Below are 144179 nucleotides of genomic sequence, written 5' to 3' on the forward strand. Positions count from 1 at the left end.
CTGTGGGCTTCCTCAAGAATCAACTCACGTAGCCCATCTACGTTAGGCACACAAATTCGACCCTGCATCCTCAACACCCCATCATCCCTAATAGTAACATCCCTGGAATCACCGTGCTAAACCATGTCCTTAAGGACAAACAAACAGGGATCATCATACTGGCGCTTTCTGATGCGATCATATAAGGAAGACCGAAAAACCACACAAGCTAGAACCCGTCTGGGCTCCGAAACATCTAATCTCATGAACTGGTTGGCCAAGGCCTGAACATCAACTGCAAGCAATCTCTCACCAATAAGAATGAATGCAAGGCTACTCATACTCACCGTCTTTCTACTCAAGGCATCGGCCACCATATTGGCCTTCCCGGGATGATACAGAATAGTGATATCATAGTCCTTTAGCAGCTCCAACCATTTATGCTGCCTCAAATTTAGATCCTTTTGTTTGAACAAGTGTTACAGACTTTGATGATCCGTAAATACCTCACAAGACACACCGTAGAGATAATGCCTCCAAATCTTCAATGCATGAATGATGGTAGCCAACTCCAAATCATGAACAGGGTAGTTCTTCTCATGAGGCTTCAACTGACGCGAAGCATAAGCAATCACTCTACCTCCCTGCATCAAGACACACCCAATACCGATCCGAGAAGCATTACAATACACTGTATAAGAGCCTGAAGCTGAAGACAAAACTAGAACTGGAGCTGTGGTCAAGGCTATCTTGAGCTTCTGAAAGCTCTCCTTACACTCGTCCAACCACCGGAAAGGAGCACCCTTCTGGGTTAATTTGGTCAAAGGCGATGCGATAGATGAGAAACCCTTCACGAAGCGATGATAATAACCGGCCAAGCCGATAAAGCTCCGAATCTCTTTAGCCGAGGATGGTCTGGGCCAACTCTAAACCGCCTCTATCTTTTTTGGATCCACCTGAATCCCCTCACTGGACACCACGTGCCCCAAGAACACCACTAAACTAAGACAAAACTCACACTTGGAGAACTTGACATAAAGCTTCTCATCCCTCAAATGTTAGGCATGCTCCTCCTGGCTATGAAAGTACACCAAGATGTCATCAATGAATACTATAACAAACGAGTCGAGATAAAGCTGAAATACATTATTCATCAGATGGATGAATGTTGCTGGGGTGTTGGTCAGCTAAAAGACATCACAAGGAACTCATAATGACCATAACGGGTTCTGAATGTTGTCTTTAGAATATTCGAGTCCCGAATCTTTAACTGGTGATACCTAGACCTCAAGTCAATCTTAGAGAACAACCTCGCTCCCTGAAGCTGGTCAAATAGATCATCAATGCGTGGCAAAGGATACTTGTTCTTGATTGTAACTTTGTTCAACTGCCTATAGTCGATGCATATCCGGTTAGTACCATCCTTCTTCTTCACAAACAAAACTGGTGCACCCCAAGGCGACACACTAGGAGTAATAAACCCCTTATCAAGAAGTTCCTGAAGTTGTTCTTTCAATTCCTCCAACTCAGTCGATGCCATACGATACGGAGGAATAGAAATGGGCTGAGTGTCCGACACCAAGTCAATATCCCTATCGGGTGGCATGCCCGACATGTCTACAGGAAACACATCCAGAAAGTCTCGTACCACCGGAACAGAATCAATAGTAGGGGTATCAGCACCAACATCCCTTACAAAGGCCAAATAAGATAAATGTGTCTCCCATGTGCTCCTACTTCCATCAGGATCAGAACTTTTGTGCCGTATATGAGAGAAAAATGTGTCTCCCATGTGCTCCTACTTTCATCGGGATCAGAACTTTTGTGCCGTATACAAGAGAAAAATGTGTCTCCCTTGTGCTCGACTTGGCCATCATCCGATATGCCCAGAGCACTCTCAGTAACTCTTCGGGTCACTTGCCCTTAGTTGTTTCCAACCTCTTTTGAGATTTTGAATAATCACCTTATTGGTTGACTCCGCCTACCCATTTGCGCTCAGATGGTATGGTAAAGATGTGATTCTTTTAATTTTCAGGTCTTCAAGAAATTTTGTGACTTTGGAGCCTATGAATTGTGGTTCATTGTCGCAGGCAATCTCCTTCGGGATTTTGAACCTGCAAATTATGTTTTCCCACGGGAAATTGACCACTTCGCGCTCACCGATCTTTTGGTAGGGACCTGCCTCAACCCATTTAGTAAAGTAATCAGTTAAAATTAAAAGAAATCTTACCTTCCCGGGACCCAGTGGCAGCAGCCCAACTATATCCATCCCCCATTTTATGAATGGCCATGGGGACAGTACCGAATGCAGGAGTTTTGCCGATTGGTGCACCAATTGTGCATGGCCAATAGTATCCTGCTCTAACTAACTTTAGTACCAACGAATCTGCAATGAAATGATTCCCACAGATCTCTTTATGAACCTTTCTCATGTCGTAATCTACCTCTGAAGCTCCTAAACATCAGGCCAATGGGCCTTGGAACGACCTTCTATATAGCTCCCCCCCTCCCAAGAGACTGTAGTGAGCTGCTTTGGTGCAGAGTGCCCGTAATGCATTCGGGTCTTAGGGCAGCTTGCTATGCTGAAGGTAATCGATGAACTTATTCCTTCAGTCCTAGACTAGGTTGGTTGTATTTACTTCACAATAACCGTCCACATCCAGTATCGAATGCATAAGTTGCACAACAGTATCGGAATCTGATCCCTTCATCTATGTGGACAACCCCAAATTGGCTAATGCATCTACTTCTACATTTTCTTCTTTCGGAATATGGGTGATCGACTAATCCTTGAACCGTGTGAGCAAAGTTTGAAATTTAATCACATACTGTTGCATGCGTTCCTCCTTTGTGTCAAAGATCCCATAAAGTTGGTTTACCACTAACTGCGAATCACATTTGATCTCAATGATCTCGGAGCCAAGTCCCCCGTCCAATTCAAGTCCTGCAATCAATGCCTCATACTCGGATTCATTGTTAGTTAAAGGAACAGTTTTACGGTCTGCCTTAGGGTTTCTCCCGAGGGCGTGATTAAGATCATCCCGAGCCCGGACCCTTTCATATTGGAAGCTCTGTCCGTGAACAAGGTCCAAACTCCTTATGTCGTTTCCTATACCATCACCACTTCTTTTTGCAGCCAAAGGCAATAGCACTGAGCTCGACCACAAAGTCGGCCAAAACCTGTGACTTGATCGCATTCCTAGGCTTATATTCAATATCAAATTCACTAATTTAAATTTCTCATTTGGCCAACTGACCTGAAAACTCAGGTTTGTGAAGGACATTTCGCAAGGTCACCACGACTATCGAGGACTGAAAATAAGGCCTAAGCTTTATAGAGGCGATTGCGAGATCTAAGGATAATTTTTCGAGGTACGGATAACGAGTTTCCGCATCCGACAAATTTTGCTAACATAATAGACATGATATTGCCTACCTTCATCCTCCCGGACTAGAACGACACTTACCGCTACCTCCGAGACCACTAAGTATATCAGCAACTGTTTGCCTTCCTCTGATTTTGATAGTAGTGGAGGGCTTGATAGATAATGTTTCAGGCCTTTTAAGGCCTTTTGGCATTCTGGAGTCCATTCGAAGTTCTTCTTCTTCTTTAGAAGTGAGAAGAAGTGATGACATTTTTTTGAAGACCGAGAAATAAACTTTTTAAGAGCGGCCAATCTTTCGATTAGCCTTTGGACTTCTTTCATGCTTGTTAGCTGGTCTGGGATGTCCTCGATGGCTTTGATCTTATTGGGATTTACCTCGATCCATCTTTGTGACACCAGGAAATCCAAGAATTTACCAGAGCGAACTCTGAACGTGCATTTTTCGGGGTTGAGCTTCATGTTGTGCTTCCTTAGGATATCGAAGGTTTCCTGGAGGTGTTTTAAATGGTCATCTGCATTTAAATACTTGACCAACATATCATCTATGTATACTTCGATTGTTTTACCTATTTGGTTTTCGAACATCTTGTTCACGAGCCTCTGATAAGTGGCTCCAGCATTTTTAAGACCGAAGGGCATTACATTATAACAATATGTGCCAAAGTTCGTTACGAACGAAGTTTTTTCTTGATCCTCGGGGGTTCATCTTAATTTGATTGTACCCAAAATAGGCATCAAGGAAACTCATTAGCGTGACTGGCCATGGTGTCAATCATTTGATCGATGTTCGGTAGTGGGAACGAGTCTTTCGGGAACACCTTATTCAAGTCCTTATAATCTACGCACATTCAAAATTTATTATTCTTTTTCGGAACTACAACTACATTAGCTAGCCAGTCGGGATAATTTACCTCCCGGATTGAACCGATGTCAAGTAACTGAGTTACCTCTTCTTTGACAAACATGTTTCTGACCTCGGCTATTGGGCGCTTCTTCTGCCTTACCGGTGGGACGCTTGGGTCCAGGCTTAGCTTGTGCACAACCACTTCTAGTTAGATACATGTCATATCCGCGTGCGACCATGCAAAACAGTCAACTTTAGTTTTAAGGAAATCAATAAATCCTGACCTGAGCTCGGGGTTGAGCTTGTCCCCAAGTGAAATTTTCTCTCTAGGAATTTTTCGAACAAAGCCACTTGTTCGAGTCCTTCTGTCGTGGACTTGGTCGCGTCTGTTTCTTCTGGTACCTGAAAATATCTTGGTACCTGGCGGGATTCCGACTCCTCCTCCCCTTTGTCATCTTCGCTCGGTTCGGGAGTAGGCATCGGTTCCTATACTTGCTATGTGTTGAGTTCCTTCCATTTACTGTTGGACACCGATATCGCATTCATTTCCATTGCTGCCGGTTGATCTCCTCTTATTTGCTTGATTCCCTCTGGGGTCGAGAATTTCAACAGTTGGTGATATGTCGATGGTATGGCCTTTATCTCATACAACCATGGTCTGTCGAGAATTATGTTGTATCCCATGTTGCCGTCCACCACTTCGAATAAGGTGGTCTTCGTGACTCCTACGGCATTCGTGGGAAGCAAGATCTCCCCCCGGGTTGTCACACTCGCTAAGTTGAACCAGGCGAGGACCTTTGTTGCCAATATGATGCTTCCAATTAGTTTGGCTTGTTCCAGCACTCTCCATTACATGATGTTGGCTGAACTTCCTAGGTCAACCAAAACACTTTTAATCTTGAAATCTAGAACGTTAAAAGAAATTATCAGGGCATCGTTGTGCGGCAGAAGAAGTCCATCGGTGTCTTCTTCTGTGAAGGTGATATCGTTTTCGGTGACTTCCCGGAGCCTCTTTCTATGAGTCACAGATACCTTTATCTTTTTGGCTGTCGAGAAGGTTTTTGAGTATATTAGGGATGATGCCGGCCTTATAGGCCCGTATGCATTTGTGCGATCATTATGTCGTCCGCACAAGAGTTATGCAATCGCATAATGGATCGCAGAGTCCACTCTCACAACTGGGTTGGACTGATTCACTGTGCGGTTGGTCTACGGCCCGCACATCATCTATACGGTCGTAAACCTACCATATTTCAGATCTTCCACTGGTTTTTGTCATCTTTTCCATGTTCTTGGCTCTTCAAGTCTTGTTGTCTGCAAAACACCAAAACAACATAAGAAATGACTTACAATGCTTTAAAAAACGAGCTAAAGTCTATAAAGTTTGTATAAAAAATTCCGAAATGCTACGGCACATCTACACCCACAACTTAGACTCTTGCTTCCCCTCAAGCAACTAAAAAAAATTTAACCTACCAAACACAAATCTACTTCCGCCTGAGTACAAAGCTGCAGTGACTATGGATGGTGGTGATTGTTAGCTAATAAGCATGTAACTTCTTTTATTCACCCTTTTTTTGAAGACAAAGATCATTTAACAGTTCGAATAATTAGTTTTTAAACTTCGAGCCTCGAGAGAAATGACAGAGTGCTACTCACAACTAGATATGCACTTGTATCCTACCTCAAGAAACCTAACTTCTCCTAAATTTTGCAATTCATGCATGCTCACATAAAAAAATCCCCAACTCAACAAATATGTACAGGGGATACAATCAAACACTCTTGAACTCAGAAATAAGGCTACGTGCTACAAGTATCAGTCTATATTCTTGCCCTTATTTTAACTCATTGCTATCTCATGAATAATTTGTTGTAGATCACAAAGGACTTTTTAAGGGTTGTAGTGTAGACTTAGGGACGGGTTGAATGCTGCATACACTTTGCTTCTTTTTAAACCACATAGCCCTTATTGACCTTTTAGTTACCAGCATAGAACTACCTCAAAATATCTCTTTAGTTTTCATAAGACTCCAAAAATATTTTTTTCTTATAGATGTTTTCTTTGGTTTTTCTTTTGGGGCTTGCATATCATCATATACACAACTTCGAGGTATTTGCTTCTACCCACAATATACAACCTTACTAATCTTCAATTATCACCAACACCCCCAACATAGGCTTTTAGCCTCATTTTCAATTATCACCAACACCCTATTTTAGAGTGCAACATCTGGGCGTCTCACAAGGAGATCTACTAGCACATTTGCAATATCCCTTCGGAAATGTCAACTAACGCTAACAGTCCATCCACCATTTTGGGTTACCCTAACCCCAGCTAGATCCTGATATCCCGCTTCCTCTTATACTATTTCTGTTAGTCCCGATAGGGCATAAATGAGATGGGTGTGGTTCAATTGTACATACCTCTGTTATTGTTGAGGTAACTTAAAAGGCTTATATTCCTCTACGATAATCTTCATTAGCTGGGTAGCTCGTACCCTTTTTTATCTTGCTTCTTTTACTTGCTGAAACTTGTATCTACCTTCCGATTCTCTTATTCCTTTTTACCATAAGAGTGGATAGACATTCTTGCCTTAGGGATCCTTATCAAGAGGTTTACATATCTTAGTACACACATGATCTGCTGAATACCTCATATTTATCCATCATAAGCATGATGCAAAAATTGAGTTCCACTGACTCAACTCTTCCACAGCTATATCTCTTACCAACCGTCTTTCTGGATGTAGGCATCATCGTATTATGAATAAGATAGAGTTTAGGAAAATGAGTTCTTACAACTGAGCTCTACCACACAATCTAGAGTAAGAAGAAAGAGTGACATACCTAAATGCCCTGTAGCCTCCTGCTTATAAGTGTGGTGCACAATACACCCATAAATAAGACTCTACTAGACACGGCTTGTAGACTCCCTAGGATAGAACTGCTCTGATACCACTTTTGTCACGACCCAAACTGATGGGCCGCGACGGGCACCCGGTACCTTACGCAACCGAGTACCAACGTAACGTATTTTTCTTATTACATCATCATAGGTAAGTGGGCCAGAAGGGGCATCATGAGGTAACCAGATTAAACATAAGGGAATACTCAATATAAGATGACCCAGCCTGATATAAAAACTTATACACGTGACATACGGGCCTATAAGGCCAACATGATCATTTGTAAACTCAAAACACAAGCCGACAAGGCCATACAATCTTTCTTATACATGACATCTATCTACAAGCCTCTAAGAATACATAATTGTCATAAAGATTGGGATAGAGCCCCGCCATACCAATCAATACATGTCCTAATCATACTGACCGAATAGCAACTCCGGAGCAAATAGAGCACACCAACACCTTCCGCTGAGCTGATAGCCTACTTGGAGGACTCTCAACCTACCTATTGGGACCTGCGGGCATGAAAGGCAGCGTCCCCAGGCAAAAGGGACGTCAGTACAAATAATGTACCGAGTATGTAAGGAATGAAAATCAGTAAGTAATAGACATGAGAGAAACATGGAGTAAAAGACTCAACATGTAAGTCTGAATAACTCTGTGAATCATTTCATATTCATAATCTCATGCATATACGTATAAATGTCATACCATGCTTAGGTATATGCATTCATAACATCATCAATCCTCTGAGGGCATTCCATCATATCATATCGGCCACTGTGGGCAAATCATCAACGTATACCAGCTGATCAGGTGGTGGTGCGTGTATAACATCGCAATCGTTTCCCATATCCCATATACATATAATATACATATATACGCGTATATAATGCTATCTAGTCATGGGTCAATGTACATATATAAATGAATGCAATGCATGAGAAGTACGTCAATAAAATTTTTCTGAATGTCATAAGTCTATTATGCCTTTGATTAATATCATGAAATAAACTTTATCAACTTACGTATTTTCTGAGACCCATGAACAGATGACAGAATAATAGGACACATGGGGAACCAAGAACATAAGCATCTCTAGCATTTCTATTAATAGAGTCATTTATGGAAGTTGTTCATTTGCTCGTTTTGTTTGAATCGTATGGATCATGCCAAAAAGAAAAAAGGGATAGACTTAACATACCTGAGTTGATTCTCTTGACAATCCCTCTAATATATGTCAAACACGACAGAACATGTAACGACAGATCGAAGTAAGGAAAAATCTGTGTGATGTTCTTGAGAAAGATTGTACCGTGCTCTCTTAGAATCGCAATTCCTGTTGCTATTACCTTATGAAGTCTCGTATGAATTTGTTGCAGCTTCATCCATAACTTAGCAAATATAAGCATCCCACTTTAAAACTTATGAACAATATTATTAATTAGAAATGGGATGTTTGCTTACTACAAGAACAGAATCCATAGATGCCTTTTGCCTTCTTAATAGCCTTCTTCAACAAAATGAGATAAGGTGCACATCTCTTTAATTGTTGCCACCACCTTCTTAGGCATGAGATTAGTTGGCAATTTGTTGCCATAGCAGATCTGTTATGCTATCTTTCCTAAGTGAATGAATAAATTAGAAGGTCCCTTATTGTAGTGGTGTGGGCCCCACTTGATAAGGCTTATTTTAGCCACCCAAAAATCTCTTAAAATGCCACCTATCTTCCTAAACAAAGAGTCATTACTTGGTTTTCTTATCCAACCTTATGGGCTGCCACGTTGGGAGCCTTAATCTTATCCAAATAATTCATTAATTATTCACTAATCTCTTAATTATCTTATTAATCTCCTACTGACCAATAATTACCCAATTATCTACATAATTAAAAATTATCTCAAATTACTTAAAATGCTACTCACTTTTAACACACTTTATACACCTTACTATCATGGTCATGTAGTACCTTGTATGGCACTAGTCCATAAATATGGAGTATTATAGCTTAGACCGTATTTATCCTGAAATGTCAAACTTTGACGAAACTCATTTTCTTCGATTCGCTTACCCTCTCACCTTCACGAATTTACTTATCAGTTTTTTGAAATAGCGTAATACTTATAATCCCAAAGTAATCTCATTCCCGAACTTACGTCGATTAACTTATGACGAAACCTTAACGTACGAAAATGCATGATGCAACATCTCATTTTCAAGCTTTCATCAATTTACTTATGGCGTACTTTCACGTATGAAAATATGTGGTGTAACACCTAGCTTCTTAATTCGTATGATATTTTTAGACTATTGTTAAGTCTGGCAGGTCTGGTTGCTGATGTTAGGTGAGAGCAATCAAGGCTCTATTTATAATGCCATTTAATGGCCTAGGATTTCAGATTCAAGCATAGGTAGCGGAATATTACAGTTACCAGGTGATGCAAGCATAGGCGAGTAAAAATAATCAGAGAGATAGAGGGAAATCAGTAAGAGTTTTTTTACCTAAAAGAAGAGAAGTTGATCGTTGAAGGCAAAACCCATCGGTCAAAGCTTCAGTGTCCAGAGGTCACTGCATTTGACCTCTGGACCTCGAATAATCATAATGAGGCTTGAGATACGTTCATGCATGCTCCGATTTGATCGAGCATAAGAGAAATCTGGAGATTTGAAGTTTCACCTTTGAGTCTAGTGTTTTAGATTTGAGGTTTTTGAATCCAATCAGTGAAATGGAAAGCAAATCACAGGCCTCATAGCCTAGGGACAAAGCAAATGATTCTCTGAGTTTGGACTTGAGAGAACAAAGATGAAACAGTATCTCGATGTTAAGGTCAGAGTCCGGTACTTCAGATTTGAAGAACAAAAAGGAAAAGATCAGCGGGATTATCGGATAGGGAAGCAGGAGAGAATTTGATGAGAGATTTCATGACCTTGCACGAATTTGATGAGAGATTTTTGTTAATTGATGTTCATGAGAGATTGAGAGAAAGGAGAGAGAAAGAGGAAAGGGAGGCGACTAAAGGAGTTACAAATGAATTAGGGTTAGAAGATTTGGGGGGAGGGGGGCGTCTCTGAATTAAGAATGAGGGAGTTGATTTGGGCTGTTGATCTTTTAGATCAACAATCCAGATATTTAGGGATTAAACTAATTTGTGGGAAATTTCGGTGACCGTTGGATATTTGTGATCCAACGGTCACGATTAAAACTTCTGGGCGTTTAAAAATTAAAGGGGAAATAGAGTTAAAAGTCGTGGGACGTTGATCTAAGAAAGGAACGACCCAAATTTTGTGTTAGTTTTGTGAGTGGGTAGGACGGGTGACGTGGCACAATCTCATTGGTTCAATGGGAGCGGCATGGATTGCCAAAGTGGAGAGTGAGGGAATTGGACCTGGGTGATTTTCGGATTTGGCTAGTGCATTGGGCCAATTTTTATTTAGAAAATAGCCAATTTGTATTTAGGAATTGCAATTATAGCCATATAGTCTTTAACCTATTTAAAATTAATTTAAATAAACTTAATTATTTTCAATACAATGTAGTAAAATTATATTTATCAAATGTACTACTAATTATTGTAATCAATTATTTGTAAAATACTTTGTCTTCTAAATTATGACACTAATTTCAAATTATTAACACAGTATCCTATTTAACTAAAATTGAGAAATAATTTGTTAAATTAATTATAAAGTCTATGTGATGTGTATAAAAGATTGTTTTAACAATATTAAAATAGTAAGTATATTTGTAATATAATACTAATACTGGGTGATTAATTTTAAAAATAATACTTAATTAATTTGTAAAAATAGGTATTTATCGATAGAAAATACTTCCAAAATATTTCTTGTAAATTATTAAGTACAAGTAAATTAATTTTAAAAGGGAAGGTCAAAATTGGTCGTCAACAGCTGCCCCTCTTTGATCGGAGATGATGAAAGAGTTTTCGAGCAAAGAAATTGAACCAAAGCCAATTTTATCCCGACTTTAGGCATACATTGCAGGAATGGTACGAAGATTATGAACTGCAGGATTGGGAGTTAAAGAAGATACTGGGAGAATTTTTGGGAAGTTGCGGCCAAACTGGCTTTGAATTGCTTACATACCTCGGGCTTAACGAGGATCAAGCCCATGTAGTTCTGGAGTGAGGAATTTGAGGAAGCGATGTGTCACACCCCGAACTCGAGGAGCGCGACCGACGCTCAACCGAGTGAACCCGACCGAGCAAGCCTATTAGATTTCCTTCTACCCAAACTCATTCATGAATAAGAGGAGATGCACTCCATTAATCAAACACTGAAAAGATTTCATTAACAACTCCCATTTCATTCCATTAGCAGCTTCGTTCATAATTTCCAAAATATTACAAGTTTATAGATATAATGAAAAACATGTTTGCCAAATACCAACATTTCTAGTTCAATTCCCCACATTAAACACCACCCACAACCCGTGTACGGAGCCTCTAAGTACAATAGAAGAGTAGTATGGAAGTGCCTGCAACAAGGCCCCGGCTATACCTTAAAACACAATGTACAACTCAAACGACATCATGCCCGGAATAGAGTAGGGCTCACCAAAACCTGCTGAATAGAGAGTGACTGTTAACAAGGACCAAAGTTGCCCGCTAATGAACCACCTACATCCATTGAAGATGCATCGCCCCCGGCAAAAGGGACGTTAGTACATATGGAATAGTACTAGTATGTAAAGCTAACTGTCCACTTTCAAAATATAATGGAAATATAAGAAAGGGAAAGCCATAGAAACATCAAGTCACAATCAATGATATCCAAATGCCAAGTTAAAACAAAACAATTTTCAAAATACGAAAAAAATAAAAAATTTTGGTTGGGAGATCTTTAGCACCGATATATATATATATATATTTGGTTTGGGAGATCTTTAGCACCGATATACCACTGTTCACAATATCACCTTTTACAATACCAATACCACGTACATTTAGCACGGAGTCCGATCACGACCCGATTGGCTAGGCCGTCTCATCCGAGACATCAAGCACTATCACAATTTCAATTATAATTTCCAGCACAATCACCACCATGTGTGCGGTATGGTGTCCGATCATGACCCAATCGGCTAGGCCATCTCACCACAATGCCGTGTGGATCGACATAATCCTTTTCTATCAATCATCTCATCCAAATTAAGGGGAAATAATTTTATCACATCAATCTCATCCCAAATAAGGGGAATAATCACCATCCACTCCTACACCGGCACGTGTAGTTTCGGGGTTAAGTTATTTCAACCTACCCTTCCTCGGTGACTTATCAATACTCCCAAATACATTTTTGATTTGCATACAAAGGAAACAACAATACAAATGCATTTACCTCATAACCTTCCACGCCATTTATAGCCTCATTGGCATTTTCATCCGTTTACAACATCATTATTTCATTGGCTCTCTTGACCATACATATGATTCTTCATTCATAGCACAATGGTCGTATTTCATATTCCACACTTTCATTTCTTTCCTTTCATGGATCACCATCATAAATATCAACAAATAGAATATTCCGGAAATCACAACTTTAGGTTCATTGGTAGTGAAGACTTTAAACACAATGGATTTCTTTCTAAGAAATGGAGTAAAATAATTGGCAATCGAAGCACAAGTTAAAATCATACACGAGTAACACATCATTTATTCTTGAAACACTTTTCCCCCAAAGGGCAATACACATTTTCAACTCATGAATACATAAGAGCTCAGGAAATACTTACAAAGCATAGCATTAGTTGAAACAACCCGATTTGGGCACGACTTGAGTACATAAGCTTTTTGGCAAATCTATTTTTGAAGTCAATTTGAAACAATTGAATCAAGGCTCATTTATTAACCTTTCTCACATCACTTCATTCCATTGGCACCATTGGCACCATTGGCCACAAGTATAATTTTCATTCTTGGCACGGTGGCCACAATTTATATCACCAACTCACTTCTTTCACTTTCGAGCATCTTTATACATTATCAACAACAAGGAATTTCCAACCAAGACTTTAGGTACACATATGAGCAATTAAGGGTCTTAATCACATCGAGTTTTTCTCCCATAATTTTGCATGATAACTTTCATTTGAAACACTACTCAAAGCCATAACATTTTAATACACATATATATCATTCTTGAACATATTCCCGAAGGATAACATATTGTGATAGGAACATTCGGAACACATTTTGAATATATAATTCTCAATATTTTTCTTACTCGGGACAATCAAATTTATTGGGAACAACTCAGAATATGGGAATAAGGAACTTGAGCCAACCATACTTGAAACTTACGGGAACATCATGGAATTCAATTCTAAGAGAGTAGTTTAGCCAACATACCTCGCTTTGAACTTTCCTTAAATTACTACGACATTCCGAAAATCCTAGCAATCCAATCTATTTTGAGACATAACAAAATTGAACCATAATTAGGAAGATATTCATGGTTTTAGCTCATTTGAGCACTTTATCAAACACTAGGTGTGCAAATTTGACTATAAGGTTCTTCTACAAGATTTCCTTCATTTCATAATCCAATCTTTACTTATTTGAGCTCCACAATATTCCCACAAACCTTATTGGTGCATGCATGTATAAATAATACTCTTACACCCAAGAATCATACTCCTAATCAACCATCTTCTACCCAAATCCGAAATTGAAAACTAGGGTATAAAACCTTACATCTTAGATGAAGAACATGAGGGATTTCTTGTTGGATTTCAAGGCTTGAGCAAGATTTGATGAACAAGGGCTTAGGAATTCCTCCTCTCACTCTTGGGCACTTTACCCTCTCTAAAAATATCAGATTATCCATCCAAAATGACCCTAAGATCATTTTATAGGAACTAGGGTCGGGTTATGAAATTAGAAAAACGGACCCTCGAAAATCTAGACCAGGCTACAGACTAGGCTAGTCACGGTCTATAGCAAGCTACAGACAAGGCTTCGCAAGCTTTGTAGCGAGCTACAGACCAGGCTTCGCGAGCTCTATAGTGAGCTACAGACCAGGCTTTGCGAGCTACAAACCAGGCTTTACGAGGGATATAGCACGGTCTAGCGCGCTACAAACCTGGCTTCGTGAGGGTTATAGCACAGTCTAGTGCGCTACAGACCTAGCTTCACGAGGGTTATAACACGGTCTAGCGCGCTACAGACCTGGCTTCGCGAGGGTTATAGCACGGTCAAATTCTTCCAGCCTTTGGGAATTTGAACATAACTTCTTGTAGGAGTGTCCAAATGGTGAACGGTTTGAAGAGTTAGAAACTAGACTCAAAGGGCTTTAATTTGATAGGTATATCACCTCCTAAGTCATTAAAGTTTGGTAGCCGCATGCTTTTGAAGTAGGATCTTGTGCGAATTGAGAAATCATTTCCACTTAGTGTATCCAACTTGTTCCACACAAATTCTTGCCATTCAAAAAACTCCTTAATATATTCCAACACATCTTAAACATATATTTTTCATTTCAAAATAATGTGATTCTATCCCATGGGTCTCCTTTAATACTCGAACACGTTATTCCCAAATACCGTCGGTGCACTTTAAAATCTTCAATCATTAGGAAATTTTTAATGGGGCCTTACACGGTGTTCCCAGGAATTGCCCCAGTATAGTATTATGATGATACGATGGTACGGAATATTGGGCACTCATGATAACTTGAATTTTGCGACTTGACTTGAAGGATTTAAAATTATGAACTTCCGCTGGTCGTTTCGTGCTTGAACTTGGATCCATTGAAAAGTGTCTCCGCTTGTTGGGAGAGCTTGACTTGTAGAGTACGTCTCCGCTTGTTGGGCAAGCTTAATTTGTGGAGTCGCCTCCGCTTATTGGGAGAGCTTGACTTGTAGAGTGCGTCTCCGCTTGTTGGGAGAGCTTGATTTGTGGAGTGCGTCTCCGCTTGTTGGGAGAGCTTTGCACTAAAATGAAAAGTAATCTCTGCTTGGGAGTGATTGACTTAAAACATAATCATGCCTGAAGCTGCATGAGCAAAATGTCAAAGCATTTAAGATAAATAGCAAAGGAAAAGAAAAGCATGCCCGAGAGATATTCTTGAGTGCGAAGCTAAGTTGCGGCCATCGATTGGCAGAACGTCGGTGACGAGGTTTGCGACTGTCTATATTGGCCTCCGTTGTGATGAAGTGGCAGTGCGGATTGTTCCGTTGAACATTTTGCTATCTACAAGGCTTCGATTGGCAAAATCGACGTTTGATTTTGTACAGGGCACTTTAGTCGATTGAGCTGGAAATTTGCTATATATAGGACTTCAATTGGTGAAGTCGGCGGGCCATTTTGTACAAGGTGCTCCGAGTAGTCGAGCAGGCTGTTTTGCTATATACAAGGCTTCAATCGGTGAAGCCAACAGTTCCTTTTGTACAAGGTGCTCCGATTTTTTTAGCAGGCGGTTTGCTATATATAGTATGCCTTTTCCGCATCAGCGGTCTGACTCCGAGATACCTACAAAGGATTCAAGAATTAGCTTCAGTTGTACCAGAAAAATTTAAATAAAGGAGAAAGGGTGATAATTCTGGGAAAGTGGTGAATCGATCATTTGCCCCAGTGTGGTCCTAACATTTCCTTGCTTCCTGTTGAACATGCACTCAAAGAAAAATTCTTAGTGGGAGCGGGGGGTTGGTTTGTGTCGACCACAATATCGGTTTGCCCTGGCCCTTGATATGGCTATGCCACGAAGTTCGGTAGGTGGAACAAATTATTGTATTTTAGAAAACATTTTTCTTTATTTTTTTGAAAAATTTATTTTAAGACAAATGTTGTCGTTCCGGTTTATGACATGCTACAAAAGGTTCTCTAAATGCGAGCGTCGCTTCTTGAAAATTGTATCTCGTCGATGTCGATCCTTCGTGATGCTTTGATAACGCGCCTGCTTGCCGTTGCGACTACGTCCTAATTCAAACTAATGCATTACAATGGTTTTCCTACGGTTATGACCGAACCCTTTCAGGTTGCAGAATCAGGCCTGAATGTAGTTCGTGGATGATGATAAAAATATGATGAAGATGACCAAGCCTGACTCAGGCAGCCTACGTATCCAAATGGAATCAGGTCCATACATAGTTCGATTACAATAGATGCAAAAATAATGAGATTAAGAATGAAATGGCCGAGTCTGACTCAGACTGCCTAAGTATCCAAACGAAATCAGGCCAGAACATAGTTCAATTACAAAAGACGATTGAATCCGATGAGGATTGCCTACGTATTTCTTCTTGTGGAAATCAAGTCGGCGTAGTTCCAAAGCAACATACAAAAATGATATTTGGATTTTCTATTACAAAAGAAAGGATGGACAGAAATCGAACCCTGCGTGGGTTGCCTACGTATCCCTCCGTGGGAAGTCAAGTTTAACGTAGTTCTGTTATAGTAAAGCCTAACTCTATTTGTCTTCAAACATAGTATCTCTTGATTGCATCTGAGTTTATGGGCTTCGTGTTGATTCTTCCATCCATTTCTGCCAAGATTAGAGCTCCACCCGACAATACTCGGTGAACCACATAAGGACCTTGAGAATTTGGTTCGAATTTTCCTTTGGCTTCTTCCTGGTGGGGAAAGATTTTCTTCAGAACAAATTGACCCGGTGTGAACTAGCGAAGCTTCACCCTTTTGTTAAATGCACTGGCCATCCTATTATGATATAGATGACCATGGCATACTGCATCCATCCTCTTCTCGTCGATGAGCATGAGTAGCTCCTTTCTGATAGGTATCCACTCTGCATCGTTGAACTTAGCCTCTTGAATGACTCTTAAAGATGGTATCTCGACATTTGCGGGTATCACAACTTCAGTACCATATACTAATATGTACTACGTTTCCCTAGTGGATGTTCTCATGGTGGTCTGATAACCCAGTAAGGCGAAGGATAGTTTCTCATGCCATTGCATGTAATTGTCCACTATCTTCTGCAAAATTCTCTTGATATTCTTGTTGGCTGCCTCAACTGCCCCATTCATTTGTGGTCTATAGGCTGTGGAGTTTCGGTGGACGATTCTGAACTTCTCGCAGATTTCTCTCATGAGACCTCTATTGAGGTTTGCGGCATTGTCAGTAATGATTGACTCAGGTATCCCAAATCGGAAGCCGATGTTATTTCAAACGGAATCTGCCACTACCTTCTTTGTGACGGCCTTGTAGGTAGATGCTTTGACCCATTTAATGAAGTAGTCGATGGCTACCAAGATAATGTGGTGCCCATTTGATGCAGCGGGCTCTATTCCAGTTAGTAAGAGGCTGCTAGCATCAGATGTTCATTATTTAGCCGCCAATCAGTTCGTAAGGTTAGATATTTCGGAGTCCAGTCATGTTCTAGTTTGCACGGTCTCTCAATCCTCTTTGTATGAATGCATCAAAGAGCATATGTATGACAACCTCAATTTGCTTGTCCTTAAGGACACGGTACAACACGGTAGTGCCAAGTAGGTTACTATTGGAGATGATGGGGTGTTGCGGATGCATGGTCGAATTTGTGTGCCCAATGTGGATAGGCTTCGTGAGTTGATTCTTGAGGAGGCCCATAGTTTGCGGTATTCTATTCATCCGGGTGCCGCCAAGAAGTATCAGAACTTGCGGTAACATTATTGGTGGAGGCGAATGAATAAGGATATAATTGCATATGTAGCTCGGTGTCTAAATTGTCAGCAAGTAAAGTACGAGCATCAGAGGCCTAGTGGTTTGCTTCAGAGGCTGGAGATTCCTGAGTGGAAATGGGAACGTGTTACTATGGATTTTGTTGTTTGGCTTCCACGGACTCAGAATAAGTTCGATGCGATATAGGTCATTCTGGACAGGTTGACCAAGTCGGCGTATTTCATTCCTGTAGCAGTTACCTATTCTTCATAGCGGTTGGCTGAGATCTATATCCGTGAGATCGTTCGCCTTCTCGGTGTGCCAGTGTCCAACATTTCTAATCGAGGTACACAGTTCACCTCACACTTCTGGAGAGCCGTACAATGTGAGTTAGGCGCCCGGGTTGAGTTGAGTACAACATTTCACTCCCAGATGGATGGACAGTCCGAGCGCACCATTCAGATATTGGAGGATATGCATCGTGCTTGCATTATGGATTTCAGGGGTTCTTGGTATCAGTTCTTGCCACTTGCGGAGTTTGCTTACAACAACAGCTACCAATCGAGTATTCAGATGGCTCCCTATGAGGCATTATACAAGAGACGGTGTCGTTCTCTAGTTGGTTGGTTTGAGTCGGGAGAGGCTTTGTTGTTGTGTACCGATTTGGTTTGGGATGCCTTGGAAAAGGTCAAGGTGATTTAGGATCGACCTCACACAGCTAAGTCTAGGCAGAAGAGTTATGCCGATCGTAGAGTTCGTAATGTTGCATTCATGGTTGGAGAGAGGGTTTTACTCCAGGTTTTACCCCTGAAGGGTGTGATGAGGCTCACAGAGAAGGGCAAGTTGAGCCCTAGGTACATCGGACCATTTGAGATTCTTCAGAGAGTGGGGGAGGTGGCCTACAAGCTTGCATTGCCACCTAGCTTATCAGCAGTTCATTCGGTGTTCCATGTCTCCATGCTCTGAAAGTATCACGGTGATCCGTCCCATGTGTTAGATTTCAGCTCAGTCCAATTGGACAAGAATTTGACTTATGAGGATGAGCCGGTGGCCATTCTGGCCCAATAATTCTAAAAGTTGAGGTCTAAGAGTTATCCTTCAGTTCGAGTGTAGTGGATAGGTCAGCCGATCGAGGCAGCCACGTGGCAGTCGGAATCCGACATGCGGAGTAGATACCCATAACTTTTCACCAGTTTAGGTACCTTTCTATGTCCGTTCGAGGACGAACGTTTGTTTTAGAGGTGAAGAATGTGATAACCCGATAGGTCATTTTGAGTTTTAGCCTTTATTTTTGTGTTCTGAGACTTCGACTAGCTCCATTTAGCATTATATGATTTAAGTGCGCAGTCCGTGTCTTTTTGAGAAATTTTCATGTCAAAAATTGAAGAAAATGTGAATTTTAACCTTAAAAATGATTTGAGTTGACTATAGTTAACATTTTGTGTAAACGGACTCGGATCATTGTTGTGATGGTCCCGATGGGTCTGTATCATAATTTGGGACTTAGGCGTATGCCCGGAATCGAATTCGGAACTCGCTAACTTAATTTAAAGTGATTTATTGAAAAGTAGTAATTCAAAGGCTTAAAGATTTTCTAATTTTCACCGTAGGTTGACTTTATTGCTACCGGTTCAGATTTTGGTTTTGGAACTGGGAATATGTTTATTTCACTATTTATGACTTGTCTGCAAAATATGGGGCAAAATGGAGTTGATTTGACTTAATTCGGACGTCCAGTTGTAAACTTTGAAAAGTTCTTAATTTTCTTTGAAAATTTCATAGCGCCCGATTCGTAGTTTTAGGTGTTATTTTGGTGTTTTGATCACGCGAGGAGTTCATATGATATTATTATACTTGTGTGCATGTTTGCTTTGGAGCTCGAGGGCCTCAGGTGAGTTTTGGATAGGCTACGGACCATTTCGGACTTAGGATGAATGCTGGTTTTTCATTGATCTGATATCTGGTAGGTTGTTCTTCGCGATCGCGAATCTACTCCCACGATCGCGAAGGGTAGGATTTCTTCTTTGCGAACGTGGGACATTGGAGGGGTAACCCTTCACGAACACATCCCTTCACTCGCAAACATGATGAGTAAGAGGTTCTGGGGGAGGGCTGGGACTTACTCTACGCGAACGCGAGCCCAGGCTCGCGAACGCGGTTGTGAGGAGGGCAGACCATCGTGAACGAATGAGGTCTCGCGAACGCAAAGGCCATTTTGGCCACTGCACTTCGCGATCGTGCCAGGCCCTTCGTGAACGCGAAGAAGGCCTGACGCCCAGTCAATTAAATATCCCAAAGTCAAGATTTTCTTCATTTTTCACAATCTTCATATTAGAGCTCGGCCTACATGCAATTTTGATGATGAATTTCATCCCCACTTCACAGGTTAGTATATTTTAACTCGCGTTCTTCTATTTCCTTCAACACCCAATTGGTTTCTAACCTTTAATCTATGCTCTTTCATGGTAGAAATTAGGAATTTGGATAGAATTGGAAATTTTTGTAAAATTAAGATTTTGACTTCAAATTGAGATCGGATTTCGAAACTAATCACATAATCAGGCTCAGGGGTGAATGGGTAATTAGGTTTTGGTTTGAATCTCGGGTTTTGACCAAGCGGTCTTGGGGTTGACCTTCGCTGACTTTTTTGGGAAAAGTGTAAAGATCTTTGCTTTATCTATTGTAATTGATTTCCCTAGCATTGTTTGATGATATTAAGTCGTTTTTGGTTAGATTCGATTGGTTTGGAGGCGAATTTTAGAGGAAAGGTCCTGGTTGAGCTTTGATTTGGTTGCGGAGCGAGGTAGGTGTTGGGTCTAACTTTGATTTGGGGGAATTAGGAACCCTTGAACTATATGTTACGTGAATTACATTTGAAACAGCGTATATGTGAGGTGACGAGTGTATATACGCCGTCAAAATAATTGTTTCCATGTCTTTATCGTACTTCATGAATTATCTCACTCCATGTCTTAACTATTACATGCTTTAATTGCTTTCTATGCCGTAATTTGTTACTTGTCATTAATTATTCTTGTATTGAATTGGTCGTTCCTTCGATAACTCTGTGAGTAATTGTTACTTGCCTTAATTGTCTTACTTGCATACCTTATAATGTCACACACACATAGTGAGTATGGGTAGCCTTGTGTATATTCTAGTTGGTGAGAGGCCGCTAGCATCAAATGTTCAGGCTTGAGCCAATCAGTTCGTGAGGTTAGATATTTTGGATCCCAGTCGTGTTTTACCTTGCACGGTCTCTCGGTCTTCTTTGTATGAGTGCATTAGAGAGCGTCAGTATGATGACCTCCAGTTGCTTGTCCTTAAGGACACGGTACGACACGATGGTGCCAAGCAGGTTACTATTGGAGATGATGGGGTGTTGCGGATGCAAGGTCGGATTTGTGTGCCCAATGTGGATGGGCTTAGTGAGTTGATTCTTGAGAAGGCCCATAGTTCGCGGTGTTCCATTCATCCGGGTGCTGCTAAGATGTATCAGGACTTGCGGTAACATTATTGGTGGAGGAGAATGAAGAAGGATATAGTTGCATATGTAGCTCGGTGTCTGAATTGTCAGCAAGTAAAGTACGAGCATCAGAGGCCTGGTGGTTTGCTTTAGAGGCTGGAGATTCCTGAGTGGAAGTGGGAGCTTGTTACCATGGATTTTATTATTGGGATCCCACAGACTCAGAAGACGTTCGACGCGATATGGGTCATTGTGGACAGATTGACCAAGTCAACGCATTTCATTCCAGTAGCAGTTACCTATTCTACATAGCAGTTGGCTGAGATCTATATCCGCGAAATCGTTCGCCTTTACGGTGTGCCAGTGTCCAATATTTCTAATCGAGGTACGCAGTTCGCCTCGCACTTTTGGAGGGCTGTACAACATGAGTTAGGCACACGGGTTGAGTTGAGTATAACATTTCACCCCCAAATGGATGGACAGCCCGAGCGCACCATTCAGATTTTGGAGGATATGCTTCGCGCTTGTGTTATGGATTTCGGGGGTTCTTGGGATCAGTTCATGCCACTTGCGGAGTTTGCCTACAATAATACGTACCAATCGAGTATTCAGATGGCTCCTTTTGAGGCATTATATGGGAGGCGGTGACGTTCGCCAGTTGGTTGGTTTGAGCCGGGAGAGGCTTTATTGTTGTGTGCCGATTTGGTTCGGGATGCCTTGGAAAATGTCAAGGTGATTCAGGATCGACCTCGCACAACTCAATCTAGATAGAAGAGTTATGCCGATCATAGAGTTTGTGATGTTTCATTCATGGTTTGAGAGAGGGTTTTACTCCGGGTTTCACCCATGAAGGGTGTGATGAGGTTCGGAGAGAAGGGCAAGTTGAGCCCTAGGTATATCGAACCCTTTGAGATTCTTCAGAGAGTGGGGGAGGTGGCCTACAAGCTTGCATTTCCACCTATCTAATTAGTAGTTCATCTGGTGTTCCATGTCTCCATGCTCCGGAAGTATCACGTTGATCAGTCCCATGTGTTAGATTTTAGCTCAGTCTAATTGGACAAGGATTTGACTTATGAGGAGGAGCTTGTGGACATTCTAGCCGCAATTCCGAAAATTGAGGTCTAAGATTTATCCTTCAGTTCGAGTGCAGTGGAGAGGTCAGCCGATCGAGGCAACCACATGGGAGTCCGAATCTGACATGTGGAGTAGATACCCACACCTTTTTACCAATTCAGGTACCTTTCTATGTACGTTCGAGGATGAACGTTTGTTTTAGAGGAGGAGAATGTGATGACCCGATAGGTCATTTTGAGTTTTAGCCTTTATTTTCGTGTTCGAGACTTCGACTAGTTCCGTTTAGAATTCTTCGATTTACGTGCGCATTCCGTGTCTTTTTCTTGAAATTTATCATGTGAAAAATTGAAGAAATGTGGATTTTAACCTTAAAAATAATTTGAGTTGACTACGGTCAACATTTTGTGTAAACGGACCCAGATCAGTGTTGTGATGGTTTCGGTGGGTCTTTATCGTGATTTGAGACTTGGGCGTATTCCCGGAATCGAATTCTTAAGTCCTTAACTTGATTTAACGTGATTTATTGAAATCTAGTAATTTGAAGACTTAAAGAATTTCTAAGTTTGACCGTAGGTTGACTTTGTTGCTACCGGGTTTGGATTTAGGTTTCCGAACTTGGAATAGGTTTATTTCATTATTTATAACGTGTCTGCAAAATTTGGGGCAAAACGGAGTTGATTTGACTTGATTCGGACGTCCGATTGTAAAATTTGAAACGTTCTTAATTTTCTTTGAAAATTTCATAGCGCCCGATTCGTAGTTCTAGGTGTTATTTTGGTGTTTTGATCGCGCGAGGGAGTTCATATGATGTTATTATACTTATGTGTATGTTTGCTTTGGATCCCGAGGGCCTCGGGTGAGTTTCGGATAGGCTACAAACCATTTCGGACTTAGGATGAATGCTGGTTTTTCACTGATCTGATATCTGGTAGGTTGTTCTTCGCGATCGCGAATCTACTCCCGCGATCGTGAAGGGTAGGATTTCTTCTTCGCAAACGTGGAGCATTGGAGGGGTAACCCTTCACGAACGCGGCCCTTCACTCGCAAACATGATGAGTAAGAGGTTCTGGGGGAGGGCTGGGACTTACTCTACGCGAATGCGAGCCCAGGCTCGCGAACGCGGTTGTCAGGGGGGCAGACCATCGTGAACGAGTGAGGTCCTTCGCGAACGCGAAGGCCATTTTTGCCACTGCACTTTGCAATCGGGCCAGGCCCTTCGCGAACGTGAAGAAGGCCTGACGCCCAGTCAATTAAATATCCCAAAGTCGGGATTTTCTTCATTTTTCACCATCTTCACATTAGAGCTCGGCCTAGAGGCGATTTTGATGATGAATTTCATCCCCACTTCATAGGTTAGAATATTTTAACTCGTTTTCTTCGATTTCCATCAACACCTAATTGATTTCTAACCTTTAATCTATGCTCTTTCATGGTAAAAATTAGGGATTTGGGTAGAATTGGGGATTTTTGTAAAATTAAGATTTTGCACTCAAATTGAGGTCGAATTTCGAAACTAATCACATAATCAGGCTCGGGGGTGAATGGGTAATCAGGTTTTGGTCCGAATCTCGGGTTTTGACCAAGCGGTCTTGGGGTTGACTTTTGCTGACATTTTTGGGAAAAGTGTAAAGATCTTTGCTTTATCTATTGTAATTGATTTCCCTAGAATTGTTTGATAATATTAAGTCGATTTTGGTTAGATTCGATTGGTTTGGAGGTGAATTTCAGAGGAAAGGCCCTGGTTGAGCTTTGATTTGGTTGCGGAGCGAGATAAGTGTTGGGTCTAACTTTGATTTGGGGGAATTAGGAACCCTTGAACTATATGTTACGTGAATTACATTTGAAACAACGTATATGTGAGGTGACGAGTGTATATACGCCGTCAAAATAATTGTTTCCATGTCTTTATCGTACTTCATGAATTATCTCACTCCATGTCTTAACTATTACATGCTTTAATTGCTTTCTATGCCGTAATTTGTTACTTGTCATTAATTATTCTTGTATTGAATTGGTCGTTCCTTCGATGACTCTGTGAGTAATTGTTACTTGCCTTAATTGTCTTACTTGCATACCTTATAATGTCACACACACATAGTGAGTATGGGTAGCCTTGTGTATATTCTAGTTGGTGAGAGGCCGCTAGCATCAAATGTTCAGGCTTTAGCCAATCAGTTCGTGAGGTTAGATATTTTGGATCCCAGTCGTGTTTTACCTTGCACGGTCTCTCGGTCTTCTTTGTATGAGTGCATTAGAGAGCGTCAGTATGATGACCTCCAGTTGCTTGTCCTTAAGGACACGGTACGACACGATGGTGCCAAGCAGGTTACTATTGGAGATGATGGGGTGTTGCAGATGTAGGGTCAGATTTGTGTGCCCAATGTGGATGGGCTTAGTGAGTTGATTCTTGTGAAGGCCCATAGTTCACGGTGTTCCATTCATCCAGGTGCCGCTAAGATGTATCAGGACTTGCGGTAACATTATTGGTGGAGGAGAATGAAGAAGGATATAGTTGCATATGTAGCTCGATGTCTGAATTGTCAGCAAGTAAAGTACGAGCATCAGAGGCCTGGTGGTTTGCTTTAGAGGCTGGAGATTCCTGAGTGGAAGTGGGAGCATGTTACCATGGATTTTGTTGTTGGGCTCCCACGGACTCAGAAGAAGTTCAACGCGATATGGGTCATTGTGGACAGGTTGACCAAGTCGGCGCATTTCATTCCAGTAGCAGTTACCTATTCTTCATAGTGGTTGGCTGAGATCTATATTCCGCGAAATCGTTCGCCTTTACGGTGTGCCAGTGTCCAATATTTCTAATCGAGGTACGCAGTTCACCTCACTCTTCTGTAGGGCCGTATAGCATGAGTTAGGAACACGGGTTGAGTTGAGTACAACATTTTACCCCCAAACGGATGGACAGTCCGAGCGCGCCATTTAGATATTGGAGGATATGCTTCGCGCTTGCGTTATGGATTTTCGGGGGTACTTGGGATCAGTTCATGCCACTTGCAGAGTTTGCCTACAACAATACGTACCAATCAAGTATTCAGATGGCTCTCTTTGAGGCATTAGACGGGAGACGGTGACGTTCGGCAGTTGGTTGGTTTGAGCCGGGAGAGGCTTTGTTGTTGTGTACTGATTTGGTTTAGGATGCCTTGGAAAAGGTCGAGGTAATTCAGGATCGACCTCGCACAACTCAGTCTAGGTAGAAGAGTTATGCCGATCGTAGAGTTCGTGATGTTGCATTCATGGTTTGAGAGAGGGTTTTACTCCGGGTTTCACCCATGAAGGGTGTGATGAGGTTCGGAGAGAAGGGAAAGTTGAACCCTAGGTATATCGGACCCTTTGAGATTCTTCAGAGAGTGGGGGAGGTGGCCTATAAGCTTGCATTTCCACCTAGCTTATCAGTAGTTCATTCGGTGTTTCATGTCTCCATGCTCCGGAAGTATCACGTTGATCAGTCCCATGTGTTAGATTTCAGCTCAGTCTAATTGGACAAGGGTTTGACTTATGAGGAGGAGCCGGTGGCCACTCTAGCCCGGCAATTCCGAAAATTGAGGTCTAAGATTTATCCTTCAGTTCGAGTGCAATGAAAAGGTCAGTCGATCGAGGCAGCCACATGGGAGTCTGAGTCCGACATATGGAGTAGATACCCACACCTTTTCACCAATTCAGGTACCTTTCTATGTCCGTTCGAGGATGAACGTTTGTTTTAGAGGTGGAGAATGTGATGACCCGATAGGTCATTTTGAGCTTTAGCCTTTATTTCCATGTTCCAACACTTTGACTAGCTCCGTTTAGCATTCTTCGATTTACGTCCGCATTCTGTGTCTTTTTCCGGAACATTTTCATGTGAAAAATTGAAGAAATGTGAATTTTAACCTTAAAAATGATTTGAGTTGACTACGGTCAACATTTTGTGTAAACGGACCCAGATCAGTATTATGATGGTCTCGGCGGGTCTGTATCGTGATTTGAGACTTGGGCGTATGCCCGGAATCGAATTCGGAAGTCCCTAACTTGATTTAACGTGATTTATTGAAAACTAGTAATTTGAAAGCTTAAAGAATTTCTAAGTTTGACCATAGGTTGACTTTGTTGCTACCGGGTTCGGATTTCGGTTCCAGAACTTGGAATACGTGCATTTCACTATTTATGACTTGTGTGTAAAATTTAGTTCAAAACGGAGATGATTTGACTTTATTCGGACGTCCGGTTGTAAAATTTGAAAAGTTCTTAAGTTTTTTTGAAAATGTCATACAATTTGGCGTCCGATTTGTAGTTCTAGGTATTATTTTGGTGTTTTGATCGCGCGAGGGAGTTCGTATGTTGTTATTACACTTGTGTGCCTGTTTACTTTGGAGCCAGAGGGCCTCGGGTGAGTTTCAGATAGGCTACGGTCCATTTCAGACTTAGGAGGAATGCTGGTTTTTCACTGATCTGATATCTGGTAGGATGTTCTTCACGATTGCGAATCTACTCCTGCGATCGCGAAGGGTAGGATTTCTTCTTCTCAAACACGGAGCATTGGAGGGGCAACCCTTCGCGAACTTGTCCCTTCACTCGCATACATGATGAGTAAGGGGTTCTGGGGGAGGGCTGTGACTTACTCCACGCGAACGCGAGCCCAGGCTTGTGAACGCGATTGTCAGGGGGGCAGACCATCGCAAACGCATGAGGTCCCTCACGAACGGGAAGGCCATTATGGCCGCTGCACTTCGCGATCGCGTCAAGTATTTCATGAACGCGAAGAAGGCCTGACGCCCAGTCAATTAAATATCCCAAAGTCGAGATTTTCTTCATTTTTCACCATCTTCACATTAGAGCTCGGTCTAGAGGCGATTTTGAAGATGAATTTCATCCCCACTTCATAGGTTAGTATATTTTAACTCGTTTTCTTCGATTTCCATCAGCATCCAATTGATTTCTAACCTTTAATCTACGCTCTTTCATGGTAGAAATTAGGGATTTGGGTAGAATTGGAGATTTTTGTACAATTGAGATTTAGACCTCAAATTGAGGTCGGATTTCGAAACAAATCACATAATCGGGCTCGGGGGTAAATGGGTAATTAGGTTTTGACCAATTGGGCCCGGGTTGACGTTTGTTGACTTTTTGGGAAAAATGTAAAGATGTTTGTTTTATCTATTGTAATTGATTTCCCTAGTATTGTTTGATGATATTAAGTCGATTTTGGTTAGATTCGATTAGTTTGGAGGCGAATTTTAGAGGAAAGGCCCCGGTTGAGCTTAGATTTGGTTGCGGAGCGAGGTAAGTGTTGGGTCTAACCTTGCTTTGAGGGAATTAGGAACCCTTGAACTATATGTTATGTGAATTACGTGTGAAACATCGTATATATGAGGTGACGAGTGTATATACGTCGTCAAAATAATTATTTCCATGTCTTTCTCGTACTTCATGAATTATCTCACTCCATGCCTTATCTATTACATGCGTTAATTGTTTTCTATGCCGTAATTATTTACTTTATTTCAATTTATTTAGCTTATTGGTTTTAATTTGACTTGAATTGTTAAAAATGGTTAATAACTATATCTAACGTTAGCTTGCCTAGTAAGTGAAATGTTAGGCGCCATCACGGTTTCGAGGGTGGGAATTACGGACCGTGACATTTCTTTATGCCTAGCTTCCCTTTCCATCTCAACATATTGGTCAATCTCATAAGGCACCCTGACCATGACAGGCACTGTAAAAGTAGGTTCAGCAACGACATACACATAAGGAACATATCGCTCATGGGCGGCGGTATGTGCCATGGGTATGTGCTGATTTTGGTGAGTGGTAAAAGTGACTCCGTCACGAGGAGGGGTGTGAGTTGTGTTAGTGGTAATGCGGGTTTTGTGGCGTTTGAACGTACTATGGTACATAGGGAGTGTGGAGAGGGGGATTTGATGGGTTTGCGGGAGTTACTGGAGGTATGATTTGAGTGGTGGGGACTGAAGTTGGGGTTTTGTTGGTCTGGCGTGATGTGGAAGGAAAGTGGTCAGAGATTGAATCCAAAGAAGGAAAGCGAGGTGGTTGAGGGAGCATTGTCACGACCAAATGTGCTAGTTCCCTGATATGTTGTTACATCCTGCATTTTATACGTTAAAGTTTCGCCGTAAGTTAATCGACGTAAGCTCGGGAATGAGATTAATTTTGAGGTTATAAGTATTTATGTTATTTGTAGCAAGTGATAAGTGAGTGCTGTGAAGATTAGAGGGCAAACAAATCAAAGAATGAGTATTCGTTAAAGTTTGTCAATTTGGGATAAAATACAGTCGAAACTATAATACCCCGTATTTATGGACTAGTTCCATACAAGGTACCACATGACCATGATACTAAGGTATATAAAGTGTGTTAAAAGTGATTAGTATTTTAAGTAATTTGAGATATTACCTAATTATGTAGATAATTGATTAATTATTGAGGAGATTAACAAGGCAATTGATTTTGGTGGATAGGCTTAAATGAGACCTCACCTCAACGTGGCAACAAGGGGCTATGTAACAATGACTCTTGGTTAATTATACTAGGTGGCACATTTAGGGGATCTTTGGGCAAAACTAAGCCGCAAAAGTGGGGCCCACAACCTACAATTTTAAGAGACCTTCTTATCTCATTAAAGTGTGATGCTAGATTTGCTAAGTAACGAATGTAACTTCACCAAAAATTCATATGAAACTTCAAAATGCTATAAGTAGCATGACTTAAAATTCTAAGGGAACCCGGTATAACCTTTCTCAAGAATATCATACGGATTATTCCCTACTTCGATCCACCGTTACGTGTTTTTCGCAAAAGACGTGGGTTAGACGGATTGTTAATAAAATCGGCTCAGGTATGTTAAGGCTATCCTTTCTTTCCTTTTGGCATGATTCATATGATACAAACGAAACGAGCAAACGCACAACTTTCATAAATGTCTCTATTCGTAGAAGCACTAGAGGTGCCTATGTTCTTGAATTCCCATGTGTCTTATTATTATATCTTCTGTTCATGGGTCTCAGAAAAATGCATAATTGATAAAGTTTATCCGAAAGGCATATTGATTTTATGACATTCCGAGAAATCTTATTAACTTACTTCTTATGAATTTCATTCATTTATACATGTACATTGACACATGACCAGATGGCGTTATATACGCGTATATTATACGTATATGGGATATAAGAAAATATTACGGTGTTATATACGCACAACCACCTGATCAGTTGGTATATGTTGATGATTTCGCCCACAGAGGTCGAGATGATATGACGGGATGCCCTCATAGGCTTGATGATGTTATGTACACATAAATGCATGATACGGCATTTATACGCACATGCATGACTTTATAAATATTTCAGGATTCACAAAGTTATTTAGACTTACAGGTGGATTCCTTTACTCCATGTTTCTTTTATGTCTTTTATGTACAGATTTCCATGCCTTACATACTCGGTACATTGCTCGTACTGACGTCCCTTTTGCCTGGGGACGCTGCGTTTCATGCCCGCAGGTGCAAGTAGACAGGTTGACGGTCCCCCTTTTTAGGATCTTTGATCAGCGAGAGTTGGTGTGCTCTACTTGATCCAGAGTTGTTACTAGTTTTGGTACGCTATTTCTTGTATGTAGATACGGGTACGACGGGTCCCAGTCCCATCCTTTATACAGTTGTACACTTTATTAGATATCTGTAGACAATCATGTATAGTTGGATAGTATGTGGCCTTGTCGGCTTCCAGTTTTTGATATATAGTTGTCTATAGTAGCCTTGCCGGCTCGCCCCTACCGTATTCCGCATGTATATGTATATATGTATTTTGTACATATTTTCCTCACGTATATTATTCACGTGATTCAATAGTTTATTGATAGGTGTTATTCATGACCTACCCTTAATTCATGTTTATATCTTAGACGCATGCTTAGGGGTGTTCGACAGGTAGGACTCGGGCACTCATCATGGCCCATCGGTGTGGGTCGTGACAAAAAGTGGTATCAGAGCAGTTCTGTCCTAGGGTTGTCTACAGACCGTGTCTAGTAGAGTCTTATTTATGAGTGTGTTGTGCACCACATTTATTAACAGGAGGCTACAGGACATATAGGATGTTATCCTTCTTTCTTAACTTAGATCGTGCGATATAAGGATTCATTTTCCTAACGATATATTATGTTTTCAGCGATGCCTAAGAAGGCTGCAGCCGCCTAGAAGGGCAAGTCCGTGGTTGATGAGACTACTAGTCGAGCACCACGAGTTACCAGGGCTCGGGGAGAGTCTCATAGTGAGATTCCATCTCAGACTTCACATACCCCACCCTCTCCATAGGAGCTTCGAGGGGCACCAGCTCCAGCACCTGCACTTGTACAACTAGCTCCTCAGCCAAATGCACCGGGTCAGGAGATGAGAGATGTTATTCAGCTATTAATTCGATTAGTAGTCGCACAGGCTCGGCGTCAGGAGGTAGGTATTGGTCATGCAGATAGGGCCACCAGTGCGAGGGTTCCTGATTTCATTAATTTGGACCCTCCGGTATTCACTGGAGCAGATCCAAATGAGGACCCTCGGGTATTTATCAATAGGATGCAGAGGACGCTAATGAAGGCCACTGTGACTGAGTCAGTTGAGCTAGCTTCCTATAGACTTCAGGATATTGCAGTTAATTGGTATGAGTCTTGGGAGTTGTCTAGAGGTGAGGATGCCCCTCCAGCGTTATGGCAGGAGTTTACAGAGGCTTTTCTTCGTCATTATCTTCCACCAGAGCTTAGATGGGCCAGAGTTGATAGGTTCTTGACCCTTCGGCAGGGTAACATGAGTGTTCGGGAGTACAGTCTTCAGTTTGATTCGTTGGCTAGGTATGCTTCCACTATTGTATCTAAGATGGAGGATCGGGTTCACCGGTTCATGATGGGGTTGGAGCCGCACCTGCTTAACGATTGTATGTCGGTCTCACTTCAGCCAGGCATGGATATTTCTTGTATTTAGGCATACGCTCAGGGTGTAGAGGAGCGTAAGCAGAAGCAGAGGGCCGATCATGAGCATGATAGGGGTTAGAGTAAGAGAGCGAGATCTTCGGGTCCTTCTGGTGAGTTTTAAGGTGGTCAGAGACAACAATACCCGAGGTATCCAGCCCAGCCATCGGCTAGCGCACCCCCTCAGTTTGCCAAAAGGAGATTTGATCATTCCACATATTCAGGGCCTAGCCAGAATTCCAGGGCTTCAAGTTCTTAGTATAGAGGTGAATCAAGTCAGATGAGGCCGCCCTTGCCACGATGTGCTCAGTGTGGTAAGCAGCATGTCGGGCAGTGCCGTATAGGGTTGGGTGTTTGTTATTCTTGTGGTTATCCAGGCCACGTTATGAGAGATTGTCCGACGAGAGATAGTACAAGCATAGTTCAGCTAACAGGATCTGTAGTTGGTTCGTCATCATCAGTACGCCCGCCTAGGCAAGGTTCACAAGCACCAATCGATCGTGGTAGAGGCAGAGGTGGAGCATCTAGCTCGAGCAGTCCTCAGAACCGCATTTATGCATTAGCAGGTCGACAGGATCAGGAGTCATCACCATATGTTATTACAGGTATATTATCAGTCTCCTCATCTGATGTATATGCATTGATTGACTGAGGTTCCACCTTATCATATACTACTTTGTTGGTTGCTAGTAAGTTTGGAATAGAACCTGAGTTGGTTAAATCTTTTGAGGTGTACACACCTGTTGGGGATCCAGTAATAGTTAGGCGGGTATATAGAGATTGTACAGTAGTAGTTCATAGTCGATCTACAGTAGCAGACCTAATTGAGTTAGATATGGTAGAATTTGATGTTATACTAGGTATGGATTAGTTGGCTTCTTGTTATGCCAGCGTTGATTGTATATCAAAGATGGTTCGATTTCAATTTCCAGGGGAGCCTATTTTGGAGTGGAAAGGTAATACAGCATCGCCGAGAGGTAGGTTTATTTCCTATCTCAAGGAAGGGAAGATGATTAGAAAGGGCTATATTTATCACTTAGTTCGGGTACGGGATGTGAAAGTAGAGTCACCAACCATTCAATTTATCCCTGTGGTTAATGAGTTTCCAGATGTTTTTCTCGATGAGCTTCCGGATCTTCCGCCAAAGCGAGAAATTGAGTTTTCTATTGACATATTACCAGATACTCAGCCAATATCCATTCCTCCCTATAGAATGGCACCTGCAGAGCTGAGAGAGTTGAAGGAACAACTAAGGGACTTGCTTGAAAAAGGCTTTATCAGACTTAGTACATCACTGTGGGGAGCACCTATGTTATTTGTGAGGAAGAAAGATGGTTCCTTGCAGATGTGTATTGATTATAGACAGTTGAATAAGGTGATGATCAAGAATAAGTACCCGCTCCCGAGGATTGATGATTTATTTAATCAGTTGCAAGGTGCCAATTATTTCTCGAAGATAGACTTGAGGTCCGGATACCATCAGGTAAGGGTTAAGGAGAAAGATATTCCGAAGACAGCATTCAAGACCAGATATGGGCATTTTGAGTTTCGTGTTATGTCGTTCAGTTTGACTAATGCCCCAGCAGTATTCATAGATATGATGAACCGTGTGTTCAGACCCTTTCTAGATCTGTTCGTGATTGTATTTATCGATGATATATTGGTTTATTCTCGTTCAGAGACTGATCATGCAGATCATTTGCGTACTGTGCTCAGAGTTCTATAAAAAGGGAAGTTGTATGCAAAATTCTCTAAATGTGAATTCTGGTTTAACTCTGTAGCTTTCCTTGGGCATATTATTTCATGTGAAGGTATACAGGTTGATACACAAAAGATTGAGGCAATAAAGACTTGGCCTAAACCTATGACACCGACGGAGGTTCGTAGCTTTCTCGGTTTGGCAGGTTATTACAGGAGATTTGTAGAGGGATTTTCTTCTCTTTCAGCACCATTGACAAAGTTGACTCATAAGGGAGCTAAGTTTCAGTGGACTGATGCTTGCGAGCGGAGTTTCCAGGCATTGAAAGACAGATTAACTTCAGCACTAGTTCTAACACTCCCAGAGGGAACCGATGGCTATGCTATCTATTGTGACGCTTCAGGCGTTGGATTGGGTTGTGTACTGATGCAGCATGGTAAGGTTGTAGCTTATGCTTCTAGACAATTAAGAAAGCACGAAAAGAATTACCCGACCCACGATCTAGAGTTAGCCGCGGTGATTCATGCACTAAAGATGCGGAGGCACTATTTGTATGGCATTCGTGTTGATATCTATACGGATCATAAGTGTCACGCCCCAAAATTGTGGAGCGCAACCGGCGCTCAACCGAGTGAACCCGACCGAGCAAGCCTATTAGATTTCTTCTACCTAAACTCATTCATGAATAAAGAGAATATATGTTTTCCTTAATTAAAAAATAAAGTGGTCGTGTCTACAATTACCAAATTCTTACCATAAGTTTTACCATTTTTAAAGTCTCAAATGGACAAGTAATACAACCACAACATAGCATAGTTTGTCTTTCCCAGTACCAATACACAACCCACACTATGTCTACGGAGCCTCTATAGATAAAGAAGAGTACAATGATAATGCCGGCAACAAGGCCCCGGCTATACCTCAACCATAATACATAAAGAACAAAAGATACATGACCCCGGGATGAAGTGGGGCTCACCAAGTCAGCTGGGAAGAAGGTGTACTGCTATTACTAATCAATGTCTTCTGCTGTGAAACCACCTGCATCCATTTAAAGATGCAGCGCCCCCGGCACGATAATACCGTCGAATAGTACTAGTATAAAAACTAAACACCAATTTAAGAATTTAAAAATACAAGATAATTATGATGAACCAGTGCGGCAATAAAATAATATAGATAACCGTCTCAACCGTAGCAAGCTTATTAAAAGTTATCAACAACATTTATAGGATCTAAGATGAGATCCTCTATAACCATCTTCACACAAAGCGGCCCCGCCGCCTCACCCGATGTATGCAGGTGGAGGTGTACGTACAATACCACAACTCTAATCAAGCGGCCCTGCCGCCTCACCCCAATGTATGCGAGTGGATGTATAACCACAGTACCAAGAACCTACACAAGCGGCTATGTCGCCTCACCCCAATGTATGCGGGTGGAAATGCATCAATGATACCAATACCAACACAATGCGGCTATGCCGCCTCACCCCAATGTAAGCGGATGGAGGTGCAGTCCCACAATACCATAATCCCTACACAAAGCGGTCATGCCACCTCACCCCAATATATATATATATTCGGGTGGAGGTATATCACAATCACAATCTCTATACCATAATCCCCATTACAATCTCTATACCATAATCCCCACACAAAGCGGTCATGTCGCATCACCCCAATGTATGCGGGTGGAGGTGTATCACAATCACAATCTCTACACAACTTGGCATAATATCTTTCACATAAATCACGACTAGAAATTATAACATGTGGATACATAATCCATATTTTGGAACACATCCTCAATTTATAATGCAATATGATAAGAGCATTTGAAACACGAATTGAACATATATCTTCATCACAAAACTTATCGGATTACTCCATTTATAATCAACATCTCGGAACTTACAAGGATATTGGAAATTCCAATTCTTAAAGAAGAGTTTAGCCAACATACCTCAATTGAGCTTCCTTAAACTCTAAAACGTTTCGAAATTCTTAGCAACTTCAATCTATTTTAGAAATATAACAAATTGAACCACAATTAGGAAGATGATTATGGTTCTAGCTCATTTGAGCATTATCTCAAACACTAGGTGTGATTTAAGGTTTCAAGGCCCTTTTTATGGAGGATTCCATCATCCCACAACCCAATCTTTACCATTCTTAGCTCAACAATCTTCCTACACCCTTTGATAACACATACATGTAAGATAAACAACTCTCATACCCAAAAATTATCTTGCTAATTACCCATTTTCAAATGATTTCGAAACTAGGGTTTAGGGTATAGAATCTTACCTCTAGGATGAAGACCTAGTGAGCTTCCCTTCTTAATCTTCCAAATCTTGAGCAAGAATTGAAGAACAATTATTGAAGAATCACCTTCTCACTCTAGGGCACTCTCTCTCTCACTCTAAAATGTCAGATAATAGCTCAAAAATGACCCAAAGAGTGTATTTAACGAAATAGGGTCGGGTTTTAAAAACCCAAAAATGAAGCTCTAGAACAAGTTTTGCGGTCGCATATGCGACCGCATAATGGTTATGCGGACTACCGATCAGAAATGATGGAAACTGGGATGCCATGCAACCTGACTATTTCTTTGATATACAACTGAGCATATTGCTCTACTGTGTCGATAGACTTAACCGGCAAAATGTGTGCTGATTTCGTGAGACGATCCACAATTACCCAAATTGAGTCAAACTTGTGCGGAGTGCGCGGTAACCCTACCACAAAGTCCATATTAATCATTTCCCATTTCTACATTGGAATTTCTATGTTCTGTGCCAACCCACCGGGCCTTTGGTATTTGGCCTTCACTTGCTGACAGTTCGGACATCTTGCTACAAAGTCTGCCACATTCCTCTTCATATCATTCCACCAATAGACTTCCTTAAGATCATGATACATTTTTGTAGAACCTGGGTGCATAGAATACCTAGAAGTGTGAGCTTCAGTCAAAATTCTTTTCCGGAGACCATCCACATTTGGAACACAGAGTCGCCCTTGGTACCTTAATGTTCCATCATCCATGCCAAGAGAAAAGGCCATGGTCTTATGTTTATGAATCCCCTCTTTCAATTGCACCAACAATGGATCGTTGTATTGCTTCTCTTTAACTTCCACAACAAGCGATGATTCAACCCTATTTTACACAATTACCCCTCCTTCACTAGAGTCCGTAAGACGAACTCCCAAACTAGCCAATCGGTGAACTTCCTTGGCTAATGGCCTCTGATATGCCTCCAAGTGAGCCAAACTACCCATAGATTTCCGGCTAAGAGTATCAGCCACAACATTGGCCTTTCCCGGATGATATAGAATATCAATGTCGAAGTCCTTGAGTAACTCAAGCCATCTTCTCTGCCTCAGATTCAATTCCTTATGAAAGAAAATATATTGAAGGCTTTTATGGTCCATGAATATATCAACATGGACCCCATATAAATAATGACGCCAAATTTTCAATGCAAATACCACTACCGCAAGTTCTAAATCATGTGTTGGATAGTTCTTTTCATGATTCTTTAGTTGCCTAGAAGCATAAGCTATTACCTTCCCATGTTGCATTAATACACATCCAAGCCCTATTCTTGAAGCATCACAATATACCACAAATCCATCTATACCCTCTGGTAGAGTCAACACCGGTGTCGTAGTTAATCTTGCTTTCAATTCCTGGAAACTTTTTTCACAAGTATCTGACCATTGGAACTTAATTGCCTTCTGCGTCAATTTAGTCAATGGAGAGGCAAGAGTAGAAAACCCCTCCATAAACTTTCTATAATATCCAGCTAAGCCTAAGAAACTGCGAATCTCTATTGGAGTTGTAGGCCTCGGCCAATTCTTCACCGCTGAAATTTTTGAGGATCAACCTTAATTCCCTCACTAGAAACTACATGACCCAAGAATATGACTGATTTAAGCCAAAATTCACACTTTGAAAACTTTGCATATAACTGGTGCTGATGCAGGGTTTGCAGAACTAACCTAAGATGATCGGCATGGTCTTCTCGACTTCGTAAATATATAAGAATATCGTCAACAAACACTGTCACAAAAGAGTCGAGGAATGGCTTGAAAACGCGATTCATAAGATCCATGAAGGCTGCTGGGGCATTTGTTAGCCCAAAAGACATCACCAGAAATTCAAAATGCCCATACCGGGTTCTAAAAGCTATTTTCGGAATATCCCGCTCCCTGATCTTCAACTGGTGATACCCGGATCTTAAATCAATCTTGGAGAAGTACCTGGCACCTTGCAATTGATCAAACAAGTCATCTATTCTTGGCAGCGGGTACTTATTCTTGATTGTGACCTTATTAAGTTGCCGATAGTCAATACACATTCTCAGTGACCCATCTTTCTTTCTTACAAAAAGGACCAGTGCGCCCCAAGGCGACACACTTGGCCGGATAAAACCCTTTTCTAACAAATCTCTCAGTTGTTCCTTTAGCTCTTTCAATTCTGCCGGTGCCATTCTGTAGGGTGGAATAGATAAAGGATGTGTGTCTGGCATCACATCAATCCCAAAATCAATCTCCCTGTCTGGTAGGATCTCAGGGAGTTCATCCGGAAAGGCTCCTGGAAATTCATTCACAACAGGCACAGACTCAAGTGCAGGTGTCTCAGCATCGACGTCCGTAACTCGGACCAAATGGTAAATACATCCCTTGTTTATCATCTTTGTGGCCTTAAGGTAGGAAATAAACCTACCCTTTGGAACTACATCATCACCCTTCCACTCAATAACTGGCTCATTTGGAAATTCAAACCTAATAGTCCTGGTTCGGCAATCAAGCTTGGCAAAACAAGAATAAAGCTAATCCATCCCCATTATCACATCAAAATCGACCATTTTCAATTCAATGAGATCGGCCACGGTGCCTCGATCGGGCAACGTGACAACACAATCCCTATAAACCCATGCGACTAAAATAGACTCACCAACTGGAGTAGATACAGAGAATGGCTCATGAAGTTGTTCTGGTTCTATCCCAAATTCCATAGCAACATAAGGAGTGACATATGACAAAGTGGAACCGGGATCAATAAGAGCATATACATCATGAGATTGGACAGTCAGTATACCTGTGACAACATCTGGAGAAGCCTCTGATTCCCGACGTCTCCGCATAGCATAAAATCTGCTGGGTCCTCCCAAATTCTGTGCACCACCCCTAGCTGCACCACGCCCTCAGGCGTTGGGGTGCCTCGAGCTGGAGGTGCTGTGGATGTAGTAGCTGCAGAATTAGCTAGTTGTGCCGCACCTCTGCCCATATTTTGGTGGGATGAGTGGCAATCTCTCTGAATGTGACCCCGCAAACCACACCCATAGCATACTGATAGGTCCATGAAACAGGACCCAAAGTGCATCCTCCCACACTTAGGGCATGGAAGCCTCCGCTGTGAAACCTTCTGTCGGGCCGACCCTGCTGGTGGGGTCCCCTGTTGCCCTGACTGGGTCCAGATGACTGTGCACCCATCGAAGACTGGGCGAATGATTGGGATAGGCCTGATGTCGCTCCCCTGAACGCCGACCTACCACCACCACCACTGGAAGAACCACCAAAATTGCCCGCGAACCTGGCCTTAATGCTACTCTGACGCTCTATTCTATTCTTCAATTCACGGGTCTCTGTGGCTTGAGCAAATGCCACCATCTTACCATAGTTCATATCGGAATTCAAGGCAGCTGTAGAGGCCTCATTGATAACCAAGGGGCTAAGGCCCTGTACAAACCGGCGTACTCTAGCCTCTATAGTGGGAAACATGTGAATAGCATACTTAGACAGGCGCGCAAACTCCATATGGTACTCCCACACATTCATACTACCCTACTTTAGGCTTTCAAACTCAGCGGCACAAGCTGCCTTAGTTTCGGAAGGCAAGAAATGATCCATAAAGGCATCTATGAACTCACCCCCACCTTGTCGGAGGGCTTCCCTCCTCACGGGATTCCTCCCACAACTCAAACCAAGAATAGGCCACCCTTTTCAGGCGGAAGGAGGCCAACTCTACTCCCTCCGTCTCTGTAGCATGTATAACCCGGAGAGTTTTGTGCAACTCATCAATAAAGTCCTGGGGGTCCTCCTCGGGATCAGTACCCGTAAACACTAGAGGATCTAACTGAAGAAACTTGTTCACCCTGGAACTAGCAGATTCCCCTGGATGACTGGAAGAAGTAGGCCCAGCACTCGATCTCTGGGCCTGAGAAGCCACTAACTGTGTCAATATTTGTATGGCTCCCCTAATATCAATATCAGACACACCAGAATCGAAAGCTGGAGCTGGAGGTGGAATTGGAATATCAGTTGGAGGAACCGTTGCACCTTCTGTAGGTGTAGGGATAAGTGCGGTCTGATCAGTTATAGTAGAGTCAGGCAGTGTAGTAACTGGAGGAATATTCTCACTCCTCGGGTGCTCAACCGCATCATCAATTATAGGGTCAACTGACACTCTTGGGGTGACATTGGCTCTTTGGCCAGTTGCCTTCTTCTTAGGTGCCATGTACTGAAATATTAGAGCAACGTAGGAGTTAAAGGAGGAACAATCTTACAACCAGCTTTATCGCACGATCAAGAACATGAAAGAAGTGTATTATTCCTAAATGCCCATGTAGCATCCTAATTATAGATGTGGTCGACAACACACCGATAATAAAGACTCTACTAGATACGGCTCCGAGACATCCTAGGACACTTTAAAAGCTTAGGCTCTGATACCAAGTTTGTCACGCCCCAAAACCATGGAGCGCGACTGGCGCTCAACCGAGTGAACCCGACCGAGCAAGCCTGTTAGATTTCTTCTACCCAAACTCATTCATGAATAAAGAGAATATATGTTTTCCTTAATTAAACAATAAAGTGGTCATGTCTGCAATTACCAAATTCTTACCATAAGTTTCACCATTTTTAAAGACTCAAATGGACAAGTAATACAACCACAACATAGCATAGTTTGTCTTTCCCAATACCAATACACAACCCACACTATGTCTACGGAACCTCTATAGATAAAGAAGAGTACAATGATAATGCTGGCAACAAGGCCCCGGCTATACCTCAACCATAATACATAAAGAACAAAAGATACATAATCCCGGGATGAAGTGGGGCTCACCAAGTCAGCTGGGAAGAAGGTGTACTGCTATCACTGATCAATGTCTCCTGCTGTGAAACCACCTGCATCCATTTAAAGATGCAGCGCCCCCGGCAAAAGGGACGTTAGTACCGTTGAATAGTACTAGTATGAAAACTAAACACTAATTTAAGAGTTTAGAAATACAAGGTAATTATGATGAATAAGTGCGGCAATATAATAATATAGATAACCGTCTCAACCGTAGCAAGCTTATTAAAAGCTATCAACAACATTTATAGGATCTAAGATGAGATCCTCTATAACCATCTTCACACAAAGTGGCCCCGCCGCCTCACCCGGTGTATGCAGGTGGAGGTGTACGTACAATACCATAACTCTAATCAAGCGGCCCTACCGCCTCACCCCAATGTATGCGGGTGGATATATAACCACAGTACCAAGAACCTACACAAAGCGGTTGTGCTGCCTCACCCTAATGTATGCGGGTGGTGGTGCCACAACAATACCAAAACCATACACAAAGCGGTCATACCGCCTCACCCCATTGTAAGCGGGTGGAGGTGCAGTCCTACAATACCATAATCCCAACCCAAAGCGGTCATGCCGCCTCACCCCAATATATATGCGGGTGGAGGTGTGTCACAATCACAATCTCTATACCATAATTCCCACACAAAGCGGTCATGCCGCCTCACCCCGATGTATGCGGGTGGAGGTGTATCACAATCGCAATCTCTACACAACTTGGAATAATAAATTTCACATAAATCACGACTAGAAATTATAACATGTGGATACGTAATCCATAGTTTGGGACACATCCTCAATTTACAATGCAATATGAAAAGAGCATTTGAAATATGAATTGAACATATATCTTAATCACAAAACTTATCGGAATACTCGATTTATAATCAACATCTCGGTACTTGCAAGGATAACGAGAATTCCAATTCTTAAAGAAGAGTTTATCCAACATACCTCAACTGAGCTTCCTTAAACTCTAAAACGTTCCGGAATTCTTAGCAACTTCAATATATTTTAGAAATATAACAAATTGAACCACAATTAGGAAGATGATCATGTTTCTAGCTCATTTGAGCATCTTATCAAACATAAGGTGTGCATAAGGTTTCAAGGTCCCTTTTATGGAGGATTCCATCATCCCACAGCCCAATCTTTACCATACTTAGTTCAACAATCTTTCTACACCCCTTGATATCACATGCATGTAAAATAATCAACTTTCATGCCCAAACATTATCTTGCGAATTACCCATGTTCAGATGATTTCGAAATTAGGGTTTAGGGTATAGAATCTTACCTCTAGGATGAAGACCTAGTGAGCTTGCCTTCTTAGTCTTCCAAAACTTGAGCAAGAATTGAAGAACAAATATTGGAGAACACCTTCTCACTCTAGGGCACCCTCTCTCACTCTAAAATGTCAGATAATAGCTCAAAAATGACCCAAAGAGTGTATTTAACGAAATAGGGTCGGGTTTTAAAAACTCAAAAATGGAGCTCCGGAACAAGGTATGCGATCGCATAACCGATATGCGGACTGCATATCGGTCACATAGTTGGTTACAAAATAGCCAAAAGAACTGTCTGTGTATGCGGTCACTATGCGGTCCGCATAACTACTATGCGGTCGCATAGTCGACCGCATAGTTTCTTCCAACTGAGCCAATTAACTGCCTCATTCTACGGCACCATGAAACATTATTTTCTTTGCAAATTTTACCGGACTTTATACTTAAGTACTTCAAACTTTTCTGGGGTGTTACAGCTCCATACGAAGCTCTTTACGGATGAAAGCGTATGTCGACTATCGGATGATTCGATATTGGGGAAACTAAGTTAGTAGGACCAGAGCTAGTACAACAGGCAATCGAGAAGATTAGACTTATACAGGAAAGGCTATTAGCAGCTCAAAGCCGTCAGAAGTCTTATGCGGATAATGGACGATGAGACTTGGAGTTTCAGGTTGACAACTGGGTATTCCTAAAGGTATCACCGATGAAAGGCGTTATGAGGTTTAGTAAGAAAGGAAAACTTTGCCCTCGGTACATTGGACCATATAAGATCATACGCAAGGTAGGCCAGGTAGCATATGAGTTAGACTTGCCTTCTGACTTGGAGTCTGTACATCCAGTCTTTCATGTGTCTATGCTCCGTAAATGTATCGGAGATCCTTCCAGATTCATGTCAGCCGATGATGTTCAGGTCACAGAGCAGCTATCATATGAGGAAACTCCCATTGCTATACTAGATAGACAGGTTTGGAGATTGAGGACTAAATACGTAGTTTCGGTGAAAGTACTTTAGAGAAATAATAATATGGAAGAAATGACTTGGGAAGCCGAAGAAGACATGAAGTCTAGGTATCCCCACTTATTTTCTCTTCCAAAAAAGGATCTGACTGAGACATCACAGCCTTAAGGTACGTGTATAGATTCTTGTGTTAGTTATTGTCATTGGTCGTGTGAGGCCATTGTCGTTATTGATGATTGTGGTCCTATGTGGCATTGAATTATTGAGTTTTCTACGGGAAGGGTTGGTATAAGTACTGTTACAAAGACGACTCTGCCAAAATTTATATAGCTTCTGGGGAGCTAAACATTCGAGGACGAATGTTTCTAAGGGGGGAAGGATGTTACATCCCGCATTTCATACGTTAAAGTTTCGCCGTAAGTTAATCGACGTAAGCTCGGGAATGAGATTAATTTTGAGGTTATAAGTATTTATGTTATTTGTAACAAGTGATAAGTGAGTGTCGTGAAGATTAGAGGGCAAACAAATCAAAGAATGATTATTCATTAAAGTTTGTCAATTTGGGATAAAATACGGTCGAAACTATAATACCCCATATTTATAGACTAGTGCCATAAAAGGTACCACATGACCATGATACTAAGGTATATAAAGTGTGTTAAAAGTGATTAGTATTTTAAGTAATTTGAGATATTACCTAATTATATGAATAACTGATTAATTATTGAGGAGATTAACAAAGTAATTGATTTTGGTGGATAGGCTTAAATGAGACCTCACCTTAACGTGGCAGCAAGGGGCTATGTAACAATGACTCTTGGTTCATTAGACTAGGTTGTACATTTAGGGGATCTTTGGGCAAAACTAAGCCGCAAAAGTAGGGGCCACACCCTACAATTTTAAGAGACCTTCTTATCTCATTAAAGTGTGACGCTAGATTTGCTAAGTAACGAATATAACTTCACCAAAAATTCATATGAAACTTCAAAATGCTATAAGCAGCGTGAGTTGAAATTCTAAGGGAGCACGGTATTATCTTTCTCAAGAATATCATACGGATTTTTCCCTACTTCGATCCGCCATTACGTGCTTTTCGCAAAAGACGTGGGTTAGAGGGATTGTTAAGAGAATCGGCTCAGGTATATTAAGGTTATCCCTTCTTTCCTTTTGGCATGATTCATATGATACAAATGAAACGAGCAAACGCACAACTTTCATAAATGTCTCTATTCATAGAAGCACTAGGGGTGCCTATATTCTTGAATTCCCATGTGTCTTATTATTATATCTTATGTTCATGGGTCTCCAGAAAAATGCGTAATTGATAAAGTTTATCCGAAAGGCATATTGATCTTATGACATTCCGAGAAATCTTATTAACTTACTTCTTATGCATTTTATTCATTTATACATGTACATTGATCCATGACCAGATAGCGTTATATACGCGTATATTATATGTATATGGGATATGGGAAAATGTTACGGCGTTATATCCGCACCACCACCTGATCAGTTGGTATATGTTGATGATTTCGCCCACAAAGGCCGAGTTGATATGACGGGATGACCTTAGAGGCTTGATAATGTTATGTACAAATATACCTATGCATGATACGACATTTATACGCACATGCATGACTTTATAAATATTTCAGGATTCACAAAGTTATTTAGACTTGCAGGTGGATTCCTTTACTCCATGTTTCTTTTATGTCTTTTATGTACTGATTTTCATGCCTTACATACTCGGTACATTACTCGTACTGACGTCCTTTTTGCCTAGGGACGCTGCGTTTCATACTCGTAGGTGTAGGTAGACAGGCTCACGGTCCCCCTTTTTAGGATCTTTGATCAGCAAGAGTTGATGTGCTCCACTTGATCCAGAGTTGTTACTAGTTTTGGTACGCTATTTTTGGTATGTAGATACGGGTACGATGGGGCCCAGTCATGTCCTTTATACACTTGTACACTTTATTAGAGGTCTGTAGACAGTCATGTATAGTTGGATAGTAAGTGGCCTTATCAGCTTCCAGTTTTGGATATATAGTTGTCTATAGGAGTCTTGCCGGCTTGCCCTACCGTATTCCGCATGTATATGTATATATGTCTTTTGGACATATTTTACTCACGTATGTTATTCACCTGATTCAGCAGTTTATTGACAGATGTTATTCATGACCTACCCTTAATTCATGTTTATATCTTAGATGCATGCTTAGGGGTGCTTGACAGGTAGGACTCCGGTACTCATCATGGCCCATCGGTTTGGGTCGTGACATATGTTGTACTTCCTCCCTTAAAGACTCAATTGCTTGTGCCATCCTGGCCACGTGTTCATCATTCCTTGTATCGTCATTCTCTCCCGATCGCCTCGGGCTATCGGCTATGACCAAATCATGTTCGGTTGGGTTTCTATAGCAGACATCTTCCCCTTTGATCTTAAGTTGTACGGCGGTTCTGCCAATTTCAGGTCGACATAAACCAACTTTATTTTTTGGATTAATAATAAAGTAAGAAACGAAAAAAAAAAAGAAACAGAAGTCAGTTTCTTCATTTATACAACTGAAGATCACATAGAGCAGTTAATTCACGTATTCAAGCAAGCGCGTCTTCCTAATATTTATGGGACATCTCATTGCCGGAGGTGGGCCTAAATCGCGAATGTTTGACAAACAATTAGACTTGACACATTCAGATCCGAAGTAAGTTTTGTATTCATTGATAATGTTTGGATTGAGATTGGTGGGAACAGAGATTACACCCATGTTTCTGACATTTATAGAACTGCATGGGCTTAAATAAATTGCCCTTAGGGAAAATAAGAAAACTGAGATAAAGATACAAAGTGGGAAAGAAGGGGAAATCAACCAACTTATAGTAACCATCCCCGGAATCATTCCCCATCCACTCTTCTTCTTTTGGTTCTTCCTCCAGATCCTTTTTCGGATATTCTTCAAACTCCTCTTCGTCATTGTTGAACTCAGACCCTTCCTTTAGATCTTACTCTGCCTGTGTCTTAGACTCTATCTGGATGCACTCCACCACTCGGTCATCATCTTCGACAGGTGGCAGCATGTGATCAATGGATCCCGGGACCACTTGATGGTGCATCGAGGTAGTCACAAGGTAATGTGGTAGAATCTCATGGTAGATTTGCAAAGCAGCCAGTGCATGCTCCAGCCAGGCTATACCCTCTCTACTTGGTCGGGCTAGCTCATTTTCCTAGTTGATACATACATAATACTCCGGAGTGCCTCTCGAGTTTTGACCCCGCAGCATTGTGACCAGATCGTTCCACTATTATATGAGCCTTCTTATCCTTGGTATTGGAATCTGTCCGTTGTACTCATCCTCATATAGCATTATCCTTATCCGGATCAACCCGAACTATCTGAGAACCCACATGGGTGAGTATGGTTGGATGCCCTCAAGTCCTATCAGCTCAATGACGTATTTTTAATGGGTCCTTAGGATTGCCCTCCCTCCTAACCATGACAGCTTCCAATTGACCCATTCTCCACTTAGATTAGTCAGCATTTCTCTCCACTCTTCTTGTCCACGTGGAGAGACCCAATGTCTCATCCTCTCGTTGTGGTTGTGGACCTGAAGTAGCTCCATAGGACTTAGACTAGATTTAGGAATAATTGTTTTAATTACCATATATTAGTACATAATACTTACAAAGAAAGTGTGTAGTTTAAAGGGGATGGATTTCTAGAGAAGTCTTTGATAAATAATGTAAGGCCCCGTTAAAAAAAAATTCCTAATGATTTAAGATTTTAAAGTGAGCCAACAGTATTCGAGAATAACGTATTCGAGTATTAAAGGAGACCCATGTGATAGAAGCACATCATTTGAAATAAAAATATGTGTTTAAGGTGTGTTGGAACATACTAAGGAGTTTTGTGAATGGCAAGAACTTGTGTGGAATAAGTTGGATACATTAAGTGGAAAGGATATTTCCATTACCACAAGACCCGACTTCAAACGAATATAAATCACACAATATAAAGACTTAGGTGGTCATATACCTATCAAATTAAAGCCCTCTTAGTCTAGTTTCCAACTCATCAAACCGTTTGTTATTTGGATATTTCTACAGAAAGTTATGGCCATATGCGCGCTAAGTTGCGTGGCCATGCATATTGGAGGGTATTCTTCCTTGTGTGCGCGGCCAGATGCGCGGTCACTTGCCCAAGTGTGAGACCGCGCACGTAGAGCCCTATAAATACCCTCAAGGTTGGGTAGAGAGAGGGGCTAAGTCATTTCTTTGAGCTAGGGCTTGCATATCAAGGAGAATCCGTCCAACACTTCCCTCCCATGAACCAAGGTAATGTTTTTGAAGAAATTTTGAGTTGATTACTACTCCTAAACACTTATATTAACTAGGATTAATCTTGAAGATCCATAGATTTCCATTCAAATCCCCAAATTGGTCAAGAACACTACAAGTTGGGATTTTCAAGAGTCTCACTACAAGAGGTATGTCTACCATCTCTAACTAATCTATGGTGATTAATTATGTATGAAATATGTGTTATGACTTATGGGATGGTGATTGGAAGCCATAAGTGTCTAACCTAGGTTGTGTTGGTATTGTAGATATTGTAAAATGAATTAATTGATAACATTTATGGGTTGGGAGTGAAGTGTTGGGCATGCATGTGCTAATGGAAGTTGTGAGGTGAATCATTGGTGTGGAAGGTGGTTGTTAGGTGAAGATATTCCATGGGAGGAGGTTGTTGAAAGATATGCATACTATTTGTTTGATAAAAAGTCTAAATGACTTAAAGTATAGGAATCTTGCTAATATTGGTACAATTATGTTGCATTGTTGTAGATTAAAGTTGTTTAGTGTGGTGGAACATCGTAGTATTATTAAGGGGCGAATTCCAGGTATGCTGGCTAAACTCCCTTTTTTTAATTAAACCCCACAACGGCCTTGTAAGTCCCATGTTGCTCATTATAAATTGATTATTCCAAATAAGCCTTGTGTCAAGAGGTATATGCGTTCAATTTGTAGTCCAAATGTGCGTTCAATTTGTAGTCCAAATGTACTTGTTATGTTGAGTTACTATTTGAGAAGGTGATTAAGCATGGGTTGTGTATTAATATGTTATGATTTGAAAATGTGGTTCTAATGAAAACTAGCATGTCGAATTGTGTAAGAAATCATATGTGCCTAAGACCCTTAATTTGGTTAGTTACTCAAATATGTATTTAAAGTCTTGAGTAGAAATGCCTTGTTATTGATAATCTATAAGGATGCTTGAAAGTGAGAGAAATGGGTTGGAGATATAAAGTGTGGCTAACGTGCCAAGAATGATAGTTATACTTGTGGCCAATGGTGTCGAGAAAATAAAATGATATGAGAAAGGTTATGAAATAGGCCTTGATTCAACTGTCCAAAATTGACTTCGAAAATAGATGTGCCTAAAAGCTTATGTGCTCAGGTCATGCCCAAATATGGTTGTCTTAATTAATGCTATGCTTTGTAAGTATTTCCAAAGTATTTTGAGCTCCTATATGTTCATGAGTTGAAATTCTGTATTGCCCTTTTTGGGAAAAAGTATTTCAAGAATGAATGATGTGTTAAAGATTTTCTATTGTGACTTAATTATGTTATACCCCCTTCTTGGGAAGAAAACCTTGTATGAAATCAATGTAATCAAACACTTATTTCCCATATGATGAAACCTTATGAACCTACCCTCGCTAAGGCCAAACGTGCCAAACGGTTGATTGGAAGAGAACCCCTTGTACAAATTATTATCGTTTTGGGAATCTAGAGTTGTGGTATTGTGATACACCTCCACCCGCATATATTGGGGTGAGGCGGCAGGGCCGCTTTGTGTAGAGATTGTGGTATTGTGATACACCTTCACCCGCATATATTGGGGTGAGGCGGCAGGGCCGCTTCGTATAGGGATTATGGTATTATGATACACCTCCACCCATATATATTGGGGTGAGGCGGCAAGGCTGCTTCATGTAGGGATTGTGGTATTGTGAAACACCTTCACCCACATACATTAGGGTGAGGCGGCAGGCCCGCTTTGTGTAGCGTTGAGGGTATCGTGATTGCACCTCCACTCGCATACATTGGGGTGAGGCGGCAGGGCCGCTTTGTGTAAAGGTAGTTGTAGAGGATCCCCGACTTAAGAATTTATAAATGTTATTGAAAGCTTTTAATAAATTTGTTGTGGCTTTAACGACTAACTAAGCTTTTTATTGTTACCATGATTCATCATATTCGTGTTGTATTTCTAAGTACTTGAATATGTGTTTTGGTTTTCATACTAGTACTAATCCATATGTACTAACGTCCCTTTTGCCGGTGGCGCTGCATCTTCAATGGATGCATGTGATTCGTCAGCGGGCGGTTTTGATCCTCGTTAGCAGTTACTCTCTATTCAGCAGATTTTGGTGAGCCCTACTCTGTTCCGGGCTTCATGTCATTTGACGTTGTACTTTATGTTTTGAGGTATAGCCGGGGCCTTGTCGCCAGCACTTTCATACTACTCTTCAGTTGTACTTAGAGGCTCCGTAGACATAGTGTTGGTTGTATGGTGGTGTTGGAAGAGTCAACTAGATATGTTGTATTTGTATCACACGTCCCATTTCAAAATATAATTTTGTATATATATTTTGGGAATAATGAAAGAAGTAACTGTTGGTGATGGAATTGGAATTGTTCATGAAATCCTCTCATGTTTAATTGTTGATATATATATATATATATATATATATATATATATATATATATATATATATATATATATATATATATATATATATATATATATATATATATATTCTCTTTATTCATGAATGAGTTTGGGTAGAAGGTATTGTATATGCTTGCTTGACCGGGGTATCTCGGTTGAGCGCCGGTCGTGCTCCCCAAGGTCGGGGCAACTTAGTATCAGAGTCTAATGTTTTAATGTGTCCTAGGATGTCTCGGAGCGTGTCTAGTAGAGTCCTTCTTATCGGTGTGTTGTCGACCATATCTATAATGAGGAGGCTACTTGGACATTTAGGAATTTCACACTTCTTTGATACTCCATATCGTGCGATAGAGCTCAAGATAGGAAGCTAATTTCTTTGTCATGTCTCATTTTCCAGATGAGTAATCCACGGGTTCGAAGCAGCAATGAGGGAATGACCTTAGCATTGAATTTGGGGGAGATTGCACGAGAGTTCGTTGGGAGAATGTGTTGAGCCGTGGAGGGATTGAAAGAACTTGTTGCTAAGAGAAGTGTCCTTATTCCTACTAATGTCCCCACGCCACCAAATCATGTGGTGAGGGCACCTAAGAAACGAAAGAGGGTTGTTAGTACCAATGGACCAGATTGTTTGGTTTGTAAGAAGCGCCATTTGGGGAGATGTTGGATGACTCTTGAAATGTGTTTTGGTTGTGGAAAGAGGGGGCACAAGAAGAACAAATGCCCTAGGTTGGGTACACCCATTCCGGTTTGCCCGATGTGCGGGAAGGAACATTTTGTGTCGTGTTGTGAGTATGCTCAGGAGCGTGTTAGGGGTGGTAGGCTTGGGAAATTCCAAAAGCCCACACAACAAACTGGTATAGAGATTGTTACTCCCATCGTGAAGGCTTGGAGGAAGGATAATGCAAATGCTTATGACGTATGCAAAAAGGGTAAATATCAGGTCAGTGGGGCGAGTCAGTTTAGTGGACCTCATCCCCATTGCGTGAAGTATAGGAGATGTCATTCGGGGGTATGTCACTATGGTACAAATGTATGTTACGGATGTGGAGTCGAGGGGCATCAATTAAGGCACTGCCCCATCAATCTAAAGTTACCAAGTAAGTCACTCCTTAGTATATCATTCTAAACACCACATGCTTTTCCTTGTTGTATATGTACATCTATATCGAGAGCCTACATAAATCTAGTCTTAACCAAAATGTTGAATCACAAAACATTGCATGTACCTACTCTTTGAACGAGACACAGTATTCGTGAAGCCTCTTGATCACAATTCTCTTATTTACAACCTCTGGTGGGATTGAGCTCTATAATTATTTCCTTGAATTGAGTTATAACCCTAGGCTAATACTTCCCACTTGCTTCCCTAAATTCTAAACAAGAGACTATACCTGATGAATTTCTTATAGAACCTTTTATTCAAATGGATAACATCTGCTCATTTGTGCTTGTGCATGCACCATCATAAAGTTTACCTATGTTGTATCAAATCCAATGTAAAACAGCCTAGTGTTGAGATCCTTCTTGAGCCACTCTTTCTCTCTCTGTTATATGTGGCTCATATGGTTTGAACAGTCACTATACTCCTTTGTGAATATTATCATAAACCTTTCTCACTGTCTAACAACATAAGAGCATATCTCAGAGCCTATCATATGTGTACATGTCAATTGAAATGGTCACTTGTCTATATAAAGTTTCTGAGAAATTTGAGATTTTCACAAATTTGTCATAGGTAGATGTTTTTGTTTGCCCATCTCAGTATGACTTTCGTGTCCAATTAGATCTTTTCGCAGTAAGTAGATCACGTTGTTTCTAGTATTGTAGTTGCCTATGAAGTGGCCTGATATCGCAGCTTGAAAGTTATTATGGCAGAAATGTGTCTAGCTCATAGCAAAGTGTTCATTCTCTCAAACCAATACATGATTTCGTCCTAACATAAAGATGTCATAGCTACATGGTTTCCCTTGTGTGTGGTTGAAAGTTAAGTAGCCTTACCGCGACCTTTCCCTCCCAACCTCAGGTGGATGTTTAAGATTCTAGCACATATCATGAGCATATTGATTTGAAAGACAAGTTTGTTGTATCTCTAGTCCTCTCATATAGGATCAACTATTATGAAGGGTTAAGTTGTCTGAATGATAATAATCTCACAAGTGTTTAACTTAATTTTTCATCCGCATGGGCTTGTGGCATATTTATTCCTTGTGTTAGTTAATGTTAAGAGCGTAATGCAACTACATGTATTTTGAAACCCATATCACATTCAGGGTGCCAGAATATTCTCATTTCGAGTTAAACTGATTTTTCCTACATTCCAAGAGGCGACTGGTGTCACGTACTTGGCTATTTCTCTTTGAGGCCTACTATTGCCGAACAAGGCATATATGGAATGAAATAACTGTTGATGTCATTTTCATGACTCTTAGTCTTCCAAGAATAACTGATTCTAATGTCTTTATCCTCCCTCCCATCCCTCCCATATGTAACATGTCTAAAATGACTCATTTGTTTTAAATCTCAGAATCATGAATATGGTCCCTACATTATCAATGCCTACTAGTCAACTTTATGCCTCATTTGTTGAATCAATGATGTCATCACAATGATTAACTATGTAAGCACTATTGGTAGTAACCTTCATGTCTCTTAGGATATAACCTCCTGAAATGTGTTGCTTAGCACATTGATGGATTCTTGAAAAATTCCAGCCCAACCTCGAACCTCGTTGGTCCTATTTATAGTAAACCTACGGGGGTTGAAGATTCAAACATGTCAAAGAAGAAGCATCATCCCGTGATCAAATATATTGGATAGGAAATTTTATGGTCATATGTATGCTAGCACATCTTAGAGTAATTGTTGGAGGTCGCCAAAGGTTTAGTTTGGGTATTCGGCGTAGGGATTTAGAGTTGAAGAAAGTGAACAAGTTATTCTCAAGATTTTCTCTATGAATATATTGGGTGAATTGTTAAGGAAGGTAAAGTATGTGTAGTCACATTAGGCCTTATGGAATATTGAAGGAAATAGGCCAAACTATGAGTATGATGTTTTCCCATCGTTATCCTCCATGCACCCGATGCATCATGTATCTAGGTTCCAGAAGGTTGTTGGAAATCCTTTGCCTATCGTCCCGGTGAAAACTATTGAAGGTGAAGTTAATGGGTAATTGGCTTATAAGAGGCACCTAGTTGTCATCCCTATTAGATAAGTCCGAAAATTGAGATCTGCCTCCGTCAAAGTAAAGGAAGTATTCTCACTTGCCTGTATAACCAAATGGTTGTGGTTCAAAAGGGTACTTGTTATGTGTTATGATTTAAATATGTGCAACTTATGTCTAAATACCACTTCTATTAATGTAATGCCCTTAATGTTGAGATTAGTGTTGTTGATATATACTGCGATGCTTTGTTGAGTTATGAATATGTTGTTAGGGTGGTTTTGGGATTCTCTAGCGGGTGGATAGGCCCCAATTATAGGGGATACTCTGGCGAAATTTTTGGAAATTTAGGGAGTCAGTCAAAAATTTGGAATTGCTGGTAGGTGTTATAGCAACTGAGTCACATTGGGTGCTAATGGTGAATTTTGACCTTCATTCGAGGACGAATGATCCTAAGCCGGGGAGAATGTAAGGTCCCGTTAAAACAAATTCCTAATGATTTAAGATTTTAAAGTGAGCCAACGGTATTCGAAAATAATGTATTCAAGTATTAAAGGAGACCCATGGGATAGAACTACATAATTTTGATATGAAAATATGTGTTTAAGGTGTGTTGGAACATACTAAGGAGTTTTGTGAATGGCAAGAACTTGTGTGGAACAAGTTGGATACATTAAGTGGAAAGGATGTTTTCATTAGCATAAGACCCGACTTTGAATGAATAGAACTCCCAAAATATAAAGACTTAGGTGGTGACATAACTATCAAATTAAGGCCCTCTGAGTCTAGTTTCCAACGCATCAAACCGTTTGTTATTTGGATATTTCTACAGAAAGTTATGGCCATTTTACCGGACCTATGCCATATGCGCGCCCAGATGCGCGGCCGCGTATATTGGAGGGTATTCTGCCTTGTGTGCACGGCCAGATGCACGGTAACTTGCCCAGGTGCGCGACTGCGCACGTAGGAGCCATATAAATACCCCCAAGGTGGGGTAGAGAGAGGGACTAAGTCATTTCTTTGAGCTAGGGCTTGCATATCAAGGGGAATCCGTCCAACACTTCCCTCCCATGAACCAAGGTAATGTTTTTGGAGAAATTTTGAGTTGATTACTACTCCTAAACACTTATACTAACTAGGACTAATCTTGAAGATCCATAGATTTCCATTCAAATCCCCAAATTGGTCAAGAACACTACAAGTTGGGATTTTCAAGAGTCTCACTACAAGAGGTATGTCTACCATCTCTAACTAATCTATGGTGATTAATTATGTATGAAATATGTGTTATGACTTATGGGATGGTGATTGGAAGCCATAAGTGCCTAACCTAGGTTGTGTTGGTATTGTAGAGATTATAAAATAAATTAATTGATAACATTTATGGGTTGGGAGTGAAGTGTTGGGCATGCATGTGCTAATTTGAAGTTGTGAGGCGAATCATTGGTGTGGAAGGTGGTTGTTAGGTGAAGATATTCCATGGGAGGAGGTTGTAGAAAGATATGCACACTAGATGTTTGATAAAGAGTCTAAATGTGGTGATTGTTCGAGAGACTTTTAAGGAAATCATCGGGGTAAGTGGCTCTAACTCGAATTTGGCTATTATACATGAATCCATCATTTTTTTGTCATTTAATTAGTGATTTGAGTTGGAAAATTTGGGGAGAAATGATGAAACTTCTTAGGCCGAATTTTAGGGATTTGAAAGACGATTTGAGGTCGGATTTGAATAATTTTAGCATGGTTGGTCTCATTATTGAATGGGTGTTCGAATTTTATAACTTTTGTTGGATTCCGGGACATAGGCCCGGGATTGACTTTTGGGTTGACTTTTTGACCTTGGTTAAAGATCTTAGTTTTATCATTTAGACTCAATTCCTATAGCTTTTATTGTTAGTATTACATTATTTTTGGCTAGATTCAAGCCTTTCGAAGGTCGATGCGTGTGGGAAAGGCTTGCTAGCGGAGTGATTTAATTGGTTTGAGGTAAGTATCTTATTTAAACTCGGTTGAGGCACTAGTTGCCTGAAGTGTTGTGATAGCTACGTGCTATTGGTTGCGCACATGCATGGGGATGAACCCATGTGTGGGCATCGGGATTATTTATTCATGTTCGGGATGTGCTCGGGCTCTTATAAGCCAATAATTGACTGTTAAGCTTTAAGCTATGATATTTCTCATATTTGTAACATTTTGTGTGAACTATTTGAGCTATGTTTGAGGCTACATAGAGGTTTAATCCCTTAATAAACTTAATAAATATTTTTCAGTGATAAAATTGCCGATTCGAGTTATGATAGCACACTTTGCACATGCCTACACCTTAGCATATCATTTATACCAGTTCAGGAGCATGAGATTTGTTATTCATTCATCACATACATGTATACTTGTTAAATTGCTCCTGCATGATATGTTTGGACTGGAGGCCTATGACCACGCCAGGCGGATTGTGTTGTTGTGCCTGTGACCATACCGGACAGATTGTGTTATTGACACGTGAGTTATCCGTGCAGCACGTGAGTTGTCAGTGCGGATACATATATTGATATTATTGACACATGAGTTGTCCGTGCATCATGTGAGTTGTCCGTGCGGGTTCTATTATTAGCACATGAGTTATCTGTGCAGCGTGTGGATACAGATCCATCCCCTAGGGTCACCCTCTCGTGTTTCTCTCTTGATGGTGTACACGCGAATATTGGAAATACTGATCAGTGGTTTGGAACGGATATGGAAAAGTGAGGGAATCTGGCCAGTGTGTTGTTGGATTTTGCATTTCATATTTACTTGCAAATTTCCTTGATTATTTATCTGATTTAACTGCATATCACCTTTATATGCCAAGATATTGTCTGAGCAGAGTATTTGAGAAATTGTACACATACACACATAGATATTTTTTTTGCTAAACTTGATGATTTGATTTCAATATTGTTCTGTACCGAAAATTAAAGATGAAACTACACAGGTGATATCTAGTATCATTAATAATTTGTGCTTCTTTTACCTTGCCATATTTATTTACTATACTTATTGAGTACATTGGGTCGGTTGTACTCATACTACACTCTGCACTTAGTTATGCAGATCTAGGTATGGGGACCAACTATCAGCAGTAGGTTGCTTTTCGGACTATCTGCTAGAGGCGAGATAGAGTTGCATTCTTGGTCGCAGTTTGACTTGTCTTTCCTTTCATATTGTTGTTATAGTTCAGACAGTGTATTTATTGCTCAGTTTCAGACTTGTATTCCGTTGTAGTAGCTCATGACTTCGTACTTACCAGTTTCTGGGGGGATTTACATTGTATTAGCGGTTTTTATGGTATTGAGACCTCGGGCTATGCTATTTCTATGAATTTTATTATTATGTTGCCTTCGTTATTATGTTTCGACTTGCCTAGTCGGTGTGTTAGACGCCATCATGACGGATTGGAATTTTGGGTTGTGACAACATATTTTCTTATATGTCCAATTTTTCATTGCAATATCCAGAGGAATAATAATACTGACCAACAAAATTCTTAATTACAAAAAAAATCAAAATGGATGAAAACAAAATACATCAGGAATATCATCTATAAGAAAGTATTAGTTGAGATATGCTTCATTGCATGTAAATTTATAAATCAAAGTAAATAAGAAAACATAAGTATCTAATTAAAATGTAATTGTTCATCTTCGTAGATTTAGATAATATACAATCATCTCGATTATGACAAACAAGTCATCATACAACAATCAACATTAATTATTTACAAAAACTAGCACTTTATTCTTTGAGGTATCATTATTTACTGAAATCTTTATTTTGATAATATTTATAGTATTTTATGAAATCATTCACAATATGACTCGGTATAGCGAATTTGAAACTAGTTTCATAAAATTTATTTTATGTGGATCCAAAAGTCGAGTCATTAAAATGAAATACCTAGATTAAAAAAATCAAAGGAAATGCCTATATTCTTTTTGAGGCACAGGTCAACCAGATGGAGATGATTAAATGAGCATTTCTGCAACTTCTCCACATTTAAGGGGTTAGATCTCACTTTTCTAAATATCAAGGGCTTTATGTGAAACATTTACCCGTCAAAACACACACTCTTCTAACAAGGTAAGAAGTTTTGGAAAAAAGAAAAAGAAAAAAAGAAGGCAAGAGATCACCGATCTTCTCTCTCTCTCTCTCTCTCTCTCTCTCTCTCTCTCTCTCTCTCTCTCTCTCTCTCTCTCTCTCTCTCTCTCTCTCTCTCTCTCTCTCTCTCTCTCTCTCTCTCTCTCTCTCTCTCTCTCTCTCTCTCTCTCTCTCTCTCTCTCTCTCTCTCTCTCTCTCTCTCTCTCTCTCTCTCTCTCTCTCTCTCTCTCTCTCTCTCTCTCTCTCTCTCTCTCTCTCTCTCTCTCTCTCTCTCTCTCTCTCTCTCTCTCTCTCTCTCTCTCTCTCTCTCTCTCTCTCTCTCTCTCTCTCTCTCTCTCTCTCTCTCTCTCTCTCTCTCTCTCTCTCTCTCTCTCTCTCTCTCTCTCTCTCTCTCTCTCTCTCTCTCTCTCTCTCTCTCTCTCTCTCTCTCTCTCTCTCTCTCTCTCTCTCTCTCTCTCTCTCTCTCTCTCTCTCTCTCTCTCTCTCTCTCTCTCTCTCTCTCTCTCTCTCTCTCTCTCTCTCTCTCTCTCTCTCTCTCTCTCTCTCTCTCTCTCTCTCTCTCTCTCTCTCTCTCTCTCTCTCTCTCTCTCTCTCTCTCTCTCTCTCACACACACACACACAGTAACTGAACAACCCAAGAGCCATCGCCGTTTGCCGGAGCCAAATTCTAGAACATTCTCATTTACTCTGTTAAAGTTAACTGCTCGCCGGCGACCGGCGAAGCAAACTGGCGTTCAGTCCGAAGCGAGCAATGGCGGAGCTACGCCACTCAAGCTCGATCGGAAACCGAGTAACGGCGTCACCTAGGAAGCGAGACGACGTCGTTGCTTCTTCATCTCCTTTGGTTCCTGACAACAACGGGGCTCCTAACGTTGACGATGACGATGACGATTACCGTGGCCGTTATTATCCTCGAGATCGGTTCCGTTCACTCTTCTCTTCATATCTTCAACCTCTTTTCCCTTTCTTCTTCCCCGATGACTCGAGGTCTCATCCTCACAATTCAAAGATCTCGCTTTTTCTGCTCGTCTTTATCATACTTTCGCTCCTCGTCGCCATTTCCTCTGTCGTTCATCGATTGGTAAGCCTTCATTCTATCAATTCCAAAACAAACACTCTCACACGCATAGTCATATATACTGTTCTAGTTTGGATAAGGCTCACATTAGGTTCGGGTAGGAACCAAGCGTGAGATATAGCGAAAGTGTGTGTATTTTAGAGAACACGTGTTTTGCCTTGATTGACAAATTACTTACCAGTATTGTAATGAATGAGTCTGAATAGAACGGAATGGGATAGAGAATTCATACAGCTGACTTTTTAATGATTAGTCAATTTGAAGCGACTAGAGATAATAGGAAGTGATTTTGATCACTGTTGGTCAAGTTAGGACTTTGACGTCCAATAAATGTTTACCAGAGAAAATGTGCATCGACTAGAGATAATAGGGGAATTCCTTTGGATGAATATTGGTCAAGTTAAGACCTTAACTTCCATAGTATGTTTAAGTAATTCCATAATTTGGTAATTGCGAGCCAATCTTTTATAGTTGTTCTTATATGAACACTAACATGTCATATAGCTGGAGTTTGCTTTATATTATCTCTGATATCAATCGACCGTTTAAGCATCTTTCTTCCTTGACATTCATCATATAAAAGATTTCGTTTGTGGTATTGAATCATATGAACAAAAAGCTTGTTACTTCTGATTTTATATGTACGAATAATTAGTTAATATTAAGTACTTGAAGATCCTAAATTAGATTTGCTAAATTTGACATCTCGTATTCCTATCAAGAGGAGAGAAATCATATGGAATTAACAGTTCTATCTTCGGAATGGAAATGTAGTTAATATAATAGTTTGTTCTGAGTAGTGCATATTGGAGTGACCAGATTGATGCAGCTAAATCTGGATACTGGGAATGCTCTCTATTAGTAAACCTTGTATTTATCTCACGGTTGGTTTGTTTACCATCATTAGCTTCATCACATGTCAGAAGATGAGAGAATGTTAAACTTAAAAGAACCTGGGATTTGGAGGATGATTGGCTATGCTTCTCCGGCTACGGATAGTTTACCCCTCATCTGTTTTGATGTTTGCTTTTTAACGATGTTCTTGAGGGTGGTGATAATTAAAGCTCATAGTTCTTTTTTATACGTAAATTGAAGCACATAGTTTTCAGCCTCAGCTGTCAACGGTTACGTGCGTAGCTACCTCTTTCCACATTAATAGATCTTTTCCCATAAGTATGAAATAGGTTATAGATTTCATGCATATAATCTGAAATAAAAGGGAAGGTTTATGATATGAATTAGATTAGATAGAGTGCTTTTCTAGATTAAAGAGTTCGTCATCGGGACTATTAATTGTTTTGTGCAGTTGCTACGATGTCTTTTTGATTTGGTTAAACTAAATATTGTTGAGAGAATGTGTGATGTACTTTCCTATTTAATGTTCTTTGATTCTAGCAATTTCAGTTTTTAAAGCATTGTTTATGTTATTTTTCTTTGTAGAATGCCCCATATTTGTGCAAGAAGGATGGTATAACTCTTCAGTGTCCACGGGTGAGTTCTTGAAAGAGTTACTTGTTGTCTGCTACTACATCCTAATATAGTCAACGTCCAATCTGTCTACTTTAATCAGGTGAAAGAGTCTCCTTCCTTGTGGGAGAATCCTTATTCATCAACAACCTCATGGAAGCCTTGTGCGGAGCGACGTGAGGGACTGATATCAGGTATTCTTATGCTCTTTAAATCTAGATCTGTATGTTTGCCTTGTCATATCTTCCGGTCGGGGAATTTGGTACATATACTCCTTTCTTGTTTAGGTTTATGAGTTTAGAGGAGTTACCTCATATTTTCCCCTCTTCCTGGAGGTGATGGTGCAAGGAAAAAGGAGGGAAAAGGATCTTTTAGGTTTACACTCCGACTTTTATGTATAAGGTACAAATATCTTTTAAAAGATAAAAAGAAAAAACAATATATTGGACGAACCTTGCAACTGACTGAAGCCTGATATTTAAGTGAGAGCAAGGTAAAGTGGCAGATGTTCTTGTTTGAACCGAAATGTCATTTAATTATTGAAATGGACAAAAGAACAAGGTATGCAACCTAAAAGGTGAACTTCGTTCAGAAATGGCAAGTTGTGTCATCTTATGCAATTGAAGAATATTGCCGTTACTAATTTAATTTATTTTTGTTGTTAATAATTTGATTTGTTAGGCCAATTGGATTAGACTTTGACGAGTCCTCTTCTAAGATGTTCATGGAGTGATCAGAGAAGTTATCAAACTTTAAGAGTAGACAGAAGTAAAAGTTCCTCCAATGGTAATTCAGAGATTTAATAGAGAGTTAAGTGTGAAAATATTGGTTAGTGAAATTGTGGCTGATATGTGCATGAGTTGAACCTTCCTCCTTTGGTTAGTAAGTGAGATTTCAAATACTATTGTTAACAACCCGCCGAAAAGAGAGGGGCTGCTTGTAAAGCTTTGAGAGATCCTTCTTCTTAAAAATCACATGGATTCAAATGTTTATAATGCAATATTCCTCCCTCCAACGGAGAAGGATAGAGGGGCAGGCCTATTATCCATTGAATTTCTAACCGTGCGCTACTGGCCTTCAGGGATTTCTCAGTTATAAAAAAAATCCCTCCCTCCAATACTGGATCTTGAACTCCTTAACGTGCAACTATTCTTTTGTCTTCAAACAAGAGTTACTCCTCCGTCTCCTTCCCGACATCTTAATAAATGGTCCAATTTCTTCAAAAAATTTCTCTTGGGCTGGAAGCCCTTTCCTTCCAGTTTCACTTCTTTCTATGTGATTTGAACTGCTTGCCATGCTCTAAAGTCCTCCTTGTACCGTGCCCTTACCAGCATTAGCTTTTTCACAATCCATTTTGTGTTCAAATTTTAATATTAGTGGTTACACAAAATGCAGAATCCTTCTGCTTTTACTGCACTCAGTGGTGAGCTTTTCATTTTCCTTTCACACTGATGAAAGGGGAAGTTCCTCTAGCATCATTTTCTGAAAGGTATTCTAGCACTGCCCTTGTCAATTTGTCATGTCTTTTCAAACGCAGCGCTCCTGCTTATTCCTTATTGTTTTGGTATTGAGTTGGATCCTAAGCCGTTTCTTTTGTCTCATATTGAACACTTTTTTTATGACCGAGAAATTCGTCTGGAGCTGACCCTTTGGGCCAACTGCAGCCTTTGAAACTCTCGAATGATGAGCCCACGCCTCTACCCTTCTCCACTTAAATGCTAGAGTTAGTTTGCTTCGCAGGGCTCGAACCTGTGACCTAAGACACAAGTCGCTCAACCTTTGCCAATTAAGCTAACCCCTGGGAGCGTCTTGTATTGAACACTTTGAGGAGCATAATGTGGAAACATTGTGCATGACAGCTTCTTTAGTCTATGTTGGTGGTTGATGTTCAGGATCCTAGGTTGGACAACATTCTACAGTCCCTTGTAACAACTAACCCAGAAAGCCCAAATTTAAAAGACAGCATGATCTATTGAAATTGTAAGCAGTGCTTATCTTGTGTATAATCCCATCGTTGGATGTGCGCCTCTGCTTTGTTAAGAGTGTTCTCAACTAATTATCCATTATTGCTATAACGTCTTATCTTTTTTATAAGCATATAATATCTTTCTAAGGCGTCCATTAGTACTATTTGCTATTTTGGTTTCTCTTATGTATTTGTGTAATTTTCTTTAAATTTTGTAGTATCTATGTCTTTTTGGTATAAGTAATCTATCTATGTCTTTTTGGTATAAGTAATCTATCTGCACTTTTTTCGTCTTCTCGCCTTCCATTTATGTTTTTCTCTTTAGATCATTACATTCTGGAGCCTGGAAATGCTAGTTGTTTCCCACCTAAACTCTTATAATGAATTACAGCTATTTAGAGTAGAGTAAATTAGCAGGTCATTCTTGATACAAAGGTGTGGAACTCTACGAATAGGCTTTGGAATGTCGTGTGTCATTGAGAAGTGGGAAAGCTGAGTTGGTTTGCCTATTCATGAAACTGGTAGCATTACTTAAGAAGTTGAAAAAAATTGTGTAACAGGTTTCTGCCTGATACTCTCTTGTTTGCCAAAATTTATTCATCAAACCTCTCTTTGGGTTAGATGTATCATTGATGGCTACAAACCTCTTGCGCTTGTTGGAATACTTTGTCCAAATCGAATAACTGATCACTTATCCTTTTTCTTCCTCGTTTGCAAAATAGTGATATAGCTTGGTATTTGCAGATATTCCATCTGAGAACGCAACAAACGGTTATATATTCATACACGCTGAGGGTGGTCTAAACCAGCAAAGGATCGCTGTATGGTTCACGTCTTATGCTATGCTTTTGTCTGCCATCTTTATATATTTGTCTCTGTTAAGTTTTAATTTTTCTTATTTTGCAAGTCGGTTAATGTATTGAAAACTGTCTATTGTAATTGCTAGGTTATCTGTAGATCTATGAAATCTGTTGTGTTTTTCAAAGGATTTGTACCCCTTTGATCAGTCGTGTATTTCTTTGCAGATATGCAATGCTGTTGCAGTGGCCAAAATTATGAATGCTACCCTTATTTTGCCAGTATTAAAGCAAGATCAGATATGGAAAGACCAAACGTAAGGGAAATTTGACTGAAGCAGCTATTCTTTGCTCATAAGGATGGGATGTTGTAAATATTTTATATTGCGCCATAGCGAGATTTTAGTCAAACTGCATATAATTTAAAATTGACGTTTATGGTTATTGTATTCAGTTACTTGTTGCAAAAAAGCATTCCAGAGTAAAAATCATTGTTTTGTGAGAATTGTCCAAAAGATTTGTAAGACATTGATTATTCTTGATACGAGTTAACAATATTTGCAGGAAATTTGAGGACATTTTTGATGTAGATCATTTTATTAACTATCTGAAGGATGATGTGCGGATTGTTCGAGATATCCCAGAGTGGTTTACTGACAAATCAGAGCTGTTCACAAGCATAAGGTATGGTCCCTTGCTTGTTTACATTTAAATTTTTGGCTGCTAGTTTCATTTTCATGGTAGCAGTTCTAAGTATAGTTTTTCAAACTAGTCCTAAGTATGAATTCCCTGACAAATTTAATCAACATGGTGCTCTACAAATTCAAGTTTACCTCATAAAAAATCCCCAGCCGCCTTTATTGTGATGTAGTTCTAATGTTACATTGACTTAGGTAGGAAATACTGAATATGGATTTGGATCTGATAGTGATGTATTCGGTTTCTAGTTGATTTTTGTTTTCGAACGATCCTTTCCATATAAATACTTGTACCTTTTGAAAACCCACTTGATTTGGCATTTGTATGTTAGTGTAAGTGAAGAGTATATGTAACAAGTTAAACATCGATGTTGCTTTAATGGTTGCATGTATTGGGTGCGATCTCAAGTGCGTGGCTCCTTAGTACGGCCTCTAGAAAGAGAATCCGCCTCTCCATGAGAAATCGAATTAGTAATTATTCCCAGCAAAAAATTCTCTAATCGCCGTGGTACCACAGCTACAGGATTTGTGTCAAGATTTTCTAGAATTATCTCAGTTACGCCGAAGTCTAAGAGACAAAGTGACGAGGAGAATGACCAAAATGGACTCGGCCTCATGAATCAGCTTTGTTGATACCATAAATCACACGAGAACTCTAGAGTGGCCTCACAGCTTTGGGCGGTACCGTGCTCCTTTACCTGATATCGTTTGGACACACTTGAAGACTGTGTTAGGCATTGGCAAGTTGGAGAATAAGCCTAGGACTGAGTTGAAAGCAGCATGGACAACTAGTCACTGTGTTTTTTTCTGATGACATTGAATGTAAAAATAGGAGGATATTTCAAGGTACCGAGAATCAAAAGGAAATAAAAGAGCTATTACTTGTCTCATTAATACTTTCCAAGTAAAGAAATAATAGATGTTTGAATAGATATTTGGATGGGCTTGACGGGAGATTGTGAATAGCCTTCATAATTGCATTAATGAATAAATAAAAAAACAAATAATTTCACAAGAGCCCAATTGAGTTGCGGAAGTGTAAGATACGCTGTATAACAAGATGTCAATGAATGATATATATGGCTTCTTTAGTTATTGATTGGATAGGCTAGATTACAAGGAGTCGAAACATATGGCTTCTTTAGGATTTGATTTCTTGAAATAAAGCCGTTCTCAGGAAGGGGTAGGTAATAGGATGACAAGGGATGACACAAATGGCTTCTTTAGTTTTTGATTTCTTGATACGATGTAATTCTGTGTGAGAGAGAGAGTTAATAGGCTTCATGCCGTCATGGTTAGTTGTACACTATAATTGTTGGTGTTTAGTCTTACATGTGTGTGTGAGAGAGAGAGAGCACTTCATGGTTAGTGTACACTATAATTGTTGGTGTTTAATCTTACATTTATCGGTAATTGATTTAAACAGATGTCAGATACGCAAACTCATCTTACATGAACCATATTACTGCACTAATGTTACAACATTTTGCCCTACTTGTAATTTTATCAAATTTCAAGCTCTAGCCAAAATTCATCCGTCACATTTAGAGCCCGTTTGGACATAAGAAATTTTTCCCTTTTTTTCAAAAAATTTTCACTTTTTTTCGAAATCAGTATTTTTTCATAAAATTTTCAATTTTCACTTGAAGATGCAATTTGGAATTTTTCGAATTTTTGAAAAACTCCAAAAAGCTATTTTTCAAAATTCACTCAGATTACTCACAAAACTTCAAAAACAACCCAAAATTATATTCATGTCCAAACACAACTCTAATTTTCAAATACCATTTTCACTTGAAAAATTTTTTCACTTTTTTTTTGGAATTTTACAATTCTTATATCCAAACGCCCACTTGTATCAAATATGTTATACCTTGTCAACTTTGTGCTGAAAGCCCTTTTATTTTCTAACGATATAGAAACCCCATCAGCGCTGTCTGATAGATCTTTTATTGCTTCATGAAGGACAAGATGGGAAGCAAGATTGTTGAATTATTATTTGTCTTCATTGTGTAAAACATTCTAATAGGATGAAGTTTGCAATCTTAGATTACATTCTTATAGGAGGAACATTTTTATTGTTCCAAGTAGTTGCTGAACATGAGAATATAGTTGCTATTTCATTTATAACAGTGTGTTACGTTTTGCATTTGTGTTTCTAAAACTTGTACAATGCCTGCCAGGCGTACAGTCAAGAACATTCCCAAGTACGCTTCAGCAGACTTCTACATAGATAATGTTTTACTACGCATCAAGGAGAAGAAGATAATGTCTTTAAAACCTTTTGTCGATCGACTTGGGTAACTAGATTTCCATACTCCTCTAATTGTCCTGATTTTCCTTTAACTGGTATTGACCTGATAAACTACTCGCTGTATCATTCAGGTATGACAATGTTCCTCCAGAGATAAACAGGCTGAGGTGCAGGGTCAACTATCATGCTCTGAAGTTCCTTCCTGAGATTGAGCAGATGGCTGATCAACTTGTTTCAAGGATGAGAAACCGCACTGGTAGTTCAAATCCTTTCATGTGAGTTATTGTACTTGTAACTGCTGTTAAACATGCTGTATCGTTTCTTCTGATTTATAATGGAGCTTAAAATGTTTTGTCAAACTAGGGCTCTTCACCTGAGATTTGAGAAGGGAATGGTGGGTCTATCATTCTGTGATTTTGTTGGAACAAGGTCAGAGAAAGCTCTCATGGCTGCATACAGAAAGAAAGAATGGCCTCGCCGGTTTAAGGTTACCTAGCTCATGATCATTATCCCTATAAAGCCGACAGTGACCATGCATTTGTGATATATTTATCTTCTTTTCTGTTTGTTTGGCTGGCAGGATGGTGCTCATTTGTGGGCATTGGCCCTGCAAAAGCGCAAGGAAGGACGATGCCCTCTCGAGCCTGGTGAAGTAGCTGTGCTGCTTCGGGCCATGGGTTATCCTAAAGAAACTCAAATATATGTTGCTTCTGGACAGGTCTATGGTGGACAGAACCGCATGGCACCGCTGAGGAACATGTTCCCAAATCTTGTAAGCTACTTGCGTAAACTCTGATCAAGGAACCTTTATCTATATCTTTCTCAGATTATATTTACTTGTAGCTAATCTTGTTGACTACTATGGCCACTTTTAAAAGAAACATGGGTGGAAGGATTTTCTGTAAGAGACCCCTGAAAGTTTCTGGAATTTTCACTTTTGTCCTTTAAATTAGTGTCAATAATCCTATAGACATGTTTTACCCAGCATACTTTAATGTACCAGGTGAAAGGATTTGCGTGATTTTATATTGATTAAAATTATATTTTGGGATCTGTAATAGGTTACAAAAGAGGAACTAGCTACAAAACCAGAATTGGATGGTTTCAGGAAGCATGTGACAAGCTTAGCAGCCCTTGACTTCCTAGTCTGCTTGAAGTCTGATGTATTTGTGATGACACACGGAGGAAACTTCGCCAAATTGATCATAGGATATCGTAGGTACATGGGTCATCGTCAGAAATCCATTAAACCGGACAAGGGTCTGATGTCCAAATCCCTTGGGGATCCATATATGGGATGGGCTAGCTTTGTGGAAGATGTTGTCGTAACCCACCAGACCAGAACTGGTTTACCTGAAGAAACGTTTCCAAATTATGATCTTTGGGAGAATCCTTTGAGCAATTGCATGTGTAGAGCCTGAATGAACAACCTTTATTGTGAAGAACAGCCCTAAATTAGTGCATCCTTCTAGAGCTGGTGCACAGGGAATTGCAAAATTTTTGCCGTTAACACAGCCTACAAGGCAATTTGCACATGGGATTACATAATGGATGGAATGTAGCCTCTGGGTGGATAAGAGTATTAACACAGAGTTGCAGAAACTGCCTTTAGGAGTGGTCTAGCTACCCTGCATTGACCACCTGTGTTGTGATCTTTCTTTGGGCGCGGACCACTGCAGTTTTGTATTCTGGAATATTAATTTATTCTCAATTGTTTCATTATATAATGTATATTATTGCAGTAATAGAAAAGCGTCTTTCATTTCGTTTGAACACAACTCAGATTTCAAGCATCCCAGGGGGATATGGTGCATGCATCACGAGATACTCAAATGTCTTCATTTGAACAATGAGTCAGCTACACCCCCCACCCACTCCCAAATGAGAAAATTCCATTTGTATTCAAGTGGACAATTTCACTGTTTAGAGGGTTTTAACTTTAAGGTTAATGATATACATGTGAGATTTCCAATCTTTGATTGTTTTATAGTGGGATCGTTATCCAGTATATTTCCCTGTCATTGGAAACACAATCAAAATAGAAAGAAGAAAGAAGAGAAGAATATTGTGTCCCTTTGTGGGGGTCAAAACTGAGTTGTTCAGGTTGATCCATTACTTGAAGAGTGCTTTCTTGTGCTAGTAACTAGTCCGATTTGGGTATGGTTTTCCCAAGAAAGAAATTAAATCAATTACGTCGATTTTTTAAATATTGAAATCAAACTAAATCAGTTAATATGGTTTTTGTCGGTTTTTCGATGTTTTGTTGGTTTTTATGAGACTACCAAGCACACATTTTGGCGATTACATTCCAACATAACATTATCAAACCAATTACTCTTTGAGAAAGTCTGACATTTGCTAAGATATTTTGATGCTAATCGAATTAAATAGCATAGACAAGTTAATTTTATTTAACATGAAATAGATTTTTGGACTTAGCAAAATAATATTATTAATTAAATTAGAATATAAAAGATAAAGAACTAGATTATTATAAAGGCAAAGAGCTAGACTAACATTTTAAGAATTATATATATATATATATATATATATATATATATATATATATATAAATTCTTAAAATGTTAGTCTAGCTCTTTGCCTTTATAATAATCTAGTTCTTTATCTTTTATATTCTAATTTAATTAATAATATTATTTTGCTAAGTCCAAAAATCTATTTCATGTTAAATAAAATTAACTTGTCTATGCTATTTAATTCGATTAGCATCAAAATATCTTAGCAAATGTCAGACTTTCTCAAAGAGTAATTGGTTTGATAATGTTATGTTGGAATGTAATCGCCAAAATGTGTGCTTGGTAGTCTCATAAAAACCAACAAAAATATATGTGTGTGTGTGTGTGTGTGTGTGTGTGTGTGTGTGTGTGAGATTAAAACGTTTTTAAAAAGGTATTACTATAATGATTAGATTTCTTCGGTTATTTATTTCTTAAAATTTAAACCAAACTAAATTTAGTTGGTTAAAATTCCAAGTCAACCAAATCAAACCAAAAAATTGATTATTTCTTTTTGTCAATTGATTTGATTTTCGATTTGATTCTGTTTTTGGATTTTTCATGAACACTGACATTTCTTATTTGATGGAGTATAATTGGAAGTCATGTTTGTTATTTGTATTAACAAGTAGGGGTTGTGATTTAGAAATGTATAATCATTGATTACTCATAAATTGGGATGGTTTTGGATTATAGACTAGGTTACGCCTTAGTTGGAATGCTATTGTAAGAGGTGGTGGTCAGTGACGGATCCAAGATTTTAAGATAGTGGGTGCTCACTTCTTTTAACATAAAGTTGCTAAGAGATCAAGAGAGAGAATGTGCGTGTGTATTTGCTAGTTTCTATCCAATAAAAGTCCCAGCAATGTAAATAGTTTCATCTGGAGCGTCTGTAGACGTATACTGATAGTGATCTATACAAGTGGCGAATTCTGTCCATGTAACGGTCCATAGTCAATCACAATGTTGTGAGCAACACAACAGATAATAGACCATAAAAGGGAACAGCTACTACGCTAAAATATATACAAAAGGGTCTTCTTGCATTGTTTTTTCTGTAGAAGGCTTGAACAACGAGAGAAAGCGGTTGACAAACCCAAAAGGAGCCTTCTAGTATCATTAGCTATACCTTCCACATAATTCCAGTAGGGGAGAAGTTAGTAATTTGGCAGATTTGTGTCTCTAGATGAATCAGAAAAGTACATGCTCTTTTAGATTTTTCCATCTCAGCATCCGCAGAGGATTAAGCAGGAACCTTGTTGTAAGTTTCATGTTCTTTCAACAACTGAATAAATGACAGTGGAGTTCCCAGTATTTGTTAATCCTCATGAGAAGGGCCATTTACGACAGATGAAGAAGATAAAGAGGGAAACCAGAGTTCTATACGGGTTCCCCCAGTTCCAATTGCAGCATCTGTTAATCTTGGTGAGATCACCCGCACGACACATCCATAACTCTCCAATATTTCTCGTGAAACAGTTAGTCCAGCCACAAAATTCCATGTCATGTTATCCTCTACCTTATCTTCAGAAAATAGATCTGCCCCAAAAGGTGCTAGAGAGTGCATCTGTGTCTATACAAAATGAGGAGAAAATACTTCAGTACTAACTAGCACACAAGCCAGATGATAAAATCAATCATGAGCATATAGTTCATATCAATGCCCATCATCTGTCTATTTTCAAAGTTATAAATTCCTTTACTGTTATTAAGTTCCTATTTTCATTTTAAGTCCCACAATGTATCATCTTTGTATCAAGGCATTGTCTCAATGATCACGATATAGAATAGAGTTCATGACACTTTACCATATAGTGCATATCAAGGCCATCATCATCAATAATAACAAGAGCACCCCCTGCAGGTGCTCCAGTGGCAACAATTTCAACCTTTCCACCAGCTTGTATACGCAATAAAGCACCCTCAATCAGATTACCCAATGCCTGTCGTAAAGCAGGCTCTTCAATGGGCACCTGTAAAGATCTCGGAACCTCAGAAAGTAAAACAGCTCTCCTCTGCTCGTGTGCTAAAGGCGCCACTGCTCCCACCAAATCCACCAGTACATCAGAAACATTGCATGGTCTTTTGGGCGAAGAGGTGAAGAGGAAAAAGACCAACAAAAATGAAATGAAAAAAAAAGGAATTATTAACAATCTCCAAAACCAAAGAGTTGTTCCACAAGACAGCACACAATCAAAACTCAAAAGTCATCATTTGGCATCAAATTAGGAAAACAAAAAACAGCCATCCGTAGCTGCCTAAGTGAGTATTCATTAGACTTGTCAACCAATAGAAGAAGCATCTATACAGGGCAACTTTAAGGAAGAAACAGGAGGGAAAGGAGAGCCATCAAGCAAAAATCTCGGTAAGTTGATGGCTGAAGAAAGAGAATGGGAAAGATTGAAATTTTTTAGTATGTTATTATGCTGTCGTATGCGTTAGCATTTTTTGAAGTTGACATAATGCAATTTGTACTTTCCAGATCCGTAGGTCTCTAAACCGAAAAAAGTTTGAGAAACAAAAGTTTACCTGATTCCTTCCTGGCGTAAAGGTGCTAGAGCAAGAGGTGGCATTGGCATTTCTAGATCCTTGGATTTTAAAGAGAGAGATTCTAGCTTCTCAGACAAGCTACTGGATAACTGAGACCTCACCGACTCACGATCAGGATGAGTTGATTTAGGCATCTTTTTCAATGTTTCTTCACTATAGCGCATTATATTAGCCTGAAAAATGTATAAGCCCATAATATTCAACAATTTATCTTTGTTATTCTCAAAATCACTTGTAGGCAAGTCAACAAGAGCTGACGAACTCTAGATGGACCTTCTTAATGTGGAACTATATCTGTTGCAATGTATTCTAATTGATGTTTGAGAAGTTCAATCTTCTAGTGTTACTAATATCCTCCAGGGTTGAGAGATTTTAGTTCATGACTAGAATTTATGGAACTCCCAACTTGCTCTTAGTATTGAATGACTCAAGTTTGTACCCTTTCAAGTTTCCCAGAAAATTCTAGCTCTTTTAAACTGAAAAAGAGGCTTGCTTCAATCTTTCTCCTTCCTTTCTCAGTCAAAGTCACATACAAAAAGTCAAGAACAATGAGAGTGAGGCGCAGTTGGTGAAGTACCTTTGTTAGGGAAACAGCATCCTGGAGTCCCTTAAGAGTATCACTCAAGCAATCACCTTGCTCCAAGATGTCTTGAACAATATCATATGAAATCTGCAATAGGTCATATGTGCAGATTAATCCATCATTAAAAGTAATTGATCAAAATCTCACAAAAAGTAACAATTATTTGGGGGCAAAAAGAAGATGAAGCAGGATAAAGAAAAGGTTGTGGGTGTAAATTTCTTGAGCCACATACCTCACTCTTTCTAATCTGAGTAGATAACATCTTACTCAAAGTTCGAATACTGGAAAGAGAACCCCGAATCTGCACATTAAAGATTCATAAAAAATCTATTATGTTCTGAAATCTGTATGCTGTACATTTCGACCACCTTAAATTGATGGCATATATGGGTGCAGCCGCAGTGCAAATCTTACTTGCTCAACCAAATTGCTCATCCTGATATTATTTTGCCAGGTGGACTGTTGGAGCAAAATTGCTTTCTGACAAGGACAAAATAAGTTAATTCTAAAATGAAATTATTGTGCAAGACTGGAAAAAAGAGAAAACAAGAAAACTAAATAACAAAATGCTCAAAGAAGAAATTTCATGGCAACAAATACGAAAAAGTTAGAAGTGGTGTTATATCGTCAATATTTTAGCCACTTTTTAGATGATACTATTACGAGTTTTTGGATGTTATAGTAATTGCATATTTCAAGGAAATATTTATACATAAAGGGATGTAAATGAATTAATTGAATTCGAGACATAATATATACTTAGCACCTTTTTCATATCAGTGTTCGTACCTGATCCATGACATAAGCCATTGCAAGTGAACGGGAAATATTTATAGCATTTAATCTTTGCTCAGCTGTGAATTTTAACATCTCAAAGGAGTGGTCAGTTGAAGTTTGGATATTCAACGATTTCAAATCCGTGCTAGGAGGCAAGGAATAAAACTCCTCCTGGCCAGGCCATGCTTTCACATTAAACCCACCCTTATCAAATGCAGTTCTTGGGAGTTCCGCAACTAAAAACCCAACAATAAATGGGTGTTTTACCATAGGGAACACCACAGCTCCAAGCTCAGGAAGTAATTCTGCCTAAGATGAATAAGACTAGTCAAACACAGTAAAGTCATACATTCAGTGCAAAACAAATTTGAAGGAGAAACTGATGTACCTCTTGTCTCGAAAGAGCTGCTTCAGTCGCTCTTAAGCCCGCAGGAATGCTAAAGTTACCAGTTAGAATCACAAGATCAGTCGCATTAACACGTGGATGTAAAGTAATGCGACGCAACTCTAGCTGATCCATTACATAACTACCTGCTGGTCTTACATAAACCTGCAATTCACTAAATTAGCACAAGGAAAGTAACTAAAAAGGCAAAAGTGTTTCAACCTTATATCTCCAAAAGAGCCAGGTGAGGGGGAAGTACTTTTCTCTTTAGTTTGGTTGTGTCCTATTGGTCTTCTATCATTTTGAAAATCCTAAAGAAAAATAGGTTAGAGACCTATGTTCACAACACATGAAGTCCAATCAAACATGGAAGATGTTAGAGTAATCAAATGATACATCGTGAGATAAAATTTAAACAAAGTATTATAGTAAGAATAGATAACTTGGTCTCATTTATTGGTCTGTATTTTAGTGTTATAGGGTAATAAAATGGTTAGAAATCTCTTTTTCTTTTCAACCTTTTCCCGAGACTGGTAGCAATGTAATAATAAAAAGCACTAAGGCAGTGCAAGCCATATGTACATGGAGGGTTGGATCAAGTATGATCCACCTTAATTACAAAAAGCCTAACATGTCTACCAAAGATTCTTACTTTCTACATGACTTTCTCTACACCAAAAATGAAACAAAAGGATACAATTCATCTTAGCATCTTGGAGGGAATTGTATCTATCTTCAAAAACTCTTAAGTTCCTCTCTTTCCGTACTGTCCACCAAATGCAGGCAGGTATCAGTCTCCACCATGTCTTCTGCCTCAGAGAACCTCTATTATTGTTCCAAGATTTTTAGGAAATCAACAGTGGTTGCAAGCATGGCCTATGTGAGGCCCACAATGTTAAGGAACAGTTGCCACGATTGTCTAGTGATGGGGAAGTGTAGAAACAAATGGCTATTGGTTTCCAGAGCTCTGCCACAGAGCAGGCACCTAGAACAGAGCTGGAATCCCCTTCTCTTCAGGTTCTCTTGGGTTAGGCAGGCTTCTCTTCCACCAGCCATGAAAAACAGGCCACCTTAAAGGGAGCTTTAACTTTCCATATATTCTTACATGGCCATCGATCTACGTATTGACCTGTGTTTGAGATCAAAGGATAGGCATACTTGACAGTATAAATCTCATTCTTGCAGTTGTTCCAAAGAAGGGTGTCTTCATACTCTTTATGTACTTGGAAAACTTCCAAACTTAATCAGCAATTTTCTCCACTAATTCCCGATCATTCAGTCTTATTCTGAAAGTGATGTTCCAGCCATGCTGTCCCAGGGTGTATTCATTTTAACATCAGGCATCCCTTTTTCTTTTCAATCTTACACTCATTTATGCTGTTCCTAATGAAAGCTTATGTTGATCATCCAAACCCATTGTTACAGTCTATCTAGCCTTCTTGGGGAAAGTTCAAGGAAAGTGAACCTCTGCTGTGTGAGGAGATTTGTGTTGTTCTTTAATACTTTTAGAGTATTCTAACGGGTTAAAGAACACTTGTGCAAATGAAAGAACAAAAGCCATGTGCATTCTTATTAGTGAGAGAGGACTGAGCATTCAGGATGCTGGAAATAGGACCAGTTGATAGGGTCCTAGTCCTAGCAAAAGTATGTTCAAGAGTATTGCCAGAAGATACCTTCACCACCAAGCTATCAATGGATCCACCAATTTTTCCTAGTTGATGGCATCTCATCCCGTGGGCCCTCTGTGATCATTTTACTCTGTTGGATCTTACTCCAAGTAAATTGGATGTGCCAAAAATTTAGGCTACATTTTTTAATCTAAAATCAAAGCAAGAAAGAGTGTAACAAATCACAATATTTGATACAAAGAACTAAAGAGGATTATAATCTCAAGAGCATCTCCCAATCTAACAAGAGCATCATTTCTTTCCTTTTTTCTAAAAGATAGAAGTTGCAATGACTAGAGATGATGCCTTTCTTCTCTAAAATGCAACTACATTTGAGTTCCTTATCCTCGGACTGAAACTGCTCAGTTAAACTGAAGCAGCATAGACGGATCAATTTTCAGAGAAGAAAGAATAGTTCCTAAAGGAACTTAAGCACCACTTCACTACCTAATGCCTATTGGTGGAAGCTCATACTCTCAGAAACAGAATATACAGGTTGCATTCTTATAATAGTGCCACTAGACAGACTTAAGGCTAGTCCGCTGTCCAGAGAGCGAAACAAACTGAACTAAGTTCTACAGGTTGCCATATGTAATTTTCGAAGAGCAGAGAAAAAGGAGCAATAGCATTAATTGGCAAGCCATACAAACTTATCTGGAAGTTTCACTTATCTTAGACCTTAATGCAGCTTAATTCTGGAAATGGAAGACCTAACAACAGGCACAACGAGCTCAAAACAGTACAAATTGCCAAAGAACAACCAGCAACAAAAATCGAAACATAAAGTTTCTTATGCTAGGCAAATTAACATAGATATACAAAATATAGAAAATTATCTTACTCCGAAGAAGAAGCATTAATCAAAAACAAAAAAGCAAATAGAGTTTCTTACGGTAAGAACCGTTTAAATTCATGAAGACCTAAACATAAAGCTTCTTAAGCTAATGAAATTAAATAGTCATGTTAGAATATTAGAATGTTATTGTGATAAAAAAAAGATGTAGAAAATTATCTTTGAACTACTGAATAAAGCATTAATCAAAACACAGTGAACAAAAGGTAAATGTTACTTACGGAAAGAACAGACTGAGGATGGACAATACGGCGAAAGAGGTCGAATTGTTCAACGCAAAGTCTCTTGAAATCAGCACTCGGTAATACCAAGCCTCCGTCATCCTTTTCAATCCTCTGAACGAACTCCACCGGTGACGTCGAAGCATTCCGTATGGCCGCAGCAACAGCTGACGCCGACGAAACCATACCGTCGCTGTCGCCGTCGCCGTCAGAATCATCGTCGGAGCACGCGCCACTGACGTGCCGGAGAGAAGTATAGGTGGAGGAGGTAGCGACAGCATTGGTGAGAGCAAGTGGTGGTAGTCTCTGTGAAGAAGCGTGAGTAACTGTAATTGCTGCTTTGTGGAAGGTAGGGGAGAAGAGGAGGGTAGGTTGGTGGTGATGGGGTGGGGGTGGGGGTGGAGGTGGGTGGGTGAGATTGGATAATGGTAATGGATTCTGCGGAGGAAATGCAGAGAGCAGCATTTTCGTTACTGTGAGATCGGATGGATGATTGTAATGCGAATGCTGTGTGGCTCAATGTCCACACATGGAGGAAATTGGCCCAATGCCATTCCGCTATTGGTCAATGTGAGTTTACAAAAACACCATAAAATTTCATTTTATTTCAGTTTTGCCCCTAATACTGAAGTGGTTGAAAATTTAGGAAAATCCCCTGGGGCCTCCTGCCCTTACAAAATTATACACGTGCTGCCCTTTTGCTTCCCACTTTGACGCGTGCTTAGCAAATTGTTTTTCGCCTGCGCTGTTTTCTGGGGAATCGTCATCTTCCCACCGCTTGCTCTATTTCTGTTTGTGGCTTCCTCCTCTGTTTTCTTCCCTATCATGTATATCTCTGTTTTATCTCCAAGTCTTACCATAAAATCTCAACTTATGGATTTGTTCTATCCACAACATATCTATTCTTTTTCATTACTACTTTACATAGAACGCTCAGTTTCTTAGAGTTTTCTGCCTCCTCCTTAAAAGGGTAAGTTTTATATGCTTGCTTATTTTTTATTTTTTTTATATTATCTCACGTGGGTGTTGTTATAATATATAAAAGTTGATCGTTTTTGTTACCTGCCATAATTTTATGCGTACCCTTTGCTCAATTTTGTTATTTACTGATACAATTATGTGGTATGGGGATTGCTGTATTCGAATATATATAGGAGCTTTATCAATTAATTTTGAGGATCCACATTACGGTTGATATGAGATGTCAATTTGGGGTTAAAAATCTTTGCCGCAACACCCTTCCCCAACTTCCTCTGGGGATTAAAAGGCAAATCTGACTGTTTATGTTATTTGTTACTGCAGACTTTCCTACCCATAGTGATGCTTTGCTGAAAATTTTGGAATCCTTACACTTTTGAAGGATTCATATCGCTTTTGTACAATGCCTTAGCACTAACTTGGTACTTGATCTGTTATTACTAAAAAAATTCATCAAAAAAAAAAAAATGAAACAAAGAAAAGGACTAAGTGCAAGACAGCAAGAAGATAGTGAAGGAACTTAGCAAAGTGTCGACATATCTATAGCTAAAGTGAACATGCCCATGTTTATCACATTCTCCTTTTACTATTATAGTAGAAGGTAGGAAATGTTTTTTATGTAACAATTTTGGTTGATTGTGATCATCCTGTAAGTTTCTGTATGCAACACTCCATGCTCCTCCGTAAAGTTTTGTTCCTTCCTCATATTTGCCAATAAATCTAAATAAGTTCCTGCAAATGTTTATGTGTTAGAAAGATTGGTTTTTGAAGATTTCTTGAAGATTTCTTGAGTACCGCATGACCCCTGGAGTCACACAATTTTATTCATAATCTACTTTCCCATATGTAGCTTATACAATTATTTCTTTTGTGTATTAGACAGAGAATGATTTATATGCTAAATTCAGTTGAATTATAACTTCTACTCTTAGTTGTTCCAGTCAAGTCTCAGCTAACTCTACCCTTAATTGTACTGAATTGTGACTTATGTACTTCTTTCGTGTTAACTTAAAAATTGTGAGATTCTTAAATTATGACCATTTTCTTTATTCGCCTTTGTCTTCTAGCAATTTGGATATTTTGTATTGAACTTGTGGTAACTGTCACCGTCCGAGGCTTTACATTCGCAATAACTCCAAACGTCTTTAAAAAATTAGAAACTGCAGGGACATATAGTATTGACAAAGCGGAGAAAAGTGAACATTTTGAATATTTATTTAGTTCTCTCACATTAAAAGTTCTGTATCTACGCTAAGAACTGATTGTACAAACGAACATATCATACCTCTACATGTCTCATTCTATAACTCAGTTGTCACGCCTCGAAATCGAGGAGCGCGACTGACGCTCAACCGAGTAATCCCAGTCGAGCAAGCCTAATTTGCATTAACCTCTCATCATTACTCATGCATGATTTACCATAACATAATAAGATCTTGACTTTCATATTAAATACACTTGGCTCAATGGCCCATATTTTCTTTCTCGTGGTGGTTACACAGCTCTATAAATAGCTGTAAATACTGTGAACATAAATATATGACAAAACTCAAATCTTTAATTACATGACCCACAGTGTACATGGAGCTTCTATGACAATGGATACCTATATACATAAAACGAACTAGACCCAAACACCCACTAGAACTGTAGCGGGCTCACCATAAGCTGAGTAGTGAAGAAGATACCTATCAAAGATCCATATCATCCTGTAGAAGTATACTTGCATCCATTAAAAGATGCAGCGCCCCCGGCAAAAGGGACATGAGTACATGTGGAATAGTACTCGTATGTAAGGAAGTCAAAACAACATATGAAAATACGGTAACTCAAATAAGAGGCAAATAAAATACATCAAGAAACTACGAAACATCCAATAAAATCACATTTCAAGTCTTATTATACTTGCATCCTTCTAACCTTCTTTTAGGATCAACTGCGCCATATGAACTATACGTGGAATACATAATATAATGTAATTGTATCAACATGTACAAATAATGCCAACGAAAGTGGCACCTTCCTCCCTTATTTTACACATACACATTTCGTAGACCGTCCTTAGTGTTCACATATCATATTATACACCTATGCGTCTCATAGACCGTTCACAACGTTCACTTACACAATATAAATATACCTATTCAAGGGCTTGGAAATACAACATGAATATGATGAATTATGGTAACAATAAATGGGCTTAGATAGCCGTTAACGTCAAGCAAATTTATTAAGAGCTTCCACTCAAATTTATCGATATTAAGTCGGGGATCCTTTATAACCACCCTCACACAAAGCGGCCCTGCCGCCTCACCCCAACATATGCGGGTGGAGGTGTATCACGATACCACAACCTCTACACAAAGCGACCCTACTGCCTCACCCCAATATATGCGGATGGAGGTATATTACCGTACCACAATCCCAACACAAAGCGTCCCTGCCGCCTCACCCCAATATATACGGATGGAAGTGTATCACAATACCATAATTCCAACACAAAGCGGCACTACCGCCTCACCCCAATATATGCGGGTGGAGGTGTATCACAATCACAATACCATATATAAACTCAAAGCGTATTGTTTGTCATTACAGTTAAGGTCGTAATTACTCATATAGCGGTCCTACCGCCTCACCCAATATATGCGGGTGGAGATGTATTCCACAATACCACAATCCCTACACAAAGCGGTCCTACCGTCTCACCCAATATACGCAGGTGGAGATGTATCAGAATACCATAAACCCTACACAAAGCGGTCCTACCGCCTCACCCCAATATATGCGGGTGGAGGTGCATTCCCAATCACAATTCCATATATAAACTCAAAGCAACATAGTTTGGCATTACATTTAACGTCGTAATTACTCTTATCATTGGAATACTTCATGTTCATGCTCATCATGGAGAAACACAACTCATTACATTAGCGCATGTATGGTAAATCAATAAGTCGATTTCAATGGCACATGGGCCCAATTCCTTTTCTTAAGGTTCATCATCATTTAACAAAGGACATCTCATTATTCACTCCCTTGACCTCTTGAGGTCATTATCTAGGTTCATGACCCTTGGGGACTTAACAATCGAAGTCATTTACATACATTATTTCAGAAGCATACAACTATAGTTGAAACCATTGGGACATACAACACTTCGAAATTATCATTTAGGCAACGATCACATTTCATGTTCATACTATCACTTACTTGTACTTGCCATGGGTGATTATATAACATTAAGAGCATTTAGAACATTTAGGAAAATCATAGTCTTTACTCGCAAGAACATAGGGGCTTATAACACATTGGAAACAAAAGTACAAATACGTACATCTCATAACCTTTCACACCTTATATCACTTAATTTGTATTTTCAACCACTTGCAACATTATTATTTCATTGGCTCTCTTGGCCATACATATGATTCTTCTTTCATGGCACAATGGCCGTATTTCATATTCCATACCTTCATATCTTTCCTTTCATGGATCATCATCCTAAATATCAACATATACAATATTCCGGAAATCACAACTTTAGGTTTATTAGTAATGAAGACTTTAAACACAATGGATTTCTTTCCGAGAAATGGAGTAAAATGATTGACAATCGAAGCACGAGTTAAAATCATAAACAAGTAACACATCGTTTCTTCTTGAATTACTTTTTCCCCAAAAGGACAATACACAATTTTCACTCACGAATATGTAAGAATGCAAAACACATTGAAAATACTCACTAAACATAGCATTAGCTAAAACAGCCACATATGGGTATCACTTGAGTTCATAAGCTTTTAGGCAATTCTATGTTCAAAGTCAATTTTAGAATAGTTGAATCAAAACTCATTTCATAATCTTTCTCACATCATCTCATTTCATGGGCACCATTGGCCACAAGTATAACTTTCACTCTTGGCACGTTGGCCACACTTTGTATCCCCAATTCACTTATTTCACTTCCAACCATCTTTATAGGTTATCAACAATAAGACATTTCCAATCAAGACTTTAGGTACACATATGAGAAATTAAGAGTCTTAAGCATATTGAGTTTTCTCACACAATTTGGCATCATAACCTTTATTTGAAACACAACTCAAAGACATAGCATTTTAATACACATATCATTCTTGAACACATTCCCAAAAGATAACATAATGTGATAGGAGCATTCAGAACACGTTTTGAATACATAATTCTCGACACTTTGCTTATTCGCGACAATCAAATTTATTGGGAACAACTCGGAACATAGAATAAGGAACTTGAGACAACCATACTTGAAACTTATGAGAACATCATTGAATTCAATTCTAAGATAGTAGTTTAGCCAACATACCTTGCTTTGAGCCCTCCTTAAATTACTGCAACGTTCCGGAAATTCTAGCAATTCCAATCTATTTTGAGACATAACAAAATTGAACACAAATTAGGAAGGTATTCATGGTTTTAGCTCATTTGAGCATTTTATCAAACACTAGGTGTGCAAATTTGGCTACAAGGTTCTTCTACAAGATTTCCTTCATTCTACAACCCAATCTTTACTTATTTGAGCTTAACAATCTTCCTACAAACCTTATTGGTACATACATGTATAAATAATACTCTCATACCCAAGAATCATACTCCTAATCAACCATCTTCTACCCAAATCCGAAATTAAAAACTAGGGTATGGAACCCTACCTCTTAGATGAAGAACTTGTGAAATTTTCTTGTTGGATTTCAAAGCTTGGACAAGATCTTGATGAACAAAACACTTCATCTACTTCCTCTCTCTAGAACACTCTCACTTTTCTCTAAAAAACCTCAGATAATTGCCCCAAAATAAACCCCAAAGCCTATTTATCACAATGGGGTCGGATTATGAAAATAGAAAAATTAACCCTCCGAAAGCAAGTTTGCGGTCGCATAATGGACCGCAGAATGGCTGTGCGGGTCGCAAAATGCACCGTAAAATCGGTGCCAAAAACTAGGTTGTACTGGTCCATTCTGCGACCAGCTTGCGGTCGCAGAAGCACTTTCGCGATCGCATAATTGTTTTGCGATCGCAGAATTGGTAGCAGAATCTCATTTTTCCAGCTTTTGATAATTTGGTCATAACTTCTTGTAGGAGTGTCCAAATGACGAACGGTTTGAAGCGTTGGAAACTAGACTTAAAGGGTTTAATTTGATAGGTATATCATCTCCTAAGTAGTTATAGTTTGGTAGCAGCATGCGTTTGAAGTAGGATCTTGTGCGAACTCACTTGAAATTTTATCCCATCATAAAATTTTCAACTTGACTTAGCCTTGGGGCTCTTCTTAGGCCATAAACCATTCTTAATGCACATCATACATATATTATCATGATCAATTGATATCATTCATATAATAGTCCTTGTCTACACACAAAATAATATAATTAGCGCACATCAACTTTCTTAATAGCGCTTAAGTACTTCAAAATTTTCTGGGGTGTTACATCAGTAGTGATTACAAGCTCTTTGAATACTTTTTTGCATTAAGTTTAACGATTTTTAGCTAACGACAACTAACTTATCAAAATTTGTTGAGCTTTGTTAATTTGAGAGGTTAAGTTCCTTTAAAGATATTTGTTGTGTATATTTCCCTTGCTCTTCTTCACCTTCATCTTCTTCTTCTTCTCTGGTGAATTATTTTGGTAAATTCAAGTGTGCCTCTGGCTGGGAAATACTGAGATAAAGGAAAATTACATTTTTCACTAATAAAAAGACTTGGCACAAGAATATTCTTTTTAAATGTTCTTTCTTATTATGGAGAGCTTTAAGGAATAATATAACAGAGCATGAAAGTATGAAGAAACGTAAGAATTTTTTATTATGTATTAAGACCCGAATTATGTTTGAGGCATTCAACGCCTATAGGTGAGATATATTTTGCTATACTTGTTTTGCAAATCCACATGATCAAATCTGTTGATAATTTAATTATTTTATTTGACAATATTCAATTTTGTGACAACTGATGATCATGAGATGTGCTAGGAAAACATAAATGAAAAGCATCCTAATTTATGGTTTTACTCTCTTCTGTGCTAGGCTACAGACTCTACACAAAGGCACAAGGGATGACGACGTGCAATGACAAACATATTTAGTCTGTTGGAACATGTAATATTTGTTGCCTATTGATTATGAGATAAAAATCTGGTTCTTCTTTCCGAAGTCAGATATAGTTAGTTAACGCACATTGTAGTTCAATGTTTCCATCAGTTTGCGATTTATGAGACGTTGAAGTTTGCTGAACTGATTGAGTGAATGTAAGCTACACCACCTTCAGGTATTGAAAGTAGCTCTATCTTTAAATTGCTTTACCTCTCTAAATTGCAGGCTAACTGCATCTACTACGAGTAAATATTGTTACCTTTAAGTCTTTTACCTGCCTTTTTGTATTCTGAAAGATAAGCATGAGCAGCTAGACGCATGGAAATTTATTTTATCTGGTTAGTATGATGATGAGTGCCAGGGCAATTTTCATGTGTGATACACTGCACACTTTACTGAGAATCTTTGCCTCATAATGCACACTTTACTGAGAATCTTTGCTTCATAATGCTTCCCGACAAATTCTACCACTGAAGTAGTTCACTTCATGCTAAAAGTCATCAATTGGATAGTACAGTCAATTAAACTTAAAGTAAGCTATAGATTTCCAGTTTCTCCTCTTCCAATTTGTGCAGCGAAATCCATGCACGTGTTGGTTTTAGTTGGAGTTAATTCTTTTGGCTAATTAGAAATATAGATTTTTAGACACTCCGAGTTTTACGCCACGAGATGTATGTTTTTAGACTAATCTATTTCTTGGTGATCTTTCAATTTTGAAATTCAAACTAGACTTAAGGATGTGTTGAAGTTGATCTTTGCTCTTTCAGATCAGTCTGCTCTTGTTTATCATCCATTTGATTGCTGAGATTCCTCTGGTATTTTCTTATTTCTCTGGCATATAACAGGAGGAAAGCATACAAATGGACAAATTGATGGAAGAAATTGGCGTGTTCTCAGGGTCACTGGAAACCTTGTGGCTGCTTCAGTTGTTAATGGAATGCCAACCACGTTCGACCTGTTTCTCGACCTTCATATGTATTTTATACGAGTCTCTCTAACTGTGATGGAACTTTCCTTTCTCGAATTCTTTTTTAGCTCATTTAGTGCTCAAAGAGTACTTTTGAATTTTTAGTCAAACTTCAGTGTTGCATCAACTGATTTGGCATAATAGTTTATCATCTTTTTTTTATAGTAATTCTAATTTCTACCATCGTACACATATATGTATCAGCAGGTGTTGCTACAAAGCTATACATGTTTTTGGATGTATCAGCAGGTGTTGTGTAGAATTACAAACAACATAGTTTTGCTCACGTTGGGGCTATCCCTCCACTAGTAATTTTTCATAAAAGAAAACTCATATCCATTATTTTTGCTTTTATGCTTCTAAACTTAAAATATATATTATCAAGGCCTAAACTATATGCCAAAAAGTTTTGTCCAAGAAAAGAATTCAAACATAGCTGCATTAGAAAATTTCAATTATTACTAGAGATTATTAGACAAAATAAAAAAGAGAAAAGCTTAACCATTTTTTAATTGTCAAATGATGCATTAATTGAAGATGTGCCACACCCCTACAAGAGAGGCAGGAGTTTAAATATTTATTGCGATTTGCGATACAGATACAGATCTGATCCAGTAATATCTGATTTTCTATAAGGAAACCAAACAACATGATTTATATGATTTTCAAATCAGCATTTGGATTATATTATAGGACAGTTCATCCATTTATGCAATCTCTTTGATTTATGGAATCATTTTAAAAATAAGAAAAATCAAGGAGCGGACATGAATCTAAAAGGATTTGTTTCCCTCCTTGGTTTACAAAACAAGGAGACAGACGGACAACTTGATAGATATTGCATAATGCTGTGTGAGTTAAATAAACAAAACTGATATACATTTTAAATACCAAATACCAAAGCTGGATTTAAATTGTTCCTGTTCCATTATTGGATTCTCCATCATAGGCAGATCCACTAAATTTAGTGGGTTCAGCTTTTAAGATTTTTAGTTTTAAACTCATTGTACAGTTAAAATTATGGGGTTGAGATTTTAATAAGGTTTAAAAATAAAATTCATATTTTGTATCGAAAATTACGGATTCAGTTGAACTGATAGCCAAAAGGCCGCATCCATCCCTGTTCTCGATGCACAACCAATTATTAGCTCACGACTCGTGTGCCTTAGTTCCTTCAAGATTCGATTAAAAGCTCTTTAAGCTCTGAATCTCTAATGTTTAAGTTGACCAAGGGAAATGATTTTTAGCTAGGGCGGTGTATAATATGATAAATATCGAATTATTATACTGGAGTCGAAAATTTTGGTATATGGTATTCAGTATTTTGGTATTTGGTTTAAGTTTTTAAAGTAATTTGATATTATGTATGACATTTGGTATTTAAAAAAATAACATCGAAATACCAATATCGTACCGAAATATATACTAAATTACACATTACAGATATTATTGATTAATATACTAAGTTACACAAAACTTATTTTGGCATTCTTGTTGAGGTTGGCAGTAAAACCCATGTACTTTAGGAAAATGGAGGAATAAGGTAGGATGCAAATTTTAATTCTTAGTTTGCAAGTTGCCAAGCAGTTTACGTAATATTTCAACGATTTTGGGGTGTTTCTTACTCCGTTACTCTTGTATTATTGTTGCATATGTTGGACTAGTCCTTGTTGTATTCTCTAATTTCAACAATTAATGCTAAGCAAGTAACATGATGTCACGCCCCCAACTCTGGGGGGCATGGCTGGCACCCGGTGCCTTACTAGCTCGAGCGAACCACTCTGTAACTCATGATCGTTCGACCAAAACTAGAACATACATAGGTCGAGTTGCCTAAAATCATTCTGTCCGTAACCATCATGGGCCAACATGGCCACAACTCGTAATGCATAACTATAGGTGGGCAAATGCTATAGCAACGATCCATCATACACACAATATAAATACACACGGGCCGTCAAGGCCTCTGACATACTGTACATAATGAACATGTGTCTGCAAAGCCTCTAAAAGTATTTGACATCAAATGGGACAGGGCCCCGACCTACCCATAAGTTTGCAGTAAAACTCTGACACGATGACATATAGACTCGGCTACATTCCGAATGAAGTGGAGTCCTACCGATCTTTAGCTGAATGCTAACCTCGTCTACTAGGAGGGCTCGTCAAACTGATTTCCTACACCTGCAGGCATGAATGCAGTGTCCACAACAAAAAGGATGTCAGTACGAATAATGTACCGAGTATGTAAGGCAGACTTGAAAAACAACAATAAGTCAACATTAATGAAAGAGATATAAGAATCAACCTGAATCTTTGAAGTGCCACCGTATATGTATACTAATTATACTTACATATATAATGCCTCTTTGGGACTATTATCCATATCGTAACATGACTGCCCAACTGATCAGTGGTAACTGCCCGACCGGCCATACCTCGGTGGTAAATGTATAACTACAACTGGTAGTAACTTCCCGACCAGCCGTAGCACGGTAGTAAATGCATGACTGCCCGACCGGCCGTAGCACGGTGGTAAATACGTAACTACCTAATCGGCCGTAGCTCGGTGGTAAATGCATGACTGCCCGACCGGTCGTAGCTCGGTGGTAAATGCATGACTGCCCGACCAACCGTAGCACGGTAGTAAATGCATAATTGCCCGACCAACTGTAGCACGGTGATAAATGCGTAACTGCTCGACCGGCCGTAGCTCGGTGGTAAATGCATGACTGCCCGACCGGCCGTAGCTCGGTATTAAATGCATGAGTGCCCGACCGGCCGTAGCACGGTGGTAAATGCATGACTGCCCGACCGACCGTAGCATGGTGGTAAATGCGTAATTGCCCAACCGGCCGTAGCTCAGTGGTAAATGCATGACTTCCCGACCGACCGTAGCTCGGTGGTAAATAAAGATGCATGACTGCCCAACCGACCGTAACTCGGTGGTAAATGAAAATACATATAACACTACATTATGAACATTAACATCTTTATCGTATGCCTCAATAGATACTTAGGAACATACTTAGATATGCTTGAATATCATTTTACATGAATGAATAGCGTAGACATCCTTAACTACTAAGAGTAGAAGCACTTATGAAATAACATTACGTTTATGTTTCGTTACGTGGATCATGCCAAAAGAAGGAAGGATTAGCCTTAACATACCTTGAGTCTATGCTTAGCAACTTGAAGTAAATCCTCTTCTTTTTAACAGCCATGACCAATTCTTGCATTATGTGATTGCTCAAGGATGGTTTCTTTTTTAGAGCGCTTCTCCCCTTTCTTTCTTTCTTTTTTTCTCGTGAAAATAGACTCCCCTTAGCAAAAGGAAGTTGGCTGAGTTCTACTTTCTCCTAACCAGTGGTGAAATTCCCAAATCCCCTCACCTTTTCGTTCTTGCCTTTCCCCTTTCTACAACTCCCCCAAATGAATTTATGATATGGATTTAAAATAAAGTGTAAGGGACCCCATCCCTATGTGTTTGTCGTGTGCATATATGCCGGTGATAATTCATGAATTATCACCAAAGGATGACTAAGAATATTTTTCATGTGTCACCTAACAAAAGATAAACAAAATATGTTTGCTACGTGTCAACAAGGATAAAGGAAAATGTAGTCAACTAAAAAAGGATGAATAAAAATCTTTTCTAGGTGTTAAAATTTCTATTGGTTCCCATTTTTATTTTTCAATTCTTTTCTCTATATGGCTGGACTTAAATATATCCATTAAAATATCAATAAATCATGGATATCTTATAAAATTAATACACACACTAATATTTCATAAAAATATTTACGAAAAAATACATACTTTATCAAATTCAAAAAAAAATCCACTTTAACCTCAAGAGTACATTTCTTTTTTTAATACTATAAATTCTCAAAACGGAAAAAGGATAACGTTTCTTATGATAAAATACTATCTACTCTTATAATAAATAAAATCTCATTTATAAACTCCTACATGTCATGTATATAACTTAAAACTTATCACAACCATATAAAATCATATTTATCAACCTTTACCGATAATGGTTTACTTCAAAGAAAATACATATCAAGCAAATATATAGAAGTTCCGAAATTCGTCAAACTTACGGGGTCTTACATCCATATCTTCATGTATAACCTTAATACCTTCCAACTCATGTGTTATTACTTTGATGAATCCTAACGTTAAGGTACGGGATGTTACATCTTCTCCCCCTTAGGAACATTCATCCTCGAATGTTAGACCGTAACTCTAGGCTCTAACACATGACTTACGTATCTACGACATGTCTGATCTGATAAAGACTCTATGATTGCTTATCGCATAGTCCTACTCAAACGAAACAGAGTAATCTAAAAACGTCGCTCTATAGCACGATCTGGAATATGAGAGAAGGGTAAAATTTCTTAAATTCCCTATAGCCTCCCAATTATAAGTGTAGCGCACAACACACTCATAACTGAGACTCTACTAGACACGACTTTGTAGACTTCCTAGGACACGACCTGCTCTGATACCACTTTGTCACGCCCCCAACCCTGGGGGGCGTGGGTGGCTCGAGCGAACCACTCTGTAACTCATGATCGTTCGACCAAAACTAGAACATACATAGGTCGAGTTGGATAAAATTATTCTGTCTATAACCATCATGGGAAAACATGGTCACAACTCGTAATGCATAACTATAGGTGGGCAAATGCTATAGCAGCGATCCATCGTACACACAATATGAATGCAAACGGGCCGTCAAGGCCTCTGACATACTATACATAATGAACATGTGTCTGCAAATCCTCTAAGAGTATTTGACATCAAATGGGACAGGGCACCGACCTATCCATAAGTCTGCAGTAAAATTCTAACACGATGACTTATAGTCTCGGTTGCATTCCGAATTGTTACATTTCGCATTTTCGTACGTTAAAATTTCATCGTAAGTTAATCGACGTAGGCTCGGGAATGAGATTATTTTTGAGGTTATAAACACTTATGCTATTTATAACAGGTGATAAGTGAGTGCCGTGAAGATTAGAGGGTAAACAAATCAAAGAATGAGTATTCGTTGAAGTTTGTCAATTTGGGATAAAATATGGTCCAAGCTATAATACCCTGTATTTATGGACTAGTGTCATACAAGGTACCACATGACAATGATAGTAAGGTATATGAAGTGTATTAGTATTTAAGTAAATTGTGTGCTAGAATTAATTATGTGGATAATTGATTAATTATTGATTTTTTAGTGGAAGATTAACAAAGTAATTAGAATTTGTGGATAAGCTTAATGGAGACCCAACGTGGCAGCAAGGGATTTAGGTATCAATGACTCTTTGGATAGGGGCTAGGTGGCATAGTTAGAGAATTTGTTGGCTAAGTCATCACATAAAGTGGGGCCCACACCTATGATAAAGACACCTACATATGTCATTAAAGGGAAAGGTATATGTCGTAAGGTAACAGATGTAGCTTTACCAAATATTCTTATGAACCCACAAGGATAAGATATCTTCCTACCTCATTGAAGTGTGGTGTTATGCTTGCTAAGTAATGGATGGAGCCTCAAAACAATTCATATGAAACTGCATAATACTATAACAACGTGAAATTGCGATTCTAAGGGAGTACAGTACAATCTTTCTCAAGAATATCATACGGATATTTACCTACTTTGATCCGACGTTACGTGTTTTGTCATAATTGATATGTGTTAGAGGGATTGTCAAGAGAATCGGCTCAGGTATGTTAAGGTTATCCCTTCTTTCCTTTTGGCATGATCTATATGATACAAACGAAATGAGCAAATGCACAACTTTCATAAATGTCTCTATTCGTAGAAGCACTTGGGTTGCCTATGTTCTTGAATTCCCATGTGTTTTATTATTATATCTTCTGTTCATGGGTCTCAGAAAAATACATAGTTGATAAAATTTATCCGAAGGCATATTGATCTTATGACATTTCGAGAAATCTTATTAACTTACTTCTTATGCATTTCATTCATTTATACATGTACATTTATGTATGATCAGGTGGCATTATATATGCGTATATTATATGTATATGAGCTATGGTAAAAGGTTACGGCGTTATATACGCACCACCACCTGATTAGTTGATATACATTGATGATTTCGCCCACAGAGAGCGAGATGATATGATGGGATGCCCTCAGAGGCTTGATGATGTTATGTACACATATACCTATATATGATACAACATTTATACGCACATGCATGACTTTATAAATATTTCAGGATTCACAAAGTTATTTAGACTTACAAGTGGATTCCTTTATTCCATGTTTCTTTTATGTCTTTTATGTACTGAATTTCATGCCTTACATACTCGGTACATTATTCATGCTGACGCCCCTATTTTCTGAGGCCTGCATTTCATGCCTGCAGGTGCAGGTAGACAGGCTGACGGTCCCCCTTTTTAGGATCCTTGATTAGCGAGAGTTGGTATTCTCCACTTGATCCGGAGTTGTTATTAGTTTTGGTATGCTATTTTTGTATGTAGATATAGGTACGAAGGGGCCCAGTCCCATCCTTTGTACAGTTGTATACTCTATTAGAGGTCTGTAGACAGTCATGTATAGTTGGATAGTACGTGGCCTTGTCGGCTTCTAGTTTTGTATATATAGTTATCTATAGCAGCCTTGTCCGCTCGCCCTACCGTATTCCGCATGTATATGTATATATGTCTTTTGGACATGTTTTCCTCACGTATGTTATTCACGTGATTCAACAGTTTATTGACAGATGTTATTCATGACCTACCCTTAATTCATATTTATATCTTAGACGCATGCGTAGGGGTGTTCGACAGGTAGGATTCGGGCACTCGTCATGGCCCGTCAGTTTGGGTCGTGACAAAAGTGGTATCAGAACAGTTCTGTCCTAGGGTTGTCTACAGACTGTGTCTAGTAGAGTCTTGTTTATGAGTGTGTTGTGCACAATATTTATAAACATGCGGCTACAGGACATATAGGATGTTATCCTTCTTTCTTATCTTAGATCGTGCGATATAAGGATTCATTTCCCTAACGATATGTTATGTTTTCAGTGATGCCTAAGAAGGCTACAGACGCCCAGAAGGGCAAATCCGTGGCTGATGAGACTACTAGTCGAGCGCCACGAGTTACCAGGGCTCGGGGAGAGTCTTATAGTGATATTTCATATCAAACTTCACATACCTCGCCCTTTCCAGAGAAGCTCTGAGGGGCACCAGCTCCAGCGCCTGCCTCTGTACACCTAGCTCCTAAGCCAGATGAACCGGGGCAGGAGATGAGAGATGCTATTCAGCTATTGACTCGATTAGTAGCCGCACAATCTCGGCGTCAGGAAGTAGGTATTGGTAATGCATATAGGGCCATCAGTGTGAGGGTTCGTGATTTCATTAATTTGGACCCTCCGGTATTCACTGGAGCAGATCCAAACGAGGAACCTCAGGTATTTATCGATAGGATGCAGAGGAATTTGAGGTTAATGAAGGCCACTACGACTGAGTCAGTTAAGCTAGCTTCCTATAGACTTCAGGATGTTGCAGTTAATTAGTACGAGTCTTGGGAGTTGTCCAGAGGTGAGGATGCCCCTCTAGCGGTATGGCATGAGTTTATAGAGGCTTTTATTCATCATTATCTGCCACCAGAGCTTAGACGCGCCAGAGCTGATAGGTTCTTGACCCTTCGGTAGGGTAATATGAGTGTTCGGGAGTACAACCTTCAGTTTGATTGTTTGGATAGGTATGCTCCCACTATTGTAGCTAAGATGGAGGATCGGGTTCATCGGTTCGTTATGGGGTTGGAGCCGCACCTTCTTAACGACTGTATGTCGGTCTCACTTTAACTAGGCATGGATATTTCTTGTATTCAGGCATACGCTCAGGGTGTAAAGGAGCATAAGCAGAAGCATATGGCCGATCGTGAGCATGATAGGGGCCAGAGTAAGAGAGCGAGATCTTCGGGTCCTTCTGGTGAGTTTCGAGGTGGTCAGAGACAACAATACCCGAGGTATCCAGCCATCGGCTAGCGCACCCCCTCAGTTTGCCGGTAGGAGATTTGATCGTTCCACATATTCAGGGCCTAGTTAGAATTCCAGGGCCTCAAATTCTCAGTATAGGGGTGAGTCAAGTCAGATGAGGCCGACCTTGCCATGATGTGCCCAGTGTGGTAAGCAGCATGCCGGGCAGTGTTGTATGGGGTTGGGTGTTTGTTGTACTTGTGGTTATCCAGGTCACGTTATGAGAGATTGTCCGACGAGAGATGGTACAAGCATAGTTCAGCCAGCGGGATCTGTAGTTGGTTTGTCATCATCAGTACGCCTCCTAGGCAAGGTTCACAAGCACCAATCGGTCATGGTAGAGGCAGAGGTGGAGCATCTAGCTCGAGCGGTACTCAGAACTACATTTATGCATTAGCAGGCCGACAGGATCAGGAGTTGTCACCTGATGTTGTTACACGTATATTATTATCTCCTCATATGATGTATATGCATTGATTGACCCAAGTTCCACCTTATCATATGTCACTCTGTTGGTTGCTAGTAAGTTAGGAATAGAACCTGAGTTGGTTAAACCTTTTGAGGTGTCCACACCAGTTGGGGATCCAGTGATAGCTAGGCGAGTATATAAAGATTATACAGTAGTAGTTCATAGTCGATCTACAGTAGCAGACCTAATTGGGTTAGATATGGTAGAATTTGATGTTATACTAGGTATGGATTGGTTGGCTTCTTGTTATGCCAACGTTGATTGTAGATCAAAGATGGTTCGATTTCAGTTTCTAGGGGAGCCTATATTGGAGTGGAAAGGTAATACGGCATCGCCGAGAGGTAGGTTTATTTCCTATCTCAAGGCAGGGAAGATGATTAGAAAGGGCTATATTTATCACTTAGTTCGGGTACGGGATGTGAAAGTAGAGTCACCAACCATTCAATTTATCACTGTGGTTAATGAGTTTCCCGATGTTTTTCTCGATGAGCTTCCGGATCTTCCGCCAAAGCGAGAAATTGAGTTTTCTATTGACATATTACCAGATACTCAGCCAATATCCATTCCTCCCTATAGAATGGCACCTGCAGAGCTGAGAGAGTTGAAGGAACAACTAAGGGACTTGCTTGAAAAAGGCTTTATCAGACTTAGTATATCACCGTGGGGAGCACCTATATTATTTGTGAGGAAGAAATATGGTTCCTTGCAGATGTGTATTGATTATAGACAGTTGAATAAGGTGATGATCAAGAATAAGTACCCGCTCCCGAGGATTGATGATTTATTTAATCAGTTGCAAGGTGCCAATTATTTCTCGAAGATAGACTTGAGGTCCGGGTACCATTAGGTAAGGGTTAAGGAGAAAGATATTCCGAAGACAACAATCAAAACCAGATACGGACACTTTGAGTTTCGTGTTATGTCATTCGGTTTGACCAATGCCCCAACAGTATTCATGGATTAGATGAATCGTATGTTCAAGCCCTTTCTAGATCTGTTCGTGATTGTATTTATTGATGATATATTGGTGTATTCTCGTTCATAGACTGAGCATGCAGATCATTTGCATATTGTGCTCAGAGTTCTACAAAAAGGGAAGTTGTATGCAAAATTCTCTAAATGTGAATTCTGTTTGAAATCTGTAGCTTTCCTTGGGCATATTATTTCAGGTGAAGGTATAGGGGTTGACACACAAAAGATTGAGGCAGTAAAGACTTGGCCTAGACCTACAACACCGATGGAGGTTCATAGCTTTCTCGGTTTGACAGGTTATTATAGGAGATTTGTAGAGGGATTTTCTTCTCTTTCAACACCATTGACAAAGTTAACTCAGAAGGGAGATAAGTTGCAGTGGACCGATGCTTGTGAACAGAGTTTTCAGGCATTAAAGGACAGACTAACTTCAGCACCGGTTCTAACACTCTCAGAGGGAACCGATGGTTATGCTATCTATTGTGACGCTTCGGGTGTTGGATTGGGTTGTGTATTGATGCATCATGGTAAGATTGTAGCTTATGCTTCTAGACAACTAAGAAAGCACGAGAAGAATTACTTGACCCACGATCTAGAGTTAGCCGTGGTGATTCATGCACTAAAGATGTGGAGGCACTATTTGTATGGCATTCATGTTGATATCTATACGGATCATAAAAGCCTTCAGTATATCTTCAAGCAAAAAGAATTGAACTTACGTCAAAAGAGATGGTTGGAGCTACTGAAATACTACGACGTTGATATTTTATACCATCTAGGGAAGGCGGATGTAGTAGCCGATGCCCTAAGCCGTAGATCTATGGTTAGCCTATCATATTTACAGCCTGAGAAGAGGGGGATAGCCCATGAGATTTATCAGCTAGCTAGTCTTGGATTTCGATTACTGGACTCAGGTGATACCGGAGTTACTATTCAGGACACGGCAACATCCTCTTTAGTAACTGAAGTGAAGGAACGCCAGTACGAGGATCATGTGTTAGCTCATTACAGAGATACAACCCCTCAGAAGGAGAAGACACCATTTAAGATTATAGGAGACGAAGTCCTTAGATATCGAGGATGATTATGTGTCCCTAATGTTGCACAGCTGCACCGACAGGTTATGGGAGAGACTCACTATTCTCGTTATTCTGTCCATCCAGGAGCAACAAAGATGTATCATGATATCAAGGAAATATATTGGTGGGACAGAATGAAAAAGGATATAGCAGAGTTTGTTGCTCAATGCCCTAACTACCAGCAGGTTAAGATTGAGCATCAAAAATCCGGTGGATTATTGCAGGCTATAGAGATTCCGACTTGGAAATGGGAAGTAATTAATATGGATTTCATCATAGGCTTACCTCATACCCAGCATAAGTTTGATTCTATATGGGTGATTGCTGATAGACTTACAAAATCAGCCCATTTTCTGCCTGTTAGGACTACGTATTCCGCAGAGGATTATGCAAGGCTTTACATTAAGGAGATAGTACGACTTCATGGTGTCCCTATATCTATTATCTCGGATAGAGGAGCTCAGTTTACAGCCAATTTCTGGAGGTCCTTCCAAAAAAGATTGGGAACTCAGGTAAGTCTTAGTACAATATTTCATCCCCAAACAGATGGACAGGATGAGCGTACTATTCATACACTTGAGGATATGCTATGGGCTTGTGTGATAGACTTCAGGGGTAGCTGGGATGATCATCTACCACTTTTTGAGTTTGCGTATAATAATAACTATCATTCCAGCATTCAGATGGATCCATACGAAGCTCTTTACGGACGAAAGTATAGGTCACCTATCGGATGATTCGATGTTGGGGAAACTAAGTTAGTAGGACCAGAGCTGGTACAACAACCAATCGAGAAGATTAAGCTTATACAGGAAAGGCTATTAGCAGCTCAAAACCGTCAGAAGTCTTATGCGGATAATCGATAACAAGACTTGGAGTTTCAGGTTGACGACTAGGTATTCCTAAAGGTATCACCAATGAAAGGCGTTATGGGGTTCGGTAAGAAAGGAAAACTTGGCCCTCGGTACATTGGACCATATAAGATCATACGCAAGGTTGGCCAGGTAGCATATGAGTTTGACTTGCCTTCTAACTTGGAGTCTGTACATCCAGTCTTTCATGTGTCTATGCTCTGTAAATGTATCGGAGATCCTTCCAGAGTTGTGTCAGTTGACGTTGTTCAGGTCACAGAGCAGCTATCATATGAGGAAACTCCTATTGCTATACTAGATAGACAGGTTCAGAGATTAAGGACTAAAGACGTAGCTTCGGTGGAAGTACTTTGGAGAAATAATAATGTGGAAGCAATGACTTGGGAAGCCGAAGAAGACATAAAGTCTAGGTATCCTCACTAGTTTCCTCTTCCAGAGGAGGATCCGACTTAGATATCACAGCTTTAAGGTGCGTGTATGGATTCTTGTGTTAGTTATTGTCATTGGTCGTATGAGGCCATTGTCGTTATTGATGATTGTGGCCCTATATGGCATTGAGTTATTGAGTTTCTACGGGAAGGGTTGGTAGTAGTACTGTTACAAAGGCGACTCTGCCAAAATTTATATAGGTCCCGGGGAGTTAAACATTCAAGGACGAATGTTTTTAAGAGGGGAAGGATGTTATATTTCGCGTTTTCGTACATTAAAGTTTCGTCGTAAGTTAATCGACGTAGGCTCGGGAATGAGATTATTTTTGAGGTTATAAGCACTTATGCTATTTATAACAGGTGATAAGTGAGTGTCGTGAAGATTAGAGGGTAAACAAATCAAAGAACGAGTATTCGTTGAAGTTTGTCAATTTGGGATAAAATATGGTCCAAGCTATAATACCCCATATTTATGGACTAGTGCCATACAAGGTACCACATGACCATGATAGTAAGTTATATGAAGTGTATTAGTATTTAAGTAAATTGTGTGCTAGAATTAATTATGTGGATAATTGATTAATTATTGATTTTTTAGTGGGAGATTAACAAAGTAATTAGAATTTGTGGATACGCTTAATGGAGACCCAACGTGGCAGCAAGGGATTTGGGTAACAATGACTCTTTGGATAGGGGCTAGGTGGCATAGTTAGGGAATTTGTTGGCTAAGTCATCACATAAAGTGAGGCCCACACCTATGATAAAGATACCTACATATGTCATTAAAGGGAAAGGTATATGTTGTAAGGTAATAGATGTAGCTTCACCAAAGGTTCTTATGAACCCACAATGATAAGATATCTTCCTACCTCATTAAAGTGTGGTGTTATGCTTGCTAAGTAACAGATGGAGCCTCAAAACAATTCATATGAAACTGCATAATACTATAGCAGCGTGAAATTGCGACTCTAAGGGAGTACGGTACAATCTTTCTCAAAAATATCATACGGATTTTCCCTACTTCGATATGCCGTAACGTGTTTTGTCACAATTGACATGTGTTAGAGGGATTTTCAAGAGAATCAGCTCAGGTATGTTAAGGCTATCCCTTCTTTCCTTTGGCATGATCCATATGATACAAACGAAACGAGCAAACGCACAACTTTCATAAATGTCTCTATTCGTGGAAGCACTAGGGGTGCCTATGTTCTTGAATTCCCATGTGTTTTATTATTATATCTTCTGTTCATGGGTCTCAGAAAAATACGTAGTTGATAAAGTTTATCCGAAGGATTATTGATCTTATGACATTTAGAAAAATCTTATTAACTTACTTCTTATACATTTCATTCATTTATACATGTACATTGACCCATGACCAGTTGTCGTTATATACACGTATATTATATGTAAATGGGATATGGGAAAATGTTACGGCGTTATATACGCACCACCACCTGATTAGTTGGTATACATTGATGATTTCGTCCACAGAGGCCAAGATGATATGATGGGATGCCCTCAGAGGCTTGATGATGTTATGTACACATATACCTACGCATGATACGACATTTATACGCACATGCATGACTTTATAAATATTTTAGGATTCACAAAGATGAAGAGGTAAAAGACGCCTAAGATGAAGAGGTAAAACATCTATACGTAGATCATCGTAGCACTAAATCTTAATACTCCCCTAAAGGGGGAGGGATATGGAGTGATGTGGCGTTAAGTCAGAATTAAATGGTTCTAATAACTATGGAATGGTAAAGGAAGAATGCGATAAAAAATGAGAAAGGAAGGAGATTGCACTTATCCAAATCCTACATATAGGCCACAATTCCAGAACATTATGCAAGCACGACGTCAAGGAAAGGAAGTAAGGGTTCCTGCCCGGGATGTTATGGATAAATAAGGAGCCAGTGCGAGAGGTAAGTTAAGACAAAGTAAATAACCCAAGAAAGATTACGCAGAATATTGATGTGAGAATGGGACAACGAGTAGTTAGTAGTTGATTCAAGAAGAGCCTAGTTATGGATAGACAAGAAGTTACAGATAAATCAGCAGATCGTGCAAGATAAACATAGTAAAACCCAATATAGTAAATTCAGTCTCGCAGGTACGACATCGTGACCCTTGACAAATATTCAGATAGGAGTTGGGGTAGTTAAAGGTATCGTATGAATGTTACGGAAATAAAAGAGAGTCTCACTGGAAAGACAGTCAAAACTTCAGTTCAGAAGCAACTGTACGAGCATATGAGTGTGGAGGTAAGTAACTAAGGATAATTATAGGTGAGTACGAATATCAAAAATTTTATTAGGTATACGATGTAATAAGCTCGCAGCTTTACAAGAGTCAGAGGGTCTTCCCTAAGTACTACAACGAAAGACTAGCTGAGGAAATAAGGAAGAAGGCTTCAACCTAAGCACAGTGACCTAAAGAGGAAATGGTCTGGTAACAACAGTCTCACAATAACATTGTATGCACTCCATAAGAAAGTGGCACTTATCGTTACTAATGAACTGGAAGTAAAATCAAAAGTAATATTCGAGATCATATGAGTTGCACGAAAATTCCGACATACATGGGAACTAAGATAAGTTAAGTATGCACACAACAAGGGGCAGAAAGACCAAGAAAAGCAATAGCTTATGTTTAAAGAAAGCTGAGATGGAACGAAAGGAATTATTCGATCAAAGATCTAGAGTTGGTTACGTTATGAACGAACTTAAGTTTTCAAAGTATTATCCATGCAGCATATATGTTGATAATCATACAGCCGCAGAAGACTCCGATATAAGTTAAAAGAAAGAATTGAGTACAGGTCATAGACAAAGGATTGAATTGTTAGATGATGGTATCATGGATATTCCATAGCGTCCATGAAAGGCTAAAGTAATAACTAATACCAGGAGCTGTAGATCGGAAGATAGCTTAAGCCTACATAAAGGCTGATCAGAAGGAAGAGGAAACTAAAGAGTTACCTCACCTAAGTAAATCAAGAGTTTGATTATTGGACCCAGAAAATTATAGACATCATGATTGAGAACATTGCAGAATCACTCTTAATATCAGAGGTACAAGAGAGATAGTACAACAGCCATATTCTATAACGGCTCTACGATAAAGCTAGTTAGAAAAGTACTAGCCTCATAAGAATTCAGTATGAAGCTCCCACCGAATTGCGTATGCACCAGAGGTGCAAGTATTGTAATAAAGCTTCAAGTTGTGGATGTGAATTATACCTATGTGGAAGGGAGGTCATGAAAGAGATAGAAGATGTGATGCGAGATTTTAAGGTAAGTAAGGTAAAGGTGAACAACGTATAATATACTCAAATGCAGAAGGTTGTGAATAGTCCATACTTCGGATAGAAGGCTAGAAGCAGTGGGATTCGGTATCCAGGAATGATAGCGGTGTCATTAGTGGCATATCTTCCAGCCTATGGTTTTTAGGTACCAAGAGGTATAATTAAGATAGTAAAGAGGAGTTAGAGACGATGTGATGTCTCGCTTGATGTTCCAGAATAACGTAAGGAAATCTATGGTGCAAGCAAGTTGAAGGAAGGTGGCGAATAATATAAATAGATATGTGTAGGTCGCAAGCTAAAATATGGTAAAGCGACAAGGTTTTAGGAAGACAGGAGTAAGGATAAGAAAGGGTGAGTGAGAAGGTGACGAAAATGGATAAGTCCTCGGGATTTAGCCCAAGAAAACAAGAGAGTTGATCTTTTTTCTAAGATATAGAAAGCTCAGTATAGCCTGAAAGAACTCAAAGGAATCTAAGACTAGTAGCATTTAGAAAAGATGGGATGATACCCTGGTAGTAGAATAAGGGTGTAATTGTGATAGATAAAGGATGACGCTTGGGCCTTCGATTGAGTAAAGATTTGAAAAAAAAGGGGGATTTCATGAATTGTACAGGATTAAAATACCCGCATAAGGTGAATCACATTGGGATGCTATGAAATACGGTTATGGAAGTATGGTATCGCCCCCAGGTGGATCAGGAAAATCACTTCAAATGTTCCTCGATGCAACGTGAGCCCTAGTGATTACGTAAGAGGTTTCAAGTTATCAGTGGTAAATTATAGATCAATACTAAGGTGAATCAACAATGGATGGATAAAAGTTACAAAGCATGAGATGAGATTAGGTCGTCATTCTTAAGATGAACAGTAATGAGGAAGCATTAAAGGACTTAGATTTATACATATGAGATAAGCAATAAGAGTAACCTGGAGTTTGGTAGCAAACCTCAGTAACAATAAACCGAAGTAAGAGTTATGTATAGTATGACCTATCTAGAAGTAGTAAAGCCATAGACGTCCAGAGGTACAACTTGGAATAGTTATGCATATGTTCACAAAGTGAGGCCTAGAAATTGGCTAAAAGTTGGAGGGAAGACTCGCATAGGCGCACAAACAAGGCCAGAGTCGTACATGCTGCATGATAGAAGGTAGCAACAGTTACTAGATTGGAAGTATTCCGACCACAAGTCGTGGTGTGAGAAAGGGGCCTAAAAGGGGGGAATGCATTGGCCTTTATAATTATTCACCGAACAGTTTCCTATATGGCAAGGAGAGTACTCAACTATTCGGAAGACATAAATTATGAAAATGATTAGTGCATAAGTCAACATTCGAGAACGAATGTTCCAAAGGGGGGAATGATGTTACACCCCATCTTTTCTTACGTGAAAGTACGCCATAAGTAAATTGATGAAAGCTCGAAAATGAGATGTTACATCCCGCATTTTCGTACGTTAAAGTTTCGTCGTAAGTTAATCGACATAAGCTAGGGAATGAGATTATTTTGAGATTATAAGCATTATGATATTTCAAATAAGTGATGAGTAAATTTGTGAAGGTGAGAGGGTAAGCGAATCGAAGAAAATGAGTTTCGTCGAAGTTTGACCTTTTGAGATAAAAATACGGTCCGAGCTATAATACCCGATATTTATGGACTTGTGCCATACAAGGTACCACATGACCATGATAGTAAGATGTATAAAGCGTATTAAAAGTGAGTAGTATTTTAAGTAATTTGAGATAATTCTTAATTATGTGGGTAATTGGTTAATTATTGATTGATGGGAAATTAACAAGTTAATTAAAAAATTAGTAGTTAATTAATTAAGATCTTTTGGATAAAGCCTAAGGAACTTTAACGTGGCGGCCAAGGGGTCTTGATTAAAGCCCAAATATGTGACTCTTAAGTCATGTAACTTAGTGGTACAATTAGAGGACTTTGTGGCCAAGTCATTCTTATCAAGTAGGGCCCATAAAAACCAACAAATTTAAGAGATTTCTTATCTCATTTTTGGTTGAAAGATGCTATTAAGAAAGGCTCTCTAAATTCACAAAATGAAGGCTTATGACTACAAAGTGCGGATGAGGCTTCAACAAATTTATACAAGATCCTATTATGCGTGAGATGCAATTTTATGAAAATACGGTACAATCTTTCTCAAGAATATCATACGGATTTTCCCCTACCTCGATCCGCCGTTACGTGTTTTTCACAAAAGACGTGTGTTAGAGGGATTGTCAAGAGAATCGGCTCAAGTATGTTAAGGCTATCCCTTCTTTCATTTTGGCATGATCCAAATGATACAAAAGAAACTAGCAAAATATGCAACTTTCTTAAATGACTCTATTCATAGAAATACTAGGGGTGTCTATGTTCTTGATTCCCCATGTGAATTATTATTATATCTTATATTCATGGGTCTCAGAAAAATACGTAGTTGATAGAGTTTATCCGAAAGGCATATTGATTTTATGACATTCCGAGAAATCTTATTAACGTATTTCTTATGCATTTCATGCATTTATATATGTACATTGACCCATGACCAGATGGCGTTATATACGCGTATATTATATGTATATGGGATATGGGAAAAATATTATGGCGTTATATACGCACCACCACCTGATTAGCTGGTATACGTTGATGATTTTGCCCACAGTGGCCGAGATGATATGATGGGATGCCCTCAAAGGCTTGATGATGTTATGAACACATATACCTATGCATGGTATGACATTTATACACATATGCATGACATTATAATATTAAATGATTCACAGAGCTATTCAGGCATACATGTTGAGTCTTTTATTCCATGTTTCTCTTATGTCTATTATTTATTGATTTTTATTCCTTACATACTCGGTACATTATTTGTAATGACGTCCCTTTTGCCTGGGGACGCTGTGTTTCATGCCTGCAGGTCCCGATAGATAGGTCGAGAGTCCTCCAAGTAGGCTATCGGCTCAACGGAAGATGTTGGTGCACTTCATTTGCTCCGAAGTTGCTTATTTGGTTAGTATGATTTGGACGTGTATTGTTTAGTATGGAGGGGCCATGTCCCAACCTTTATGGCATTTATCTACTCTTAGAGGCTTGTAGACATATGTCATGTACGTAAAAGATTGTATGGCCTTGTCGGCCTATGTTCAGTGTACGAGTGGTCATTTTGGTCTTATAGGCCCATATGTCTTATGTATAAGTTGGTATTACATGTTTTATTCTAGTTATCCCACGGCAACCCTTCCGTCTCATTTACCTATGATAGCATGATACGAAAAGATACGTTATGTTGGTACTCGATTGAGTAAGGCACCGGGTGCCCGTCGCGGCCCATCGATTTGGGTCGTGACAGGTACGATGGGGCCCAGTCCCGTCCTTTGTACAGTTGTACACTCTATTAGAGGTCTATAGACAGTCATGTATAGTTGGATAGTATGTGGCCTTGTCAGCTTCTAGTTTTGGATATATAATTGTCTATAGCAGTCTTGTCGGCTCGCCCTACCGTATTCCGTATGTATATGTATATATATCTTTTGGACATGTTTTTCTCACGTATGTTATTCATGTGATTCGGCAGTTTATTGACAGATGTTATTCATGACCTACCCTTAATTCATATTTATATCTTAGACGCATGCTTAGAGGTGTTCGACAGGTAGGACTCGCGCATTCGTCATAGCCCATCGGTTTGGGTTGTGACACAAATGAAGTGGAGTCTTACTGATCTTTCGCTGAATGCTAACCTCGTCTACTATGATGGCTCGTTAAACTGATTTCCTACACCTGCATGCATTAATACAACGTCCATAACAAAAAGGATGTCAGTACGAATAATGTACCGAGTATGTAAGGTAGACTTGAAATATAACAATAAGTCAATATTAATGAATGAGATATAAGAATCAACCTGAACCTTTGAAGTGCCACCGTATATGCATACTAATTATACCTACATATATAATGCCTCTTTGGGACTATTATCTATATCGTAACATGACTGCTCAACTGATCAGTGGTAACTGCCCGACCGGCCATAGCTCAGTGGTAAATGTATTACTGCCCAACTGGTGGTAACTGCCCGACCAACCGTAGCACGGTGGTAAATGCATGACTGCCCGACCGGCGGTAGTACGGTGGTAAATACGTAACTGCCCAACCGGCCATAGCTCGGTGGTAGATGCATGACCGCCTGACCGGCCATAGCTCAGTGGTAAATGCATGACTGCCCGACCGACCGTAGCACGGTGGTAAATGCATGACTGCCCGACCGACCGTAGCACGGTGATAAATGCGTAACTGCCCAACCAACCGTAGCTTGGTGGTAAATGCATGACTACTCGATCGGCCGCAGCTTGGTGGTAAATGCATGACTGCCCGACCAGCCATAGCACGGTGGTAAATGCATGACTGCCCAATCGGCCGTAGCACGGTGGTAAATGCGTAACTGCCCAATCGGTCGTAACTCGATGGTAAATGCATGACTGCCCGACCGCCCGTAGCTCGGTGGTAAATGCATGACTGCCCGATCAGCCGTAGCTCGGTGGTAAATAAAGATGCATGACTGCCCGACCAGCCGTAGCTCAGTGGTAAATGAAGATGCATATAACACTACATTATGAACATTAACATCTTTATCGTATGCCTCAATTGATACTTAGGAACATACTTAGACATGCTTGAATATCATTTTACATGAATGAATAGTGTAGACATCCTTAACTACTAAGAGTAGAAGCATTTATGGAATAACATTACGTTTATATTTCGTTACGTGGATCATGCCAAATGAAGGAAGGATTAGCCTTAACATACCTTGAGTCTGTCCTTAGCAACTTAAAGTAAATCCTCTTCTTTTAACAACCATGACCAATTCTTGCACTATGCGATCGCTCAAGGATGGTTTCTTTTTTAGAGCGCTTCTCCCCTTTCTTTCTTTCTTTCTTTTTTCTTTTTCGTGAAAATAGACTCTCCTTAGCAAAACGAAGTTGGTTGAGTTCTACTTTCTCCTAACCGGTGGTGAAATTCCCAAATCCCCTCACCTTTTCATTCTTGCCTTTCCCCTTTCTACAACTCCCCCAAATAAATTCATGATATGGATTGAAAATAAAGTATAAGGGACCCCATCCCTATGTGTTTGTCATGTGCATATATGCCGGTGATAATTCATGAATTGTCACCGAAGGAGAACTAAGAATATTTGCCATGTGTCACCTAACAAAAGATAAACAAAATATGTTTGCTACGTGTCAACAAGGATAAAGGAAAATGTAGTCAACTAAAAAGGGATGAACACGAATCTTTTCTAGGTGTCAACATTTCTATTAGTTCCCTTTTTTATTTTTCAATTCTTTTCTCTATATGGCTGGACTTAAATATATCCATTAAAATATAAATAAATCATGGGTATCTTATAAAATTAATACACACACTAATATTTCATAAAAATATTTACGGAAAAATACATACTTTATCAAATTCAAAAAAAAATCCACTTTAACCTCAAGAGTACATTTTTTTTTGTACTATAAATTCTCAAAACGGAAAAAGAATAACGTTTCTTATGATAAAATACTATCTACTCTTATAATAAATAAAACCTCATTTATAAACTCCTACATGTCATGTATATAACTTAAAACTTATCACAACCATATAAAATCATATTTATCAACTTTTACCAAAAATGGTTTACTTCAAAGAAAATACATATCAAGCCAATATATAGAAGTTCCAAAATTCGTCAAACTTACGGGGTCTTACGTCCATATCTTTATGTATAACCTTAATACCTTCCAACTCATGTGTTATTACTTTGATGAATCCTAACGTTAAGGTACGGGATGTTACACATGATATTTTTAATGATTAAATGTATTATTTTATTTACCTTTTTTCTCTTAGTTGATATATGATTTTGGACAAAGATTTTGTCAACAGTCAGGTGAGTTTAGAACGTTTTCATTGAGTACTTCAATTAAGAATATTACAGTCTATGACTCTATGAACTAGTTAATATTCAACCCGAATAAACCAAAATTACCGAACCAAATAAACTGAAACCGGAAGGAAAAAAGCCGAACTCGACAAGAGTTATTAATTTTCTTTTACGAAAAGTTTTTTTTGTATGGAAGTCATTTTCGATAAAAATTAGAAAAATAACTTTCTTCACTTATTGGAGGATTTTTTACAACATTTAACTTTGAACATATTATTAATCTCGACTGCTCAAAAGTTTCATTTCAATGGTCTCTAATTTACTAATATTATTAATATTTATTATATTTATATGTATTTTTTACTCGCCAATCAAATATTTGGAATTATTTTTTATAAAATATTTTCTAGGAATACACATTTTTCATGGAAAATGACTTCCACATACTAAGCACACAATAAATAAAATTTATACTTTATATCAATTACTAACTCATCAAAAACAATGAAATTAAAATACCTCGTAAATTATTAGGTTTGAATTAAGTGAAAGAAATCAAACAAAAGATATTCATATTTAGTGGCATTAGTTATTACGTTTTACTTTCAAATTATCTAATTCTCAAAATTTCATTTTTTCCACATTGGGTACCCAAAAATCTCAAATTATCTTTTATCCACATCTAGAAACAGTATTTCACACTTCTACGGTTCGCTTCTGTCAGCTCCTACCCACGATTGTCTTTTATCCTCTTCGACTCACCTACCCCCGATTGTCAGCTCCTCTTCCTGCAAAAAGAAAGATTTTATCTAAAAAGGTTGCCAATTTTTCCAATTTTTATTACAGATCCGACGACCCAATTTCTCTGCTACAATTTCAAGATTTTCTTTGCTGTAAGTATTTCAGAATGTTGTTAATAAAATTAAGCTGTATGCTATGCGAATCACATTTATTGAAGGTATCAATCAATCAATCAAATTGGGATTGGCTATACAAATCCTTCATATCTATTTTGCTCTGTGGGGATATATGTATTAAATGGTATTGTGAAATTGACAATCTGCTACTGAATTAAAATTGTATGTACTGAGATTTAGGATGAAATTGCATATACGGAGCTGAATTATTTGCCGCTGCCCGAAGGAAAACTGGATTTTTATCTGAAATAAAGTGGGTTTGATTGACTATTCTTTTCAGCATTATATAGTGTGATTATAACAGTAATTATTTGCAAGTATTGGAATGAAAAGGGCAAGAGAGCAGCAAAATGGATATAGAGGGTCATATAGTTAGTTGATCCCAACTAGTATGGGATTGAGACATAGTTGATTATTTACTGGTTGAAGGTGCTAAACTTAAGCATGTAACCCAAAGCTGGCTAAATAATTGAGAAAAGCTTTGAGATATTTCCAGCTATCAATGCTAGAGGAAGTCACTCTGAATTGGGGTTATCTCCAATTAGTTTATATGAAAAATTCAAATAGGGAGGCTACAAAAGTTTTTTCCTCCCAATTGAGGACCTTTAAGTTTACTTTAAAAACCTCATTGGCTTCTGTAGCAGAACCAACTACCAGCATTGTTATCTGAACACTTTACTACTTGAAAATGGACCTTAATTGTTGAATTTTCTAATTCAACCTACAGTTATAGAGCACTGTGGTGCAAGGTTTTGCTTTTCTTAAAATTGTTCCTGTCATATTAAGTTGTGCTTATCTGCAACTTGCATCTCTACGAGCTACCGCTATACTGAGGTAATGAAAGTTTCAATGTTAAATATGGCTGAACAAGATTATATTCATGTCCAAATCAAAACCGAACTTAATCATCTTTAATTAGGCTTCAAAATTGAAAAAACCTGTTATTCAACATTAAGTTTGCAAACAAACAGTCAATCAAATCTATTAGTTTTTCCACTCCTTTTAAAGCCCCATCTCTAAATGATTTTTTCTTCCTAATGGAACTTTAGGAAAAGTAGTGCACTTGTTCCTCTGAAGTAGGGAAAGAATGCACTCATCAGTCCACAAATACACTTTAGTCAGACATATATTAGCCTTGTGAAATCCACACTCTTGTTAGGCAACCGCTAATCACAATACACTTTGAAATATCACTATAGCCGAAGTAAATTGATAGCTGCTTAATATGTTTTGGATTGGTACTGAATTATGTAGTAGAATATTAACTTTGAATATGCCTACTCTTACCCTAGTCCAACCCTTTGGTTTAACATATCTTTTCTGGTATGAAACTAGCAGTCCTGAAATTATAGGGAATTTATCTCTCGTTTGAAGAAACAATGGCATCGCCGTCAGATCACAAGGCTACCATCATTGATGGTAAAGCAATTGCTCAAACTATTCGTTCTGAGATTGCTTCTGAAGTCCGACTCCTTTCAGAAAAGTATGGCAAGGTTAGTTCCCTGACATGTGTATCTGCATGCTTAAGCGAATGCATGTACACAAATTTTCCTATTAATCTGGTAATTACATCGTGGATATTATGAAGATGATTCACAGGCTATGTGCATGCTTTAATGTGTATATGATGTATTTGAATTTTGAAGCTGGTGAAGCAATGTCCTTAATCAGAAATTGTATTTTTTCATGGCTCATGCGGAATTCAAGTATCCAAGTTTATTGTTATTTTCAGGTCCCTGGGTTGGCAGTAGTCATTGTAGGAAATAGGAAGAATTCTCAAAGTTATGTGAATATGAAGAGAAAATCTTGTGCTGAACTTGGCATTCAATCTTTTGACATAGATCTGCCAGAGGATGTAGCTGAAGATAAACTGATTAGCAAGGTCCACGAGCTGAATGCTAATCCTGATGTACATGGTTAGTCATTGGCGATAGTAGGAAGTTAATCTTTCTGGCCTTTTGCTTTGTTATACTTATGTTGTTTGAGTGGGGAAATTTAGCCTTGTTTGTCTGTACTTGGTTTGCACATATTGCAGATGTTAATTTGTCATCCATGCTCCTACTTTTATGTTTGTACACAACCAGGTTATTTTTAGCCAACATTGTCCATGCCTGCGTAGTTAGTCAAGAAGAAAATTTTAAGGTCCTAGCTATTGTAGGCTCAATGCAAAATATTCTGAATGAAATTGCTCTGTTGAACAAACTCAATCGTGTTAATTGTTGGCAACATAGTGGCATCTATAGTAACCAGCCATTTATGCAACCTGCATATTGCTTTATGACGTTGGTACTAAGTGGGTACTACATAATCAGTTAGTATATTAAGTGTATTTGACACATTGTGAAAATCCTCAGATCAGATCGCACATCTAATATACTGTGTCTGAAAGGTACCACCTATCTAATATCTCATTCCTACACTTTGACTTCTGTAGTTCTGACTTCAACTTGGCTAGAGCTTACCTGCTAGACACTCCTATACATATAGGTGTCTGCTGCTACTCTATTTACACCGCTTCTTACCATGACTTTTTTAAAGTAGGTTTCACCTTGTAGAATCTCTTATATTCTCACTCAGCAGGTGGGGTTTTTGCGAGTTTTTCCTGACTGCTGCTGAGATGTTTCTTATCTTTTCTATTCTCTTTTTCCTGGAGTTAGCATTTCCACTCTTGGTTTATTGGTAATGCTCAAGTATATTGTTGAGAAGCAAATGTGTGGGGTAGAATATCAAATGACGCATAACAAAGACAAGTGAACTAAAGGCACTCTGTGCATTGCTACAGGTATACTGGTACAGCTTCCGTTACCAAAACATATTAATGAAGAGAGAGTTCTAGGTGAAATCAGTCTGGAAAAGGATGTAGATGGCTTTCATCCTCTGAATATTGGCAAGCTTGCAATGAAAGGCAGACAACCTCTGTTCCTCCCTTGCACGCCCAAGGTAATTCTGAGAACAACTAATATTTTTGTTATGGAAGATCGAAACATCCAGTTCTCTAATTCTCCTGCCTTATTTACGAATTAATGTTCAAATCTATACTATCTATATACAATCATCTGTTGTTGTCTTCTAAAAGCACCCTATCTGGTCTCTGCTAAACAGGGATGCATCGAGCTTTTACATCGGAGTGGGATTAGCATAAAGGGGAAGAATGCAGTTGTGGTTGGTCGAAGTAACATTGTTGGATTACCAGTGTCTCTGTTCCTTCTGAAGGAAAATGCCACTGTTACTATAGTTCACTCGCGCACCAAGGAACCAGAAAAAATCGTTCGTGAAGCAGACATTATTATTGCTGCCGCGGGGCAAGCTATGATGGTAACAAGGAGCATTCATTTCTCCCTTCTCACCCTCCTTTTTGTAATCATTTTGCTTCTATTAATTAATTCTTTGTTTACTATTCCCTTGCAATAGAGCTTTCTCAATGAAATATAACCCTGCTAATGGCAGTAAGAAAACCATTCAGCAAGTGCTGATTTTTATTCCATAGATGACTGGCCTCTGAACCAAGTTGCTGTCTTATTTTTCAGATCAAAGGCAGCTGGATCAAACCTGGTGCTGCAGTGATTGACGTAGGGACAAATGCTGTTGATGATCCTACTAGGAAGTCAGGATATAGGCTTGTTGGAGATGTCGATTTTCAGGAAGCATGTAATGTAGCTGGATGGATAACTCCAGTTCCGGGAGGTGTAGGACCGATGACTGTTGCAATTCTTCTCAAGAATACCTTGGATGGAGCTAAACGAGTTATCGAGAAGTAAACACTTTCTTTAGCTCTTTACACCTACTATAAGATGTCAAGGCTGCTAAGCTGCTGATATTTTCTTATACTTAAAGAAAACCATACATTTAGAGGTGGCACTTTCAATCGAGAAATAGCAACGAGACTGTTCCTGTGATGTGGAATTCATGTTGGGAATTCAAAGAGCTTCGCGAAATCTAAAGTTTTCACTAGAACTGGTGAAGTTAAGACACTTTATTGCTACGCTAGCCTAAGGTCTTGAACTACAAGATTTTAGCAGTTCTTTTTGCAATGTCACTTTGAAAATGCACTACATCTAACAAAAAAAGGATCCTTCTTCTATTACCAACTTCAAAGCCAAAATGTTTTTATAATAATTCTTTTTTCTTTCTTTATTCTTTTCCACAAACTTATCGGATATGAACTCGTAATAATAATACAATTGTCCTTTGAAACCACCATCCTCATGACATATATGTAGTCTAGTGCTATTTCTTTTCTCGATAAAGATTCATCTTCATAAGCAAACTTCTATAACCACTTGCTTAATATGGCGTTGGTCAAATATATATATTGGGAATGTGTTTAACGTTTCATTAGAGTCTAGAAAGCTATTCTTGTTTTATTTTAGGATTTTGGTGCGTCTCTGGTTCTCTATTAGTATAACATTTTAACTATTAGTAGGATGACGTTTCTTTTTCCAATTAGCAAAGGGAAGTTTTGCATCAATAATAAAATTGTTTTCGTGTAACTTATAAGTTACAGGTTCGAGTTGTGGAATCAGTCACTTTGGATGTGACCCTTTCCCGAATCCTACGTGAACGCAGGGACTTTCTAATGGCTTAACTCGTGAGAATGTGGCTAGTCATTTGCAAAAGTATAGGCTATATTTAAAACGTATGCAGAGACTTTCTAATGGTGGCAGTGGCAATGGGAATGGAAGTATATCGGGTTTATCCGGGGGAGGGATGGTGGATACAACAACAGATCAACTGTTTGCTAGTTCACCAGTGCCTCCACATTTCTTGCATCCGGGGAGGGGTAATTCTGACCAGTATATGCCGTTCGTGCCAGTGGCAGCACTGCAGTATCATCATCAGATGGCTGCAGTTGTTGGACACCCTCCACAGCTTCAGCAACAGTATAGGCATTTTGGGTCGCCACCAAACCGGCAGTTTGAGGTTCCATTTTTGTCGCGGCAGTCGCAACAGCAGGTTCCATATTTGTCGCGGCAGTGCATAGTAGTAGTCCTATGGTGCCATCTTATGTTGAGGATTTGGAATCAGCTACAACTGCTAATGGGAGAAAGGTTCTTACTTTGTTTCCAACTGGGGATGATTAATATTAAGGGTAACTGTTGATTTGTCATTATGCAATTATCCTGTTAATTTGGCTTATGGATATATGTGGAAACTGTCTTCTGTATAATTCCCGAGTCTTTGATTTTGGACCTTTTATTGGATAAGTAGTGTTTCAGTTTTTAGTATCTCTTATGTATTGGTCCTTATAAGACTATGAATCCACTTTCCAGCCTATTACTGTCTTCAGGTCAAAGTCAGCTGTCACTACTACAAAAAAAGGCCTTTGGCGCTAATTATTTAGCGGCAATAAGGTAATTGTCGCTAATAAATTATTTAAGCTGAAATATTAGCGGCACATGACCATTAGCCAGTAAAAATTATCCTTTTACCGACAATAAAAAAAATTTATCGCTAAAAATCACTAATTGAAATCAATTTTTTATTATTTTAGCTTCCCCGTACAAAAAAAATAAAATCTTTCCCTCCAGTTTTTGGATAAGAAATTACATTCCCTCCAATTAGAAAACAATAGGAAAACATATTTCCTTTAATCTGAACGACGCACGCCATAGGAAAACAATTCGAAAGTGAGGCACGCCGTAGCAAAATCTACGTGCTTAACAATATCGCTGCCACAGTCTCCGCCCAGCCACGGTCTCCGGCCATCCCCAGGTAGCTTCTCTTCTTACCCAGCAAGTTTCTTGCAATCGATTTACAATTGATTTTGGGTTGATGCTGCTCAATTATGCTCAATCTTCGCTGTCAATCTTCTCTTTCTCGTCCGTCTCCAACTTCTTTTTTCGTGTAGGTTTCAAGATTGTTGCAGAAATCATTCTTCTCCTTCAATTTCTTGTCTTTATCGGCAAAAAATTCTGCTTACCAGGTATCAATTTCTAATTTTTGATATCCAAATATGGCGTTTTGAGATTTGTGAAAGTAAAGCTTTTTTTGTGTTTGCTAAGTTGTTTGTGATATCTGCCTGCTATTAGATTGATAGTCGATTGATTGAATTGATTCCTCCTCCGTTACTCTATTGTTTTTGAATTGGTTCCTTTGTATTTTTTTAAGGCTACTGCTAGGCGGAACTAAGCGAACAAGATTCTGGGTTGTGGCCTCTCTATTTTCTGCCTTTTTTATCTTCCTTTTCACCCTACCCTTCCTTTTATTGGATTACCCATATGGTCGACTTTTTCTTTAAATAGCAGAAATAATCATCCAAAGATAGAGATGGTCAAATTTCAGTTCAATTCATTTGCATATTCTGTGATTATAATATTCCAAATTCAACCATATCTTGAGGGATTGAATTGATTTTCTTATTTTCATATCTCTGTTATGAAAATTATTCTCAAAGTGGAATAAAGGACATCTGTTGCTAAATAACTGTTACATCTCATATTTTCGTACGTAAAAGTACGCCATAAGTAAATTGAGATAAGCTCGAAAATGAGATATTACATCCCGTATTTTCGTACGTTAAAGTTTCGTCGTAAGTTAATCAACGTAAGCTCGGGAATGAGATTATTTTTGAGGTTATAAGTATTATGCTATTTCAAACAAGTTCGTGAAGGTGAGAGGATAAGCAAGTCAAAGAAAATGAGTTTCGTTGGTGATTATCAATTTGGGATAAAAATACGGCCCGAGCTATAATATTCGGTATTTATGGACTAGTGCCATACAAGGTACCACATGACCATGATAGTATGATGTATAAAGTGTGTTAAAAGTAAGTAGTATTTTAAGTAATTTGAGATAATTCTTAATTATATGGGTAATTGGTTAATTATTGGGTAATGAAAAATTACCTAGTTAATTAAGAAATTGTTGGATGATTAATTAAGATCTTGGATAAAGCCTAAAAGGCCCCAACGTGGCAGCAAGTCAAATGGGGGTGATAAGTGACTCTTTGGTTTGCATACTATGTGGGAAAAATGATTGGCCAAGTCATCCACAAGAGTGGGGCCCACAGCCCCCAATTTAAAGAGACTTTCCCATATCATTAAGAGTGAAAAGCTTATGCTTGCTAAGCTAACAGATGAAATCTCAAAACAAGGAATTTATATGAAATCTTTAACAAAAGTAACGAATGAAGGCTTCAACCAATTCATATGGGAATTCATGTGGTAGTAACGTGATCTTCTTGAAACAAAAATTCAAACGAGATTTCTTAGTATCTTAAGCAACGTGAGATTTTGCAATAGCAGCGTTATTGAATTGCTCACATCTTAAGAAGAAAGCTTCAACAAAGATGATTCCGCAATAGCAACGTTATTGCTTCAAGCATTTCATACGAAGACTACTTAATATTATAGCAACGTGGGATTTGCGATTCTAAAAAAGCCCGGTACAATCTTTTTCAAGAATATCATACGGATTTTTCCCTACTTCGATCTCGCTGTTGCATGTTTTGTCGCGTTTGGCAGGTGTTAAAGGGATTGTCAAGAGAATCGGCTCAGGTATGTTAAGGCTATCCCTTCTTTCTTTTTGGTATGATCTATACAATGCAAACGAAACGAGCAAATGCACAACTTTCATAAATGACTCTATTCATAGAAGTACTAGAAGTACCTATGTTCTTGACTCCCCTGTGTCCTATTGTTCTATCATCTGTTCATGGGTCTCAGAAAATACGTAAGTTAATAAAGTTTATTTCATGATATTAATCAAAGGCATATTGGTCTTATGACATACCGAGAAGTCTTATTAACACACTTCTTATGCATTTCATGCATTTATACATGTATATTGACTCATGACCAGATGGCGTTATATACACATATATTATATGTATATGGGATATGGGAAAAGGTTACGGCATTATATACGCACCGCCACCTGATCAGCTGGTATACGTTGATGATTTGCCCATAGTGACCGAGATGATATGATGGGATGCCCTCAGAGGCTTGATGATGTTACGAACACATATACCTATGCATAGTATGGCAATTATACGCATATGCATGGCATTATAAATATAAAATAATTTACAGATCTATTCAGACTTACATGTTGAGTCTTTTACTCCATGTTTCTATATGTCTTTTATTTACTGATTTTCATTCCTTACATACTCGGTACATTATTTGTACTCACGTCCCTTTAGCCTGGGGACGCTGCGTTTCATGCTTGCAGGTCTCGATAGACAGGTTGCGAGTCCTCCAAGTAGGCTATCAGCTCAGCAGAAGGTATTGGTGCACTCCATTGCTCCGGAGTTGCTTATTTAGCCAGTATGATTAGGACATGTATTGATTGGTATGGCGGGGCTCTGTCCCGACCTTTATGGTGTTTATGTACTCTTAGAGGCTTGTAGACATATGTCATGTACGTGAAAGATTATATGGCTTTGTCGGCCTATGTTCAGTATATGAGTGATCATTTTGGTCTTATAGGCCCGTATGTCATATGTATAAGTTTGTATTACATGTTGGGTCGTCCAATGTTGAGTGTTTCCTCATGTTTTATTCTACTTATATCACGACAGACTCTCCAGCTCATTTATCTATGATAGTATGATACGAAAGATACGTTACGTTGGTACTCGTTTGAGTAAGGTATCGAGTGCCCGTCGCGGCCCATCGGTTTGGGTCGTGACAAAAGTGGTATCAGAGCAGTTCTGTCCTAGGGAGTCTACAAGCCGTGTCTAGTAGAGTCTTGTTTATGGGTGTGTTGTGCATCACACTTATAAGCAGGAGGATACATGGCATTTAGGACTGTCACTCTTTCTTCTATCGTGTGGTAGAGCTCATTTGTAAGAATTCAGACTCCTAAATTCTATTTTATTCGTAATAAGACGATACTTACATCCAAAAGACAGTTGGTAAGAGATTGCATGTGGTTGTAGAAGAGTTGAGTTAGAGGAACTCGATTTTGCATCATTCTTATGATGGATAAATGTGAGGTCTTCAGCAAAACATGTGTGTACTAAGACGTGTAAGGTTCTTGATACGGAGCTTTAAGGCATGAATATCGATCCACCCATATGGTAAAATGCAATGAGAGAATAATAAGGTAGATACAAGTTTCAACAATGTAAAAGAAACAAGGTGAAGAAGGGTACAAGGTACCCAACTAGTGAAGATTATCATTATTTACCATTCAGGAAGGGAGATATAAGCATTTTGAGTTACCTTCAAGAGTAGCAGCGGTATGTACAATCGGCCACACCCATCTCAGTTATGCCCTATGGAATCTAACAGATATGGTTTAAGAGAAGGATGAGATATCAGGATCCGGCTAGGGTTAGAGTAACCCAAAAGGATGGACGAATTGTTTGCGTCAGTTGATATTTCCGAAGGATATTGCAAATGTGCTAATAGATCTCCTTGTGAGATACCCAGATGGTGCACTCTAGAATAGTATAGCTAGATATGAATACTAGAATGTTCAACAAAAAAATTTACAAAGATAGGCATTGGAAGCCTAGAAGGGATAAATATTACCTTAGTGTGGCTCCCGTCCCTAGTAGAGAGAGAATGTTAGGCAACCCGAAGAGCCAGTGGATGGAGCAAAGGGGAGCTAAAAGCAAAAGGATGTCTTGTTGAAGTTTTTAGAATAAGGTGATAAACAGAAATGTTAGCATGGAAATAAGAAGAGAGTTAATGAAGCATTATGAGTAAGATGTGATACATGGATGACAACGGTAGATAAAAAAAAATGACAGTAATACAGAGTCTATAGTCAACGAAAGGAAAAGATGAGAGGTGACAGGCCTTGAGACAACAAAAGAGTATAGGCCATAAAGTCATACCCTAATTTCGAGAAATAAGTTCATGGCTCTAACGTGATTACCAACAGGAAAAGTTAGACCCAGAGTGATAGAAATTAGTATGGGCTGGTGAACAAGATGAACTAAACATGAATTAGGGACAGAGTGATTTAATAATAGTCGGCATCATGAGAATTTTAGAGATTGCATTCCGGCGATAATAGAATGGACGACAGAAGAATAACCTTTAAAAGGTATTCAGGAAGACGCTTTCCTAAAGCAAGCAATGTGAGCAAAGTTAAGCTTAAGGGACGATGTGTGCCAGTTACACTAGGTGTCACCCTCGTGAGTAAGGAATTTTGTTATCCTTGGTACAAGAGGATTACCGCAAGGCGGGTAAGGGTCATCGATGATGTGAAAGGACGCCAAAGATGAAGAGGTAAAATATCTATAGGTAGATTGTCGTAGATCTAAATATTAGTACTCCCCTAAAGGGGGAATATGGAGTTATGTGGCATTAAGTCAGAATTAAGTGGTTCTAGTAACTATGAAATGGTAAAGGAAGAATGCGATAAAAATGATAAAGGAAGGAGATTGAACTTATCCTATTCCTACAGATATGCTACGATTCCAGAACATTATGCAAGCACGGCGTCAAGGAAATGAAGTAAGGGTTCCTGCCCGGGATGTTATTGATAAATAAGGAGCCAGGGCGCGAGGTAAGTTAAGAAAAAGGAAATAACCCAAGAAAGATTACGCGAAATATTGATATGAGAATGGGCCAACGAGTAGTTAGTAATTGATTTAGGAAGAGCCTAGTTATGGCTAGACAAGAGGATACAGACAAATCAACAGATCGTGCAAGATAAACATAGTGAATCCCAACATGGGAAATTCAGTCTCGCAGATATAACATTGTGATCCTTGAGAAATATTCGGATAAGAGTTTGGGTAGGTAAAGGTATCGTATGAGTGTTACGGAAATAAAAGAGAGTTCCACTTGGAAGACAGTCAAAATATCAGTTCAGAAGCAACCCTACAAGCACAAGGGCGTGGAGGTAAGTAACTACGGATAATTATAGGCGAGGAAGAACATCAAAAATTCCGTCGAGTATACGATGTAATAAGCTCGCAGCTTTATAAGAGTTAGAGGGTCCTCCCTAAGTACTACAATGAAAGACTAGCTGAGGAAATAAGGAAGAAGGCTTCAACCTAAGCATAAGTAACTTGAAGAAGGAATGGTCATGTAAAACCAGTCTCACTACAACATTGTATGCACTCTATAAGAAAGTGGCACCTACCGTGGTTAATGAACGGGAAGTAAAAGCAAAAGTAGGATTCGAGATCATATGAGTTGCATGAAAACTCCGGCATGCGTGAGAACTAAGATAAGCTAAGTATGCACGCAACAGGGGGGAAAGACCAAGAAAAGTAATAGCTTATATTTAAAGAAAGCTGAGATGGAACGAAAGGAATTATTCGATCAATGATCCAGAGTTAGCTACGTTATAAACGCACTTAAGATTTTGGAGTATTATCTATGCAGCATATATGTTGACAATCATACAGCCGTAGAAGACTCCAATATAAGTTAAAAGAAAGAATTGAGTCCATGTTATAGACAAATGATTGAATTGTTAGATGATGGTATCACGGATATTCCATAGCGTTCCATGAAAGGCTAAAGTAATAACTAATACCATGAGCTGCAGATCGGAAGATAGCTTAAGCCTACATAAAGGGTGATTAGAGGGAAGAGGAAATTAAAGAATTACATCAACTAAGTAAATCGGGAGTCTGGTTATTGGACCAAGAAAATTATAGAAATCGTGATTGAGAACATTGCAGAATCACTCTTAATATCAGAGGTACAAGAGAGATAGTACAACAACTATATTCTATAACAGATCTACGATAAAGCCAGTTCGAAGAGTACCAGCCTCATAAGAAGTCAGTATGAAACTCCAACCGGATTGTGTGTGCACCAGAGGTGCAAGTATTATAATAGAGCTTCAAGTTGTGGATGTGAATTATACCTATGTGGAAGGGAGGTCATGAAAGAGATAGAAGATGTGATGCGAGATTTTAAGGTAAGTAAGGTAAAGGTGAACAACGTACGAGATACTCATGTGCATAAGGTTGTGAATAATCCATATTTCAGATAGAGGTCTAGAAGCGTTGGGATTTAGTATCCAAGAATGATAGCGGTGTCATTAGTGGCATATATTCCAGCCTATGGTTTCTAGGTATCGAGAGGTCTAGTTAAAAGAGTAAAAAAGAGTTTGAGACGATGTGTTGTCTCGCTTGATGTTCCAGAAATAACATAAGGAAATCTATGGTGCAAGCAAGTTGAAGAAAGGTTGCGAGTAGTATAAGTGGATATATGTAGATCGCAAGCTAAAGTATGGTAGAGCGTCAAGGTTTTAGGAAGACATGAGTAAGCACAAGGAAAGGCAAGTGAGAAGGTGACGAGAATGGATAAGTCCTCAGGATTAAGCTCATGAAAACAAGAGAGCTAATGGTTTCTCTAAGTTATAGAAAGCTCAGTATAGCCTGAATAAACTCAAAGGAGTCTAGGACTAATAGCATTTAGAAGTGATGGAATGCTTCCCTGGTAATATAATGAGGGTGTAATTGTGATAGATAAAGGATGACGTTTGGACCTTTGATTGAGTAATGATTTGAAGAAAAAAAAGGGGGATTTTACGGACGGCACGGGATTAGAATACCCCCTAGACGTGAGCCCTAGTGGCAGTGTTACATAAGATTTCAAGTTATTAGTGGTAGATTGTAGATCAATATTGAGGTGAATCAATAATGGATGGATAAAAGTTACAAAGTATGAGATGAGATTAGGCCGTCATTCTTAAGATGAACAGTAATGAGGAAGCATTAAAGGACTTAGACTTATACATATAGGATAAGCAACGAGAGTAAGCTGGAGTTTGGTAGCAGACCTCAGTAACGATAAATCGAAGTAAGAGTTATGGTATAGTATAACCTACCTAGATGTAGTAAAGTCATACGGATGGATAACTTGTCATAATTTTGTATATGTTCACAAAGTGAGGCCTAGAGATTGGCTAAAAGCTGGAGGAAAGAGGAGAGAAGAGTCGCATAAGCGCACATACAAAGTCAGAGTCGTACAAGCTGCATGATAGGAGGTAGCAATAGTTACGAGATTGGGAAGATTCCGACCACAAGTCGTAGTGTGAGAAAGAGGCCTAAAGGGGGGAATGCCCTGGCCTTTGGATTTATTCACAGAACAGTTGCCTAGATGGCAAGGAGAGTACTAAAGTATTCAGAAGACATAGGTTATGGAAATAATAAGTGCATCAGTCAACATTCGATGACGAATGTTCCAAAGGGAGGAATGATATTACACCCCATATTTTCGTACATGAAAGTACGCCATAAGTAAATTGAGATAAGCTTGGAAATGAGATATTACATCTCGCATTTTCGTACGTTAAAGTTTTATCGTAAATTAATCAATGTAAGCTCGGGAATGAGATTATTTTTGAGGTTATAAGTATTTCAAACAAGTTCGTGAAGGTGAGAGGGTAAGCAAGTCAAAAAAATGAGTTTCGTTGGTGATTGTTAATTTGGGATAAACATTCGGTCCGAGCTATAATACCTGATATTTATGGACTAGTGCCATACAAGGTACCACATGACCATGATAGTATGATGTATAAAGTATGTTAAAAGTGAGTAGTATTTTAAGTAATTTGAGATAATTCTTAATTATGTGGGTAATTAATTAATTATTGGGTAATGGAAGATTACCTAGTTAATTAAGAAATTATTAGGTAAGTAATTAAAATCTTGGATAAAGCCTAAAAGGCCCCAACGTGGCAGCAAGTCAAATGGGGTGATAAGTGAGTCTTTGGTGTGGCATATTTAGAAAAATGATTGGCCAAGTCATCCACAAGAGTGGGGCCCACAACCCCCAATTTTAAGAAACTTTCCCATCATTAAGAATGAGATGCTTATGCTTGCTAACAGATGAAATCTCAAAACAAGGAGTTTATATGAAATCTTCAACAAAAGTAACGAATGAAGGCTTCAGCTAATTCATATGAGAATTCATGTGGTAGTAACGTGATCTTCTTGAAACAAAAATTCAAACGAGATTTCTTAGTATCTTAAGCAACTTGAGATTTTGCAATAGCAACGTTATTGAATTTCTCACATCTTAAGAAGAAAGCTTCAACAAAGATGATTCTGCAATAGCAACGTTATTGCTTCAAGCATTTCATACGAAAACTACTTAATATTATAGCAAGATTTGCGATTCTAAGAAAGCCAGTACAATCTTTCTCAAGAATATCATACGGATTTTTTCCTACTTCGATCTCGCCGTTGCATGTTTTGTCGCGTTTGGCGGGTGTTAGAGGGATTGTCAAGAGAATCGGCTCAGGTATGTTAAGGCTATCCCTTCTTTCTTTTTGGCATGATCCATACGATACAAACAAAACGAGCAAATGCACAACTTTCATAAATGACTATATTCATAGAAGTACTAGAAGTGCCTATGTTCTTGACTCCCCTGTGTCCTATTGTTCTATCATCTGTTCATGGGTCTCAGAAAATACGTAAGTTGATAAAGTCTATTTCATGATATTAATCAAAGGCATATTGGTCTTATGACATACCGAGAAGTCTTATTAACGCACTTCTTATGCATTTCATGCATTTATACATGTACATTGACTCATGACCAGATGGCGTTATATACGCATATATTATATGTATATGGGATATAGAAAAATGTTACGGCATTATATACGCACCACCACCTGATCAGTTGGTATACGTTGATGATTTTCCCACAGTTTTCGAGATGATATGATGGGATGCCCTCAGAGGCTTGATGATGTTACGAACACATATACCTATGCATGATATGACAATTATACGCATATGAATGACATTATAAATATGAAATGATTTAGAGAGCTATTCAGACTTACATGTTGAGTCTTTTACTCCATGTTTCTCTATGTCTTTTATTTACTGATTTTCATTCCTTACATACTCGGTACATTATTTGTACTAACGTCCCTTTTGCCTGGGACGCTGTGTTTCACACCTGCAGGTCTTGATAGATAGGTTGAGAGTCCTCTAAGTAGGCTATCAGCACAGCGGAAGGTGTTGGTGCGCTTCATTGCTCCGGAGTTACTTATTTGGTCAGTCTGATTAGGACATGTATTGATTGGTATGGCGGGGCTCTGTCCCGACCTTTATGGTGTTTATCTAATCTTAGAGGCTCGTAGACATATGTCATGTACGTGAAAGATTGTATGGCCTTGTCGGCCTATGTTCAGTGTACGAGTAATCATTTTGGTCTTATAGGCCCGTATGTCATATGTATAAGTTTGTTTTACATGTTGGGTCGTCCAATGTTGAGTGTTTCCTCATATTTTATTCTACTTATCTCACGACAGCCTCTCCGGCTCATTTATTTATGATAGTATGATACGATAGATATGTTACGTTGGTACTCGGTTGAATAAGGTATCGAGTACTCGTCGCAGCCCATCGGTTTGGGTCGTGACAGTAATGAGGTATAGAAGCATTGTATTACAATGTTATTCACCACATGATATTAAAGAGGTAGGGTTTAGTTTGTTTTGGACATTGAAGCTAAAATTTCTGTTTAACACTTATTCTTCCTTTATTTTTCTTCAAGAAGTCAGTCAGGCTAAATGTGGTTTTTTGCTTAGTGATTCTTGAATATTTTTTATTGCGTTTATAGTTAATGTTTCTACTCGGATGATTTTGTTACCTTTTGCCTTGTTTTCCCAGTTCTTTGTGTTGTGTTTAATGTTTTTCTTGGTCCGACTTTTTCTTTTTGGGCAAAAATGGATTTTCTTATAGAGTGAGTAATGCTTGTTTTTGGTTGATTGCAGAAATGAGTTAATTTGGATTCAAAAATTTCTTGTGTAAACTCTTTGCTGTGTCTTCTTTAACTCTAGGTGGGGGGGGGGGGGTAGTCATTTTAGGATAGTTAGAGTCCTTTCTTGTGTTACACTAGTCTTGATTGATTGATCTTCAAATTAATTGATTTTGGGTAATTTCTGTAAAATATTATTATCCTATTATTGTTAATCAAATATGCACACTTCTGATGTTGTAGCAAATCAGTTCCTCTTTCCTGAAACCTGCTTCCAGAATTTTCACTATTTTGATTTAATAATTTTTAATTAACTCTATAGCTGCTTTGGGCATACTTAGTTTCTACTAAGTGTATTGGCCATAAAGGAGCGTCAGCTTCATTTTACGTGAGCTCTACTATATTTGTATATAGAACTAGCCAACACTTAGAAATGTGGACTTTTACTCATGTAGAATAGGTCTACAAAGAGCAAATCATTCTGGTAATTATGGTAAAATATCCAAGGAAATTCAGCAAAGAAGTTCTGCTCTTTCTGCCTTCATATATTCAGTTTGTGAATCACACTTAACATCAAAAAGTTACTTGAAAGAAAATTGTTAAGATCATAGTCCTACTCATCTGAATTATTTTGGTCAGCGGACATGATTCTTTGTAAGAATCTGTTTGTTCTTGTTTTTGGCTTGAAAGAGGAATATGCATGAATCCCCAAATTTAGGTGTAAATGGGTATAATTTGCAAGAATATGTTTCTTCTACATATTGGAGGAGGATTAAGTTTTTAATCCCCAAATTCAGGAAATCACAGGAAGAGTATTACAGATATTAGATATTAGATCAATTCTATATCTCCATAAAATTCTTGCCTCTATATCTCCAGATAGAGCATTCACGCTTCATATTTTGTGACCAAGTGCCAGTGATAACCCTCAAGAACTTGTGATTGAAGCTGGTGGTAAATTGCATATCCCTTTCACTGTTGTCAGAGTATCTGAAACTTCTATTGCGACAGCCGTTCCAAATGCCTTTATGTAGTAGGTTTATGTACCGCAATGTATAGTTGCAAATCTGATCCATATGCAGTAGGTAACAAAGTAGTTCCTGAGTTACTAGTTGCAGCTCTTCTCATTGCTAAATAAACTAGTAGTAGTAACCTAATGACAATGATGGGATATCTTAAGTTTGTCGTTATTTGTTACTTTTAGTGTAAACAGGATCTTACGCGTAGAGCAACAATCTGGATAACTTAATGCTTCCAAAAAATGAGGGAGCACAACTCCCTTTTTCTTTGTCCCTTGGCCTGTTAACCCTCAATGAATTGTTTGGTTTTAGTAAGTAGGAAAAATTCTAAACACGGTGTAACAACCCGACCGGTCATTTTACTTTTTAGAACTCCGTTCCTTTAAATAAGACTCCTCGTATGTGCTTTTACTATTTTATAACTTGCTGGGATGGTTAGTTAGGGTTGGAAGGGTTCGGGTTGAAATCGGAACACTTAATTCCTTAATATTGGCTTAAAAATGTTAAGTTTGACTTGGGTCAACATTTTTAATAAACGACCTCTTAACTGTGATTTGACGGTCCCAATAGGTTCGTATGATGATTTTGGACTTGGGCATATGTTCGGATCAGGTTTTGGATGACTCGGGAGCGTTTCAGCGCCTAAAGTTGAAAGTTGGCGCATTGAAGGTTTTGAAATTCTTTAAATTTGGTTTGAAGTAGGTTTTGGTGTTATCGATACCCGTTTGGGATTTCGAGCCTGGAAATAGCTCCGTATGGTGATTTAAGACTTGCACGCAAAATTTGGTGTCATTCCGAGTAGTTTAAGTATGGTTCGGCGCGTTCGGAGTGAGTTGGAAGAACTTGAAGTTTATAAGTTGATTTGATTTAATTTGGAGTGTAATCCTTAGTTTTGATGTTATTTTACGTGTTTTGAGGGTTCGAGCGAGTTCGTTTTGTGATTTCGAACTTGTTGGTATATTTGGACGAGGCCTCAGGGGCCTATGATGCCATTCGGGCGATGCGCGGAACTCGTTTGGACTTAGGAGAAAGGCTGAAGCAGCAGGGTTCTGGTGCAATCACACCTGCGAAGAACCTGCCGCAGGTGCGAGCTCGCAAAAGCGAGCTAATTCCCGTAGAAGCAGCCAGGCGTGGGTTGGCCAGTGATCGCAGAAGCGGAGCAGGTGCACACCTACGAACACACAGGTGCGAAGGAGTTGATCGCAGAAGCGGGTTCGCAGAAGCGAGCCCTTGTCCGCAGAAGCGAAGGAGGCAGACCTGAGCTTGGTCTGCGCCTGCAATGTTTTGTTCGCAGAAGCAGAGCCGCAGGTGAGGCAGTGGCATCGCAGGTGCGGCAGTTCATCGCAGGTGCGAAAATCGCCGGAGACAGTGAGATCATTTAAGACGGGACTTAGGCCATTTTGGTTAATTTATTTCACTTCTTGGGCGATTTTTGGAGCTTCTTAGAGAGGGGTTTCCACCTAGCTATTGAAGATAAGTAATTCCTACCCAATGTAAGTTAAATACATAGATTATGGGTAGATTTTAACATGTAAAATAGTAAAAATTATGGGTTTAGTTGAAAAACCTAGGTTTTGTAAAAATGAGATTTAACCAGGAAAATTAATTATGGAATTGGGTGAAAATTATATATTTGAGTTCGTGAGATTATGGGTAACAATTATCTTTGAAAATTTTCGGAATCCGGGCACGTGGGCCCGGAGGTGAATTTTAGGAATCTTCCAATTTGGGTTGGGTAATTACTCTAATAGCTAAATTATTAACTTTTGGACGTATATTGATTATTTTATATAACATTTGGCTAGTTTCGGATTGTTCGGCACCAAGTTGGGTCCTTAGAGTAAATTTGTGGCCGGAAAATGAGCTTTGAAACGAGGTAAGTCTCTTGCCTAACCTTGTAAGAAGGAATTTACCCCATAGGTAATTTAATTTGCTATTTGATTCTAATTGTTGGGGCTATGTACGCATGAGGTGACGAGAATCTGTGCGTAGCTACTAATTATGCTTATGTCCGGGTAGTTTAAGACCCAAATCATGAAATACTTGTAATGTTTGCACCCTACTTGTTAATTAAAGTGTCTAAATTATAATGGATCTTGGTAAAGGATTTGTAGAGACCGAATTTCACTTACTTGAGTTTTGGCGGGTTACTTGACCGTTAATAGAAATTGTGCTTCTTTGTGTATTAGCCTTATAATAGCTCTTAAATCGGATGTTCGTAATGTATCTTCTCTTCTTGTGGAGCGTGCCGAATGCCTCGGCAGTATAATAGATGCATCTATGGTTTGTGCCGCTCGACCCTCGGCAGTGTACACATTATTCTGGATCGGGCCGTACGATCTCGGCATAAATCGTGCGTGTTAATGCTTGAAGCCTTAACACACTTGATATTATTTTTCATGAATTGAGAGATTATAATTTATTTATTTGTTCGAAATTTATTTGGAATTAGTATATGCTAATAGAAGACTCTTGGAATTTACTATTAGTTAAAGAATTATTTAATCACTGTGGTCATTGTGTTAATATTATTACTCACATACTCTATGTCTATTTAGCATTTCTGTATTTCATTGTTAGCCCATAGTAAGTGTCGATGTCGATCCCTCGTCACTACTTCTTCGAGGTTAGACTGGATACTTACTGGGTACATATTTTTTATGTACTCACGCTATACTTTCTGCACTAATCGTGCAGGATCTGAGCCAGGTGCATCTGGAAATCATACCGGCGCACACCCCCGATACCCCAAGGCCTAGTGGTGAGCTGCTCTTCTGAGTACGTTCGACGGCACCCAGAGTCTCTCTTTTGCATTTATTTTCTGTCTACTCCATTTCAGACAGTAGTGTAGAGTTTTGTATATTCTAGTAGCTGCTCAAACACTTGTGACATTAGGTCTTGGAATACCTACTAGTAGACTTTATGATTTTGGAGTGTTTATTTCACTGCATTTGCTCATTCATTAGCCATCACTTTACTTTATTAAATTTTCTACCCCTTAATTTCTTAATAAATGAAATTTAACTACTTGAAAATTTATTAAAAAGAACAATTACATGATTAGTTTACCGTTGGCTTGCCTAGTAGCGACGTTGGACGCCATCACGACGTATAGGAGAAATTGAGTCGTGACACACGGTGAAGCATTTTCTATAAACACTTGTGGGTTTGTTGGTTTCTATTGATTTTGTGATGTATCTAAGTGAGCTGTCAATGCTACTGATATACTTGCTACTTGCGCATATTTCTGTTTAATTTGATGTATCACAGCTTTTGGAATAGAATGATTTTGTTGAAGTAGGTTGTAAGTGGTAATGCTAAAACCTATGAATATAACATCAGAATACTTAGTCGGTCTCTTTTGAGCCTTGCACTATTAGAATGGCTGTTGGTGTAAGATTGTAGTTAAGAGGCCATTCATCGTCTGCAGATGGTGCCGTGAAACAACACCTGTTGTTAGTGGTTAGTGTATGTGCAAAGTGAAACAGAACAAATTAATTAATATACACGAACAGTAAACTAGAAAATATTTCAAGTGAGAACAAATTAATTAGATTATATAAAATGAAACATAACTATTAATTGATAGATGAAGATTTCATTTATTTCTAGTCTAAATATCACCTAAAACATTCTCACATCTTGAGTACCTACCATTTAGAGAATAGTGAGCTTAATATGATCCATCTATAGCTTAATTTATGCATTGATGTAACAAATCTTCAACATCTCCATATTTTTGGAAAAACTTACCTATAGACATATATTTAGTGTTGAAACATATACTGTTTTTGCTTTATGTTATTTTATCATGATAATGTTATTTAACAGAATTCTGAGCATCTCTCATGCGCTTAACAATATAAGTTTTTGTCATTTGATGACCTTCGAGTCTTCCATTCTAGGTAATTCGGAGCCAAGAAAGGTTCGTGGGCTTACTAAAAGATATTTGGAAACTTTCTTTGGGGAAGATAGTTGATGTGCCGTTTAATAATCGTAACCAAACTGTTGGGGAAAAAGGTCGAAAGCTTGCTAGGTTTCTAGGAATTATTGCGAGAACTCTAAAACTAACACCTCTACATGCAGATGATTGGAGAGGTTTTGACAAGAAGGAAAAGAAGAAATTGGTGGATTTTGTGAGGGTATGGAGTAGTTCTTATGAGCAAGCTCAATCTTTTGTACATGATGTTTTCTTCTAAATGTTGGCTTTATTTTTCCAGAAGAAGTTCTCTGTCCCAAAACGGGGAGAAGCTTATGTCTTAAAGTCACTAGAAAAGAAATGGAAAGATTACAAGTACGATTTAAAAAGTGAGTATGTGCAAAAATATAAGACTAAAGACGCTTTGCTGAAAAATAGACCAAGTCACATACCGAGGGATCAATGAAGTGGTCTTGTCTCTTATTGGCTTTCAGATAAAGCTAAGGTATCAACAAATCTTTAAAACACCTCTAGTTGATTATTTTTAGTGTTTTGATTTTAGTTATGCTCAATTTTTATTTATAATTTATAAGATATCGTTTTAATATTTTAATGACAGAGGCGTACCCAAGCAAATAGAAAAAATAGGGCCAATCAAAAGATGCCTCACACAGGAGGATCCAAAAATATTGCTACCTTGATGGATGAGCACGTAAATCTGTAAAACCTACTAACTATAATATTTTAAAATCCTTTTTTTCACGCATATCTGGCATCAATTTTATTGTATTAGGCTGTAAATGGGATAGAGCCTACGCGAGCACAAATTTTTATATTAACTCATAGAAAATGTAAGGATGGTAGACCACTGGATGTTGGTTCTACCAAGGCAATCGTAAGATTTCTTTTTTCATTTAATTTCTATATTGTGAATTAGTTAGGAAAGAAAACTTAAAAGCGAATAAATAAATTCCAAATTGGATTTATTGTGTATTCTATGGTCAGAAAATCTAAAGGTTTCAAGTTGAGCAGGACCAAGACAAAATACTTGAGTGTAAGTTCAGTGGCGAGACTCAAGGAGGGGAAGGAGAGTTGAGGCTGGACTCGCAGGTCATCCCTAGGAGAGGGAGTTTTAAGTACCTTGGATCTATTATTCAGGGGGATGGGGAGATTGATGAAGATGTCACACATCGTATTGGGGCGGGATGGATGAAATGGAGACTCACTTCCGGTATTTTGTGTGACAAGAAGGTGCCATCAAAACTTAAAGGTAAGTTCTACAGAATGGTAGTCAGACCAATGATGTTGTATGGGGCTGAGTATTGGCCAATCAAGATCGCTCATGTCCAAAAGATGAAGGTAGCAGAGACGAGGATGTTGAGATGGATGTGCGGGCACACCAGGTTAGATAGGATAAAAAATAAGGTTATTCGCGACAAAGTGGGTGTGGCCCCTATTGAAGACAAGATGCGGGAAGCCCGGCTTAGGTGGTTTGGCCATGTGAGGAGGAGGAGCAAAGACGCCCCGGTGAGGAGGTGTGAGAGGTTGATATTGGAGGGCCTACGGCGAGGTAGAGGTAGGCCAAAGAAGAGGTGGGGAGAGATGATTAGGCAAGATATGATGCAGCTTCAGCTGATCGAGGACATGACCCTTGATAGGAAGATATGGAGGTCGAGGATTAGGGTAGTAGAGTAGGTAGTCTAGAGTGTTCATAACAATAGTATGGGCACGCAGTCTCACTTTCTGTTGGTAGTAGGTTTCTGTTATTTTCTTTTATTGTTGACCACCTTACTATCTTGTTGTTTTATCCTGCTTTTATATGGCTTTTTGGTACTGTCCCTTCTTTCCTATATTTTCATTAATATGGTTCTTATACTTTCCGGAGCCGAGGGTCTATTGGAAACAACCTCTCTATCCTCACAAGGTAGGGGTAAGGTCTGCATACACACTACCCTCCCCAGATCCCATGGTGTGGGATAATACTGGATATGTTATTGTTGTTGTTGTCTATGGTCAGGAAATGATAAATGAAAGGATGAGCAATAGTGAGAGCTCTACTGACCAACCTCGTCACAGTTCGCTTGGGAAGGCGATGTGTATTTTCAGGTATTCGGAAATGACAAAAGTGGGTATGTTTGTGGTTTAGGACTTTGTCTGACTCCTTCTGTTCTATGGGGTAGTAGATCTTCCTTAGAAAGTATTATTGCGGAGGATTCATCTAATGAGGCTGTACTTTAGAACAAGAGATAACCGAGTTAAAGGATAATCACAATAAAGAAATGAATCTGATGAAACAAAATCAAGAGAAGATGCAATAAGAATTACGCCAAATGAGACAATTCATGCGCAAATATGTTTCTAATGAATCTATGCCTCAAAATATCAATGGCACCTCAAGTGAACATGGAATTCGATTTCATAAGTTTTAGACATTCTTAATAAAATTTTAATCATATAAAAATATTGTTATCTGATATGTTAATATTTATCAGGTCCCCGACGCCAACAACGGCCATGAACGAGTACCACAAACATCAAGAATACCTAATGTTGTTGAAAATACTTCACTTTCCCATGGTATTACTCATCTTTATCCTTTAGCGCGCTACTGTTTGAGTTTTTTTTTTTTTTTTTTTTATTACTGTAGATCATTAAGAAATATTCTTTTATGATCTTAGTATATCTTCGCCCGAACGTTTTCTTCTTCCTTTAAAGATATCATCTATTCATTTGTTAAATATTATTACATGTCTTTCAAACTTCTTACATATCTTTCCAATTAAGGGGGGAGATTTCTGCTGGAAAGACATTTCCTGAGGAAAAGGTTTGTTAACTGAGTTAATTTCTTAAATAGAAGAAAATGGACCTTCCTTACTTAAAAAAAATGCTTCTTCTACTTCCCGATGTCAGTAGGTCTCTTTGGTACCAAAGCTACTTTATCTACTATGTTCATATACGTCTGAGTGAATGTTGTATATAGCCATTTCTAGATGTTCAAATCTTTTTAACTGAGCATCTTCATTGCTCCTGAAAGTATGATTAATCTTGTTTGTCAGTCAGAAATATAGATCTCTGACACGTATGAATACTGGAAGCTATTACGGGATAAAAAAAGCATCTAGAGTATAGGTTGTGTTAATAACTACCTATTATTTCATGCATAATTGTAATGTACTGCAAAGTTTGGACCATATATGTGTCTTGTGCTGTCCTAAATCCAGAATAAGGGTTGAGTATTATGAAATTGATCAAACATTCTGAGTGTATGACTAGAAACAAGCATGTCACGACCCAAAATCTCACCTGTCGTGATGACGCCTATCTTAATACTAGGTAAGCTGACAACCTTGATAAACCACAAATTTCTTTAAGTTTGAAATAAATAAATAATTTTAAGAGTAAAATCCTCCAAATTTTTGATACAAAATACTGTCTTTATACAATACACTCCCAAAACCCGGTGCCACTAAGTACACGAGCATCTAAATGACAACACAGTCTGACTGATAAACACATACTGTCTGGCAATATAGAACATCACAAATAACTGAAAGGGAAGAGAGTCAAGGTCTGCGGATGCCAAGCAGCTACCTCGATAGTCTCCAACAGATAAATCCCCAAATCTAGCAACCGCCATATCCGGAAGTACCTGGATCTGCACACGGGGTACATGGTGTAGTGTGAGTACAACCAACTCAATAAGTATCGCAAATAAACAAGACAAGGTAAGAGAAGCTTAATTTGTTGAATTCACCAGTTAAATCAGTACAACTCTATCCTTTTTGATTAACATAATATGAGGTTTAAAGCTAACCCCTAAGGTTTCATAATACGAATATCCGTGTGTGCATATGCACTGGTTCTCAACTACCCTGCTCAACAGTATTATGGCATGTAGGGGAAAGAAAACAAGTAAATCAGATAATGATAAAAAAAAATATAAGTTTCACCCATTGCACGGACAATTCATGTGCAACACGGACAACTCACGTGCTAATAATAGAATCTGCACGGACAACTCACGTGCGACATGGACAACTCACGTGTTAATAATATCAATTTATGGATCCGCACGGACAACTCACGTGCTGCACGGATAACTCACGTGCCAAAGTATCAATATATGGATCTGCACGGACAACTCATGTGCTGCACGGACAACTCACGTGCCAATAATATAATTCACCTGGCATAGCTGCAGGTCCCAGTCCAAAATATCATACAGAAGCAATAAAGCAAATGTACAGGTATATAATGAATGAAATAAGATTTTTCTATCCCCGGACTGGTGTAAATAACATGCTAAGGTGTAGGCATATGCAAAGTGTGCTATCGTAGCTAATCCGAAAATTTCATTGATGAAAAAGCATTTATCAAGTTTGTTCCGGGATTTAAAACTCTGAGTAAACACATCATGGTTTAATTAGATCACATAAATTGCTACCACATGTTAGATATCGAAGCTCGAAGCTTAACAGTCATTTCTGGGCTTATAGGAGCCCGTGCACAACCCAAACATGAATACACAACCCCGGTCCCCGCACATGGGACCATCCCCACACATGTGCGCACCCAAAAGCACGTGGCTATCACAATATTTTAGATAACTAGTGCCTCAACCGAGTTTAAATACGGTACTTACCTCAAGTAACTCGAATCACTCCGCTAGCAAGCCCTTGCCTCGTGAATCGGCCTCCAAACGCCTTGAATCTAGTCACAATTAATTCGATACAGTCAACACAAATTATAGGAATCAATTCCAAATGAAAATACTAAATTTTTCCAATTAAATCCGAAAATTCACCCAAAAATCAACAGTGGGGCCCATATCTCGGAACCTGACAAAAGTTACAAAATATGAACGCCCATTCAACCACGAGTCCAATTCATACCAAATTTACCAAATTCCGACATCAACTCGACCTCCAAATCTTAAATTCTTATTTGAAATCCCTAGGCCCAATTTCTCGAATTACACCTCAAAACACGTAATCTAGTCGGAATACTCGATGATAATTCAATATTATCGACTAAAAATTGTCATAAGTGACTTACCTCAAGATTCTCCGTCAATTCTCTCTGAAAAATCGCCCCAAACCGTGCTTGAAAGGTACAAAATGACAAAAATTTTGGACCCTTCTATTTTGTACTTTTCCCAGGGGTTTCGCATCTGCGATTAAATTAGCCGCATCTGCGGTCTCGCAGATACGAGGTCCTCCCTCGCTTCTGCGGACTCGCTTTTGCGACGCTGTCCGCCCTTCCATCACTCCGCATCTGCGGAGCCTGGCTCGCACCTGTGGGCTCGCAGATGCGGAAGTCTTCACTCACCTGTGATGCAGCCCGAGGCCAGCCCCAATCCACTTCTTCGCCTAGCCAGCCGTACCTGCGAGCATAATTTCGCAGGTGCGATTGCACCAGAAGGCAGCAAGTTTCCAGCTTTGTTCTAAGTTAAATTTTTGATACCATCCGAAACTCACCCGATGCCCTCGGGACCTCACCTAAATATACCAACAAGTCCTAAAACATCATACAAACTTAGCCGAGACCTCAAATCACATTAAACAATGCTAAAATTACGAATCGCACCCTAATTCAAGCCTAATGAAAACTAACGAATTCCAACTTCTATTTTCGATGCAGAGGGATTTTAACTTCTACTCCGATTGACCTCAAATATTTTACACAAGTCATAAATGACATAACGGACCTATGAAAATTTTTAGAACTGGATTCCGACCCCGAAATCAATAAAGTCAACTCTCGGTCAAATTTCCAAACCTTCTATTTTCCTAGTTTCGCCATTTCAGGCCAAAATCGACTGCGGACTTCCAAATAATTATTTGGACACACTCCTAAGTCTAAAATCACCATACGGATCTATTGAAATCATCAAAACTCTATTCCGGAGTCGTTTAGACATAAGTCAACATCCGGTCAACTATTTCAACTTAAGCTTTCATCCTTGAGACTAAGTGTCTCAATTCATTCCGAAACCTCACCGGACCCGAACCAATTACCCCGGCAAGTCACATAACAATTGTAAAGCACAAAATGAGCAGTAAATGGGGGAAACATGGCTGTAATACTCGAAATGACCGGCCGAGTCATTACATTCTCCCTCTCTTAAACAAACGTTCGTCCTCGAACGCGTTTAGAATCATACATGGAGTCTCAAATAGGTGTGGATATTTGCTTCGTATCTCCTGCTCAATTTCCCAGGTAGCTTCTCCGACTGCCTGGCCTCTCCACTGCACTTTCACTGAAGCTATGTTCTTTGATCTCAACTTTTAAACCTGCCGGTCCAAAATGGCCACCGACTGCACATCATAAGTCAAATCACCATCCAACTGAACCGTACTGAAATCCAAAACATGAGACGGATCTCCGACATACTTCCGGAGCAAGGATACATGAAACACTGGATGAACACCCGATAGACTAGGCGGCAATGAAAGTTCATAAGCCACCTCTCCAATTCTTTTAAGTATTTCAAAAGGCCCAATATACCGAGGACACAACTTGCCCTTATTCCCGAACCTCATAACACTCTTCATAGGCGAAACTCGGAGTAGTACCTTCTCTCCTACCATGTAAGCAACATCGCGAACCTTTCGGTCGGCATAACTCTTCTGTCTAGCCTGCGCCATGCAAAGTCGATACCGAATCAATTTAACCTTTTCCAAAGCATCCTGAACTAAATCAGTACCCGATAGCCTAGCCTCACCCGGCTCAAACCAACCTACCGGAGACCGACTCCGTCTCCCATACAAAGCCTCATACGGAGCCATTTGAATGCTCGATTGGTAGCTGTTGTTATAAGCAAACTCTGCAAGTGGCAAAAATTGATCCCAAGAACCCCCAAAATCTATAACACAAGGGCGTTACATACCTTCCAATATCTGAATAGTGCGCTCGGACTGTCCGTCCGTCTGAGGGTGAAATGTTATACTCAACTGAACCTGTGTGCCTAATTCTCGCTGCACTGCTCTCCAGAACTGGATGTGAACTGCGTGCCCCAATCTGAAATGATGGACACCGGCACACCATGAAAGCGAACAATCTCGCGGATATAAATCTAACCACTCCGAAGTATAAGTAGTACCGACTAGAATAAAATGTGCGGACTTGGTCAACCGATCCACAATTACCCAAATAACATCAAACTTCCTCGAAGTACGTGGGAGTCCTACTACGAAGTCCATGGTAATATGCTCGCACTTCCATTTCGGAATTTCAAGTCTCTGAAGAATCCGCCCGGTCTCTGATGCTCGTATTTCACCTACTGACAATTTAAACACCGAGCTACAAACTCCACTATATCTTTCTTCATCCTTCTCCACCAATAGTGCTGCCTCAAGTCCTGATACATCTTTGAGGCACCCGGATGAATGGAATACCGCGAATTGTGGGCCTCCTCACGAATCAACTCTCGCAGTTCATCTACATTTGGCACACAAATCCGACCCTGCATTCTCAACATCCCATCATCTCCAATAGTAACATCTTTGGCATCGCCGTGCTGAACTGTGTCCTTCAGGACAAGCAAATGGGGATCATCATATTGGCGCTCTCGGATGCGGTCATATAAGGAAGATTGATAAATCACACAAGCTAGAACCCGACTGGGCTCCGAAACATCTAATCTCATGAACTGGTTAGCCAAGGCCTGAACATTAACTGCAAAAGGTCTCTCACCAACAAGAATGAATGCAAGGCTACCCATACTCACCGCCTTTCTACTCAAGGCATCGTCTACCATATTAGCCTTACCGGGATGATACAGAATAGTAATATCATAGTTCTTTAGCAGCTCCAACCATCTCCGCTGCCTCAAATTTAGATCCTTTTGTTTGAACAAGTTCTGGAGACTCCGATGATCTGTAAATACCTCACAAGACACAACATAGAGATAGTGCCTCCAAATCTTTAATGCATGAACAATGGATGCCAACTCTAAATCATGAACATGGTAGTTCTTTTCATGTAGCTTCAACTGGCGCGAGGCATAATCGATCATTCTACCCTCCTGCATTAAGACACACCTAATACCGATCCGAGAAGCATCACAATACATTGTATAAGAGCCTGAAGCTGAAGGCAAAACTAGAACTGGAGCTGTGGTCAGGGCAGTCTTGAGCTTCTGAAAGCTCTCTTCATACTCACCCGACCACCTGAATGGAGCACCTTTCTGGGTCAATTTAGTCATAGGCACAACAATAGACGAGAAGCCCTCCACAAAGCGATGATAATACCCAGCTAAGCCGAGAAAATTCTGAATTTCAGTAGCTGAAGAGGGCCTAGGCCAACTCTGAACTGCCTCTATCTTCTTTGGATCTAACTTAATCCCCTCACTGGACACTACGTGCCCTAAGAAAGCCACCGAACTAAGCCAAAACCTACACTTGGAGAACTTGACATAAAGTTTCTCCTCCCTCAACCTCCATAACACAATACTCAAGTGCTGTGCATGCTCCTCCTGGCTACGTGAGTACACCAGGATATCATCAATAAATACTACGACAAATGAATCAAGATATGGCTAGAATATACTGTTCATCAAGTGCATGAACGCTGTTGAGGCATTGGTCAACCCAAAAGACATCACGAGAAATTCATAGTGACCAAAGTGGGTCCTGAATGTCGTCTTTAAAATATCCGAATCTCGAATCTTCAATTGGTGATACCCAGACCTTAAATCAATCTTAGAGAACACCCTCGCTCCCTGAAGCTGGTCAAATAAATCATCAATACGTGGCAAAGAATACTTGTTCTTGATTGTAACTTTGTTCAACTGCCTGTAGTCGATGCACATCCGCATAGTACCGTCTTTCATTTTCACAAATAGAACTGGTGTACCCCAAGGCGACATACTAGGCCTAATAAACCCCTTATCAAGAAGTTCCTGAAGTTGTTCTTTCAATTCTTTCAACTCAGCTGGTGCCATACGATACGAAGGAATAGAAATGAGCTGAGTGTCCAGCACCAAGTCAATAACCCTCTCGGGTGGCATACCCGACAGGTCTACAGGAAATACATCCAGAAAGTCTTGCACTACCGGTACAGATGAGACTAAGGACTCACGGGGCATATCCAGATAACGAGCAAAATATGATGACACATATGAATATGTGGAACCAGGGTCAAATAATATAGAAGCTTCCCTGTGGCACACTGAGACAATACCTGTGATCACTGCATCGGAAGCAACAACATCTGACCTGGCAGAAATAGCATAGAATCGGGCATGACCGCCACATGATCGGCCTCCCCTTCTTGGGTGACCCCTAGCTGCCTGAGCCCCTCCCCGAGCTTGCTGGATGGGTGGTGGAATTGCTGGTGCTGGTACCATCGATCGAGAACTCTGTTGTGGAGCCTAGCTCAACAATCTAGGGCAATCTCTCTTGATATGACCCAAGTCCCCGCACTCGAAATAACCCCTCCTCTGATGGAGCTGCTACTCCTGATAACCCGAGGCACTACCTGTAGAAACCTGAGCAGACGAGGCATGGTGCAAACTCTACGCTGGTAGTGCACTGAATGAGGACTGGCTTGAGCGAGCACTGTAAGAACCGTGGCTAACTGATGCACCAGGCTGGGCTGGACGAGCCATCTGAGCGGGCCTATAGGGACGACCCCTATTGTGATAGGGCTGGACGAGCCATGTGATGGAACACCGCTAGAATTACCCGGACCACGAGACATCTTGGCCTCCTTCTCCTCACGCTCCTGAATACGGACCATCTCTAGCCGCCGAGCACTATCAACCATCTCATCGAATTTAGCACCTGCTATATTCCCTAGAGTCATAACAAAATGGAACTGCTGGTTGAGGCCATTAATGAACCTCCTAATCTTGTCCCTCTCAGTGGGAACCAACCAAACTGCATGATGAGCCAATTCTGAAAACCGCATCTCATATTGAGTCACGGATAGGTCCTCCTAACATAGATGCTCGAACTACCTGCGCAGCTCCTCCCTGAGGATTTATGGCACAAACTTCTCCAAGAATAATACGGAGAACTCATGCCATGAAAGTGGTGCTGCACCAACTGGTCTGCTCCTCTCATAAGTCTCCCACCATCTGAAGGCTGCTCCGGTCACCTGAAAAGTAGTAAATGAGACCCCACTGGTCTCCAGGATACCCGCTGTACAAAGAATCCGCTGGCATTTGTCCAAAAAATCCTAGGCATCCTCTGACTCAGTTCCACTGAATGATGGAGGACGGAGTCTCTCAAACCTCTCTAGTTTCTTATGCTCCTCGTCATTCATAGTAGGACCCACCTGGGTCTGAGTAGCTGTAACCGGCTGGACTGGTAGTGCCCCCGGTATCTGAAGCCCTTACACTACCTACTCTGGAGTACGGGCGACAGGGGTATAAGTACCTCCCCCGGCCTGAGAAGTGGCTGGTGCGTCCTGAGCCAAAACCACCTGAGCAAGGCCAGTGCAAACAGTCAATATCTGGGCCAAAGCCTCCTGAAGGCCTAGAATCACAATAGGCATAACTGGTGCGTGAGCTGGTCCCGCCAAATCAACTATATCTGGAACCTGCTCCTGAGTTGGGACAACTGGTAGTTCTACAGGTGCTGCTCTAACTGCTGTACGAGCTACACCTCGGCCGCTACCACGATCCCAACCTCTCGTGGCCCTAACCGGTGACTGGCCGTCCGATCTGGTAGTAGGTGTCCTCACTATGAGTGAGAGAATAGAATAACAGAATTTTAGTTTCCAGAGTTAACAAATTCGCATGACACAATACAAGAACGTGAAAGTATCCTAAGGGTTCGGCAACCTCTCGAAGATAAGTACAGACGTCACCATACCGATCCGCAAGACTCTACTAAACTTGCTCATGACCCATGAGACTTATGTAACCTAGGCTCTGATACCAACTTGTCACGACCCAAAATCTCACCTGTCGTGATGGCGCCTATCTTAATACTAGGCAAGCCGACAACCTCGATAAACCACAAATTTCTTTAAGTTTGAAACACAATAAATAATTTTAAGAGTAAAATCCTCCAAAATTTTGATACAAAATACTTTCTTTATACAATACACTCCCAAAACCCGGTGCCACTAAGTACATAAGCATCTAAATGACAACACAGTCTGAGTGATAAAAAAATACTGTCTGGCAATATAAAACAACACAAATAACTGAAAGGGAAGAGAGTCAATGTCTGCGGACGCCAAGCAGCTACCTCGATAGTCTCCAACAGATAAATCCCCAAATCTAACAACCACCGTATTCAGAAGTACCTGGATCTGCACACGAGGTGCATGGTGTAGTGTCAGTATAACCAACTCAATAAGTATCGCAAATAAATAGGTAAAGGTAAGAGAAGCTTAATTTGTTGAATTCACCAGTTAAATCAGTACAACTCTATCCTTTTGGATTAACATAATATGAGGTTTAAAGCTAACTCCGAAGGTTTCGTGATATTAATATCCATGTGTGCATGTGCACTAGTTCTCAAATACCCTGCTCAACAGTATTATAGCATGTAGGGGAAAGAAACACGTAAATCAGATAAATGATAAAAAAAAAAAATAAGTTTCACACATTGCACGGACAACTCACGTGCTGCACGGACAACTCACGTGCTAACAATAAAATCTACACGGACAACTCACGTGTCAATAATATCAATATATGGATCCGCACAGACAACTCACGTGCTGCGCGGACAACTCACGTGCCAATAACATAATCCGCCCGGCATAGCCACAGGCCCCGGTCCAAAATATCATACAGAAGCAATAAAGCAAGTGTACATGCATATAATGAATGAAATAAGATTTTTCTATCCCTGGACTGGTGTAAATAACATGCTAAGGTGTAGGCATATGCGAAGTGTGCTATCATAGCTAATCCAAAAATTTCATCAATGAAAAAGCATTTATCAAGTTTGTTCTGCGATTTAAACCTCTGAGTAAACACATAATGGTTTAATTAGATCACATAAATTTTTTATCACGTGTTAGATATCGAAGCTCGAAGCTTAACAGTCATTTCTGGGCTTATAGGATCCCGTGCACAACCCAAACATGAATACATAACCCCGGTGCCCACACATGGGACCATCCCCACACATGTGTGCACCCAAAAGCACGTGGCTATCACAACATTTTAGGCAACTAGTGCCTCAACCGAGTTTAAATACGATACTTACCTCAAGAAACTCAAATCACTCCGCTAGAAAGCCCTTGCCTCGCGAATCGGCCTCCGAACGCCTCGAATCTAGTAACAATTAAATTTTTCATATGAAAATACTAAATTTTCCCAATTAAATCCGAAAATTCACCCAAAAATCAACAGTGGGGCCCATGTCTCGGAACCCGACAAAAGTTATAAAATATGAACGCTCATTCAACCACGAGTCCAACCATACCAAATAGACCAAATTCCGACATCAACTCGACCTCCAAATCTTAAATTCTTATTTGAAATCCCTAGGCCCAATTTCTCGAATTACACCTCAAAATACGTAATCTAGTCGGAATACTCGATGATAATTCAATATTATCGACTAAAAATTGTCATAAGTGACTTACCTCAAGATTTTCTGTGAATTCTTTATGAAAAAGCGCTCCAAACCTTGCTTGAAAGTTCCAAAATGACAAAAAATTCGGACCCTTCTGTTTTGTACTCTGCCTAGGGGTTTCGCATCTGCGATTAAATTAGCCGTATCTGCAATCTCGTAGATGTGAGGTCCTCCCTCGCTTCTCCTACTTTCTTCGCTTCTGCACACTCGCTTTTGCGGTCGTTGCTTCGCTTCTGCGACGCTGGTCGCCCTTCCATCACTCCACATCTGCGGAGCCTGGCTCGCACCTGCGGGCTCGCAGATGCGGAAGTCTTCACGCACCTGCGACGCAGCCCCAGGACAGCCCCATTCCCCTTCTGCGCCTAGCCATCCGCACGTGCGGCAGCGCACCTGCGAGCATAATTCCGCAGGTGCGATTGCACCAGAAGGCAAAAAGTTCCCAGCTTTGTTCCAAGTCAAATTTTCGATCCGTTAACCATCCGAAACTCACTCGAGGCCCCCGGGACCTCAACCAATTACACCAACAAGTCCTAAAACATCATACAAACTTAGTCGAGGCCTTAAATCACATCAAACAACGCTAAAACCATAAATCGCACCCCAATTCAAGCCTAATGAAAACTAACGAATTCCAACTTCTACATTTGATGCCGAAACTTATCAAATCAAATCCGATTGACCTAAAATTTTACACACAAGTCATAAATGACATAACAGACCTATAATAATTTCCAGAATTGAATTCCGACTCCAATATTAATAAAGTCAACTCTCGGTTAAACTTCCAAACCTTTCATTTTCCTAGTTTCGCTATTTCAAGCCAAAATCGACTACGGACTTTTAAATAATTATCCGGACACACTCTTAAGTCTAAAATAACCATACAGAGCTATTGAAATCATCAAAATGCTGATCCGGAGTCATTTACATATAAGTCAACATCCGGTTAACTATTTCAACTTAAGATTTCATCCTTGAGACTAAATGTCTCAATTCATTCCAAAACCTCACCGGACCTGAACCAATTACCCCGACAAGTTACATAACAAATGTAAATAACAAAATGAGTAGTAAATGGGGGAAACAGGACTTTAATACTCGAAATTACCGGCCGGGTCATTACAAAGCATGTTAAATTGATCGTTGTAAGAAATGAGTATTGCTCCTCACCTACCCCCCCCCCCCACTCCCCAAAAAACATCTTGCTCTCTTTAAATTTTATTTGCCAGAGTATTTGTGACTTGTGATAACAAAATACAAGATCCCCCAGAATGTTGGATTGCTTTATAATTTTAGCAGTTATTGATTGAAATGTATTATGTTAGTACAACTATGAGCAGAACATGATAAAGTGTAACGAACCGGCCGGTCGTTGTGAGATTATTATCCCCGAACCCCTATTTACTGCTCCTGTTATTTCATTCTATGGTTACGTGACTTGCCGGGAGGTTTGGTTTTTGGTTTCGGAGTGAAATGGAACACATAGTCCCTAAAATGAAAGTTTAAGTCGTAGGAATTGACCGTAGTTCGATTTGTGTGAAGACAACTCCGAAATGGAGTTTTGATGGTTACAATAGCTCCGTATGATGATTTGGGTCTCAGGAGCGTGTCCGGATATTGATTTAGAGGTCCATAGGTCATTTCGGCGTTAATTGGCGAAAGTTGGAAAATTGGATGATTCTTGAAAAGTTTGACCGGGAGTGGACCTTTTGCTATCGGGGTCGGATTCCGAAAGTTGGAATAGGTCCGTAATGTCAATTGTGACTTGTGTGCAAAAATTGAGGTCAATCGGACTTACTTTGATAGGTGTCAGCATCGAATGTAGAAGTTAGAAGTTCTAAAGTTCATTAGGCTTGAATCGATGCGCAATTCGTATTTTGAGCATTGTTTGATGTGATTTGAGGGCTCGACTAAGTTCATATGATATTTTAGGACTGGTTGGTATATTTGGTTGAGGTCCCGGGGGCCGCAGGTGGATTTTGGATGGTTAATGGATCAATTGCACCTGCGAAATTTTGCCCGCAGGTGCGAGCTTGCAGAAGCGAGCGGGCGAGCGCAAAAGCGGGGCTGAAGAGGGTGGCCAGTGGTCGTAGGTGCGACGAGGAGCTCGCAGAAGCGGAGTCGCTTCTACGGAAGGATGACCGTAAAAGCGGACGAGAACTTGGGAGGCTGGTCCGCATAAGCGGACGAGTTCGTGCAGATGCGCACCCGCAAAAGAGGGATTTGCGACCGCAAAATCGGTTGGTCAGCGTTGTCACACCTCCTTTTTTTCGGGGGATAGGGGAGTTTTTCCAATCTAAGTGATATTATTCGAAATGGGATTATTTATTTAATCAGAGTCGGTACTTGGAATAATTTTTGGTGTCCCAAGTCACCGGTTTATTTTAAAATCCCAAATCGAGGAAATTGACTCTATTTATGGTCTGCAAATATAAAAGATCGGGTAAGGAATTCTGTTAACCCGGGAGAAGGTGTGAGGCACTCCCGAGTTCCGTGGTTTTAGCACGGTCGCTTTATAATTACACTTGTCTTAATTTCCTGATTACTACATGTTTAAAACCTTTTATGCGTTACCGTTTCTATACCGCTTTTATTTATTTTTAACCCTTTTAGTATTTATGGAATTTATTTGAACAAGTCGCGATATCGCGCACTCGCTTGTTTTTGTACATATTGCAAATCGCGTCACGTTAAATGCGCACTTGAATTGGATTTATGTATCGTGACCGTGCCACGGGAACCGTACCCATAGTCACGATGATTTATTACTAATCGCGCCTAAAACAAGCTACGATGTTCATAATTTGCTCAACTCCTAAGTTTGAGATTATTGTGAGGCCATGAATTATGAAATCAATTGTGAAAAATGATCAGCTTTTGCTCTTAATTATTCTGGCCCAGATAACTTAAAATTGATCATAGCACAATTGGCTTTTTAAAGCCAATTAATGAGTATGCCTAGTTACTAGTTCATCAAGCTACTCCACTATCCATTAGTCAATTACAGTAGTACATGTTTCATTAAGCAAAGCCCAACCACCGGGTCCAATCATCTTTTTTTTAAACAAGAAAATAACAAAATTTAACAAAGCTAATGAGACCTAACAATTAATACAGAAAAAAAAAAATATTTCAATCTTCATGAAGCTAAATAAGATCAAATTATATATTCAAGCATAATATCTTAACAAAACAATGATGGGAGAAATGGAACTTTACAAGATTGTTTTGAAGCTCGGATAATGGATAAGGATGGAAATGGAGCCTCGACCAAAATCGACAAACGGAGCTCGAACTCGACGACTCAACTTTGGAGCTGTTGTTTTCTGTACAAAAAGAGACTATTTCACTAGATTTTCGGCTCGTTTTTGTCGTGATTTTAAGCTTGGATTCCAGTCGGTTCGGGGTTGGAGTTAGGTGATGGATTGCTGGATTTTTCGAAAGAAAGCCGAAGAAAGAATGACATGAATAGAAATTCCCTTAGCGTAGAATAAACAAAAATATTTCTCTCAATTCCCTCATTCCTTCTTTTCTTTTCTCTCCTCCCTTTTTTTTCTCACATTTCTCTTCTATTTATAGAAATATTTTTGGAATTTTCAGATTTGTTTTTTATTATGTTTTTTATTTTTTAGTTTTTAATTAAAAATAATTTCCACTTCCCATTTTTCTTTTTTTTTTTCTTTTTTAAAAATGATTCCCCACTTTCATTTACTTTTATTTTTTAATTTCTCACTTTTTTTTTTTACTTTTAATATATTTAAAATCCCACTTTTTTTACTTTTCTCTTTTTATTTCCCACTTATTTTACTTTTATTTTTATTTTTTAATTTTCCACTTTCTTTTACTTTTTTTATTAAATAATTTTTACCTACTTTTACTTTTACTTTTTAATTTTATATTTCTACTTTTACTTTTTTTTAATTCCCATTCAAAATTTTTTTTAAACAAAAAAGAATTAATTAATTAAGTTTTTTTTTTTCGGTTTTGTAATTCATTTTATTTAAAATAAAGATAAAAATTAAAATAATACTAATAGTAATAATTGACTTTTTAAATTATTATTAATTTTTTACCCTAATAAAATATAACAAAGCTAAAAAATATATATATTAAATTTATGAAAATATTTACATAGTAGAAGGTGATAAAAATTCAAATATAATAAATAATTAGGTGCTCACAGCTGCCCCTCTTTGCTTTGAAACATGAAGAGTTTTCAGGCAAAGACTAAGTGAGTCATGTGATAAATTTTTGACCAAACCATTATTCAAAAGGAAAAGAAATAAAAGATAGGGTGCAACCGAGTCCTGATTTTGGACAACCTACATATCCCGGGTTATAGGGGAATCAGGTCGCGTGTAGTTCAAGAAGAATGGTGGATGATGAGTTGAGGAGTCAGGTGAAGTTCTGTCGAGGCTCCGGTCCGTTGTCCTGCTATTATATCAAAATAAAAAAGAAACTAAACAAGTCTATCAGTTATGAGTTACAAGATTCCTATCTATGAGTCTTCTGAAACTTGATCTTGAGTTTTGACTGGTTCTTCATGCAGACTCTGATCTAAACCTTGATGCTCACTAGCTGTGGGTTCCAGTTTATTGTTCTATAGCTTCTTGTAATCAAAACGGGACTCCAATGCTCGTGGCTTCAGTCATGTCTTAAGCATTCCACATCTTTTCAAATGCTTTTGCATTTTAGATTCACTTATTTTTTCTTTTCTTTTATTCTGAATTGAGACTTCTTCTTTTGGTCATCTCGAACCCTGTGCCTTGAGGTAAAACCTACTCAGACACTAAAACAAACAACCGAATGAAATTTTTCTGCCCCAATTTGCACTGGAAAAATTTCTTGAGTTATTGTAATAAAATTCTAATCTACTTCTTTATTGAAAAAAATAAAAGGTCGGGAGTGGTGTACCCCGAAAAAGTCATGTTTTTATTTTTGGATGGTATTCCTTTATTATCAAAAGTATGTCTCAACTAAGGATTGGTGTACCTTATGTTGGGAAAAAGAAGCAAGGGAATGTGATACCCTATATTGGCAAATATATCAGGGAGTGGTGTACCTTGCATTTAAGATCAAATCAACTAGGGAGTGAAAACTCTATGTTGGAAAGGAGACTAGGGAGTGGAGACCCTATGTCTAAAATAAAATCAACTAGGGAGTGGAGACCCTATGTTGGAAAAATGACTAAGGAGTGGAGACCCTATGTCTAAAACATCAACTAGGGAGTGGAGACCCTATGTTGGAAAAGCGACTAGGGAGTGGAGACCCTATGTCTAAAAACATCAACTAGTGAGTGGAGACCCTATGTTGGAAAAGCAGACTAGGGAGTGGAGACCCTATGTTTAAAAATTATCAGCTAGAGAGTGGTGACCCTATGTTGGAAAAGCGACTAGGGAGTGGAGACCCTATGTCTAAGAACATCAACTAGGGAGTGGAGACCCTATGTTGGAAAATCAGACTAGGAAGCGGAGAACCTATGTCTAAAAATCATCAACTAGGGAGTGGAGACCCTATGTGGGAAAAGAGACTAGGGAGTGGAGACCCTATGTCTAAAAATCATCAACTAGGGAGTGGAGACCCTATGTTGGAAAAAAGACTAGGGTGTGGAGACCCTATGTCTAAATAACTTCAACTAGGGAGTGAAGACCCTATGTTGGAAAAGAGACTAGGGAGTGGAGACCCTATGTCTAAAATAAAAAGAGACTAGGGAGTGGAGACCCTATGTCTAAAATACAAAAAGACTAGGGAGTGGAGACCTTATGTCTAAAATATCATCAACTAGGGAGTGGAGACCCTATGTTAGAAAAACGACTAGGGTGTGGAGACCCTATGTCTAAATAACTTCAACTAGGGAGTGGAGACCCTATGTTGAAAAAGAGATTAGGGAGTGGAGACCCTATGTCTAAAATTAAAAGAGATTAGGGAGTGGAGACCCTATGTCTAAAATATCATCAAGTAGGGAGTGGAGACCCTATATTGGAAAATCATCAAGTAGGGAGTGGAGACCCTATGTTGAAAAAAATGACTAGGGAGTGGAGACCCTATGTTGGAAAAGCAGACTAGGGAATGGAGACCCTATGTCTAAAAACATCAACTAGGGAGTGGAGAACCTATGTTGGAAAAGAGACTAGGGAGTGGAGACCCTATGTCTAAATAACTTCAACTAGGGAGTGGAGACCCTATGTTAAATTAAAAAGAGACTAGGGAGTGGAGACCCTATGTTTAAAATAAAATCAACTAGGGAGTGGAGACCCTATATTGGAAAAGAGACTAGGGAGTGGAGACCCTATGTCTAAAATAGAATCAACTAGGGAGTGGAGACCCTATGTTGGAAAAATGCAGCTAGGGATGGGAGACCCTATACTACCATGATTTTGAACTTTTTCTTCTTTTTTTTTTTTTGGTTATCCTTTTCATCATCATTTTTTTGTTTTCTTTTTTATTTTAGAGAATGAGTAAATGAAGGAAAGAATTTTTTGGAGGAGACTTCCCTGTTGGAGTGGCTGCTGCAAAACTATTTCTAGCCTTTGCGCAATTTTTTTTTGGTTACACCTGCTTCTTGCAAGGTTGCTTTTGAATTGCACCTATTTCCTATTTTTTCAAACAAAGAACAATTTGTCAGTTTGAAATGGTGGTTGGTTTTGTGGCCTTGATAGTTTCAGTCACTTGATCTCGGCCCTTTTAGCTACAACTGGTTGTTTCCTGAATACCGATTGCATTTATAACCTTGGAGAAACCTCTGGCTTTTCCATACTTTTCCATGACGGTCAATCACGTGGG

At 39.3% G+C, this 144179-nt stretch overlaps 3 protein-coding genes, 1 long non-coding RNA gene and 1 pseudogene across 6 annotated transcripts; 4 read left to right on the top strand and 1 right to left on the bottom strand.

The window, feature by feature from the left end:
* The first annotated feature begins 56390 nt into the window (after positions 1-56390).
* LOC107797010 (protein PECTIC ARABINOGALACTAN SYNTHESIS-RELATED-like) lies at positions 56391-66393 on the top strand. The gene is made up of 11 exons (XM_016619842.2): positions 56391-57439; positions 58877-58927; positions 59007-59097; positions 61614-61690; positions 61895-61983; positions 62231-62350; positions 64548-64664; positions 64750-64893; positions 64982-65105; positions 65199-65390; positions 65680-66393. The coding sequence occupies exons 1-11, from the start codon at positions 57110-57112 to the stop codon at positions 66037-66039; spliced, it is 1695 nt and encodes a 564-aa protein (XP_016475328.2). The 5' UTR covers positions 56391-57109; the 3' UTR covers positions 66040-66393.
* Positions 66394-68029: 1636 nt separating this feature from the next.
* Positions 68030-74676, bottom strand: LOC107797009 (chloroplast sensor kinase, chloroplastic). The gene is made up of 9 exons (XM_016619841.2): positions 74171-74676; positions 71433-71594; positions 71057-71353; positions 70682-70747; positions 70500-70568; positions 70262-70354; positions 69664-69857; positions 68943-69216; positions 68030-68707 (listed from the first exon to the last, which is right to left on the bottom strand). Exons 1-9 carry the CDS (start codon positions 74633-74635, stop codon positions 68453-68455), a joined length of 1875 nt encoding a protein of 624 aa, XP_016475327.2. The 5' UTR covers positions 74636-74676; the 3' UTR covers positions 68030-68452.
* A 173-nt stretch (positions 74677-74849) lies between these two features.
* LOC107820312 (uncharacterized) lies at positions 74850-82489 on the top strand. The gene is made up of 3 exons (XR_012706495.1): positions 74850-75140; positions 81215-81455; positions 82126-82489. It is a non-coding gene; the product is annotated as an uncharacterized LOC107820312 (long non-coding RNA).
* A 21540-nt stretch (positions 82490-104029) lies between these two features.
* LOC107803013 (bifunctional protein FolD 2) lies at positions 104030-109512 on the top strand. Of its 3 annotated transcripts, none has more exons than XM_075247826.1 (7): positions 104030-104242; positions 105605-105759; positions 105999-106182; positions 107049-107206; positions 107369-107581; positions 107794-108020; positions 108765-109512. In XM_075247826.1, the coding sequence occupies exons 2-7, from the start codon at positions 105646-105648 to the stop codon at positions 108802-108804; spliced, it is 936 nt and encodes a 311-aa protein (XP_075103927.1). In that variant the 5' UTR covers positions 104030-104242; positions 105605-105645; the 3' UTR covers positions 108805-109512. The 3 variants fall into 3 exon arrangements, with proteins under 3 accessions (XP_075103927.1, XP_016482098.2, XP_075103928.1); XM_016626612.2 differs by having other exon boundaries at positions 108771-109512; XM_075247827.1 differs by having other exon boundaries at positions 104103-104242; positions 105602-105759.
* LOC107803022 (uncharacterized) lies at positions 108827-109512 on the top strand (annotated as a pseudogene).
* Positions 109513-144179: the final 34667 nt, after the last annotated feature.

This window comes from Nicotiana tabacum, chromosome 24, assembly GCF_000715075.1.
Source record: "Nicotiana tabacum cultivar K326 chromosome 24, ASM71507v2, whole genome shotgun sequence".
Classification (NCBI taxonomy): domain Eukaryota; kingdom Viridiplantae; phylum Streptophyta; class Magnoliopsida; order Solanales; family Solanaceae; genus Nicotiana; species Nicotiana tabacum.

Excerpts from the sequence above, each read along its gene's own strand:
- LOC107797010 (XM_016619842.2), top strand. The coding sequence starts at position 57,110 with ATGGCGGAGCTACGCCACTCAAGCTCGATCGGAAACCGAGTAACGGCG. Across the intron at positions 59,098-61,613 it reads ACGTGAGGGACTGATATCAG|ATATTCCATCTGAGAACGCA; the intron begins GTATTCTTATGC and ends TGGTATTTGCAG. Across the intron at positions 61,984-62,230 it reads CAGATATGGAAAGACCAAAC|GAAATTTGAGGACATTTTTG; the intron begins GTAAGGGAAATT and ends CAATATTTGCAG.
- LOC107797009 (XM_016619841.2), bottom strand. The coding sequence starts at position 74,635 with ATGCTGCTCTCTGCATTTCCTCCGCAGAATCCATTACCATTATCCAAT. Across the intron at positions 71,595-74,170 it reads ATCCTCAGTCTGTTCTTTCC|GTTTATGTAAGACCAGCAGG; the intron begins GTAAGTAACATT and ends AGTGAATTGCAG. Across the intron at positions 70,569-70,681 it reads TGAGCAATTTGGTTGAGCAA|ATTCGGGGTTCTCTTTCCAG; the intron begins GTAAGATTTGCA and ends TTTAATGTGCAG.
- LOC107803013 (XM_075247826.1), top strand. The coding sequence starts at position 105,646 with ATGGCATCGCCGTCAGATCACAAGGCTACCATCATTGATGGTAAAGCA. Across the intron at positions 107,207-107,368 it reads TCCTCCCTTGCACGCCCAAG|GGATGCATCGAGCTTTTACA; the intron begins GTAATTCTGAGA and ends TCTGCTAAACAG. Across the intron at positions 107,582-107,793 it reads CCGCGGGGCAAGCTATGATG|ATCAAAGGCAGCTGGATCAA; the intron begins GTAACAAGGAGC and ends CTTATTTTTCAG.